At 37.3% G+C, this 144,179-nt stretch overlaps 10 protein-coding genes, 3 long non-coding RNA genes, 4 other non-coding genes and 3 pseudogenes across 18 annotated transcripts in view; 9 read left to right on the plus strand and 11 right to left on the minus strand.

Annotated features, from left to right (window-relative positions):
* Positions 1–646, plus strand: part of LOC147944585 (receptor protein kinase TMK1) — a 3,645-nt gene extending 2,999 nt beyond the window's left edge. Inside the window, exon 2 of the mRNA XM_087450984.1 lies at positions 1–646. This exon is cut by the window's left edge and continues 102 nt beyond it. Coding sequence (XP_087307110.1) covers positions 1–431 — 431 coding nt within the window. The 3' untranslated portion in view covers positions 432–646.
* Positions 647–4,986: 4,340 nt separating this feature from the next.
* LOC147944586 (U-box domain-containing protein 20 pseudogene) lies at positions 4,987–6,481 on the plus strand (annotated as a pseudogene).
* LOC147944587 (PHD finger protein MALE MEIOCYTE DEATH 1-like) lies at positions 6,435–10,025 on the minus strand. The gene is made up of 3 exons (XM_087450985.1): positions 9,601–10,025; positions 8,210–8,453; positions 6,435–8,117 (listed from the first exon to the last, which is right to left on the minus strand). The coding sequence occupies exons 1-3, from the start codon at positions 9,893–9,895 to the stop codon at positions 7,094–7,096; spliced, it is 1,563 nt and encodes a 520-aa protein (XP_087307111.1). The 5' UTR covers positions 9,896–10,025; the 3' UTR covers positions 6,435–7,093.
* Positions 10,026–12,937: 2,912 nt separating this feature from the next.
* LOC147944588 (small nucleolar RNA R71) lies at positions 12,938–13,039 on the minus strand. Its single transcript, XR_015558788.1, has one exon. It is a non-coding gene; the product is annotated as a small nucleolar RNA R71 (small nucleolar RNA).
* A 714-nt stretch (positions 13,040–13,753) lies between these two features.
* On the plus strand, positions 13,754–15,287 carry LOC147944589 (uncharacterized). The gene has a single exon (XM_087512835.1). The coding sequence runs from the start codon at positions 14,634–14,636 to the stop codon at positions 15,249–15,251; it is 618 nt and encodes a 205-aa protein (XP_087368961.1). The 5' UTR covers positions 13,754–14,633; the 3' UTR covers positions 15,252–15,287.
* Positions 15,288–25,043: 9,756 nt separating this feature from the next.
* On the minus strand, positions 25,044–25,150 carry LOC147944590 (small nucleolar RNA R71). The gene has a single exon (XR_015558739.1). It is a non-coding gene; the product is annotated as a small nucleolar RNA R71 (small nucleolar RNA).
* Positions 25,151–35,244: 10,094 nt separating this feature from the next.
* On the minus strand, positions 35,245–35,820 carry LOC147944591 (uncharacterized). The gene is made up of 2 exons (XR_015557622.1): positions 35,609–35,820; positions 35,245–35,486 (listed from the first exon to the last, which is right to left on the minus strand). It is a non-coding gene; the product is annotated as an uncharacterized LOC147944591 (long non-coding RNA).
* Positions 35,821–39,488: 3,668 nt separating this feature from the next.
* LOC147944592 (uncharacterized) lies at positions 39,489–45,246 on the plus strand (annotated as a pseudogene).
* Positions 45,247–48,133: 2,887 nt separating this feature from the next.
* Positions 48,134–50,030, plus strand: LOC147944593 (aspartic proteinase PCS1-like). Its single transcript, XM_087450986.1, has one exon. It carries the CDS (start codon positions 48,366–48,368, stop codon positions 49,647–49,649), a length of 1,284 nt encoding a protein of 427 aa, XP_087307112.1. The 5' UTR covers positions 48,134–48,365; the 3' UTR covers positions 49,650–50,030.
* A 21,480-nt stretch (positions 50,031–71,510) lies between these two features.
* On the minus strand, positions 71,511–72,670 carry LOC104787643 (uncharacterized). The gene has a single exon (XM_010513244.2). It carries the CDS (start codon positions 72,548–72,550, stop codon positions 71,732–71,734), a length of 819 nt encoding a protein of 272 aa, XP_010511546.2. The 5' UTR covers positions 72,551–72,670; the 3' UTR covers positions 71,511–71,731.
* Positions 72,671–74,161: 1,491 nt separating this feature from the next.
* TRNAC-GCA (transfer RNA cysteine (anticodon GCA)) lies at positions 74,162–74,233 on the minus strand. The gene has a single exon. It is a non-coding gene; the product is annotated as a tRNA-Cys (tRNA).
* Positions 74,234–74,657: 424 nt separating this feature from the next.
* LOC104787644 (glutamine synthetase cytosolic isozyme 1-2) lies at positions 74,658–77,306 on the minus strand. Its single transcript, XM_010513246.3, has 11 exons — positions 76,976–77,306; positions 76,771–76,810; positions 76,539–76,642; positions 76,399–76,447; positions 76,208–76,314; positions 76,041–76,128; positions 75,832–75,960; positions 75,662–75,736; positions 75,477–75,568; positions 75,225–75,384; positions 74,658–75,130 (listed from the first exon to the last, which is right to left on the minus strand). The coding sequence occupies exons 1-11, from the start codon at positions 77,047–77,049 to the stop codon at positions 74,978–74,980; spliced, it is 1,071 nt and encodes a 356-aa protein (XP_010511548.1). The 5' UTR covers positions 77,050–77,306; the 3' UTR covers positions 74,658–74,977.
* A 6,866-nt stretch (positions 77,307–84,172) lies between these two features.
* On the minus strand, positions 84,173–87,510 carry LOC147944595 (subtilisin-like protease SBT3.16). The gene is made up of 8 exons (XM_087450987.1): positions 87,201–87,510; positions 87,002–87,093; positions 86,796–86,893; positions 85,876–86,693; positions 85,495–85,790; positions 85,290–85,404; positions 85,014–85,191; positions 84,173–84,910 (listed from the first exon to the last, which is right to left on the minus strand). Exons 1-8 carry the CDS (start codon positions 87,315–87,317, stop codon positions 84,342–84,344), a joined length of 2,283 nt encoding a protein of 760 aa, XP_087307113.1. The 5' UTR covers positions 87,318–87,510; the 3' UTR covers positions 84,173–84,341.
* Positions 87,511–87,919: 409 nt separating this feature from the next.
* Positions 87,920–88,781, minus strand: LOC147944596 (uncharacterized). Its single transcript, XR_015558516.1, has 2 exons — positions 88,632–88,781; positions 87,920–88,245 (listed from the first exon to the last, which is right to left on the minus strand). It is a non-coding gene; the product is annotated as an uncharacterized LOC147944596 (long non-coding RNA).
* Positions 88,782–91,319: 2,538 nt separating this feature from the next.
* On the plus strand, positions 91,320–95,203 carry LOC147944597 (subtilisin-like protease SBT3.17). 2 transcript variants are annotated; one of them, XM_087452796.1, is made up of 9 exons: positions 91,320–91,537; positions 91,954–92,042; positions 92,134–92,225; positions 92,311–92,408; positions 92,493–93,307; positions 93,448–93,740; positions 93,839–93,953; positions 94,071–94,242; positions 94,505–95,203. In XM_087452796.1, the coding sequence occupies exons 2-9, from the start codon at positions 92,001–92,003 to the stop codon at positions 95,065–95,067; spliced, it is 2,190 nt and encodes a 729-aa protein (XP_087308922.1). In that variant the 5' UTR covers positions 91,320–91,537; positions 91,954–92,000; the 3' UTR covers positions 95,068–95,203. The 2 variants fall into 2 exon arrangements, with proteins under 2 accessions (XP_087308922.1, XP_087308921.1); XM_087452795.1 differs by lacking the exon at positions 91,320–91,537 and having other exon boundaries at positions 91,846–92,042.
* A 3,852-nt stretch (positions 95,204–99,055) lies between these two features.
* Positions 99,056–100,487, plus strand: LOC147944598 (transcription factor MYB20-like). Its single transcript, XM_087450988.1, has 2 exons — positions 99,056–99,537; positions 99,621–100,487. The coding sequence occupies exons 1-2, from the start codon at positions 99,275–99,277 to the stop codon at positions 100,219–100,221; spliced, it is 864 nt and encodes a 287-aa protein (XP_087307114.1). The 5' UTR covers positions 99,056–99,274; the 3' UTR covers positions 100,222–100,487.
* Positions 100,488–102,836: 2,349 nt separating this feature from the next.
* On the plus strand, positions 102,837–104,403 carry LOC147944599 (uncharacterized). Its single transcript, XR_015558547.1, has 3 exons — positions 102,837–103,335; positions 103,683–103,798; positions 104,072–104,403. It is a non-coding gene; the product is annotated as an uncharacterized LOC147944599 (long non-coding RNA).
* A 4,922-nt stretch (positions 104,404–109,325) lies between these two features.
* LOC147944600 (copper transport protein ATX1) lies at positions 109,326–110,673 on the minus strand. Its single transcript, XM_087450989.1, has 3 exons — positions 110,396–110,673; positions 109,839–109,914; positions 109,326–109,652 (listed from the first exon to the last, which is right to left on the minus strand). The coding sequence occupies exons 1-3, from the start codon at positions 110,402–110,404 to the stop codon at positions 109,507–109,509; spliced, it is 231 nt and encodes a 76-aa protein (XP_087307115.1). The 5' UTR covers positions 110,405–110,673; the 3' UTR covers positions 109,326–109,506.
* Positions 110,674–132,174: 21,501 nt separating this feature from the next.
* On the plus strand, positions 132,175–132,281 carry LOC147944601 (small nucleolar RNA R71). Its single transcript, XR_015558642.1, has one exon. It is a non-coding gene; the product is annotated as a small nucleolar RNA R71 (small nucleolar RNA).
* A 7,425-nt stretch (positions 132,282–139,706) lies between these two features.
* On the minus strand, positions 139,707–140,388 carry LOC147944602 (uncharacterized; annotated as a pseudogene).
* Between the last annotated feature and the right edge of the window lie 3,791 nt (positions 140,389–144,179).

Below are 144,179 nucleotides of genomic sequence, written 5' to 3' on the forward strand. Positions count from 1 at the left end.
AGAGCATTCACTTGGTGTCCTGGTTCAAACGGATGTACATCAACAAAGAATCATCATTCAAGAAAGCGATTGACCCAACAATAGACCTTGACGAAGAAACCCTAGCTAGCGTTCACACTGTTGCTGAACTAGCAGGCCATTGCTGCGCCCGTGAGCCTTACCAGAGACCAGACATGGGACACGCAGTCAATATTCTGTCTTCACTAGTCGAGCTATGGAAACCCTCAGATCAGAATCCAGAAGACATATACGGTATCGATCTCGACATGTCTTTGCCTCAGGCACTTAAGAAATGGCAAGCTTATGAAGGAAGAAGCGATCTCGAATCTTCGACTTCATCGCTTTTACCTAGCTTGGACAACACGCAGATGAGTATTCCCACTAGACCTTACGGATTCGCAGAGTCGTTCACTTCAGTAGATGGACGATGAATGAGAGATTTCCTCCAACCCAATATTTGTTTTTTTTCTTCTGTATATTTGTGTTTCCTCCTCTCACAATTCTTTCATGTTTCTTGTTATGCAAGCAACATTTAGGGCTTAATTTGAGTTTCTTAATATTATTTGTTGTTGGTGTTTTTGTTTTCTTGATTTAGAAAAGGTGACGTGTGTACTTTTAAAGTCTTAATTATTAAGTTTGAGGAAAATGGTAATGACAGTAAGGTAGAGAGGTTGGCATTGGATCCATCTTCACATGGCTGTCTCTTTTGTTTGGATCTTCATTTTTTTAGTATCTCTATAAATTGACGTCTACTTGATCTTAACCAAAAATGTTTTTGGTGAATTTAGTTTTTTTTTTACATACACTTAAATTTCAGTAAACAATATTTTTCAACAGCTTAAATCAGTATATGTTGACACAAATTCAACACTTTTTCCATTCATATCATATATGTAGAGTGTTGATCCAGATTGCCGTTCGGTTTTTTTGATTCTTCGGATTTTTGGTTTATGAACATTGTAATAGTATACCAAATAATATAATCAAATTTTAACTAATTAAATATGTCTATAGTTTATAAATAAATATAGGTTTCAGATTCTATCAAATATTCAAATATTCAAATATTCAAATATTCAAACATTCAAACGTTTCATCTGGTTTTAAGATGAAATATAATATGGTTGAAAAATGAGAAAAAGACAAAAATGTGTTTGGTTAAATAAAAATCTGTAAGACAAAGGTTTGGTAAACAGTTCAACCACATCGAACAAATAAACAAAGTTTTGGTCAGGACTACAATAATTGTAATCATATTTTAAGGATTACATTTTTGTTTTGTTAGCAATTACTGATTATAGAACAACAGAGCTGGGGATCTAACATAATCATGTATATATCGTTACTCTTATCATCAAATAAAGGTTGTACATAATTACAATTGAATACAGCACATAGAACAGAGAGATAGTGATATTTTTTCCCCACGTTTGTACTTTTGTGTCTCATAAGCAGAGCCGGCGCTAGGAATACTAAGGCTACAGGCAGTAACATTTTAAAAGGCTGGTTAGTTAAGAAGAAAAAACAAAACTTAATGACAATTGCAACATGTAGGAATCGAACACTGCATCTATTAGTGACTCTTAGGCACTTTAACCACTGGGCTACTAAGATACTTTGACATTTTTACAGCCGGTTATTTATTTAATATCTTTAAGGTCGCAAGTATGTGCTTGCCTTGCTTGGCCTCATGGCCGGCACTGCTCATAAGCAAAAGAAAAACACATAACATATATTTTTCTCTATACAATTAAATTAAGATTTTGAGCAAACTTATATATTAAGCTCTGAAAATTGGAAAAGACTAAGATTTTTATTTCTTTCCTTTTTCATATAACGCGTTTAGTACTATGACCCAAAAGATAATAAAAAGATGGATATTATGTTCACACTTTACAGTACTACTAAACAGAACATTTAGAAGTGTTAATCACAAGTACTGTATGTTACAAGAAAGTACAATTCTTTTAACTAAACAAACAAACATTTATGTTCACTTTGCAATTAAATTTTAATTTTTTAATAAACATAAAAGAAATCTTAGGAGCTAATATTTTTTCAGGTACATGCAGTAATTAATCTTGAAAAAGTAAATTTTCCAACATTAGAATACGAATATATGATTGAATTAGATGATTTTAAAACTTAGACATCCGATCAGATTGATTTCTTCTACTTTTTCCATCATAGATTTTTTTTGTATTGTAAATTTTATTTATATAAAATTGTGCGAACACTTGTTCTTTTTTCAACTGTTATTTTTTTTCTTTCTCTTTTTTCGAGCTGTTGAGTGTTGACCATTCACTTCGTAGTGGGTGATTTTTAGTTACGTGAATCTTGCAAATAGCCTCAATTATGGGTTAAGATTAGACCACAAGACAAGAGACTCCAAAAGAGAAGACTCGAGAACGTAAAGAATTGAAAACACTAAAAGACTACAAAATTGAAGCCCAACTCACCTAGTAATTAAGCCCACTCCTCACAAAGTCACAGTCAAAACGTGATCTCTCACTAATATTGAAGAAGAACAATGAAATGAACATAGCTACATCTCAAATCCTTTTGAATAACAAATATGGCTATCTAGCCTTCTGCTGAAGGACAACAAGCTCTTGCTTAGGAGACATCATAGAACGTTGTAAAACAAATAATATGAAACTCTCTTGAACCTTATTTTTACTTGTTTTTTTTTTTCTGAAAGCATGAATCAATATTGTGTCACACTCCAACATTTCCTTGCAAGTCAAACGCTCATCGGTTATTTCAATAAGCAGAGAAAAACGCTTCTAAAACAATTTCCATATGAAATATAGAAACTCTCTCATTGACTAATTTCCTTAGAAATTAAAAAGATAGACATTCAAATCCTTAAATTGAGTTTACACAACCATAAATGTAAGAAATTTCAAATACAAAAATAGTAAAGGACTCAATTTATGATTTGAACAAACAATTAAAGATCCCTTAACAAAAAAAAAAATTGTTTGAACAAATAATATCTAGTATCAATAAAACAAAGACTTAAAAAAGAATTGTCTTTATTTCGCATCTAATAACAAAGTTTGACGAGGAACTTATTTTTGCTCCAAACCCAAGTTATCCATCAGGTAAAAAAATCTCTTTTTTTTCCTTACTAAAACTGTAAAATATTTCATTAAAAATAAAAATTTTAGGTTGATAATCGAAAGATTTTGGTATTATGTCGTCTCGTAAGAAAATTTCATATCGCTAGCCAGTAGCCACCAAGCACAATCAAAATGAAAATATTTAATTACACACTGATGTAAGTAACTGTTAAATATGAAACATTTTGGCTGTTTGGGTTATATGGTTTGGTTGAGATGATTTTGGTCGTTGTGGTCGAACACATAGTTTAGCTGGAAAGTACAAGATCGGGTTTATGAGTTGGAGATAGGTGTTGCCGTGTTCCTTACTATTATTATATTTCTCTTTTTTAAAAAGAAGATTATATGTAGTGGGAAGGATATGGACAGACTGATATAATCTCAAGCTATAGAGAGAATAATCAAAAACAGGTAAGAACGTAAACGTAATGAACAAATGCGCATGGTAGTATTTTCATGCACCGACTCTTGACCACTGACTTGGTCAATCTCTAGACCTAGCCGATTTCACATTATTTCTTCATTTTTTAAATATTATAAGACTTGAGGACAGAAAATATTCTATTCTAATTCATCCAAAAATAAATACTCTATTATACAGATTCTCGCAAATCACATCTCTATAAAAAAACCAAATATGTTACTCTCAAATAGGCTTTGGGCATATGAATAATATGTTCGAGCTCGGATATTATCCGACTGATGTGGATAAACAGATTTAAGAAAATAGAATCTATTGAATAATTTTAAACTTTTAGTTCAGGTTGAGATTCTCAACTTGTTAAAAAAAATATATTAAACTTACAAAATCGAATTTAACTTGCAAAAAAAGTTCTATGTATATATCAAACTTATTGGTAAAAATCCGCAATGTTTTTTAATATATTATTTAAATTAGAATTTTAAAATTTTGAAAATTGTCACTAAAAATTATATTATGGGTTAAGTTAGATTTTGTAGGATTAATTTGCATTTTTATAAATTAAAAATAAATTAGAAAACTATATTTAAAAGTTTTTATTTGTTTTTAAGCAAATTTAGTGTCAAATTGATGGATCCTGGAAAGGATCCGAACCCAGTTCAGGTTTGGGGTGGTGGTGTGATAATGGGGATGGCAAGACCTTGTTATTGGGTGCTTGCTGTCTGCGGCAAAGTCCTTCCCTGCTTCATGCAGAGTGTGAGGCTCTGCTTTGGGCCATGGAGTGTCTCCTAGCAAACAGAGTGACTTGTTCGCAACGGACTATGCAGAATTAGTGGCGATGATACAAGTCCCTGAAGATTGGCCTGTCTTCTCAAATTTTTTAGACAATTTCTACATTTTAATAACGGTCTTCCCACTATTTTTTTTGTTGAAGATTTTTCGCTCCTCAAATTTGAAGGCGGGTTATCTTGCACGGTCATCTAGCTCTCTTGTTTTAGTATCTTCTTTTGTAAACACTTTTTTACCGGTTTGGGCTACCAACCATGAAATTTTTTTCTAGTTAATATTTGGTAAAAAAGAAAAAAAGAAAAAAAACCCAACCTAAGAACCTAAGAATAGGTTTAAGCAATTTTTTTCTTCATATTTCCTACATTAGTTGTCGCTTGTCATGTCATTAAATTTTTTTCAAACATTCAACGGTCAATTTTTCCGATTCTTTAACAGCTAGCGAATAATATGACATAAACCATCTCCATTATTCAAATTTCGTTTTTCCCGTGATGTTTTTTTTCTCTTTTTTCATTTACCTAAAACTTAACTTTGACCCAACTCGCGTTCCAGAAGCGTATGATAGTGACTGATTTAAATATATAACATTTATTATCCCTAAGTTTATATGCATTCATACATACGTACATATATAAATGTCTATCTCTCAACTTGTTTTATTCATTACCAAAGAGAACAGTCAAAGAATGGGACTTTCATTGAGAGTGAGACGTCGTGGAGGCAACAAGAAGGAGATCATTCCGGTGACTAGTTGCTCTGAGGAAGATGAAGTAACGATTCCGTCGCAGTTTCTTTGTCCGATTTCTTACGAGCTAATGAAAGATCCGGTGATTATCGCTTCAGGGATCACTTACGACCGCGAAAACATCGAGAAGTGGTTCGAGTCCGGGTACCAAACTTGTCCCGTTACTAACACGGTTTTGTCAAGTTTGGAGCAGATTCCGAATCATACTATTCGGAGGATGATTCAAGGTTGGTGCGGGTCGTCACTAGGCGGCGGGATTGAACGGATCCCGACGCCACGTGTACCCGTGACAAGTCATCAAGTCTCCGAGATTTGTGGGAAGTTACTCGCTGCGACGCGGCGTGGAGACCACGTTGTGTGCAGCGAGATGGTTGGGAAGTTGAAGAGATTGGGAAAAGAGAGCGAGAGGAACCGTAAATGCGTTAAGGAACACGGCGCCGGGTTAGTTCTTTGCGTTTGTTTCGACGCGTTTTCGGGAAACGCAAACGCTACACTATTATTGGAGGAGACTGTGTCTGTACTGACGTGGATGCTTCCCATTGGTTCAGAAGGTCAATTTAAACTCACCTCTACGTCGTCGTTTACTAGGTTGGTGGAGCTTTTGAGAAATGGCGATCAAAACGCCGCGTTTTTAGTAAAGGAGCTTCTTGAGCTCAACGTAGCTCACGTTCACGCGTTAACAAAGATCAATGGCGTCGAAGAAGCGTTCTTGAACTCAATTAATCGCGATACTATATGCATTAACTCGTTAGTTTCTATCCACCACATGATCTTGGCAAATCAAGAAACCGTTTCAAGATTTCTTGCACTGGATCTTGTTAATATAACGGTGGAGATGCTAGTTGATTCTGAAAACAGCGTTTGTGAAAAAGCGTTACTGGTTTTAAACGCGATTTGCGAAACTAATGAAGGAAGAGAGAAAGTGAGAAGAAATGAGCTGGTGATACCGGTTTTGGTGAAGAAGATTTTGAAGATCACTGAGAAGAAGAGTTTGGTTTCTGTGATGTGGAAGATTTGTAAAAGTGGAGATGGGTCTGAGGTTGAACAAGCATTGAGATTAGGTGCGTTTAAGAAGCTTGTTGTGATGCTACAAGTTGGATGTGGTGAAGGAACGAAGGAGAAGGTGACTGAGTTGTTGAAGATGATGAATAAAGTTATGAAGATGAATGGTTTCGTTGATCGTTCTGATTCATCTTCAATTGAGTTTAAGCATGTTAAGAAACCATTTTGAGACTGTAATAATACATTTGTATATAGAGAGGAAACACAATTTTTGTTTTCTGTAACTTTTATTTCCTCTGTTTTTTACACCCTCTCTTTGTAGCAGAGTCTTTAACCAACTTGTAAACCACAAAGCCACAAAACTCATTTACAATCAAACAACACAAGTGTCATATACAATTTTGTTTCTCGTTTACCAAAAAAATTGAGTAATCTACAAAGTTTAGTCCAAAAATGGCTTTACAAGAGATAGTTTTCTTCAGGGAAAATCAAACCAAGACAACTTTGATCCCCATAGAAATCATCTGCAGATTCAATCAGAAACATATTCTCTGAACTCGGAAACTCATATTTGGGCTGCAACACTTTCCTCTGTTGCTCTGCAAACTCTTCACAGCAGTTCGAACACACAAAGAGTGGAGGCAAAGTATCTGAATCATCAATCCCACAGCATCTTGTATGTTGCCATACCTCACAAACATCACAAGATATCATCCTCTCACCATCATCATCTCTGGCCCTGCAAATACATCTCACCATCCATGTATCACATCCACCTTGACACTTGAGTTTCGATTCCAAATCAATCCCATAACCCCTCACGGTTAAAGCAGAACAAGACTCGGTCAAACTCATGTCTTCTTTAACTTCTTCAATCTCACTCACCACAAAGTTTGCTAAGATGCAGTAAGTATCTCTGAAAGTGTCTTCAATGGCTCGCTTTAGATCGAAGACTGTAGCTTGTAATGGAACTGTGACCAATTCACCTGGAGGTAGCTCTGTGATCTCTTCTTATCTCAAACCAATCAAACTTGGATTGATACGGCAAACAAATTGTAAGACTGTTTCACTGTTGTCCCTTATAGGCCACTCCTTTACGAAGTGCTTGCTGTCTAGGATTGCTTGAGTTGCAGATCTCACTAGCTCAGATTCTGGATAGTTCAACAACACATTTGTGTATAGTAACAACAGATCTCCATAAACATCAGCTCCAGGTTTTAATCGAGTATAAATCCTCAAAGGAGTAATCTCCTCTAGCAGTACAGCTTCTTCTTTCTTCGGTTCTATGACGTTCATCGCATCATCAAGCTCCTGTATTGTATAGTGCAGAATACGTGTAACGGGATCAACATAACGCCGAACCAAAACATTCCCAACGACCACATTGTGCATCGACTTCAGCACATAATCCAGCAGACCGGTGTCTCCAATATGCAATCTAGCTGAATCCCTAACATCTTGCCGAGTCATACCGTTTGGCTTCATTGCTTTCATCTCTTTCAGTGACTCTACTATCACTTCAGCTGCAAATATTAGTCTCCTCACAGGCCATCTACTACCCAAATTTGCAGCAACAGTGCTATAACGCCTATATTTCGGAGACTTGTCGTTATCTGCAATATCACTTTTCTTCAAAAGCAACCTACTTGATCTTTTCGGATGAGGAGAATCTGTCAGGATAGGAGGAGTCGCAGGAAGAAGCTTTTGGGGAGAAGCATGAGACTTGATGATGAGCATAAACCGCAAAAGATCTCTGAACGTCCTCAAATTCCCTTCACTCATCTCTCTGTAATACCGAATAACCTGCTTGATCTCTTTAGATTGTTGATACTCACCAAAATGAAACTCAATCTGATTAAGATCAAGTGAACCAAGAAGCTCTATCGCATTCTCGTAATCATTCTTTGTCACACCATAACTTCCACGAGAGAATTTGTATCCCCATCTTCCAAACCAGGAGTGGCCATAAGCAACACCATACAACAACCTCAGTTCCATAGATCTCTTCTTGGAAAAATCTTCAACTGTTATCATCCTGCAACAAGAACACATTCTATCAATTTCCAAATCATAAAAATGCAAAATCCAACAAAACGCAAAAGGATACTATTGTTATATATCCATTACCGTGCTCCAAGGATATTACAAATCCGGTCCCAAAGATCAACAATCTCTCTTCCGCACAAGTATTTAGAATCCCCTTCCATACCATTGATGCATATCAAATGACCAAAGCCATTACTATGAATCAATCCATGTAAAAGATGACTTTGTAGATCAAATACATCATCTTCTAAAGGCATATTCCACTCAGAATCAACTGGTATTATAAAGTGATACTTCCTCTTTGACACAAAATGATTGCTCCACCCTGAAACAAAACACAAAATCAAAGTCAGAAACATTCACAACATCTTAAATCAAAGTCAAACAGAATCTCATTAAGCAAAGTCAGAATAAAAAGTCAAAGTCAGAAACGTCTTCTCTCTAGTCCGATCATTAATCCTCACCAGTTATTCCACATATCTCAAACCAAACAGAATCTCATTCAACAACATCTTAAAGATACATACTAATATTTAACAACATCATAAAGCTACTAATCTGAAAACAATACTGAGAATCTCGAGTTAGCATCATCTTCAAGTACTTACTTACCTAAAACCCAATACTCAGAATCACGATTCAGAAACATCTTAAGACACACACTAATCTGATACCAATACTCACAATCTACAAAATTAGCAATAACAGCTTAAGACTAAGATATACACTAATCTGATACCAATACTCACAATCTAAAATTAGCAATAACATCTTAAGATACACACTAATCTGATACCAATAATCACAATCTAATATTATTAGCAATAACACACACTCATATGAAACTGATACTCAGATTTACAATTCAGAAACATCCTAGGATCCATACTCATCAAAACCCATTACTCAAAAGTCTCAATTAAACAAAATCTTAAGATACATCCATAATCTGAAACAAATATACAGAACAACACGTTTAAGATACGCATATCATCTAAACCATTACTCAAAAATCTCAATCCAACAACAAATCGTAAACACCTAACAGAAACAAATCCATATACAAAAACCCAATTCACAAAATCTCATCAAACACCAAATTGATCTAACCAGATCGATCAAACCCAAACATCTTAAGATCCATACTCATCAAACCCATTACTCAAAGGTATCATCTTAAGATACATACTCATACTCATCATAACCAATTACTCAAAAGTCTCAGTTCAACAACATCTACAGATTCATACTCATCAAAACCCATTACTCAAAAGTCTCAATTCCACAGAACAACACCTTAAGATACACAGAACCATCTAATCCCAATACTCAAATATCTCAATCCAACAACAAATCATAAACCCTAACCGAAACAAATCCATATACAAAACCCAATTCACATAATCTCATCAAACACCAAATTGATTTAACGAAATCGAATCAACCCAAAACGAAATCAAATCCATACAAACCTGTGCAACGACATTGATCGCAGTAAGGCTCCGAAGAACGAGCCACATCCTCCTCAACAGTGTAAAGTGGAACCACCGAGTTCGTAGTCTCATGGCTAAGTAGCGTACACCAAACAGGCATACCAAGAACGCTATACTCCTCAACCTCGGCGCAATCGCGTAAAAAAACCCTAATCTGATCGCGAAAAGCTTCGCTCCGGTAAATCGGAACCCCATCTTCGCCGAACCGTTGCGAGCTGTAAACTTTGGGCTTCCTCTTCCTCTTACGGCACGTTTCTATGATTGGAACTGGCATCGTTCGATTTTGATTCTGTAATTTTTAGGGTTTTTTGGGATTTTAGGATTCGATCGATGGAGACGAAGGAAGAAGAAGATGAGCTCTCTGTTAGGAGTTTACCCGCTCAAATTGAAACAAAGCGTGATCTGAGTGGTTTGTTTTAGAAATGCCCTTGAGGATGGTTGTGATTTACGTAATAGCCATTAAGATCTGACGGTTTTGGATTGAGGTTGGGGATTCGGTTGATCTTAGCCGTTCATCTGTGTAACTGCAAGTGTTTGTTAGTCAAACCGCTCACTCTGTTAAGTCAAACAGCTCACTCGAAAACCAGAAAATAAACACTTAAATTCTTTTTTATGAATATGATTTTATATAAAATAAAATATTTCCAAATTATTCATCTTCTAGTTTTGTTTTCCCTAAAAAAATATGATTTTCAAAAAATAATTAAATAAATTACCACAAAAAAGTAGGAACACCTTTTAAATATTTAAACACTTCATTTTTATATAAAAAGGTTATTTTCCAAAATATTATCTTATATAAAATACACATATCTCCAAATACTATTTGTTTTTATTAAACTTGTGTCTAGTAAAACTAGTTGAGAGTCTTTCATTTAACTATCTGTTTAAAAATTATTATTTGTAAAAATGTATGTATGAAATGTACTAGTATAATCAGTATCAATTTGCCCCAAAAAATAAAAAGTTTACTGGTATAGTTTGTATAGTGTAATAAATCTATTTAGGTACATAGTCACATAGACCACTGTAATCACCAAACTCATGTGTGATGGACAAGTACTAAGAATATAATTAACTACCTATTTGCGAAAGTGGTATTAGATTTTCAGGATTAATTGAAGTAAAGGGTGGAATGAATAAATTTTACTAAATGATTTCTGATCCTTATTTAAAAAAATTAATATAAATTTCCTAAAAAATTCAAAAAAATAAACCATATTTAACAGAGAAAATGGTAATTTCATCTTTAGAGAAATAATAATTGAATATATATATATATATATATAATTATTTCATATATATCAAATTTGCTAATTAAGCATATAAAATTATATCAACAAAAACCATCAATCTACACATATTAATATAATACTAAATCATTAACTCTAATAATTATGTGCCACTACAATTATAATGAGAAATCAAATTTTTGGTCCAACGTAAATGGTGAAATGGTTTTATAAGAAAAAGAAAAAAATCTAAACAGATTTTAAAATAATTTCTAAAAGTCTCTAATGTCAAATTATTTGTTTGAATTTTACACGTAGAAATAGTGAACACGGCATTTGATTCTTTGAGATCAACTCTCTTTTTTCAATCAATAAAGAAGTCCGTGAGAACTTTTTGTTGTTCGTGGACATTGAGTCACTCTTTCCATTAGGATTAGATAAATACACCACTACCTCTCTTTACTTTTACTTTTCTTCATCCTCTCTTACAATCTTTATCGATCAATACATATGGATCATCCAAAGGCTTCTGATCAAGTTACATCCAATTGGTCAAAAATTCCTCTTCTTGGTTGCATCATGGACACTCTCGTTCATCTTTTTACGATCTTTCCTGACGAACAAGGCAAAGAGGTCGTCGACACGGCGGTAGCAGAAAATCGTGCAGCTCAAAAACACTTTAGGCAACTCAACTGTGTTAAACTCAATTAGCCTTGATGATAAGTCTTTCTTAATATCTTTGGTTTTCTTGTCTTGCTTTATATCTCGAAAGCACCATGCCAGTTTATAAATACAATCTCTAGATCGATATATTATATATAAGATTAGTTGCGGAAGACAAGAATTCTATATGATATATGCTCTTGCATCAATGAAAAGTATTTTCTCCTTGAAGCAAAGAAGAAGAGTATGCATGCCTTCATTTATTAAAAAATCCGACACCTAGTATTGAAGTCTCCTTAATCTTATGGGACAACAAACTTATTTTATTTTCGTTAAATATATATACTGAAGTCTCCTTAATCTTTTGCATTCAAGTATGTTATACCAATTTTTATAAATATATAGATTTGATTAAAAATATGTGTTTTCATGTTTGAGGCTTTCAAATTATCTAAAAGAAATATTGTTTTCGAATCTTAGTATAGCTGATAGACAAGACATTGTTTCAATCTTGTAAATTTTTTTTTTTCTTTTTTTTGGTCAAAAGTTTCAATCTTGTACATAATACTAGAAAGCCATGGTAAAAGAAGTTTTTTGTTTTGGTCTATAATAACTTGAGATAAAAACTAGAGTAGGTTAATTTAGTCACATTCATATCGTCAAAATAACAATACCAGAATTTATCAAATTACCGAAAACATATTTTGTGGTTAAACTTTAAAAATTTTCTGTACTTAGCCACATATGGTCAGGAAAATACTTTTTGACTAATAGCTCATGACTAGCAGTAGATCAGTGGTTGTATTTGCTACATAGACACATGGTGTCATAAAAGACTCTGGATAATTTGTTAATCTTTTAACCTGGGTCCGACATGGCTGTCTTAGGTAGGCTGGAGAAGCGATCGATTTGGCTCGGTTTAATCTCGAATTTTGGAAAATCAATTTGTTTGGTTAATTGAACCAAATTAAAATATTGGTCACTTTGATTTGGAAGCCACAAATATGGTTTGGTTTTAAGTGGGAAAATTATTACCAAATTTATACCGAAATTCAACAATTTGATCAGCTAAATGAACCTAAGAAGCAACAATCGAGAGAATTTAATGGAACAAGTGCAAGAGATTTCGCCGGTTAAAGAAGGACAACGCACAAGAGCACCAAAAAAAAATGTTGAGCATTTAGAACAGTTGGATACGATAAATCAAGACCCGATAGTTGATGTTAGAAACAACGACCATACATGAAATACGGATGGACATGTGCCTTAACAAGCACGAAGGCAACCATGGGCTATTTTTCATTCTCCCGTAGTGATAAGTCTCATGTATAGAAATATAATTTTCTTACAATGCTATAACCTCATGGCTACATTGCAAGAGTGTCTTCTTGAAAAAGTTCTTCTCCCCCTCACATACGGATCAGCTTAGGAAAGAGATCTCAAATTTCACACAACGAGAAAACAAAGGTTTTGTGTGAAGCTTGAGAACGTTTGAAAGTATACTCGTCACAATGGCATGACCAAAAAAATTATTGTTTAGTACTCTGTGGTACCTTACTAAAATATACGTGATTTTGTGTATCACTAGCAACGAAAAAATTTTAGAATAAAATCAGACAAAGAGTTGTTGCATAGAGAACTTAACAAAAAGGTATACCAGAAAACATCAAGATACACAAAGAAAGAAAAAACTCTCCCAGACACGTTTTTCTAGGAGGACAAAAGGAAGTATGGAAGTTTTTATTATCCAGATCTCACCAAATTCTGGTTTCTAATAACGGCTTTATCCAGCGGTTCCTCTATCAAACTTTTAAAACCCGCTGGATACTTCTTCCCCCCTCCCCCCCCTCCACCAAACTCTCTTCTCCGACGTCGGAATCCCTAGCTGTGAACTGCCTTTGAGCCACTGCATCTTGTTGGACCTCAATTTATTTAAGCTTAGTGGGTTTAATAAAATTGAATTGTGTGAATGAGAAATTAGACCTTAATGGTTTGGTGAGGAGTGGGTCAGATTGAATAGAGTCAAAATTCTGTTTCACGTCTCCGTGAGACTCGGTCTCTTTGGTTTCGTGATCAAGTGGAGAGTTGGATTTCTTTGAGAGATCATCGCTTCTTCACGTCGCCCACCTCCTAGATTTGCGATGGACTGGATAGAGTTGTGGAGAATCAATTTCAAACCCAAGTCATCCAAGTCCTCTATATATACTCATCGAGTTCTTCTCTTGCAAAACAGTGAATTGACGAAATCAATCGCTTGTTCTCACACACAGCAAAAGCACAAAACATCCAACAATCTCTCTCACAAAGTAAGTGTCATTTCGAGAGTATCGTAGAGTGTACTTCGTATAGAGCCGGTGTGTTTGAGTGATTAGCAAACCCGGTTGTGATTGGTTGTATCCTGGGATTCTTGTAACCACTAATCCCGTCGCACTACGGGGGTTTCAAAGAGTTAAGGAAAGAGATTTCGGTTTCGCCTCCATTCTTCCCTTAACGTTTGTGTGTTTTCTCATAATCAATACCTCTTACGTAGTGTGGCAAATTTCTAGCTCCTACATTCTTAACTCTTTGAATCTGTTGTTGTTTTATAAACATCTAACAGATTGATTTGAGATTTCATAAACGTTTAAGGAGAAGTTGTGTGTGTAATCACAATTTTGTTTACCACAGTTGAGATTTCATTTATTTTTTTGGAAAATAGAGAACATTAATCAAGGGTGAAACCGAGTTGTGCAACAATAATAAAATATCCAAAGTGGTTTGACTACTGTTGTGGTGTTTTAGCTCATAAGCGTCTGAGACTTAGTGGGATACTTGTGTTATTTATTTATTTTGCAACTTAAAACAATTTAACTTGACAAGTTTAGTTTTGCGAAACCCATATGGTCTTGTTGGTTTTTGTGTTTGTTTGCATATAATATTTATTTAGTGTTGTTAAAGTCACTACATGATTTTAAATAATTTTCTGAACAAAGCTTTGTGGTTTGTGTTTCAGACATGGCTGGTGAAAATTTGAATGTGTCCAACGTTAATGAGGTCACCGAGACCACCACCAATGAGACTGGGACTGAAATCTAGTTTTGTACTCTTACTCCGCTGAAAGTAGCGGTACTTGAGCTGATGACTACTTGTGCTATAAGCATAGGATGGATGCCAGAAAAGTTTGGTGGGAACGGGTTCAAGGCGTGGCAACAGAAAATGTGTATCCTTCTGACCATGTTGAACCTAAATAAGTATGTGAAAGAGGATGCACCAGTTCTCTCACCGGAGAATAAGGATCCGCTCTACCTTGCCAGCGTGAATACGTGGAGCCATGCAGATTTTCTTTGCAAGAGTTGGATTCTGGGTTGCTTGACAGACCCGTTGTACATTGTATACAATAAGGTCAAAACTTCTAAAGACCTTTGGGATGCTTTAGAGAAAAGGTACAAGGTCGAGGATGCAGGCTTGCTAAAATATGCTACGGCAAACTTTTTTGACTTTAAAATGGTTGATTCAAAACCGATCATGGAACAAGTGGAAGCTCTGCAATTTCTTAAGAACGAGATAGATTCTGCGGGGATGTTGATTAGTGAAATTTTAATGGTCAATCATCTCATTGAAAAACTCCCTCCAAGTTGGTTGGATTTCAAGAATTATCTTTTTCATAAGAAAAATGTTATTTCCCTCGAAGACTTGATTGTCAAACTGCAAGTTGAATCACTAATCCGCATCGAGAAAAATGTGGACGTGGTGTAGCATGCATAATAATGGATTTGTTTGTGATGGATTATCTAAGGTGTCTACAATAATGATGTAACTGAGGCTTTCCACCTCGAAGAAGAATAAGTTGTATTCTCGAAAGAGAAGAATAAGTTGTAGTTGGTTTCTCTTTTCTTAATAATGGAAATTTCCATTTAGTTTTCATTTGGTGAAGTCTTCAAAAATGCAAAGTGAGTTAACGTGAGATTTGCATGAGACTTACGTCGTAGCATGACTCTCAGAAAACGCCATCACCAACATGAGAAAATGGAAAAACATATATATATATATATATATATATAATTCACATGAATTGATGTGATTTAATTTTGTAAATCTCTTTAATGATTGTACAAAATATTTTTTATTTATGTGGAAAAGAATATGAAATGTTGAAGGGTTAATCTATAAAATGTGGGGGGAAGCGTTGCTTACCACAAATAATAATCTCAACATGATACCACATAAAGTTATTAGAGAATTTATTATTTTGGATAAAGCTCAAGAAGCTATGTGAATTTTTTTTTGAACTTTGTGGATGATTTCCTGAAGTAGGAAAAATCAGTGTCAATATTATGTGTACACTATTATAGCAATCAGCTATTTTTTTTGGACAGTGAATAAATGATTAAATCATTGGATTATCAAGAGGAATGGGTAGCCTAGAAATATAAATTCAGCTTGGTGGAAACCCAATCTATGTGATTGGAGATCCCAAGATCTAGGTTAAAAAGGGACAGAGTTAGAGTTGAACACTGTAAGACTATGTCTATACCCAGTTCCTAAAGATAAAATTAAACAGTGTTACCTGTAAGAGTTGAGGTTAAGCGTTAGCTTTTAATGACATACCATAGTTTTGAGATATTCCTGGAGTATTATAGGATGCTTCTAAAAACATAACTGATGGGAGGTCACCTAGTGAGTGTGAAATAGGACCGTTTCTAGGAGAATGAAAGAGAGGCTATATTCTCCAAGTTCACTCATGAACCCAGGAATGTCCAAGGCCAAAATGGACACAATAGAGAACTAAATCTCTACGAGAAAGTGTTTTTATGCGATACCTGTTGTCTAGGTTTACATTAAAATCTGGTTGGTTCAAGACATCATGTTCACCTCCCGGCCAAGTAAGTCCGACAGATATTAAAAATGATTGGTTCAAAGCTGAAAAATGCTACCTTTCAGATACAATAACATTTTCGTATACTCTCGAACGTCTGTCTAGTCTAGTCTAAGTTGTGTCTAGTCTAGTCTAGTCTAGTTAGTAAAAGGTTTTTTGAGTCTTCCTATGTATAGTTTGTAATTCCTATTCATGTGGGGGATTGTTGGACCTCAATTTATTTAAGCTTAGTGGACTTAATAAAATTGGATTGTGTGAATGAGAAATTAGACCTTAATGGTTTGGTGAGGAGTGGGTCAGATTGAATAGAGTCAAAACTCTGTTTCACATCTCCGTGAGACTCGGTCTCTTTGGTTTCGTGATCAAGTGGAGAGTCGGATTTCTTTGAGAGATTGTGGCTTCTTCACGTTGCCCACCTCCTAGATTTGCGATGGACTGGATAGAGTTGTGGAGAATCAATTTCAAACCCAAGTCATCCAAGTCCTCTATATATACTCATCGAGTTCTCTTGCAAATACAATGAATTGACGAAATCAATCGCTTGTTCTCACACACAGCAAAAGCACAAAACATCCAGCAATCTCTCTCACAAAGTAAGTGTCATTTCGAGAGTATCGTAGAGTGTAGTTTGTATAGAGCCGGTGTCTTTGAGTGATTAGCAAACCCGGTTGTGATTGGTTGTATCATGGGACTCTTGTAACCACTAATCCCGTCGCACTGCGGGGGTTTCAAAGAGTTAAGGAAAGAGATTTCGGTCTCGCCTCCATTCTTCCCTTAACGTTTGTGTGTTTTCTCATAATCAATACCTCTTACGTAGTGTGGCAAATTTCTAGCTCCTACATTCTTAACTCTTTGAATCTGTTGTTGTTCTATAAACATCTAACAGATTGATTTGAGATTTCATAAACGTTTAAGGAGAAGTTGTGTGTGTAATCACAAGTTTACCATAGTTGCGATTGGGTAAAAACCATAACGAGAGCTTGAGAGTCTCGAACCTGTTTTGTTCTTGTGGGAAAGGAAAAACAGAGTGTGTGTTGATTATAACTCAGTGTAAGATTGTTATTTTAAGGCTGAGTTAAAGCTGCAATTGGTTTAGATTTCTGGTTTTGTAAAACCTGCTGCTTGCATATTGTTTATTTGCTATTGAGAATTGCGATTCTAAAAGCTTTTGTGAAACCAATTGTTGTGTTATTCAAAACCTGCAGTTTGCCTTTGTGTTGCATTCATAAACTGCAGAATTTCTGGTTTGGATTTATTTGCAAATTAAAAACTCATAAATAGACACAGTGTCTTGGTTTTTAAGTTTCTTCAAATTGAAAGTTAAAGAGATTTATTATCTCTTGCTTTTGAGAGTTTAACAAGAACTGCAACTTGGTTGTGCGATAATTAAAATATCCAAAGTGGTTTGACTACGTCTTTAGCACACAAGCTTGTTATTTATTTTGAAACTTTATATAGTTAAACGTGAACCAGTTTGGTTTTGCGAAACCTATGTTCTTGTTTTTCTTGTGTTTAATTGCAATTTTCTAAGGAATCGAGTGTTGTTGATTTATTCACTTGATTATCAGAGTCATCTCACGACTTGATATATTGTTCTGAAAAAAGCTTTGTGTTTGTGTTTCAGACATGGCCAGTGAAGACTTGAACGTCTCCACCGGAGCTGACTTGTGTGCGGTAGTCACAGAGGCTAACTTTGCCGAGAGCCATCCAAAGACGTGGTGGTTTGATACCGGTGCAACTAGGCACATTTGCTTGGATAGGTCGATGTTTTAAACCTACAAGAAAAATGAGAGTGACGAGAGACTTTTCATGGGAAACTCCGCCACCTCAAAGGTTGAAGGTTACGGGAAGATTGTCTTAAAGCTTACTTCTGGACATGAGCTCACTTTGACGAATGTAGTTCACGTACCAGAGATGCGTAAGAACTTAATCTCCGGATCTCTCCTTAGCAAGCATGGATTTACCGTTAATTTAGATACGTATAAGCTTGTACTTTCCAAATATGGGTTGTATTTGGGTAAGGAATTTGTTCGTGCTGGGTTGTTTAAGATATCTGTTGGAGCGGTTGCTCGTAACAAAAATGCAGCTCCTACACATCTGCCTTCAGATCACCCCTCCAAAGGTAGTTTTTTGTTTTCCTTAGCTTCAAAAGTTTAACCCTGTTTACCTGTGTTACTGCCTTGTTTAAAAATCTCACTTGCTAAGTGAGTAACCTGTGTTCTCAAAACCATCCCTCCATCACCCTGACCTTCCTGCTACTGAAGTGCTCGAACCATGGATAAGAGGATGCCATATCACCTGAAAGGGAAAAACATTGAGGGCGGTTTCTCTCCCCCTACCTGTAAAAGAATCAGAGCACCGGACCTTGATACTTCAAAGCTGATTGAGGAAAACTCTCTTACCTTAATGGGTCGCCTTACAAACCCACCGGTTCAAAGACTATGGTCTCTTTTTCCATTCCTCTCAAATCATTGGAACCTTCGAGGTAAAGCTTCAGGTTCAGTCCCAAGCTAATGAAGAAGATATGCAGAAAGTGCTAGACAATAGACCATACCACTTCGACTAGTGGATGGTTATCATTCAAAAATGGGAACCTGTTATATCGGAGACTTTCCCATCAAAGATTCCTTACTGGACTGATATCCAAGGACTCCCAAAACACCTCTGGCTTCCTGAAATGGTGAAAACAATTGGTGAAGAGCTCGGAGAACTTTTGGACTAAGAGATTACAACTTCGACAGTAAAAATTAAGGTCCTCATTGATGGCTTACAACCTCTGGTAAAGGAGACAATAGTCGAGTTTAAAGATGGCAGTGAAGCCCTGATCTCCTTCCGCTAAAAAAACCTCAAAAACTACTGCTCCTTTTGTAATAGACTATCCCATGAAAAGAAAGTTTGCCCAGGGTTTTTAGCGGCATCTGAGAGACAAGAGGAGCTGATCCCCCAAACAAATGCTCCAGGAAAGAGTGAACCCTAGCGGAACTACTACACCCCTTGGGACAATTTTAGGGCACCACAAGTTAGTCAGAACGGACAGAGGACTCTAGAGACAACTCAGGTGAACCATCATTCCAAATAAAGCCCCACGAATACATTTCGTCACCAATAAAACTCTCGAGGGTCCTTCCATGCTTTGTCACCTTATAAACGAAGCCTGCTGGGCACCAACCTTGACAGTCACCACCATAGAGCCCTTGACTCGCGTGAAAGAAGTAGCCCTGCTCTCCCACCAAGGCCAACTGGCCGCTCCCTATCATCCTCTAGAAACGACTACTCAAGGTCACATCATAGCTATGGTGGAGGATACAAAAAGACAAATCTATGCTGGAGAGAAAATACTTAATCCGAGCTGGAAATTCTGAAACGTCCATCACCAGACGCCCCCTGGCGGAGCACACCTTGTCTTCAGCAGAAGTAACCCCTCCTCCACCTATGCCTCTTCCTTCTACTGAGGAGGTTATGGGAACCCTCCGAGAGGTAACAGTTCAATATATGAGCTGTGCTGACCCTACTGAGAGTGTTGCAAGGAAATGTAGAGTAATTCAAGGTGAAGCTAAAGGTCTAACAGCAGAAACTGCTAACAGAATTATAGAGGCGGCAATAGCATCAAATCAAAATGATAATTTGGAGCAACTGACTCCTCCTGGAACATCCCCTCTGGAAGCTGTTACGACTGTACCACTTCGGGAGACTAATCAGCTATCCAATGCCCTTGGAAAGAAAAGACGCGGGAGACCACCTCTGCAAAAACCACAAAACAAAAGCCCTCTTAGACTAGCAGGAGCGAAATCAAGCAAACAAAACAAGTGCCTCATTCAATCCTCACCAAAGCGGAGAAGTACCTCTGAAGCTGGACCCTCCCACCGTGGAGAAAACAGTAAGAATGGTAACGGTGCACCACAAGGAAAGCTAATCCCAGCTAATGGTGAAGAAGAAGGTGGATTTTCACAATCCACCTTATCCTCTTCCTTAAAGTTACTAAGCTGGAACTGTTGTGAGCTGGGGAACCCTACAACAGTTCAATGCCTCCGGGAGTTTCATTCCAAAATCTCACCGGAAGTCTTGTTCCTCATGGAGACGAAGAACCCAGATGAAAAAAGTCTTAAGCTCCTTACAATGGTTGAACTACCCTTCCCACCTCTTGATCCCACCCCATAGCCCAGGGGGAGGAGGATTGGCCCTATTTTGGAAGCAAGAAGTGGAGTTATCAGTATTGGCAAGCTGCAAAAATTTTATTGACACAAAGATTGTATTTGAAGGGAAAAGTTTTTTTGCTACCTTTGTCTACGAAGAGCCAGATCGCTCAAAACGAAAAGAAATCTGGAAGGAACTAACTAACCTGGGTTTAGAGAAAGAGGAGCCCTGGTTCTTGACACGTGATTTCAACGATATCATTGATGCCTCTGAAAAACAAAGAAGACCTCCCCGTCACGTAGGGACATTCGTAGACATACGCTCGTTCATGTCAGAATGGGACCTGTTTGACTTACGCCATTCAAGTAACTTTCTCTCATGGATAGGAAAGCGGCATGATCAGCTTGTGTTCTGTCGTCTAGACAGGGCTATGTTAAATGGAGCTTGGGCGGAATTATTCCCCTTTAGCCGCAGTGAATATTTGAGATTTCAAGGCTCTGACCACCGACCTTTGCTCACCCAACTGGACCTCACAAAGAAGAAAAAGAGAGGGATCTTCAGATACGATAGGCGCTTAAAAGAGAATGAGGAGGTTAAAGCCCTGATAAAGAAAATCTGGTCTTATAATGTACACAATGAGGTTGAGGAAAAGCTTAAACAGTGCAGATATGCAATATCTAAATGGTCAAAGGAAAAGACAAAAAACAGTTGGGCTCTTACTGAAAGCCTCAAGGACCAGCTGGATGCAGCTATGTCGAACCCATCTCCCACCCAGGAAGATATCTCCAGACTGAATAAAGAACTGCTTTTGGCCTACAAAGCTGAGGAAGAGTTTTGGAAGCAAAGAAGCAGACAACTCTGGTTATCATTAGGAGATAAGAATACTGGGTATTTTCACTCAGTAACTAGAGGAAGATCGACTGTTAATAAATTCTCAGTACTGGAGGACAAAGCTGGGAATGCGGTGTATGAGGAAGATAAGATACTAGGTGTGATTACCTCGTATTTTGAGGACCTCTTCACCTCCTAAGGGAGCACTAGACTGGAGACAGTACAAGAAGTTATTAAACCCTGTATCTCTGAGGAAATGAACCTATCTCTCACTGCTTTACCAACTGATGCCAAAATAAAGACCGCTTGCTTCTCCATACACGCAGAAAAAGCTCCTGGACCAGATGGGTTCTCGGCTAGCTTCTTTCACACGAACTGGGATACAGTGGGGCCAAATATCATTCTAGAAGTTCAAAACTTCTTCCATTCTGAATGCCTGCAAAAGTCGATCAATGAAACAAACATCAGACTCATACCCAAAGTTCAATGCCCCCAAAAGATGTCTGAATATCGACCTATTTCCCTCTGCACAGTTTTCTACAAAATTATTTCGAAGGTGCTATCTAGAAGACTCCAACCAATCCTACATATATAATTTCTGAAAATCAGTCAGCCTTTGTCTCTAAGAGAGCATGATAACTCTCTAATTTATATATTTTTAGCATCCTTTTTTGTCCATATTTTGCATTGTTCATATCTCTAACTTAGCATTTGTAGGAATTCACTTTTAGACCATTTAGGGTGTTGCATTTCTGCATTTGCATGTTTTGGATGAAAACAGGTGTTAAAGAGCCAAAAAAAAGTACCAAAGGTTAGAATAAATTAGCTCTAAGTCTCTAAATAAAAAATAAAAATAAAAAAAAAAGAGAGAAAAGATTTTACTATAGTCTCCTAGAAAGAAAGAAAAAACATATATATTCATATTAGGAGTTTAGCAAAGAAAGAATAAAAAAAAAAAGCTAGAAGTTTAAAGTCTAAATCTTAGGGAGTAAAAAAAAAGAGTTAAAATCAAGGATGTGGGTAGTTTGATTCTAGGAGGTTTAAATAGAAAAAAAAAGAGAATGAGAAAAGGGTAGATCATCAAGAGTTAAGCTTTGTATGCCCAAATTGTTCTCAGTCTTAGATAGTTTTCACAACTGTCTAGCATTCCTTCTTTGAGAGATAACCACCCAAATAATTTGTTTGAAACCACCTCACCAAAAAGCCTTACCCTTGAAACCGATTGAGCTTGATTCACCTTCCATTTGCAAGAATTCGCCAAACACTTATTGAATGTGAAAGAGATGTTCTTTATCTTTAGTTGGAGGTTGAACTAGATCGATGCATGGTAATAAGCATAGAAAAATATTTGTAAGTATGTTGATTGATCTTAGCACCATTAAACTATCTTTAAGGACTATAGCTTGAATCCTTCGCTTAGCATATTAAGGTTATGAGTCCCCACTTTCAAACCACACCCTCTTACTTCCTTGCTAGAGACTAGCAAGATTTAAGTTTGGGGGTCTGATAACTCTCTAATTTATATGTTTTTAGCATCCTTTTTTGTCCATATTTTGCATTGTTCATACCTCTAACTTAGCATTTTTAGGTCATTAACTGTAGGAATTCACTTTTAGACCATTTAGGGTGTTGCATTTCTGCATTTGCATGTTTTGGATGAAAACAGATGTTAAAGAGCCAAAAATGGGGAAAACAGGGACAACCCGAGCATGCACCCGAAGGAGCCATCGAGCTGGAAGAACAAGTCCGAACCCCAACACGATCGAGGAGGATCCAAAAGCATGAAGAACAACCCGAAGATCCACCCGAGGAGTAATCTGACTTCACCCTCGTGTACCCCATCGAGTAGACCATCGGGCAAGTCTGGGAAGCTAGGTCAAAAGGGTTTCCATATATAAACCCCCTCCTCTCCTAGCTCGCAAACAAGCACGCCGCAGACCCTCAAACTAGAGAGCGAGAGCTTCTGTAAGAGAACTGAGCGACTCAAACATTTTTCCTTTTGTTTTTACATTTTCTTTCATAGTTTTCATAGTTTTTCTTAGATTTCTATCTTGTACTCTTTCTACTCTATCTTTACTGTTTAATACAATGCAATTTTCATTCTTTTTCGTTGCTTTGTTATTCGTTGCTATGTCCGAGTAGTGTAGTAAAGTTTCTAGGGATGGGATAGATGATTTTGTGTTCTTGATCAGTTAGGATGCCTTAGTTTGATTGTATATTTTCGATAGATTTCCTTCTAGGTTGGTGTTCTTAATGCTGTCAACAGACCGAGAGGTTGAGATTAGATCTAGGGCGTTTACAAATGCTACAGACCGAGAGGAGTAGATGAGATGCTTGATTTAACCAATGCTAGAGGTTTACTTGACTCTGAGTAAGAATTAGATGAGTTTGATTTTACTAACAATAATGAATCGATCTTAATGCCTGCTTGATTATGTTGCTAGTGCGAGAGTGTGAGAACTGATCAAGGTTGATTGTTGCTAGTGCGAGAGTGTGGTGACAAAGTTTTAGAGATTCATTGTCTAGGAAATAATTGCTTAAGGCATGTAAGGCATCTGTACTGGTCAAGAATACTCAGGATTCGATTACCCCATCCTTAGGAGCTTTCGTATTTTAATTGTTTGCTTTTTCTTACTTACTCGACTACTTACCCGATCAGGTACACGATAACCTGTATCGAGTGATACCTCGAGCTGTTCATATCTCATTTGCTTATTCGATCACCCCACTCGATCCTGGACTCGATTACTTGCATCGAGTGCTTAGGTCATGTGGTTTTTTGTTTATATTCTTGTCTTTCATTTATTTTTGGCCTGTTATAACAAAAACACTATCTGCTTGGCTTGACTTGTATTGTTCTGATCATATCCTTTCTACTAGCAATAGACAACCATTTGGATTGATAACCCTTTGTACTACCACTGCATAGGGAATTGATACCCTGGGTGAAAACCTGTCTATCAATTTGGCGCCGTTGCCATTTGGTTGATTTTATTTTTGCTACGTTTAGGATTTCAGCACTTGCTAGATCAAGTTCTTTTGTTTATATTTGGTTCGGAATCTGACTTGTTTGCTTTCGCTCTTGTTTATTTTGAATCTCAGGTACAACCCGAGCACCCACCCGACCCGTCACTCGATCACCTAGATCGAGTTGACCCTCGTGTACACACTCAGATACCTACTTGTGCATGCAAAAACGATCCAGAGGTAGCCAGAACCTGAGTCCTTTCATCGACAACATCGACAGACCTAGGCTACTCAGACAACAACAAGTTCAACCGGAACCAGCAATCATTGAGGAGACGATGAATAATCAGAACGGTCCACCAGCTCCTCAAGCAAGGACCAATATAGGAACAGGAGATGCTCCCTCTACTCACACTCAAAGAAAAGGCATTGTGCCACCTGCTGTGCAGAACAACAATTTTGAGATCAAGAGTAGTCTCATCCAGATGATACAAAGTAATAAGTTTCATGGATTGCCAATGGAGGACCCATTGGATCATCTGGATGAATTTGATAGGCTTTGTAGCCTCACTAAGATCAATGGAGTCAGTGAAGATGGATTCAAGCTCAGGCTTTTCCCATTTTCTTTGGGGGACAAGGAACACATCTGGGAGAAATCACTCCCTAAGGAGTCCATCACCACTTGGGAAGCGTGCAAGAAGGCATTCCTGGCCAAATTCTTCTCCAACTCCAGAACCGCAAGGCTGAGAAAAGACATTTTCGGCTTTGTTCAGAAGAACAATGAAATGTTCAGTGAATATTGGGAACGTTTCAAGGGATACACTACCAGATGTCCACACCATTGCTTCAGCAATGCTTCTTTGCTGAGCACACTTTACAGAGGAGTGATCCCAAAATACGGATGTTGCTGGACAACGCAAGTAATGGCAACTTCCTCAACAAGGAAGTTGATGAAGGTTGGGACCTAGTTGAGAACTTGGCTCAATCTGATGGGAACTACAATGAGGAGTACGATCGCACTGTGCGATTTACAGGAGAGAAAGATGCCAAGTACAAGAGGGACATGAAAGCCCTCAATGACAAGCTTGATAAATTACTCAACTAGCAGCATCAACATGTTCATGCTATATCAGAGGAAGAGTAGTTTCTACAACAAGATGGGGAGACTATACAGATAGAGGATGTTAACATATCAACAACCAAGGAGGTTACAACAAGGGGTACAACAACTACAAGCCGAATCCGAATGTGTCTTATCGGAACCCGAATGTTGCCAATCCTCAGGACCAAACTTACCCATCTGCAGTTCAAGGGAACTAGGTCCAATAGAAGCCTTTTGTCCAGTACAATCAAGGTTATGCACCTAAGCAGCAGTACTCTGGAAACTACAACCAACCACATGGATTCCAACAACATCAAGGCCAGCAGAACCAATCACAGGAAGCTGAGTTACGCGGTCTAATTCAGCAAATGATTCAGAATCAGGCTTCAGCATCTATGGACATCGCGAAACGGTTTGCAGAAATGAGCAATAAGATCGACTCAGGATACAATGATCTCAATGCAGAGTACGAATAGCTCAACACTAAGGTTCGATACCTGGAAGGCCACCACAACAACCAACCTGCTCCAAAGATTAACCAACTCCCAGGTAAGGCTGTTAAAAACCCCAAGGATTATGCAACTGCTCAAGCCATCTTCCTTGATGATGACTATGAGGATTACATCACTGGGGACAGTGATGATCAAGATGGGGACGATGTGGAACACCCAATGAAAATTGAGGCCAAGTATTATATATCTGAGTATGAACCCGAGCCTTCACCCGAGGAGACTGATCGAGTTGATGATCGAACACTGGTTCGAGAATCACAAACTGAAGAACAACCCGAAGTGGAACCCGATCACCTACCCGATGATGGCGATCGGATGATGCATCGAGTAGATGTTGAAACAAGAGATCAGCCTCAACCACCTGCACCAAAAGAAGGGGAATTAGAGGAAAGATTCAATGCTGCACTTGACATCCAGTTGGAGGTGCTTGCAGAGCGAATGGCTAGGCGTAAAGCTCCACCACCTAAGCTTTTGCCACCACACGAGCTTCAGAAGGAAGCTGCCAAGGAGGCAGCTCGACTGGAAAACGAGGTTAAGGAAGCTGTCAAGGAAATTGGGTTTGAGATTCTCAGGAGTGAAGTGTGCTTGGATCCTGATCTTCGGATTGAGGAAAAACTAGGAGATCCTGGCTCTTTCACATTGCCATGCTCGATAGGTCTTCGGATCTTCAAGAATTGTGTGTGCGACCTTGGAGCTTCAGTTAGCATTATGCTGCTGTCAGTGGCCAACAAGATGGGATTCACTGATTTTAAACCAAGTAATCTGTATTTGGTTTTGGCTGATAGAACAGTGAGGCATCCGATTGGGATCCTGGAAAATCTACCTCTCAGAATTGGAAGAGTGGAAGTTCCTACTGACTTCATGATCCTTGATATGGACAAGGAACCAGACGAACCACTGATTCTAGGAAGACCATTCTTGGCAACAGTTGGTGCTGTGATCGAGGTGAAACAAGGCAAGATCAGAATAGAGCATGGTGAGCATTTCAAGATGGAATTTGATGTGAAGAAAGGGATTAAGAGGTCAACCATTGATGGTCAAGCTTTTTCTACTAAGACCAAACAGAGGAAGGTGCAACATCTTGAAGAGGTCAACACCACATTTGCTTTAGAACCTGGACAAAACCTGGAAAATCTGTTGAACCAGCCTGCTACAGTGGAGAGGATTCCAGAACCTCTTCCACATAGATCCCATGCTTAAGGAGCATGGAGAGTCAAGCTTAGTGACTTTAAACAAGCTCACTTGGGAGGAAGTCCCAAAGGTATCTTTTGTTTTGTTTTGATTTATTTGTTTTATCTTATTTTTTTATTTTTGAATTTTCATTAAAAAAAAAATGGAAAATTGAAGAACACGAGGGTCAACCCGACACCATACTCGACGCGCCTGATCGTGTCTTTGCTCGGGTGGCGAGTGGAGTCCAAATTCCACATGGAAGCCCACTCTCGGCGAAGCCCACCAACCAAACCATACTCTATTTAAGGGTGTCGAACCACTTCTCCCTCATTATCACCGATAAGTTGTCTCTAAACCCTAAAGTTCTTTTAGCTTCCATACTTTCTATTCTCTCTCGATCTCAAGCTTTATTCGATTTCTTTGGGACTAATCCTATTAACCTCGAGACTTAGCCTTCTTCTTCTCAAGGATTCAAACATGGAGCCAACCGCTAAAACCTACCAAAGGAAGGGAAGAAGATCAACCTCCACCGCTGCTACAACCGGAGGCGATGCCGTCGAAGCTCGAGAGTCTCAAGGGAGAGGAAACGTTCCATAATCCCAACCGCTGGCTGGACGTTTTGCCTCCCCAACCCGATGCTCAACCCGATCCACCACCCGACCTGATGCTCGAGTAACCGATCGAGTAGGCCACCGAGTTCGCTCATCGAGTCTAATGGCGAGTGTTGTTCGCCGATCTCCTCGACGTTGGGACCTGTCTACGTCCAAAAGAACCCTTACCGACCCCATAGAGGTTGATTCTGATGCTGGAGGAGAAGAGCAAGGGGAGATCCAAACCTCTCGATCAAGGAGCAGAGCTGCGGTTGCAAGAGGGAAGAGACCGGCTTCAGAGAAGGCTGAGAGGTCAGTTGAGAGAGCAGTTGAGGAAGAGGATCAACAGGCAGAGGAGGAGGACCGAGCGAGAGAAGAGGAGCAGAGAGAGAGGACACGCCAAGCCTCGCGGAGGCTGAAGCAGAAGGAGGTGGACACTCCGGCAAGACTATTCAAAGTTTTCCGGAAGATGAGCTTTATTGGTACCCGATACCCTCACCATGAGACCATGAAGCAGTTGGACATCGCTAGAGAGGTTGAGTTTCTGTTTGATATGTGCCACCTGGGCCATATGATGCGAGCCCACCTTGAAGCATATGAGGAGGAGACGGTCCATTTCCTTTCAACCTTGAAGCTGCATTATTTCGAGGACCACCCGACCCTACTACCCGATGGGGGGATCAGGTTCATCACCTTCTTCGTGAGGAACAAGGATTACCGGCTCACTTTCAAGGAGATGGAGAAGCTATATAGCTTCAAAGCTGGTAGTGAAGAAGGAATGGAGGTTAGCAAGGAGGAAATGAGGTCCCTATGACTGACAATAGGAGACAAGCTCTCCTACAAGTCCACAAGCTCCAAATCCACTCAAATAAGGAGCCCTGTCTTGAGGTATTTTCACAAGTCCCTTGCATGCACTCTTTTTGCTAGAAAAGAGACTGGGAATGTGAACGATCATGAGCTCCAGCTGCTGGACAATTCTTTGTGTGGAGTTTTGGACAATGCTAGGGATGGTACACCACTAGTTGGAGATGTTGCGGATACTAGTATGGTGTTTGTGCTACTCGATCAATTCCTCTATCTGAAATCGTGGGCAATGAAGAAAAGAGAAGGAGGCGGAGAGATCTCCATTGGAGGACTGATTACACCGATTTTGGTGGCATGCGATGTTCCCTTGAAGGGAATAGTGCACGAACCGAGATGGCTGGATGTGGACTACCTCGTGCTGGCGAGATTTTTGGCCCAGGAGAGGCCTAATGACATGATGCTGTTCAAGTTCGTCCATCCAACCGCCAGAGCTGCCCAAATGGTCCTATCTAATGTCATATGCACCAATGTTCGGCTGAGAAACAACATTGACTTCGCACCACCTTTGGAGGAGCTGTAAAATTCGGAGGAGGAGTCTGAAGCTGAGAAGAGAGAGGAAACCGGGCAGAGACAGGGAGATAGCTCGGAGGATTTCAATTTTGAAGATTATGTGTGCTCTCAAAAGCAACCGGTTGGAGTGAGGGAAGCCCACAAGAGGATCGGATGGATGAAGAAGATGAACAAGTATTTGGTGAGGAAGGTGAAAGATCTTACCGGCTCGGTGAAGGCAATGGGAGGTCAGATCAAAGAGCTGCAAGACAAGGCAAGCTGTGCCTCAGCCCCTACCTCGGCATACGCACTAACTTGGATGGGGAGAAGCGGACCGCTAGGAGGAATTCGAGGACTGCCACCTCAAGAACCCCATAGAGCATCATCATATGAGCCCCAAGCTGAGGAGGACATCACCCGACCTGAGGCATCGCGGAGAAGCCATTCTAACGCTTACCCGACGCCCAACCCGATGGGATACACGATGAACTATCCGATGCACCCATCGAGCATCCAATCGGGTGATTACGCAGGTATTTTCCCTCCGCCTTATCAGATGCCATTCACGATGCCGTACACGATGCACCCTACGAGTGGATACACGGGTGATCATTCTGGACCTCTTCCGCCATTTCCGTCATACTACCCGATGCCCTACCCGATGAGCTACGCAATCCCACCCTCGATCAACCCCTCGGATTCTGGTCAGAGTAAGTCGTCTGTGCAAATTTCTGAGCTCTCTGACGAGCAACCACCGGCACCTGCTGAAGCCGGAGACGATCCTGGCTACACGTTGGCGAGTATGGAGGCTACTGCAACCTCCTTCTTCTTCAACCCATGAGGTACCCATTTTATCCAACCCTTGTATATACCATTGCATTTAGTTTAATTCATTTTGTGTGATTCTTGGATTCTTTTTCTAACGTTTATTTACACAGGGACTGTGTAATTTAAGTTTGGGGGAGGGTCCTAGAATGTATTTAACTTTGTGTTTTATTTTCTTCTTTTTATTATTTCAAATTTTTACATGCTAGTTTTATTCATTTGAGTTTGCATCTATGTGCATTAAAAAAATCCAAAATAATTTGAAAAAAAAAAATTAAAAAAAAAAAAGTGTTCGTGTAGTTGCATTTACATATTAGGATTGAGTCTAGTTTGTTTCATATAGGATTGTTGCATATGCATCTTAGGGGACAATGATTAAAACTACCTTGTTCAAAATCAAACCTTAGGATTGAAGCTATAGCCATTAGTCATAGTTCATTATTGCTAGATCAATCTTTGGAAAAAAATGAAAATCTTTGCTTAAACCCTTGTGTCGTTTGAATGCTTCCTCCACTTGCTTGAACATTAGAACATCTCTATATTATTGGATTTAATTTGAACTTTAATTGTCTTGCTTATGGAACTTGAATACTTACTCATGGTAACTCTAAACTCAGGTTAGCACTCCAATTTTACCAATCTTTTCGTTTAACCCGATTCATTTGTCCTATCCATGAACCCAAACCTTTCTTTCAAACCTTGTTGTGAATTGTTGAGTGAGGCCTCTTTCATTGTGCAATAGGTTGTGAAACCTTGAGAGTATTGAGAACGACAAAGAACTGCCTCTTGATTTAGCTAAGTTAGAATTTGAACTGGTTAATAGATTCGGTTTTGAAAAATAGGTGGTTAGAATGTTTATTTGGAGTTGGGTTGTGGAATTAAAAAAAAAAAAGTACCTAAGGTTAGAATAAATTAGCTCTAAGTCTCTAAATAAAAAATAAAAATAAAAAAAAAGAGAGAAAAGATTTTGCTATAATCTCCTAGAAAGAAAGAAAAGACATATATTCATATTAGGAGTTTAGCAAAGAAAGAATAAAAAAAAAAAAGCTAGAAGTTTAAAGTCTAAATCTTAGGGAGTAAAAAAAAAGAGTTAAAATCAAGGATGTGGGTAGTTTGATTCTAGGGGGTTTAAATAAAAAAAAAAAGTGAATGAGAAAAGGGTAGATCATCAAGAGTTAAGCTTTGTATGCCCAAATTGTTCTCAGTCTTAGATAGTTTTCACAACTGTCTAGCATTCCTTCTTTGAGAGATAACCACCCAAAGAATTTGTTTGAAACCACCTCACCAAAAAGTCTTACCCTTGAAACCGATAGAGCTTGATTCACCTTCCATTTGCAAGAATTCGCCAAACACTTATTGAATGTGAAAGAGATGTTCTTTATCTTTAGTTGGAGGTTGAACTAGATCGATGCATGGTAATAAGCATAGAAAAATATTTGTAAGTATGTTGATTGATCTTAGCACCATTAAACTATCTTTAAGGACTATAGCTTGAATCCTTCGCTTAGCATATTAAGGTTATGAGTCCCCACTTTCAAACCACACCCTCTTACTTCCTTGCTAGAGACTAGCAAGATTTAAGTTTGGGGGTTTGATAACTCTCTAATTTATATGTTTTTAGCATCCTTTTTTGTCCATATTTTGCATTGTTCATACCTCTAACTTAGCATTTTTAGGTCATTAACTGTAGGAATTCACTTTTAGACCATTTAGGGTGTTGCATTTCTGCATTTGCATGTTTTGGATAAAAACAGATGTTAAAGAGCCAAAAATGGGGAAAACAAGGACAACCCGAGCATGCACCCGAAGGAGCCATCGAGCTGGAAGAACAAGTCCGAACCCCAACACGATCGAGGAAGATCCAAAAGCATGAAGAACAACCCGAAGATCCACCCGAGGAGTAATCTGACTTCACCCTCGTGTACCCCATCGAGTAGACCATCGGGCAAGTCTGGGAAGCTAGGTCAAAAGGGTTTCCATATATAAACCCCCTCCTCTCCTAGCTCGCAAACGAGCACGCCGCAGACCCTCAAACTAGATAGCGAGAGCTTCTGTGAGAGAACTGAGCGACTCAAACAGTTTTCCTTTTGTTTTTACATTTTCTTTCATAGTTTTTATAGTTTTTCTTAGATTTCTATCTTGTACTCTTTCTACTCTATCTTTACCTTTTAATACAATGCAATTTTCATTCTTTTTCGTTGCTTTGTTATTCGTTGCTATGTCCGAGTAGTGTAGTAAAGTTTCTAGGGATGGGATAGATGATTTTATGTTCTTGATCGGTTAGGATGCCTTAGTTTGATTGTATATTTTCGATAGATTTCCTTCTAGGTTGGTGTTCTTAATGCTGTCAACAGACCGAGAGGTTGAGATTAGATCTAGGGCGTTTACAAATGCTACAGACCGAGAGGAGTAGATGAGATGCTTGATTTAACCAATGCTAGAGGTTTACTTGACTCTGAGTAAGAGATTAGATGAGTTTGAGTTTACTGATACTAATGAATCGATCTTAATGCCTGCTTGATTATGTTGCTAGTGCGAGAGTGTGGGAACTGATAAAGGTTGATTGTTGCTAGTGCGAGAGTGTGGTGACAAAGTTTTAGAGATTCATTGTCTAGGAAATAATTGCTTGAGGCATGTAAGGCATCTGTACTGGTCAAGAATACTTAGGATTCGATTACCCCATCCTTAGGAGCTTTCGTATTTTAATTGTTTGCATTTTCTTTACTTGCTCGACTACTTACCCGATCAGGTACACAATAACCTGTATCGAGTGATACCTCGAGCTGTTCATATCTCATTTGCTTACTCGATCACCCCACTCGATCATGTACTCGATTGCTTGCAACGAGTGCTTAGGCCGTGTGGTTTCTTGTTTATATTCTTGTCTTTCATTTATTTTAGGACTGTTAGAACAAAAACACTATCTGCTTGGCTTGACTTGTATTGTTCTGATCATATCATTCCTGCTAGCAATAGACAACCATTTGGATTGATAACCCTTTGTACTACAACTGCATAGGGAATTGATACCCTGGGTGAAAACCTGTCTATCAGAGCCATCACTGATAATGTCCTTATAACTCATGAGATCTTGCACTATCTAAAAACCTCAGATGCAAAGAAACGTTGCTACATGGCAGTAAAATCAGATATGGCTAAGGCTTATGATCGTATTGAGTGGGATTTTATCAGAGTGGTCATGGAAAGGATGGGCTTCCATAGGAAGTGGATATAATGGATTATGCAATGTGTGACCACAGTTTCCTATTCCTATCTGTTAAATGGCTCAGCCCAAGGCTCAGTTGTTCCCCAAAGAAGAATCAGACAAGGGGATCTGCTATCTCCGTATCTGTTCATCCTGTGTGGTGAGGTCCTATTGGGCCTCTGTCTAAATGCACAGAAGGAGAATAAACTACTTGGGATCTGTGTTGCTATTGATTGCCCCCGAATAAACCATCTCCTCTTCGCTGACGATACTATGTTTTTCTGCAGATCAGATGTCAAAAGCTGTAAACTTCTAATGAGCATATTGAGAAAGTATGAGTTGCCTCGGTTCAGATGATTAATAAAGACAATTCAGCAGTTACCTTTTCGTCAAAGACCCCTGAAGATGTGAAGACGCTGGCCCAACAAACTTTAGGAATTCAGAGAGCTGGAGGTCTTGGGAAATATCTAGGCCTACCTGAGATGTTTGGCAGGAAAAAGTAGGATCTATTCAATTTCATAGTAGATAGAATACGTCAAAAGGCAGTAAGTTGGTCATCAAAACACTTATCAATTGCGGGAAAGACTACTATGTTGAAGTCTGTCCTCTCGGCCATGCCAACCTACACCATGTCATGCTTCAAGCTTTTGATGTCTTTATGCAAGAGAATCCAATCAGCCCTCACTCGGTTCTGGTGGGATTCTTCTGCAGAGAAAAGGAAAATGTCATGGATTGCCTGGGATAAAATGTCAAAGACAAAGAGATATGGGGGCTTAGGCTTCAAGGATATCACCTGCTTCAACGATGCTCTCTTAGCAAAAGAGAGTTGGCGTATTCTTACTAGACCAGACTGCCTTTTGGCTAAAACCCTTCTTGGCAAGTATTGCAAAGCAAGCTCTTTCCTGGATTGTACCGTCTCCTCTAATGCTTCGCATGGTTGACGTGGTATTTATATTGGGAGAGACCTCCTAAAAACTACTCTAGGTAAAGCAATTGGGTCGGGATCGACAACTTCAGTTTGGAATGATCCATGGTTATCGCTTTCATCACCAGTTATCCCTTATGGACCTCCTACAGAACAAAGCCAACATATGAAGGTGGATGAGCTTATATGCTCGACATCTAAAGAGTGGGATATTGAGAAGATACGAACAATCATACCTCAATACAAGAATGAGATCTGTATCCTTCGTCCAAGCAAGCTAGGAGCCCCTGATCAGTACTCTTGGCTACCTACCAAATCGGGTGTATACTCGGCCAAAACGAGATACCATGCGGCTTCAGAGAGAGGAAGACCAAACCTCCTGGTTCCCAATCCAACTTTCAACTGGAATAAAAACATCTGGAACCTTCACTGCCCACCAAAAGTCTGGTTTCTAACCTGGAAAGCTATGAGGAACGCCCTTCCTACTGGCCAAAAACTGTGAATCAGAGGAATCAATCCGGATGCTACCTGTCCACACTGCAATGCTGACGAATCCGTCATTCATTTACTGTTCCACTGCCCCTTTGCAGCAGAAGTCTGGAGATCAGCACCTTTTAAAACCCCACCACGCACAGAACTGTTCACGACCACTCAACATGGAATTGAGGTAATCAACAAGTTAATCTGTTTACCTCCCTGTGGAGTAGGAACTGGGAATCTAGCCCCTTGATCTTGTGGTTTAATTGGTACTCGAGAAATAAGAAGATCTTTGAAATCTGCCTCTTCACCTGCTCAGAAATTATAACACTCGCCATCGTTTTAGCTCGAGACTGGTCTGCAGCCCAAGACCAAACACCATCTCCGAAACCATCAAACCAGATCCGAGCAACTCTAGATCTCCGTTTGGATACCATCCAATGTTTCTCTGACGGTTCATGGCGAGAGGAGACGAGGGAAGCTGGATTTGGCTGGATCTTTCTTGACAGGTCTCAATCATCGAAAATCAAAGCCGGATCTGTGGCCTCAAACATCGCTTCTCCTTTAATAGCCAAAGCATCGGCTCTACTCCTCGCCATCCACCAAGCTCTTGAGCTAGATTTGAAACGAGTTTCTTTCGCTTCATATTCACTACAGTTGATCAAAGCGCTTAATTTGGAGGCTTCTTTCAAGGACTTTCATGGGATTCACCACGACATCCTCAATCTATCTCTTCGTTTCGATTATGTTTCCTTCGTGTTTGTACCAAGAGACATGAATAAGAAAGCTGATGCGTTAGCTAAATCAGCTTTACTTTTCTTACCTACTGTACCAAACTTGAATTAATGAAAACCAATTCCGGTTTAAAAAAAAAAAATGAGAGAACTTAACACCAAATGAACGGAATTACAATAAAGTTTAGACAACTTTCTCAACTACGTAGGCAATAAAAACCTCCATCAAATCTGTGACGGCTCTACACTCACCCTCACCGCCATTGCTCTCTTCCTAGCCACCAGATCTATCAACATAACAAATCCCAAAACATCAAAAGACTCCGATTAACGAGAAGCAGACATCAATACTGCTTACAAGCATCGAAATTTCAAGATAATCAGTTATTAATAAAGAGGAAGAACTTACTAGTTACAAATCTGAAAATTGCAATTAGGGAATGAAGGAGGAATAACTTAGGGAACCATCTCAACGAGAGAGAGGATAAGGAGAAGGTAAGAAGAAGATAAGCAAAGAGGTGGGGAAGAAGAAGATGAATAATAATCTATGTAAAGGAGAAGAAGGGTGAAGGAGAAAGAGAAGAGAGAGCTTCTTCTCTCGTGAGAAGAAAAAAATAAGAGGAGTATAATTTTAGGGTTTTTGTATTTTTATATGTGTCTCCTTAAACCGAAGAAACCGATCGGTTTTGGTGTGCCGAACCGAATAAACCGAAGACCGAAATCAATTTATAATTTTGCCGATCGGTTAAGAACAGTAAATCGGTTAGCAACCGAAAACCAAAATTGTCGGTTTGTTCGGTTCGGTTTTCTCGGTTTCTACCGATTGCCCAGGACTACGGCAAAGGCTATGGCCACCATGAAAACAATTGAGAATTAGTATCATTTGTTCGTAAGACAATGCATGTGTACAAAATATCAATCTCTGTTATATATGGAGTTAAACATATCATATAATGAATTAATTGCCAAAAAAAAAGAAAAACATATCATATAATGAAAGTTGTATTCATCTTTATGTTGAACGTTCGAGGGAGATTAAAAGTAATGTGTGAAATCATTGCAATAGACCTACATTAATTCAATCCCAGATCGTTGATATATTTTGTACTGTATAAACAAGATGCAAAGTAAAAAATATACAACTTATCATTATCGGTTAGAGTTAAAAAATTAGAATTGTGATCAAGAATATTATCGAAAAACTACAATCAAAAAACAATACAAAAAAGGTGTTTTGTGTCACTCATTTTATATATGCATAAGTTAGAATTGATGCAAATTAGTTTTACATCACTTATATAAATGACTCTGGTTGCACCGGTTGAAATATTTTTTAATATGCATCAGTTGATTCAATCAATACAAATGATGTTAGTATTTGGCTATTTGCATCAATGCATTAAAATAACGTTAAATTTGCAGCTGTTATTATAAGTAATTTTAAGTGTCTATATTAATTATATATAATTGAAGTTAGTATAAATAGAAAGAATATTAAATTAAATTCTAAGAAATATATATTATTAAATTCTAGAAATTAATATAAAAGCAAATTATTAATTTTGTGATAATAGTTGCCTATTAAATGTTTTTTTAATCATGGAAAAACACTAATATAACTATATATAAGAAAATTATGAAGTCTTTTATCAATGGAAGCAATATAAGACAAATTAAGTAAATAGTTGCATTACTTTTAAAAGCTAAGGCTTTGTTTTTAATTAGCATCAGTCACTTTTTTTTTAAATTGTATCATTCTCTGAATGATGAAAATTCAATTCATATATGCGTATCACTATTGTAAAACTATGCTAAAAGATTTATTTTTGCAACAGAAATAAATAATGACATTGGTTATTACTACTGATGTTAAATTATAATTTGTGTATTGATAATTATAGCAAGTAATTCATATTTTTATCATTTAAACTTTTGAGTCAAATTGGTTTATGCAATTGATTCATGATCTTTTGAAAATACTACCAACATTAATTAGGTATAGAGTTGTTCATTTACTTGATTCATGATTTTTGAACAATTTTGGAACATCAATTATCCTTACATATAAAATAAAATGATTAAGTTGAATTTACCATCAAGCAAGCTTATAGATGATAGAACCATGAATAATTTACCTTTAAACATCATCTAAATATCATTAAATTAGTATCATTCAAACTTTTGAGTCAGAATAATTTATGTAATTGATCCTTGTTGTAGTGACATATACCTTTTACCATCACCTTTAATTGGATATAGAGTTACTACTTGATTGATGATTTTTATTAGAAATTTTAGAAAAAAAATTACCCTTACATATAGAACAAAATGATAGTTAATTTTGCCATAGACAAACTTATAGATGAAAGAACGATGAAACAATTTACCCTTAAAAACTATTTAAGAACCATCCTTATAATAAAATCATCATGACTCGCCTACCACGAAAAAACTTGTCAAAATATTATTATAAGTACAAAACAAAAAAGTTATAAATTTCATAAACCAATGATATAACAAATGAATCCATCAGTACATACAAATGTTGAATATTCTACGTATACATGTAATGTGATTCCTCATACATATGAGATCCAAGAGTGTTAAACCCCATAGCTAAAAAGATTAAACTTTAATTCAACAATCATACAAACATCATTTTTAAATTCAGTAATAGTCTTTTCTTCTGAGCTTGAACATAATTTGCAGATACTCTACTACACATAAATATAAAAAGCTTATAGAAGATAAAAACACATTTGATTGACCGTTACAATAGGTGCAATCATGACTCACTTCACTTACAACACATGAAATTTATTACAACAGAGACACACTCACCACTAGATAGATATTCTACATCTAATAAAACACTAACAATATATATATATATATAATATATGGTCTCTTATATGACTAAATACATGATAAATCTAAAACATGTTGGGATGAAACGATTCATGTTTAGTATAGAAGGTTCATGTAATTATTATTGACAGTTCATGACTCACATATAAACATACAACCAAAAGAACAAGGTATATCCAAATTCATTCCCTAAGGCCATAGAGACTAAAAAATCACATAAACAAGTTGAAAGATGAAGACACTTGAAGAAAAAAAAATAATGAAATACATCAGTAGAACTACCCAATTTAGATTTGTTTCGACATCAAGTGTATATTTTCGATATATCTCAAAAACCCTAAAAACTTTGTCCGTTCATCGATTTGTGTATATATATTCTTAGTGACTCTCAAAAACCTCAAAAAATTAGTGGTTCGATTTTGTTTAGTAATTCTCTAAACCCCAAAATTAATCAAACACCTCATTCAGTCACATTTCACAATATCAAGTGAGGGTCGGGGGTGAAAATGGAGTGAGCAACTAATGATTTCAGTGAAAACTTGAAAAAAGACAAGAAGTTAAACTACCAAGTTCTTTTTACATCACATAGATCGACATGCCGTATTGTATTGTTGAGAAGTCTATACAATAACGGTAAAATATAGTTTTATGCACATGCAATTTTAGTCAGGTATTTTTAATAACAATCTCAAGAAATATTTTTTACAATTACGTCTTTTCAGTTTTCATCATAAAATGGTTTTCTGAAAAATATTTTAGATAGTTTGGAAAAAAAACTTGTTTTTGTTAGCTATAATTTTAAAATACTATTTAAAGATTTTGGAAATATTATTTCCTCTAGCTCTCAGCTCTTAGAAATATATTCATATTGAATTATAATTCATATATTTTTTTATGTTATAAAAAGATATATATCATTTGAGCTTATCTTCGTGAGCATAACTAATAGAGTTCGTAATAATAATTGGAAGAGGTTTAAATTTCTCTCCCAGGCGCTTTTCCCAAGAAAGCCATGAGGATTGCTATTAACCGGATCTCACCTAACGCGGCCTAAGCTCACCACTTTTACCTTCCGGTCTTTACCCGCTTAATGGTAAAAACCACAGGCCAATCTGGCTTGCTCGACGCTCCATCCTCACCTAGATCTTCATCTCTACCCTTCCGAGCCTCATGTTTCCAAAGAATTCGCAGTAAATGCATCCCCCTTGACGGTTAGTAAGTAAATCCATTCTCACTGAACCGCTCTCTGTCATCGTTTTAAGCCTTTTTAACTATTTGTAAGCCTTTACTACTGTCTCGAAACCTTTTAAACCCTTTAAACAGCAAAACCATCCGATCCCCTTTACTGCCAACCGTTTTTACCCACCTGCAAGCCAACATCCAAGTTATCCCAACTGTAAACCGACTTTATCCCATCAATCATGGATAGACGCATACCAAACTACCAAAAAGAGAAGGTTTTGGAGAGAGGATACTCCCCCCCCCTAGAAAACGAGTTAAAGCTCCAGATCTTGATACCTCTGACCTAGTAGAGGAAAACTCTTTGACCCTCATCGGTCGTCTTACAAACCCTGCTGCCCAAAGACTTTGGGCCATGTTTTCATTCCTGGAAACACGCTGGAACCTGCGCGGGAAAGCTATCGGGTCAGAGCTAGGAAAGGGCTGTTTCCAGTTCAGATTTGACTATGAGGAAGATTTACAGAAAGTACTAAATGACCGGCCCTACCACTTTGACCAATGGATGCTCATATTACAAAAATGGGAACCAGTCATTTCACCTTCTTTCCCCTCCCTGATTCCCTTTTGGATCGAGCTCCAAGGCCTGCCAAAACACTACTGGAAACCTGAAATGCTACAAGTTATTGGTGAGGAATTGGGAGAAGTTTTAAACAAGGAAATTACGCCTTCAGCAGTCAAAGTCCGAGTCCTCCTAGATGGCTTAAAACCCCTGATTAAAGAAACAATAGTGGAGTTTGCAACGGGTGGCGAAGCTATAGTTACCTTAGAGTATAAAAACCTGAAAAATCACTGCAACCACTGTCAACGTTTAACTCATGAGGCTAGATTCTGCCCAGGTCTTCCCCCAAAGGAGACTGAACCCTTACCAGTGCACCGAGCGCCTTCAAGGTCGAACTCCTCAGCTACAGGAATGATCAGGAATTACTATACACCAACGGATAACTTCTTGCCACCAAAAGATCATCCTCAGCAATCTGAACGAAGCGTTTCCCTGAAAAGGAATAATGAGGTGGTACTAAGAAGAGACGGGGTTGGTGACAATAGAGTACGTTACAGAGGAAACCATACCTCTTCAAGGTATGAGAACCTAAGGCGGTCGAATCCTGGATACAGATTGGAGCATAATCGCAACACTACAGATATCCAGTCAAACCAGAACAGCCATCACCACTCCCAAAACCACCCGCATAAGCAGTACAATCTCCAATGGAGGGAAAAGTCAAAAAGTTCATACCAACCACCTAGTGAACCCTCTGATCAGTCTAGAACTCGCCGACCACCACTGGAAAGAGAATGGAGCAACTCAAACCCCACCACTCCGCCTCCCCCACCTCCTGTCATCCCCATAAAGGAACAAGTGCTAAATGAGCTGCGTGAAGTTATTGTGCAGTATATTTCCTGTCCAGACCCCACGGAAAGTGCAGCTAGGCGTATTAGGGTTAACCAAGGAGAAACCTTGAACCTCATGGAGAACACAGCCACCAGTATCATTGAAGCTGCTGTATCTAATTCCCGAGAAAATGCACACCAAACCATTACCATAGCAGAGAAGGGTGAACCTAGCAAAAGGGGTAGGGGACGACCTCCAACCCACAAACAAACCCTGAAACAGACACCAAAGCTATTGGGAGCGAAGTCCCAGAAGAGAAACCTGATCTTGGGATCCCCAAAGAAAGCTAACACAAGCCGTGGAATGAGTAAATCAGGGAATGACCCAAAAAAGAACACCTCAAAGAAGAGAACACCCTCGACCCAAGGTGGGAATGATTCCAACCAGTCTAGTGGGTCCAAGAAAGGTACTGAATCGTCTTTGGGGTCTAAATCAAAGACTGCAAACTCTCAAGGTATCTCAAAAATGACAATCATACCTGGTATGGTGAAGCAAAAGGTGGATTTTCAGAATCCACCAACCCCTCTTCCTTAAGAGCGGTTAGCTGGAACTGCTGTGGGCTGGGGAACCCCATGACAGTCCAGCGTCTTAAGGAGATCCGAAGGAAGATCTCCCCTGATATCTTGTTCCTCATGGAGACGAAAAACAGTTCTGATAATGTGCTTAAGATGCTCCAATGGCTTGATTACCCTTCCCACCTTCTTATTCCCCCCTTATCTCCAAGCTCTGGGGGTTTGGCGCTGTTCTGGAGAGATAACCTCGAAATTGAAGTTATCAAAAGTTGCTCGAACTACATTGATACAAGAATAAAAGCAAAAGGCAAGTTTTTCTACTGCACCTTCCTCTATGGTGAACCAGACAGAACTAAACGAATAGAAATTTGGTCCAGTCTTGAGGATCATGCAAGTACCAGAACTGATCCTTGGTTATTGATGGGAGACTTCAATGACATCATACATAGCGATGAGAAAGTGGGTGGTCCACTACGCTCAGAGGGATCTTTTTCAGACCTTCGCTCTTTCATGTCTATTTGCGACTTATATGACCTTAAGCATACCGGGAATTTCCTTTCTTGGCGGGGAAAACGTCACTCTCACCTAGTGAGATGCCGTCTGGACAGATCCATGGCCAACAGTGACTGGATAATGGCTTACCCCTCAGGTTGCAGTGAATATCTCCGGTTTGAAGGGTCAGACCACCGACCCCTAGTCACCTCCTTTGATCCTATTAAGAAGAAAAGAAAAGGACTCTTCAGGTATGATAGAAGGTTAAAAGATAACGAGGAGGTTACAAATCTTGTAAAGAGTACATGGGAGTCTTTCCCAGAGGCGAGTGTTGATGAGAGAATTCAAAACTGCAGACACGCTATTATCTCCTGGAGCAGAGTCCAACAGAACAACAGTCAACAAGAAATCAACACCCTTAGACAACAGCTAGAGGAAGCTATGTGTGACAATTGTGAAGCACAGGAGACAATTGAACTGTTAAACCAGAAACTTTTGATTGCTTACCAGATGGAGGAGGCGTTCTGGAAACAAAGAAGCAGGAACTTGTGGCTAGCCCTTGGAGACAAAAATACGGGTTTTTTCCATGCGACTACAAAAGGAAGGCAAGCGATAAATAATATCTCGATCATTGAAAAAGCTGATGGAACACCGGTCTTTGAAGAAAAAGAGATTACCTCAGCAATATCAAAGTACTTCCAGCTTATTTTCTCAGCCCAGGAGGGAGAAAGACAATATGTCGTCCTAGAAGCTTTAACCCCTTGTATCTCCCTGGAAGTAAATGAGACCCTGACTGCCTTGCCTTCCCCTGCTGAGATTAAACAAGGATGTTTTGAGATCCACCCGGATAAGGCACCAGGCCCAGACGGATTCTCTGCAAGTTTTTTCCAATCAAACTGGAATACTGTAGGTAACAAGGTTGTATCTGAAGTGCAGAATTTCTTTACCTCTGGAGCTCTCCCACAAAGCATTAACCACACCCATGTGCGACTCATACCGAAAATCACCTGCCCTAAGAAGGTCTCTGACTATAGACCAATAGCACTCTGTTCAGTTTATTATAAGATCATTGCAAAAGTGTTAACTAAAAGACTACAACCGATCCTTCATACCTGCATCTCTGAGAATCAATCAGCGTTTATCCCGAACCGTGCCATCTCTGACAATGTGTTGATCACGCACGAGGCTCTTCACTACCTCAAAACCTCAAAGGCAAAAACGAGATGCTACATGGCCGTGAAAACTGATATGAGCAAAGCCTATGATAGGCTGGAATGGGACTTCATCCGTGCAGTGCTCACCCGTATGGGCTTCCACGAGACCCTGGTCACCTGGCTAATGCAGTGTATTACTACTGTATCCTATTCTTACCTTCTAAATGGACAGGCAAAAGGTTTAGTGGTACCTGAGAGGGGCATCCGCCAGGGAGACCCACTATCCCCTTATATTTTCATTCTGTGCAGCGAAGTGCTCTCTGGACTATGCAACAAGGCACAAATGGATGGATCTCTCCAAGGTCTACGAGTCGCAAAAGGCAGTCCACGCGTCAACCATCTTTTATTCGCAGATGACACCATGTTCTTTTGTCGTTCTGATAAATCAAGTTGTAAGAAGCTCAGTCTTATCTTGGAAAAGTACGAAAGAGCCTCTGGACAAAAAATAAACCAAGAGAAGTCTTCAATCACGTTTTCAAGCAAAACAAGCGGTACTATAAGGGAGAGAGTGAAGAGGGAACTGCATATAACGAAGGAAGGAGGACAGGGTAAATACCTTGGTCTTCCTGAACTCTTTGGTCGAAAGAAGAAGGACCTATTCAGCAGCATTGTTGATCGTATCAAGCAACGAACACTCAAATGGTCATCTCGCTTCTTATCTTCCGCGGGGAAGCTTGTCATGCTCAAAGCAGTCCTTGCAGCTATGCCAACGTACACGATGACTTGCTTCCTCCTGCCCAACAACCTCTGTAACAGAATTCAAGCAGCGTTAACAAGATTTTGGTGGGACTCCTCCCCGGGGAAAAGTAAAATGTGCTGGATTTCGTGGAAAAGGATGACAAAGTCTTACAAAGATGGAGGATTGGGCTTTCGTGACATTAAAACCTTCAACAAAGCCCTCCTAGCAAAAACAAGCTGGCGGATCATTGAAAATCCTGATTGCTTACTAGCCAGAGTTTTGCTTGGGAAATATTGCAAGAACTCCTCCTTCTTGGATTGTTCAGTACCAGGGAGTGCGTCCCACGGCTGGAGGAGTATTTGTGCAGGCAGAGACCTGATAAAACCCCAACTGGGGAAACTTATAGGGTCTGGTAATGAAACTCCAATCTGGAGAACACCCTGGGTATCCCTTGACAGACCTCAAAGCCCGATGGGTCCACCCACTAAGGAATCAAAAGACTGGACAGTGGCTGATCTCCGAACGCCGGATTCCTTGGAATGGGATAAAGAAAAAATAGCCAATGTTTTTCCTGAGCTAGGAAGCGATATCTGCAACCTGATTCCAAGCAAAACAACCACAGACGACCGCTGGGCTTGGCTCCCAAACGTTGATGGTCTGTACACGACGAAATCAGGTTATTTTGAGGCTCTAAACCAAGAGGAATCAGTAATAAACTCTTTGAATCAATCACCAGATTACCTTTTCAAGTGGAAGGCAAATATTTGGGCTCTGGCGACCTCACCAAAAACAAAAATGCTACTGTGGAAGGCGGCACAAAATGCATTACCAGTAGGCTCTAATCTGGTAAACCGGCATATTGCAGATTCAAGCCCTTGCCCTCACTGCGGCGAACCAGAAACGGAGCTCCACCTTTTCTTCCTCTGCCAATTTGCATCAAAAGTCTGGAGTTTAGCCCCTTTCGACAAAAATGTCATTGCGGAAAACCCTCAATCTATTCAAGACGGAATCAATAAAGGCTTAAAATCTACCTGCTTACCCCCATCTGGAGTTGGATCGGGTCCCCTCCTACCATGGATTTTCTGGTCATTATGGACCTCCAGAAACAAACTTGTTTTTGAGAAACGACAAGTTTCAGCGGAAGAGACCCTTTGTCTAGCCATTACCCGGGCTAAGGAGTGGCAACAGAACCAAATCCTGAAGAAAGCAAGTCCACAGATGAAACCCTCCAAGCTCAAACTCCCAACCCCGACTCGACCTGCCCAAGGATCCATCATTTGCTATACGGACGCATCTTGGATACCCAACGGCCAATCGGGTCTTGGCTGGGTATTCCATGACGATGAGAGTAATTTAATCTCCCAAGGTTCGATCTCCATCTCTACGGCAAGGAACGCCTTAGTGGCCGAAGCAATGGCAACTCTTACTGCGGTCAGAGTTGCAATTGAATCGGGTTTCACTTGCCTTCTCTTCGCTTCAGACTTGCTTCAGCTGGTCAAAGCCCTAAATTCGAAGATCCACCCAAAGGAGCTTCACGGGATTCTCCACGATATCCTGAATCTATCTTCTAGCTTTAATCTTTGCACTTTCAATTTTATTCCCAGGGAGAACAATCGCCTAGCAGACGCTATGGCAAGAAACTCTCGTGTTTAATTTCTTTCTCTGAATTAATGAAAAGTCGTGTTTCAAAAAAAAAAAAAAAAAAAAAAAAAAACTAATAGAGTTCGTATATCATAATTAAGTTGATGGCTAATGGATACATAGTCTGGTCCCGTTACCACAACTTAAAAGACAAGTGGACTAGACCTGTAGAATCATGGGGCTACCTAGCTCCGTTTTTTTATGTTCTTGTTTGACATATGATTTGTCGTATTTATTTATTTTATTATATAGTTTTATTTTTATTTGAAGATTTTTCTGAAGTAATAATTAGTTGATGTGATATTGTTCAAAATTATTTGCATATTGAAACTGTCGTCGCTTTCTCTACAACTCTGAATTCGGTGGAATATGATGTTGTCGTGTTTTATTCATAACTCATTATTTATTTAAAGCTTCTAGTAAAACAAAACAAAAAATGGGAATTGTGAGAATCAATTTTTAAGACTTTGTGGTAAACAAATTACGAGACTATTTTAATATTCCAAAGCAATGTTCCATAGACTGTTCTATATATATACTCAAGTATCACTTCCAGAAAAGTTTTATACATGAATGGTCTATACAATAAATTTCGATTATTAGAACTTGATGATAATTCATATAAAAATAATTATATTACGGTTTAAATAAAACTATGATGTTTGAGTATTATATATGTATGAATGATTTATATAAATAATTTTTGACTATTAAATTTTAATGATAATTCCTATCGGAAAAATTATATTACCATTTAAATCAAACTATGATTTTGAATATATATTATATGTCGTGGGCATCAATGTTATAAATTAAAACAGTTGATGAGATTCATGAACGTAGACATGGTCCTACGGAAATTAAATTCCTATAGTTATAAATACTATTTTTGAGTTTCATTTAATTTGACAAAGAATAAATATGTTCACAAGATTCAATAGACATATAATTGGAACAAATAGTATCGTTTTGTGTAAATACAAAACAAAAGTTCTCACACGTCAACGTGTTATCGGTTTCAGTTCTTCAAAGCAAAGCTAGTGACACCTTTAAGCTCGGTTCTCAATTTAAAGTGGGAAATTCTTTCCGGTAAACAAATCAATTAGAATAAGACATCACATACAAAAAAGTTTGTAACCACCCAAAATTAGAAATAATAATAAGTGTTGGAAGAAAAAAAAAACATTTATATAAATCTAAAAGAGAATTCCGTAAGAAAACAAATAGTATGGAATAAATCATTGTCTCAAAATTAAGAGAAACCGCGTTTCGAACTTCATATTGCTTTCGGCCTCAATATCTTTTGTCATCTTTCCCATTAACACATAAATTGTCTCCCACTTCTTACGACATTTACATGTTTAGAAGTTTTTTCTTAAAATTATTAAAGAAACATACTAATTTTGTAGAGAATGGTGTAAAACTGAAACTGAACACTTGTTTTAAGGGTAACCATTAGCTATATATTTGCCACTCAAGAGGACAAAATTGTGGAGTATTGTTCATTATTGCAAAAATAATCATATTAAAACCTAATTGACTATTCTAAAAACAATATTTGTTTTCTTGATAAAGTACTTACCTAACGTAATCCAACTACTTAAAATAATATAACTAAATGAAGAAGTGCTTATTATTCAATATTAACTACAAAAAATGTTCAACACAATCAGATAATTCACTTATTTGCCACAGTAAATACTGTCAAACCAATACTATGTGTTTATATATAACGAAATGAAACCTCCACTAGCTGTGTATTAGATTAAGCCGCAAGCTGTGTACAGTGCCGGCGCTTTTAAGGGCTCCTGGGCAAATTTTTTTTTTGAATAAAAGGCCAAATTTTTTTTTAACTTCTATTATATGTTAAAAATATGGATTTCATTTTGATAATATATAAACACTTAACAAAATTATAAAATGTTATTTTCGTTCTATTGTTGGAGTCAGTTGAAATAATTATGAAAGATAAAATATATTTTTAGTTATTGATTCATCAAAATAAATCCTTAAAACATATTTTAATATATTATTTTATTTTACAAATTTTGTTTTTGCCTCTTTTATCTTATATATTTTTTGTACCCCATTTATCTTGTATTATTTTTTTTTTTGTGCCTCTTTATCTTACATTAATATTTTTTTTGTCTTTTTTATCTTATAAATTCTTTTTGTGTAGAAAAAAAATTATTTGCCTCTTAAATCTTTGAACTCGGGACGATTGCACTGTTTGTTCCCCAGTTAAGCCAGCACTGGCTGTGTATGAAGTATAATAAGAAAAAAATCGTCCTAATTTTATTTATTGAAACTCTTGGTAATCGGTTTATAGCCATTAAATAAAAGAATTATATATATATATATATATATATATTAACACAAGAATACATGGTGGACCACAATTTTAGATCCGATGTAGAAAATTAGAAATAATTCTTTCTTCTCTTTTCATCTTTTATTTCCTAAAAGTTGTCTACAAAATCATTTGGTTATATACTTATACGTATTAGATTTGAGCATTTATTAATTATTTCAACAAATATTAATCCATATAACATTATGTAATAATGCAGGCAGATACAATAAAAATTTACATAGTACTAGTTATTATTTTTTTTACTAAACATTCCCCTAAAAATCATCTATAACTTATATATCTCCACTTTTTTAAAAAGCATAGTTAAAATATGTTACATATACTTCATATTTATATATCTAAAATGTTTCGAACCAAGATTCATTATTTTTTAGATCTGGATCAATTATATATTGCTTGATAATTAATTTCTTGGTTGCAATAATTTCTTTAAAAAAATTATCCTATTTTTGTAAGGAAATGATAAGTAATTCAAAATTTGTAATTTACATGAAATATTTTTATTTTCTCCCTTCAAAAAATCTAACCATTTTTCTTATTTTCATTTTTGTCAAACTCGTACAAACTTACTATAAATTACATACAACCTTAAAACTCCAAAATAATATATCCCCAAAACAAAAACAAAAACAAAAACCTTTTAATAAACCTGAAAATTAAGTAAGAAAACGTGTATGTTAAGTGTCTATATATTACAGTCACACCTTCCATTACTCTCCATCATCTCTCTCACTTCACAAAAAAAACCCAAAAAAAAATGTCTCCCATTCCAAAACCACTCTTCTTCTTCTTCTTCCTCAACTATGTCGTAACTCTCTCAACCTCACTCTCCATCCACCTCCCACTCACCTCTCTCCCTATCTCACCCAAAACCACAACCTTCACAAACTCCCTCATCTCCCGCAAAAACCCATCTCCATCATCTCCACCATACCACTTCCGATCAAGATTCAAATACTCAATGGCTCTAATCATCTCACTCCCTATAGGAACACCACCACAAACACAGCAAATGGTTCTTGACACAGGAAGCCAACTCTCATGGATCCAATGCCACCGCAAAAAGCTCCCACCAGTTACATCGTTCGACCCATCTCTCTCCTCTTCTTTCTCAACCTTACCTTGCTCTCACCCTCTTTGTAAACCAAGAATCCCAGATTTTACACTTCCCACTTCTTGCGACTCGAACCGTTTATGTCACTACTCTTACTTCTACGCTGATGGAACCTTCGCTGAAGGTAACCTCGTCAAAGAAAAAATCACTTTCTCAAATACCGAATTTACCCCTCCTTTGATACTTGGTTGCGCTACTGAGTCCTCTGATGATAGAGGTATTTTGGGAATGAACCGTGGTCGTCTCTCGTTCGTCTCTCAAGCTAAGATTTCGAAATTCTCTTATTGTATCCCACCCAAATCGAACCGGCCCGGTTTTACACCAACCGGTTCTTTTTACCTCGGAGACAACCCGAATTCGCACGGTTTCAAATACGTTTCTCTGTTGACTTTTCCTGAAAGTCAACGAATGCCGAATCTTGATCCGTTGGCTTACACTGTACCGATGATTGGGATTAAATTCGGTTTAAAGAAGCTTAACATTTCCGGTTCGGTTTTTAGACCCGATGCAGGCGGGTCGGGTCAAACGATGGTTGATTCAGGATCCGAGTTTACTCATTTAGTGGACGCAGCTTACGATGCAGTGAGAGGAGAGATAGTGAGACGTGTTGGGCGGCGATTAAAGAAAGGTTACGTGTACGGTGGAACAGCTGACATGTGTTTCGATGGAAACGTGGTGATGATCCAACGGTTGGTCGGTGATCTTGTGTTTGAGTTAACTAGAGGAGTTGAGATACTTGTTCCGAGAGAGAGGGTTCTGGTTAACGTTGGAGGTGGGGTTCACTGCGTTGGAATCGGACGGTCGAGTATGCTTGGAGCAGCTAGTAATATAATCGGGAACGTTCATCAACAAAATCTTTGGGTTGAGTTTGACGTGACCAATAGAAGAGTTGGTTTCGCTAAAGCTGACTGTAGCAGATTACTGTGAGGAGATTCAGCTACGGTTGGGAATAGGGTCTTATGGTGGACTCGATTCGTTCGATGATGTCTAATCGGACGGTACATATAGTTAATATTAGTTTTGAACGAGGATGTCCTACAAAAAATAATTACAAGTGTTCACGTAGATTTATATGGTTGTACTGTTTTGTATATTATATGGTTCATATTAACTTGGGGATGTTACATAAAAAAAATATCTTTATATTTGTCACTGTGGCTTGTTGACTCGTGCTGAAAGACTTGTGGATGAAGAAATATACGAGATTTAGATTTGAGAATTTTTCAGAAGTGCTTTTTGTTTGGTGTTATTTTTATTATGGTACTACTTTTTTAGTACAATAATCCAAAAATATAGATCTACTTTAAGCCGAATGTCTACATATGTGGCCACTAATAAATCAAAGTAAACTCAAAACATGGAGTCTACTATACGTACTAACTATAATAGTTAATTTCATTGGATTACGGAATTCTTTATATTCTTAAATAGTTATATATAATTTTATAAAAATTAACATGTCATGATCTCGTATATTTTTCATTATATTATAAGTTAATGAAAAGACAAGTTCGAACAAAAACTAATAGATTATGGTTCAAATTTATTTTCTGTGATTTTGACTCTTTGTATTGATCAATAATACACACATATTTCAAACTTTCTACAAAGATTTAAAACCCATTAATTTAAAAATTATTACTCAAAACATTTTAAAAGTAATATATGTAGGTGATCGGTAAAATAACATTTTAGATCTTTGTTTACTTTATTAAAACTCTCGTGGATGTTGTTTTGTCTAACCAGTCTCCCACCACAATCCACATTAACATGCATTTCGTCACCAACTAGTCAATGCTAGTGGTTACAATTATTATCATTATTATCATTATCATTAACACAGGTTTGATTAGAGTGTGGAGGAAACACGAATTGCTTTGTGTGTGTATATACTATATACTATAACTTTGCTTGTAACATAATTCTTGATTACAGAAATCGAAAATACGTTAAGAAAAGACAAACAAGCATGGCTTTATATTTTATTGTCTCTGTGATATTTACTAATTATTAGTAAGACAAACCGAAATCAGGATCACAACACGACATTTTAGAATTAATATAAACCAAAAACATAATATTATTCTACGAAATTATATAGAAGGAGAAAGATGCAATGGATAAACCACAAAAATACATGCAACAAATAAAGAATACTAATATCAATTAACAGTCAGACAAAGGTCACAAGGAGATGTATCATATATATTTTATTGAACCAACTATTTTTGGGATTAAGAAAAAATGGGTCCAATTATTTATTAAAAAAATATAATTGATACGTTAATTTTAGAGAATCAAGTATATTAGGCGCCGTCAAAACCAAAACAAATCTAGAATATGAGTTATAAGACAAGAGTATCAAACCATAATACAGTTAAGATTTTCTATGTAACCCCAAGACAAAACACTTTGAGCATTGCAAGTTTGCAACACTTTTTTTTTTCTCATCTGTTGTTGTTATTATTGATAATAAATATAAAACCATACATGAAGTACAAACTTAAGCCGGCGGAAAACAAAGATATCCCCGGAGTCTAAAGCCCAAAAGAGGGAGTCTAAAACCGACGGACAATAGATAAGTCCTCGGAAACAACTTAAAATACTAAATAGAGAAATTGAAGGCCAAAATCGAAATAGACCGAACCCAACAACTAAGAACAGAGGTATAATACCAATAATAACGAAGACAAACACTAAGTCTAAACAAACAAATCGATCACATTTTCTGAAGTTTCTGCGAATGAGTTGTACCAATGTAGCCCACGGCCAAAGCATCGATCAACAACTGCTTCCTCCTATCACAATGAGAGATGATCTCTCCAAACTAGAAAACAAACTTCATAACCTGACAAGCAAAAGTCCAATTCAGAACTTCAATACACTTTCAGATGCGGCGATTGAAACGTCAATGAACGCCTAGATAGAAGCCATAGCATGCAAACCGACATCCTCCAGATTCGGAAACGCAAAGACAAGGAGCAAAACAAAACCACTTCGATGAGCTTCAAATTCAGGAACCGAAGCGACACTCATCTACAGAGGTTACCATCACCATCAACTTCCACCTAAGAGTAGAAGGATTTGAAGCAGAGAGCCAAGTATAAACTTCACACAAAAGAACCTCTACTTAGAACAGAGTCGAACTAAAAGGGACCTAATAAGTAAAACCAGGCAAAAAGGATGAGCGAGGAAAACAATGGCAAGGTGAAGACTTCCTACAAAGCACCCACAAACCAACATAAAGCGGCAACCAAACAAACTGAAGCACAAGAGCGAGAGACAAATCTGGGTTGTGAGCAGGCGAACAACGGCTTGTCTCCGTCGATCTCAGATCCGGCACCATCCTCCTCGCAAAAGCTACAAACCAAGCAGAACTGAGCCGCTCGACCGCTTCCTCAAAACACCCTAGAACACAAAACGATTTAACTTATAGAATCCCTAAACGAAGGCCGTAAACTTCCCAAAACTTAAAAGGAAACTAAAGCAAAACACGAAGGAAAGAAAAACGGGGAGACCGGAGCCGGTGCTAGAGAAGCCACCGTACTCCAGTCTCAGATCTAAAAAATTTGTGGCGGCCACTGGTTTTTAGGTTTAGAAAACGAGAGAGAAAATTTTTTGCAAGTTTGCAACACATGAAAGTTTTATATCGAAACAAAAACAAAAACAAAGATATTAGATATGATCAAATAACACGCTTTAACTTTGAAAATGTTAGGGAAGTGTGAAGTAGGGCCAGAGATGAGCTGGTCAGCCTTAACTTTGAGATAGGACTTGGGGTCAAGTAGCCGACAGCTTAGTTCCAACTCTTCTCCCTTAACTCTACCTTTTCTTTCCTTTTATTATTCTCTTTATTCCCGACAATGACGTGGCTTTCATTTCTTCATTTTTCGTCTTTCCCATCTTTGTTACCATCATTGTAGTTTAGTTTTGAAATTCCATAATCAACTTACTTATGCATCTTTAAATTATAATGGGTTGGTACGACAATTGGTTGAACCTCATCTATTTAAACTTTATGTTAATCAATTTGTGCATTTCTTTTTAATCTTTAGTTTTTATGTGTCATCCAATAAGAGTTCAAGTGTCAATAAGAGTTTGTAGTTATTCAAAAAAAAAAAAAGAGTTTGTAGTTTTTTGTTCTCTTAACTTTTTTTTTTTAATAAATTATAAATCTATTCTCATACTATTTTATCATAAAAATGCATTATGCCAGATTCACATCTTAAATGGGTGACACAATATTATTGTAAACTATTTATAAATGGGTGAATTTGCTGAATAATCAAAAAAAAAAAACTAACAAATAATATAGCCACTGAAAAAATAGAAAATTAGGATCAAAGGTAAAGTAAATTACCATTTTGGGTTTTATGGTTTAAGGGTAGTGGTGGCTGGGAATGGACGGCGACGGTGGTAGTCAGTGGCCCGGTGGTGGTCTGGTGATGCTCCGGCAGTGAACCGGCAGTGATTCAGCGGTGCTCTAGCAGTGGTCCGGCGGTACTCTGGTGGTACTCCGATGGTGATACGGTGGCCGGAGATGATGTGATAGTGATAGGAGGTGATTGTTAGGAAGCAAAAGGGGTGTGGTTTGTGGTGGTAGAGATGAATATAGTAGAGGCAAATTGGTATATATTATATATTATACATAGAATATATTAAATATATGGTTAGATTGTTAGAGTAGTTACTTAGTTAATTTTGATTTTTTTCTTGGTTAGTCTTGCCAATTCCCCTTTATGAATTTCGGAGAATTTAGTTTGAATTAGGTTTTTCGGATAAACATTTTAATTCACATTTTATTTTGTTTGTGGTAAATTTCTATTACAGAAATCACCACTAACCTCCTTTATTGTAACTAATATTAGGTTAACAAGTTGTAGGGAAATAAATTTAATTCTAAAATAATCTGACCTATTTTTATTTTTAAATACTATAATATATAGTGATCTCATACTCACTAACAACAACAGATAACATTCAACAACATAAACCATTATCATTAAACGAATAAATTTAATAAATGAATAATCAATATCATTCCAACAATTCCAATAATTTTGTAACATCGGCTAACCAAATTTTAGGGTTTTGGGATGGATGTCGATCGACACCAATGAGGGTGTCGGTCGACACCATCACTTTCTGGTTGGTATCGATCGACATCATCACTTTCTGGTTCAACCGGTTTATTTTAAATCGTCAAATTGGAGCAGTTTGGTTTAGAAGAAACTCTCAACCATGATATTTAAGGCTGGAAGTCGACCTAGGGGTTTGGTTAGCCTCTTTTGTTGTTTCCAAAGAGAAAAATAAGAAGGAAAAATTTTCCAATGAATTCTTGTGAGTTTTTGCAGAGTTATGTGCCTTTTGTTTAGTGATTGTGGAGTGGTGATCTGAGGCTAGGAACATGAGAGGGACTTGCTGTCGAGTTGGATCCTTCGTTGTTGGTCAGATTTTTCCTTTGAAAGAGCTGAGAGAATGACCATGGCTTATCTAGTCTTGAGATTCTCTGATTTTTGTGTTTATGAGTTGTATGGTTGATTACTTTGCTTGTTTGCGTGATTTCGTGGTTTCTGTGGCCTTGTGAGACTCATGTGTGATTCTGGGCTGAGCATCGTGCAATCGGAGATGGAGATCTAGCTTGGAGCTTCGAGGAAAACGATCTAGCTTGCTAGTGTAGGTCGATACTCGCTAGTGTCGGTCGACACCAGGTGGCAAGTGTCGGTCGACGCCAGGTGACGAGTGTCGGTCGACACCAGGTGGCAAGTGTTGGTCAACAACAGGTGGCGAGTGTCGGTCGACACCAGGTGGCAAGTGTTGGTAAACACCCGCTAGCGTCGATCGACACCACTCGTCAGTAGGCGGCCGACACTTTGTTCTTTGTTCCTGGTTTGATTGTGTTTGTTATTTGTTGGTTGGATATTTCCAATTGCTTGTGTGTATAGCCCAATAGATGGGAAGATTGACTCACTAAGTATTTGTAATAATATTCATGCATCTCAATTATTGTTTATGGTGCAGGTACAGACAAAATGTAATCATGGAATCAAGGCGATGAAGAGAAGGATGTTCTAGTTGCTCGTTTATGTGTTATTTGGCTTCTGTTAGGTTGCTAGAGTTGAGTTATTAGATTATTACCTAGGTTGGTGGTTCCTTAGTTGATGTTGCTACATTGGAATTGTTGGTTTTGCTATTGATTATTGATATTGGTTATTTAATTATTGGAGTGTCATTGGTTTAATGTTCTGTTATTTCCATTGTTTGTGTTGATTGATGTTAGGATGTTAGTGAGTATGGGATCACTGGTTAATTATTATATTAAAAATGGATCGGGTCGTTTCAAGCATAAACCAACGTCATAGAACCAGCAACCTAAACATTTGTTTCAGACAACAACGTTCCATTTTAGCAACCTAATAGAAGCAAAGAACCAACAACTGAGCCTCTAGAACATCCTCTTCTTCATCGTCTTGATTCTACGATCACACTTTTCCTTTACCTACACCGCAACACAAAATAGATGGATAAGTATTTACAAAAATATTTAGTAAGGCAATCCTCCCATCTAATAGGCTATATACACAAGCAATAAGATCTCCACATGCCACAATCAACAAACAACAACAAACCAAACAATACACAAAAGGAAACACAACATCAGCCGCCTGCTAAGGATGGATGTCGATCGACGCTGGTCACCTGGTGTCAACTGACACCTGCTCGACATTCCCTGAAAACCATAGCAGTGTTGATTGACACCTCCACATGGTGTCGACCGGTACCCACCAAAGCCTTCGCATTGGTGTCGACCAACACCGATGCCGAGCATCAATCTCCTTTGATCTCCAGCTCCAATTTCTGCCTTCAAACATCTCACACACATCCAAGGTATATCTAGGAGTGAAATCAAGCCACAAGGATCACAAAATCACACAAACACACAGAGAAATCAATCAATCAAGTGATCAACCAACAAAACCACATAAACAGAGATCTTAGCTTAGATAAGCCATAGTCATGTACTCACCTTTGCAAAACTGAGAGAAATAGACCACACACGACCAGAGACAGCACCACAACACGCTCCTAACATGTTAATAGCCTCATATCTCCAACCACAGGAACATATCTCTCAAGAACAGGCTCAGAGCTTCTTCAGGATCTCTCTGGAAGCTTTCTCTCTGTTGCAGAATGAAAAAAATGTTTAAATTGATAATAAATCTTTTATATCGACCTCTAGGGCTTCCAAACCCCAAACACAACAAAAACGAGCGTTTTGACTTAAGTTGATCCGTAGAGAAGTTATTAATATCGACTGACACCAACCCAAAACCAAAAATCTGGTTCGCGGGTGTTACAAATTCCATTAAACTTTTTATATACATCATCTTTGTGTCATAATTAAATATTTTGTCACCACATAATGAACGAAGTGGTAGAATGCTTAGATCTTAGCTGGTCGAAAATTGCTAAGATAACTAGAAATAACTGCACAGGTTATTTGGGTTGATAGACTTAGTTATCATATTTGCCTTCTGCTCCAAAAACCAAGTTTACTTTTATATTGTTACGTTCATCCTCTTAATATCAAAAGAATTATAAAAAGGTTGATAAGATAATAAAATAAGTATACTTGGATTTTGGGAAAAAGAGCAAATACGACGAACCAAATTAATCAACTTCTATAAATGGTGAAAGTTTTTCACTACCTTAACAGTCTTCCAGCGACTAAGACCTTAACGATCTATCCTTTGCTTCATCGAGGAAACAAGAAATTTAGTAATGAGAATGAAAATGCATATGAAGGAGTTCAACGGAGTTAACAAAACATATCGATGCTCTTTTCAAGTAAAATTTTAATATATGCAATAAAGAATAGTCATATTTTTAAAATAATTAATAAAATGAAAAATATCCAATGAAAATTATGAGAGCTTTATTATTGATGAAAAGATAAAATTTATAATATTATTGCAATTATACCCTCTATTCGATATATTTCAAGCGAAAGAGTTTGGAAGTATATATATGTAGGGAGAGAGAGAGAGATTTACAAGGTTCGAAAATTATCGAGGAGCACAATTCTCACAAACTCCTTTAGATGCATGTAGTATGCTTCCCTACACAAGCAAAATGTTTGTGTTAATAATTCATCAACAACAAAACCTTCAAACCGCATACAAATCTAAGGAAAAAGAAGAATAAGTAAAGAGGAGAATGTTGTTATCTAGCTAGAAATAAAAAAGATCCAATGGATAATTTAGGAGTCCCAATCCTATTAGAATTTAACGAGTAAATACACATATTTATAATATTTTTTTTTTCTTCATAAAAAATATTCAAAAGTTTACCAAGGCGTTTAAATCTTACCAACTTTGTTGGTAATATTATTAACCTAATATGCATTTTATTGACTATATGTGTTTCTGGTAAAAAATTTGACTAATTTTTCTTTTTAAATGAACTTATTAATTCTTTTATCTTGACTAATATTTGAAAGAATGAAATATATTGACTGAGAGATAAGGGGTATGAATTTTAACTGAACCAAACCAATTGGACCTAAACCGATTAAAATCAAAGTACAAACTGCTTGATTAAGTTTTTTTATGACACTCTCGTTTCAAGAAATATGCTGGTGCATGCAGAGAAGTTTAAAAGAATTAATTTGTCCATCTTTTTTTTTTGTCAAACCACTTGCATTCATTACTTAAAAGAGAATGTTCATACAAGCAAAGTTTATAAAACAAGAAACAAGGGCATTCCCCCAATGAAACAACACCAATAGAACAAAGCAGAGATAAAGATAGTCGGCAATAGGTACTTGGAAGGATCTTGGTACATGTGAGATCAAAATTTTCGACAAACTCTTCCATAACCAAGTCAATGGATGAGAGGTAGCGACTGTCATAAGACGTGTTGGTGTTAAAGAAGGGGTCAAGACTGAGCTTCTAACTGGTTTGAGAAGGTCTACACGAGTAGGAGCTTGACATAATTTTGGGCAAGGTTTGGAATGTGATATATCATGATTTTTGTGGTTTTTAACCATGATATAAGGAGTCTTTTAGAGTATTTTGATTAGTTTTGTAGGATGTTTTGAGTCTTTTCAGGTTTTATAGGATTTAGGCATGAAAGGAGCAAAATGGAGCAATTAGAGGGTTTTGGAGCAATTCAGCTAAGGAAGAGAACTTGAAGCCGATCAGAAGTGATGGTGTCGGTCGACACCCCTGTTTGCCAAATAAAGACCCAAGTTTTGAAAGTTTTACAAATCTGCCCCAAAGTTTTCCATATTTGCATCATTAGTCCCTGGACGTGTTTTAAGAATATAAATAGGTTTTCTATGTCATTGTTTAGACCTAAGCTTTATTTTCTGCCACATTTTGAGAGAGAGACCCTGAGAGATTTTTAGAGAGATTTTGGAGAGAAGAATCAATATTCCTTCAGAGAAGATTTATAACTCCTTTTCTTCTTCTTTTAATCTCTTAATGCAATTTATTCTGTTATTGATCTGTGTTCTTACAGTGATGTATGAGTAGTTTGCTTGGTAGGTTCATGATTTTTCACAGGGATTTTATGATTTGTTAGATCTGTTTATTTAGGATTCATTATTTTTCTAGATCTTCATCATAGGTTGTTCTTCATTATTAATCCTTGATTGGCCATCTAGAATTAATAACCTAGGAAAATAAATTGATATGAGAATATAATTGATTTTCCTGATAAAACCTTTTGATGAGCAAAATTACTTTCTGCAAAGAGATTTGATTTAGTAATTTTGTGAACAATCTAAACTTGTTTTTAAAGCTGATTTTTAACCTTGAATTTTACAAAGAGATTTGGATTTTCTTGTTTTAAATTTAGAAAATATTTGTAGTGAGAACTGATTTATTTTACAGAAGAGTTTAGAGTTCTAGATCTGATCTTTAATTGCTTGAATCCTAATTTATTGATTGATTAATATTTCATAATTCCTGAGAAATTCCCTAGGCCTAGCTTTTTGATCCTTGAATTTTCACAGCTTTTATTTAATATTTTGCATTGTTTTTCTTTATTTAAATTAACATGTGTAGCTTAATTATAAAACTCTATAATTTATTGTGTAGACTTGAGTCCTTGTGGAATTCGACCCCTAAGTACTGCAGTGATCTCTTAATTTGAGAGAGTAGCTCTACGGATTAATTTGAGCACATCAAATTTTGAATAAAAGAAGAAACAAGTGCTCTACGGTAATCTCGTGGCTTGGTTAACTGCAAAACAGTTTTTGTATCTTTGAAGGTCTTATTGATGATAAGAGGAGGTTTAGGTGCAGAAGAGGTGTACCTTTGCCTTACCTGAGGACTCTGGAGTGTGGAGTGGGGGGCTTTATGACCTGAGGCCTGTCATAAAGCTGTTCCCAAACAGAAAGCCCCCCACTCCACACTCCAGAGTCCTCAGGTAAGGCAAAGGTACACCTCTTCTGCACCTAAACCTCCTCTTATCATCAATAAGACCTTCAAAGATACAAAAACTGTTTTGCAGTTAACCAAGCTACGAGATTAACGTAGAGCGCTTGTTTCTTCTGTTGATGATTTTGCAGGACATAAGAGAAGCAAACCCATCCCTAAATTCCGCCCTGGTCTTGTTCCTCACATCCTTGGCAGGCCTCATGCACCTAGAGCTTATACACCACCTTGGATGAAGAAGACATTCTCTCGGAAGCATTCAACGCCATGTTCTGATCCACCTGATGCATGAGTTCCAGCACAGTCAAACTAATGACTGAAAACAAGTGCTTAGTGGGAGGCAACCCACTGGTAGGTTTTTCTTTTTCTTTTGATTTTAAATTATACTTATTTTAATTTTCTTTTGCCAATCTTAGGCTTGATAATACTGGGGACAATGTTGTTTAAGTCTGGGGAAGGTTATCTACTAACTACGTTTTTGTTTTTGAGTTTCAGTTGTGTCAGTCAAAACCATAAAGTTTGAGTCAAAATTTTCAAAATTTTTCTTTTTGTCTTTGGGAATTATGATCTTGACTAATGATTTCTCTTATTTAGCTAACACTCTAATGATTATTTGTTTATGCTTGATCTCAGAACTGAAGCTTAGAAAGACTATGAGCTTTATTTACAATCCTGAAAGCCCTTATTCAATGGATATCTGATTGATCTAACGTTGTCTCAACTTTTATCAGGATTTTAATTGGACTTAATTCTCTTGCCTAGGGAGTTGGAAATCAGTGGACTAGACTTCTTCTTCGGACCATACAAGACAGTGCAAATTTTTCGAAGTATGTCTCCCCTCTCTCTTCCCTTCAGTGCTTTAAAACAAAAAAGAGAAAGATCAGAAAAAAAGAGAATAAAAGATGAGATGATTTTGATCAGTTTAGAGGGGTAGGTAAATTACTTGTGACCTCATTATTCTACTCTTGATTCAGATGATCACACAAAGCTTGGAAGCGAGGGGTAGGTAAATTACCGATGACCCCAGTATTCGCTTACACCTTTGATTTAAAAATAAAAAAGAAAATCAGGGAGAAATCAACCCCTTGGAAGTGAGAAAAGGGAGATGAAAGGAGATGTATGAAGAATTTCTTGGCCTGAAAATAGTCCATATGCCATTGATCGATGTTCCCTTGGTAAGAATTCACCTTATTGTGCTTTAATATTGACTAATGAGATGACAATGGAGATTTCAGAGATTCCAAAGGATTGTGGGATTTGAGTAAGGAAAGTTGATGCTTATCATGGTTAAGTTTAAGAAGTAAGTTCTTGAGTCAGGTAAATGAAGAGTGCGAATAAGAATCATCATGTGGTTGAGTGAGTTTCCTGTTTTCAAACCTCTTTCACAAGTCTAAGCTTATGTTTTGCTAGAGAGCAAGCAAAGGCTAAGTCTGGGGGAGTTGATATATCATTGTTTTTGTGGTTTTTAACCATGATATAAGGAGTCTTTTAGAGTATTTGATTTGTTTTGTAGGATGTTTTGAGTCTTTTCAGGTTTTATAGAATTTTGGCATGAAAGGAACAAAATGGAGCAATTATAGGGATTTTGGAGTAATTCAGCTGAGGAAGAGAACTTGGAGCCGATCAGAAGTGATGGGGTCGATCGACACCACCCTTGGTGTCGGTGACACCCCTGTTTGCCAAATAAAGACCCAAGTTTTGGAAGTTTTACAAATCTGCCCCAAAGTTTTCCATATTTGCATCATTAGTCACTGGACGTGTTTTAGGATTATAAATAGGTTTTCTAGGTCATTGTTTAGACCTAAGCTTTATTTTCTGCCACCATTTGAGAGAGAGCCCCTGAGAGATTTTTAGAGAGCTTTTGGAGAGAAGAATCAAGATTCCTTCATAGAAGATTTATAACTCCTTTTCTTCTTCTTTTAATCTCTTAATGCAATTTATTCAGTTATTGATTTGTGTTCTTATAATGATGTATGAGTAGTTTTCTTGTTAGGTTCAGGTTTTTTCACAGAGATTTTATGATTTGTTAGATCTGTTTATTTAGGATTTATTATTTTTCTAGATTTTCATCATAGGTTGTTCTTTATTATTAATCCTTGATTGGCCATCTAGAATTAATAACCTAGGAAAATAAATTGATATGAGAATATAATTGATTTTCCTGATAAAACCTTTTGATGAACAAAATTACTTTCTGCAAAGATATTTGATTTAGTAATTTTGTGAACAAACTAAACTTGTTTTTAAAGCTGATTTTTAACCTTGAAATTTACAAAGAGATTTGGATTTTCTGGTTTTAAATTTAGAAAATATTTGCAGTGAGAACTGATTTATTTTACAGAAGATTTTAGAGTTCTAGATCTGATCTTTAATTGCTTGAATCCTAATTTATTGATTGATTTAATATTTCATAATTTCCTGAGAAATTTCCTATGCCTTGCTTTTTGATCCTTGAATTTTCACAGCTTTTATTTAATATTTTGCATTGCTTTTCTTTATTTAAATTAACCTGTTTAGCTTAATTATAAAACTCTATAATTTATTGTGTAGACTTGAGTTCTTGTGGAATTCGACCCCTAAGTACTGCAGTGATCTCTTAAGTTGAGAGAGTAGCTCTAGGGATTAATTTGAGCATATCAAAATGCTTTGTCGCTTGAGGATGTCTAGTGGAGTTGCCATAGGGTGTAGAATGTTCTTGGAAAAATTAAAACCGAAAACAACGCTGAGACAACTTGAGTTATGGATCCAAGCACCATAGACACTCAAGCGATAGGGTTCAAATGGCAGGACCAAAAGGATTACTATTACTAGGGCTCTCAGAAGGAGCGAGTGACGCCAAAGCAACATTGATGAATTACTTCTCAAATGGAAACTATAGAGAGCGTAATCTAGATCACACCATTGGCTAAGTATTGACATCAACACAACTACACAAGCTGTAAAGTAGCGTACCTGGATTGAAATATCTTTAGGGTTGGAGCCACCATTGTATGGACATTTTCCAGGAGAAAGATATATTGAACTTGATTAAATACAGTGATCACAGGATATGGAGGCAGAGGAGTGAGGAAGATTTGGTAACCAGTGCTCTGTGGAGGCATGTTCATAATGTCGTTCTTCCTCACTCCGCAGAAGTAATTAGAGACCAGAAGCAAAGTTCTCAAGAGCCTAGAGCTTAGATGGAGAGTGATCGTCAATGGATTGCTTTGGACCAAGGATTGTAGATGGCATTCACGGACCTCGATCAGATCTAAGGAGATGAGATTTAGAAGGTGTCTACTCGATCTCATCTATGTCAGCAAAATACACTTATATTTTTGGTTATACTTTTTAGTGAACTCTACAATTATGATGGAGTGAGATTAGGATGTATGACATTTCGAAAAATAATTGTCGGAATCATGGGAATGAGGATAAAACAATAGGAAAAATCATGTGGTGATCTATAGGATTTGTAAACAATTCTTTTAAGCCTCCCGACGTAATGCACTAACCATCGGATAAAGATAGACTCACGGGCCTAAAAAGAATGTGAAGTCTATTAAAAAACATAGTGGTCTGGCATTACATTTGGTATCAAAACTAAATCTATATAAGTGTGGAGTCCAAAAAGTGTATATTATTACTGTCAAGGATAATGATCTTGATACGCAACAAAAATTTTGTGATCTTCATACAAAAGTTTTATATTTTCCGCTAGTTTTGTAGCGGAAAGTAATGTTATTTATGAGATTCACGCCCTTGATTGTGCAATGAATCATTGTTATTTCAATGAAGTAAGAAATGTACAGTGTAGAAAGACAAATATGCCCATTCATTATTTCATTCTTTTTCGACTAATTTTGTGTGTTAATAACATTATTTCAACTCTGGACCGACCAAGATGGGTTCAAGTTTCATTTTTATGTGCTTACGATCATCGAATAATTCTATGGCAGACATAAAGTGTAGTTGGTACTCAGTCAAAAGATGGAAAAGGGCTGAAAAGGAACAGCAATCTTCATACACTAGCGAGTAGCGAGGCCACAACAAACCTTGATTTTTCTAATATATATATATATATATATATATATATATGACATTTTCCTTATACACAAAAGTGGTGAGCTAGAATTTTGTTACCGGAGTGAAAATGTAGTTTACAAGTATACTCTAGAAATCACTGGTACTTATACTAAAAATGTTTTTAAAGATTCAATGGCACTAACTATTTTCTTTGGTCCAACCGATATATCATATATGAAATGGTTCTTATTGTTTAATTAACATTTACTAGTCCTCCTAATGGATCACCAAAAATTAAATTTAACGGTAACATTTTGATAGCACGAGAGAGCAGTGGGAATTGGCGGCAGAAATACAAAAAACAAAAATTACAGATTTTTTTGGTGTTATGTGTTGTCCATAATTCTATTAAAATCATGATTGAATAATAGTTTAATATGAAGATTCTAATAAAAGCAAATAATCTGGTTTGACTCACTGATGCAATGAACCATCATACTGATTAAAAGAAAAATAAAAACATCATACTGATTGCTTCACTGTAATTTCTTTTTTTTTACGATCAAACCCCATATATTAAGTTATCGGAAATGACTCTCTTCGAGAGAGATCCAATTAGGTACCGACGAGCTTACATGGGAAAAACAGAAACCTCGTGCTCTTGCACATTTCGCAAGTTTATCGGCACGGATATTATCCTCTCGGGAAATATATCTAATACTAAAATTAGCAAATCTATCTCTAAAATGAATAAAATCCTTCAATTCTGATGAAAAGGTCGGTCAATCCTCAATATTAAACTTCATCCTTAAGAGATCTGAACAATCCGTAGCAAAAATTGCTTCACTGTAAATTGAAGTGAAAAATATATAACGCTAAAACTTTGAACCGACTGGGCTCTATTTTCATTTTAATGTGCTTACGGACATTAAGAATCATGTGGTAGAAAACAAAAAGTGCAGTTGCATTTTTCCGCTTCGTTTGAGTGGGTTTTTGTACACCAAACGAGATTCCCACTGACTATATATTCAAAATCTATAAATCCATTCTTAGTTATCATATATCTAAATTTTTTATGTTATAATAAGTTTTATTGGGCCGATTGATTTCCCAAACCTTCACTTTTCAATTTCATCATCGTTTCTTAATTAGACTTTTCTGATCCAACTTGAGCGATGAGTCCTAGTCGCAACCATGTTTCATAGCTTCTTCATTCTTGTCTCTATACTAATATCCAAATTGTTTATTTTAGAGTGTATTCATCAATTAACTATATATGTAACAAAAGTGAAGACCAAAGCTTTACACAACACGAAGAGAGTCTGATATGCTCAAATTAAACCCTAGAGCTACTCTCTCAAATTAAGAGATCAATGCAGTACTTAGGGGTCGAATTCCACAAGGACTCAAGACTACACAATAAATTATAGAGTTTTTCAATTATGCTAAACAGATTAAATTGAATTAAAAATAGCAATGCAAAATATTAAATAAAGCTTGTTGTAAATTCAGAAGATCAAAAAGCTAGGCCTAGGGAATTTCTCAGGAAATTATGAAATATTAAATAAATCAATAAATTAGGATTCAAACAATTAAGAACAGATCTAGAACTCTAAACACTTTTGTAAATTAAATCAGTTCTCACTGCAAATAATATCTAAATTTAAAACCAGAAAATCCAAATCTCTTTGTAAAATTCTAGGTTAAAAATCAGCAATAAAATCAGGTTTAGATTGTTCACAAAATTATTAAATCAAATCTCTTTGCAGAAAATAATTTTGCTCATCAAAAGGTTTTATCAGGAAAACAATTATATTCTCATATCAATTTATTTTCCTAAGGTATTAATTCTAGATGGCCAATCAAGGATTAATATGAAGAACAACCTAAGATGAAGATCTAGAAAGATAATGAATCCTAAATAAACAGATCTAATAATTCATAAAATCCCTGTGAAAAACCCTAAACCTAACAAGCAAACTACTCAGACATATTCAATGAAGAACAAGACATGATTCTGAATAATAAGCAATAGAGATTAAAAGAGTAAGAAGGAGTTTAGAAATTCTTCTCTACAAAGCAGATCTCTCTCCAATAGCTCTCAAAAATCTCTCAGGGTTGCAGGAAAAATAGAACTTGATAGAATAAAACTTAAGGGTTTTAAAAACCTAAAAACACTATTTATATGTCCTAAAACACGTCAGGGACTTATGTTGCAATTATGGAAAACTTTGGGGCAGATTTGTAAATTTTCCAAAACTTGGGTCTTGAGTCGGCAGAGATGAGTGTCGATCGATGCCTCCTATCTTGGTGTCGGTCGATGCTCCTGCTTTCATCCGAGACCAAATTGATTCTTCAAGATTTATGCTCCAAAACATCCAAATTGCTCCATTTTGCTCCTTCCATGCTAAAAACCTGTAAAGACTCAAAAACAATCTAGAAACAAATGAAAAGACACTAAAAGACTCTTTATATCATGGTTAAAAACCACAAAAACCATGATATATCAACTCCCCCAGACTTAGCCTTTGCTTGCCCTCAAGCAAAACATAAGCTTAGACATGTGAAAGAGGTTTGAAAACAGGGAACTCACTCAACTGCATGATGATTCTTATTCACACTCTTCATTTACCTGACTCAAGAACTTACTTCTTATACTTAACCATGATAAGCATCAACATTCGTTACTCAAATCCCACAATCCTTTGGAATCTCTGAAATCTCCATTGTCATCTCATTAGTCAATATTAAAGGCAAAAATAAGGTGAATTCTTACCTTGGGTGTATTGATTAGTGGCATTTGGACTCTTTTCAGGCCAAGACATTCTTCTTACATCTCCTTTCCTCTCCCTTTTCTCACTTCCATAATTTTTTTTTTTTTTTTTCTAAATCAAAGGTGTAAGCGAATACCGGGGTCATCGGTAATTTACCTACCCCTCACTTCCAAGCTTTGTGTGATCATTTGACTCAAGAGTAGAATAATGAGGTCACTGGTAATTTACCTACCTCTCTAAACTGATCAAAATCATCTCATCTTTTATTCCTTTTTTTAAAAAAAAAAACACTGAAGGGAAGAGAGAGGGGAGACATACTTTGAAAAATTGCACTGTCCTGTATGGCCTGAAGAAGAAGTCTAGTCCACTGATTTCCAACCCCAAAGTAAGAGATTAAGTCCGGTTAAAATCCTGATAAAAGTTGAGACAACGTTAGATCAATCAGATATCCATTGAATAAGGGCTTTCAGGATTGTTGATAAGGCTCATAGTCTTTCTAAGCTTCAGTTCTGAGATCAAGCATAAACAAATAATCATTAGAGTGTTAGCCAAATAAGAGAAATCATTAGTCAAGATCATAATTCCCAAAGATAAAAAGAAAAATTTTGAAAAATTTGACTCAAACTTTATGGTTTTGACTGACACAACTAAAACTCAAAAACAGAAAACATAGTTAGTAACTAACCACCCCCAGACTTAAACAACACTGTCTCCAGTGTTATCAAGTAAGAGGAAAGCAAAAATAAAAATAAAATAAATAAAAATCAAAATCAAAAGAAAAAGAAAAACCTACCAGTGGGTTGCCTCCCACTAAGCGCTTGTTTTCAATCATTAGCTTGACTGTGTTGGAGCTCAGGCATCCGTAGGAGCAAAACATGGCATTGAAATCCGCTTCATCCAAGGTGGTGTATAAGCTTTAGGTGCATGAAGTCTGCCAAGGATTTGAGGAACGGGACCAGGGCGGGATTTAGGTATGGTTTTGCTTCTCTTATGTCCTGCAAAATCATCAACAGAAGAAACAAGCACTCTACGATAATCTCGTGGCTTGGTTAACTGCAAAACAGTTTTTGTCTCTTTGAAATTCTTATTGATGATAGGAGGAATTTTAGGAGAAAAAGATGCATACCTTGGCCTTACCTGAGGGCTCTGGAGTGTGGATTGATGACTCTTCTGTTTGGGAATAGGTTTCTGACTTGGAGCATCAGTTTTGGAAAAGCTTTGTCGCGGACGTGGAGGGGTGTCGATCGATACCCTCTTGGTGGCATCGATCGACACTGAGCCTGATGCTCGTGTTGCAGAAACTTTTTCAAGAGAAAAAGTCTGTCCATCAATAGTAGGAGCCCTCCTCAGCTTATCCATCTCGAAATTCAAACTCAAACCATCCACATTTAGTGCTATGTGTCCCTTCTTCACATCAATGATGGCACCAGCTGTAGCCAAGAAAGATCTTCCTAAGATGAGAGGATCTTTAGGCTCTTGATCATACTTCAGCACCACAAAGTCAGTGGGAATCATGAAGTTGCCAACCTTAACTGGAATATCCTCTAAAACACCTTCAGGAGTTCTTCTGGAGCGATCAGCTAGGATTAGAGAAATCTGAGTTGGCTTGAATTCTGTCATCCCAAGTCTCACAGCAACAGAATGTGGCATCAAGTTGATGCTAGAACCAAGGTCACAAAGTGAGTGTGCAAACCTTCCTGTAGAGATAGAGCAATCAAGAACAAAGCTTCCAGGATCTGGTAACTTCTCTGCAGTCTTACATTGAATGATTGCACTCACTTCCTTAGAGACAACCACCTCCTGCTTTCTCTCCTTCTTCCTCTGAACAGACTGGTTCAACAGAATTTCACTGACATCTTTAGTAAGCAGTGCTCCTTCTTCAGGACTCAAACCATTTGATACCATTCTCTTAACATAGCACTTGAGTGGTGGTGAAAGCTTTACTGCATCAATCAATGGCATCTCAATCATCACCTTGTCCATCATTGCCTTGCATCTAGCTTCCTCCATCTCTTGCTTAGACTTTCTTGGCTTGGGAAAAGGAACCTTTGGCTTGTAGATCCTCTCAACTGTTGGAACCTGAGATTTTGCAGCTTCTGGTTCTGTCTGAGAAGAGTGTCGATCGACACCCAGGTGGTGTCGATCGATGCCATCATCTGGATCCGACAGATTGGCCGATTTTTCTCCTTGTTCTGCAGAAAAAATTTCACCATCATCTTCATCTCTCACTGATATGGCATTGCAAGCATGTCTGGGGTTTGACTCAGTTCTTGCTGGAAGATAATTCTCTTGCCTTTTTACAGACCCAGCAGTCTGTGCAACTTGAACTTCCAGCTTCTTAACATGAACATTTAATGCTTCTATCTTCCCATTCAGCTCAGTGTAGACATTGTCAATCTTTCCATTGAATGTCACTGTCAGATTCTCTTGTCCTTGTAGAAGCTGCTCAAGCATGGCCTCCATTCTACTCTCAGAAGAAGTCTTAGGAGGTGGAGACTGATAAGATGAGTTCCCATATGTCCTTGTATAGCCATTGTTCTGTTGTTGCTGCTGATACTCTGGCTTGGAAGTGTAGCCTGAAGAGTTCCCACTGTAAGTCCTATTGCCTTGCTGATTTCCAAACCGCTGTCCCTGATTCCCATACACATAGTTCACATCTTCCTCTTGGTGTCCTTGATCAGGTTCTGGCTCATATGTCTCAACCTCAGCAGCAAAATGAACAGATTTCTTACCCATAAGGAGATTATGCACTGAATCCAGCTTAGCATTAACAGAAGCTAACTGGTTTGAATCAAATCCTCCATGCAATCTCTTTCTTTCAGTATCTGCTCCCTTAGTGCTATTGCTAGAAGCCAAATTCTCAATCAAAACTTCAGCATCTTCTGGCATTCTTGTCTTAAAATTCCCATGACTTGCAGCATCCAAAGCTAACTGATACTTCCAGTCACACCCTCTGAAGAAGATACTCAACAGTTGTACCCTTGAAAAACCATGGTGTGGACAGTCCCTCTGATAAGCTTTGAATCTCACCCAAGCTGCCTTGAAAGCTTCCTCTGGTCTTTGCTTGAAAGTGGATAGCTTGACTCTCAACTCATCTGACATTGCATCATCATAGAAATGGCTGAGGAAAGCCACTTTGACTTGTTGCCAAGATGTCAAAGATCCAGCTGGCAACTGCTTCAACCACTGAGATGCCTCTCCTGCAAGTGAGTATGGGAAGAGCTTGCAGAATATGAAGTCCTCAGTTACTTCATTAGCCTTGATACTGGTCACTACATCCTCAAAATGCTCAATATGGTCCAAGGGCTTCTCATTGGGCAAAACAGAGAAAGGTCTCTGCCCAACTAGTTGAAAGTACGCAGGTTTCAACTCAAAATCATTCCTCTGAAAAGGGGGAGGAACAATAGCAGACCGGTTCTCATACACAAGATCAGCCCGGTTGTAGTCAGCAATGGTCCTGATCAGATCCCGGTTGTTCTCCTGTCTTCGAACGGGGTTCTGTACATGGTTGGCAGCTCCACGCACGTCTGCAGGTGGGTGTCGATCGATGCCACCTGGTTGGTGTCGATCGACACCAAGATCCGGATCATCAACGACACCAGCTTGCTGGTTCACGACAGCCTGTTCGATGACAACAGGTTCAGGAATCACATTTCCTTGTGCATCAAGCTTTTGGCCCTGCTCATTGCGCAAGTGGCCCTCTTGATCCCTCAAAGCACCATCCTCATCTCGCATCAGAATGATCGTATTAACCATCTTCAGAGATTTAGCTGCTTTTCTGTTCTCACGCTCAAGTTTTCCCAACTCTTGGTTTGACAAATTCACAGTAGGACCAGACTTATTGCTCCTTGTGTGAGGTCTAGGAGGCATGCACCTGAAACACCAAAGAGAAGAAAAACAAAAAACGTGTAAGTAGAAAATAAAAAAAAGAAAAGTTTAGACAAAATCTAAAACTCAAATCTAATGGTAGATCAGAGAGTCCCCGGCAACGGCGCCAAAATTTGATATGCTCAAATTAAACCCTAGAGCTACTCTCTCAAATTAAGAGATCAATGCAGTACTTAGGGGTCGAATTCCACAAGGACTCAAGACTACACAATAAATTATAGAGTTTTTCAATTATGCTAAACAGATTAAATTGAATTAAAAATAGCAATGCAAAATATTAAATAAAGCTTGTTGTAAATTCAGAAGATCAAAAAGCTAGGCCTAGGGAATTTCTCAGGAAATTATGAAATATTAAATAAATCAATAAATTAGGATTCAAACAATTAAGAACAGATCTAGAACTCTAAACACTTTTGTAAATTAAATCAGTTCTCACTGTAAATAATATCTAAATTTAAAACCAGAAAATCCAAATCTCTTTGTAAAATTCTAGGTTAAAAATCAGCAATAAAATCAGGTTTAGATTGTTCACAAAATTATTAAATCAAATCTCTTTGCAGAAAATAATTTTGCTCATCAAAAGGTTTTATCAGGAAAACAATTATATTCTCATATCAATTTATTTTCCTAAGGTATTAATTCTAGATGGTCAATCAATGATTAATATGAAGAACAACCTAAGATGAAGATCTAGAAAGATAATAAATCCTAAATAAACAGATCTAATAATTCATAAAATCCCTGTGAAAAACCCTAAACCTAACAAGCAAACTACTCAGACATATTCAATGAAGAACAAGACATGATTCTGAATAATAAGCAATAGAGATTAAAAAGAGTAAGAAGGAGTTTAGAAATTCTTCTCTACAAAGCAGATCTCTCTCCAATAGCTCTCAAAAATCTCTCAGGGTTGCAGGAAAAATAGAACTTGATAGAATAAAACTTAAGGGTTTTAAAAACCTAAAAACACTATTTATATGTCCTAAAACACGTCATGGACTTATGTTGCAATTATGGAAAACTTTGGGACAGATTTGTAAATTTTCCAAAACTTGGGTCTTGAGTCGACAGAGATGAGTGTCGGTCGATGCCTCCTATCTTGGTGTCGGTCGATGCTCCTGCTTTCATCCGAGACCAAATTGATTCTTCAAGATTTATGCTCCAAAACATCCAAATTGCTCCATTTTGCTCCTTCCATGCTAAAAACCTGTAAAGACTCAAAAACAATCTAGAAACAAATGAAAAGACACTAAAAGACTCTTTATATCATGGTTAAAAACCACAAAAACCATGATATATCAGAGTCCTTCTATTTTACCGGGCTGGATCTCTATATACCTACAAGGCTACAATGAGTTGATTCAACTTGACCTTTAGTAATGTGTTGGGCTCTTTATTTTTACTAGTTGTAAAGCCAAAACTTAAATGGGTTACAAACCATTGTATTTTTTCATTCTCATGCACCTTTAGGAGAAAAAATTTCATTCTCATGCACCTTTTTTGTGTACCAAAAAAAAAAAAAACTGAAGTATATATATATTATGTTTTATAAATTAGACTTCAGTAATAAGTTTTAATATATTGTACTGAGACTGGAAATATAGTATTTTGTTAAGAAAGTTAAAATCTAGAAGTTGTTCTTATAATGTATAGGAAAAAATTTAAGTTCAAATCACAACTGAGATAGAACGATCTTTTATTTCTACCATTTTTTTCCTGAAGATGTACATATTGTACTCAAAACTGGTCGAAATTACAGAGCTAGTGAAAATCAGAAAGTGGAATTAAAATGTACAATTAATCAATATATATATATATATATATATATATGTTTAAAAGAAAAAGTCCCTTCCAGCCTCTAGAAAGTCTTTAAAGTTCAACAACCCAAGAACCACTAAAGTTAGCGACGACCACTTTGAGTCTTGCCACTTGCCGCCGACCTGACCAGAGCCTCCGCTGCCGCCGCAACCTTAACCGTTCTCCTGCCGGCCTGCGAAGCCACGTCATCACTTCTCCCACAAACCGTCGAGCCTGGACCCATCACAATCATTCCCTTCCACAAACTTCTTTTGCTCACTTTTTTCATGAAGCCACCATTATAGCTCTTGTCATTTTTCGTTCTAGTAGTAGTGTTATTATCATAACCATTTCTCTTCTGCAGCAAACCATGATCATCACAACCATAATCATCATTACGATTATGATTGTGATGATGATCATTGCCGTTGTGCCACAAAGCATCGCTTGAACTCCCGGAGAAACTAGAATCATCAATGTTAAGCCTCTTGGAGATGTTCTTGGCCTCGTAAGTGTCAAGAAGACGAGAGTATTGCGTTTCTTGGTCCCCACGAAATAAGTAATTAGTATACCAAAGCGGAGACTTAGTAGAAAACCTATTCTCAGCCAAAACCTTATTCTCAGAGAGGATCATATTCTTCGTGGCTTCGATCTTGTACCGTGAAGGTCGCGGTGTTCTTGTTGCTCTAGTTAGATCAAACTCTCTCATGATTGGTTTGCCTTCTTTCCGTAAGTACCAAGCCCACGCCGCCGCCTTCACCACCGCCAAATCATCTCCTTCTCCTTCTCCTCCTCCTCCTACTCCATCATAAACCGTCATCGCCGGCCGTTTCTTCTTCCTCCTCTTGTTTCCATTGCTGTTGCTAATGTTCATTTCGGACATAGATGGTGAAGAAATGTAGTAGTTGCTAAATGGGAGCATTGTGGAGGTAGAGAGTAAATGAAATTTGTGGGATAGACGTTAATAGTGGCGAAGGGAAAGGCTAAGGGACGTAATTGATGAATCTATTAAATTTTGTGTAAAGGAAATAGTAGAGATACAAATGAGAAAAAGTAGGTGCGTTGGTCTTTGCTTTTATGGTCCACCAATTGATACGGCAATCTAAATAATTCCATAGAGTAAATGTTAATTTATATTTGTGTTAGTTGGTTTTGTAATTGGATAGTGCATATCATATGTATCGCCAGCGGTCCTTTATACGTTATACTTATTTCGTGCATTAATATCCCAATAAATATGGGACTATACAAGCCGTTATTATATAGACTACGAAATTATATATATAGGTTTTTTCGAATGAATGGAAAAATTTGAAGTTTGGTTGTGACAGATTTTTAAAAAAAATACAATTACAATGCAAAGACAAGATTTAGTTTTTTTTTCCATTCATTTTGAAAAGACTATGTCATACTGTAGTTATGATACTAAGTGGAAGAAATAAAGATTTGGTCTCGGTAATGATTCGATTATTTCCTTTTAAGTCAACTTGGCTTTATTGTGGGGATGATTTGAATGGTATTGTGTGAATTCTTTCTGTCCAACAGTTTTTTTAAGCAATTAAAATTTCAATAACATATGTGTATACATGATGGTCCCGTACCGGAATAGGTTTTGTTAGTTTGTGGAACTAATGGGTTTTCTTCTCTCAACTTCGAACATTTTTGTAAGTGCTCAAGTTTTGAAAATCGTTTAGTTATTGTTAATGAAGTCTGATGTTTACTACTACATCAGTATCAATTTTAAGTGATATTTTACTTGGAAAATTTTGTTTCATTTGAAGTGGTATATATTTTCAAATTTTTATGCAAAAATAAGTGTACGTTTTTTTGGCCAACTTAATTTTAGAACATGTTTTCTAATTGGTTGAAATTTAGACCTTAAATCACAAAGTTAAAGTTATATATATATTTTAATTTATGTGTGGAAACCTTAAACATCAATTAAAATTATATAGAATGACTGAGTGAGTGACTGGTAAGCTCATAAGTGGTTTTAAGTGATTAGTCAAGACGGATTTGGATTCTGGAGGAAGGTTGAGACCCGCAAATTATCGGATGAGAAACTGAGTATGGAATTTTATTTTAGGAAAGTGGATTGACGTGCATAATAATTACTTAAATGAATGTTCGGTAAATGAATCTATTTTATTAAGGTTTTGTTTACTGCGGATGAAGATGTTTGTTCATTCATCCACATTCACATCACATCCCTAAGTTGGTGAGGAAAGTAGTTGCGCTTTCTATAACACCACACAGTGGTGGTGATGCCTTTAATTTCCCAGTCATCTCTGAGTTGTTTGAGATACAGAATAATTTAGGTAACCAAAAGCAAGAACATAAGAACAATTACAAGTTTTAACGTTCCCTGTTACGCTGATCCATGTGACAAGAAGTTAGAATTTCTCATCGAGGAAGTGAAAATAATAGAGGCCTTAGACGTATTAATTACGGCCCATGATGGATCATAATCACTTGAACCCACGTGACAAAAAGTTGGAGATATTATTTGTTTTTTTTGCAAAAGAAAAATAATAGGGCCCAACCGGGTTCGAACCGGTGACCTATTGATCTGCAGTCAATTGCTCTACCACTGAGCTATGGACCCAAGCTTATTCGTTGGAATGTTGCTTCAAAGACAAAGACCTTTACTGCTAAGGATTAGTACGATTTGAACCTAAACGACAAAGATCCAAGGCTTGACTAACGATATAAAACCTTGATCGTATTCCTATCATTAAAATCCACTTTATCATCAAGGTGGAAAAGATATAAAACTGCAGGAGTGGTAATCGTAGGTTTGTTCAGTCAGTCTAATGATAATAAGTATCCAACATTGTTGTTTGATTTGCAAGCCCAGAGTATCAAAAAGTCGATGATGAGTACGCAACAATCTTGCGGGTCATAGACCAAAACGGACCAGACTGGACCAGCATTGGTATTGCAAAACGAAAAATAAAAGATCATTAGCCAAATTGACCAGCCGAAGCCAGGCTGATTTGGCTTACAGTTTTCGGGTCGCTATAAGAACCTTACGGAAATTGTATCATATATATATTGGACTGTTAACTGAGATCTTTAGTCTCTCTAGCATTGAAACATGAAGAGGCCTTTTCAGATTGTATTATTATTACAAATACTTAAAGGTTCAATAAAATGGTCAAACAAACAGAGCAAAGGGACTTGCTCTTAAGTCTTAACCACAGAACCCAAAACCCAAAAGATTAAAAAGAAAAAAAAAGGCCCCAAATCACAAACCCCGGCAGTGTCAACCGGTACAATGGCGCTGTAGAAAAGACAAACTTGGAACTTCCAAGAAACCCAATTCAAGACTTTTGGATCTTGGCCAGCTTCAAGGGTTCCAGAGGAGTGTGGTCTCTGCAATCATGGAAGTAACAATGTAAGGATCCATGTTTGAAGATGGCCTTCTATCCTCAAAGTATCCTTTCCCTTCTTTCTCGGTATCACGTCCTACTCGGATCGATGCTCCACGGTTCGCAACACCCTTTTAAACAATATTCAAAACACAAAAAGATCAGTACAAAAATATGTTATCAACACTTTAAACAACTAGAGAGCAATGTTCTAATATCTCTTACCCAAAGGAAAGTGTTAATGTCAGCAGTTTCATGGTGTCCAGTAAGACGGCGCTCGTTGCCTTCACCGTAAGCAGCAATGTGCTCCTTGTGTCTCAGTCCAAGCTTCTCTATCGCCTTCTTGATCACCTCGTATCCTCCTTCTTCCCTCATCGTTTTAGTACTGAAAAAAAACACACCATTCACCATTTTTATATATTTCTTCCGAATCATTGTAAAGGTTAACAAGCTAGAAGATTCATGACCCTTTTTTACCTGTAATTGGTGTGAGCACCAGCTCCGTTCCAGTCACCAGGAATAGGTTTCGGGTCAAAAGATACAACCACACCAGCAATCTCTGTGATTCTCTGTTTTTAAAAACCACCAAAACTTGTGTTTTAAGTTTGCACTCCTCAAAAAATATCAACAAGAACTGAAAGTGAATGGTTTAAGATTATTACCTCCAAAATGTAACGAGCGATCCACACTTCATCAGCAGCTGAGATACCAACCGATGGGCCGACTTGGAACTCCCACTGTCTCAACCAAAAAATTATTTGGTTAAGCAAAAAAGATTGAAACTTTTGGTTCATAAGTGATTTTTTAAAACGATACTGGTTGTTATGATTACCTGACCCGGCATGACTTCTCCATTGATCCCACTGATGTTGATTCCAGCATACAAACAAGCCTTGTAGTGAGCATCAACAATGTCTCTTCCAAAAGACTTGTCAGCTCCAATACTGCAGTAGTATGGTCCCTGCAAGAGATGGATGATTCAGACACCGAGAAGAGAGAAATCTAAGAAGAGCGGTGAACAAACGTGAAAAAGAAATGTACCTGAGGGCCAGGGTAGCCACCAATGGGCCATCCAAGAGGCCAGTTCACATCCTTCTGCAACAAAGTGTATTCTTGTTCGATTCCATACCTAATTAACCCGAAAAAATCAGCAATCTAAAACCGGAAACCGAAAAAGATATAACAAAAACAGAGGAGTTTGGACTAACCATGGCACTTCAGCTACAACATCAGGGTTACAAAAGATCTCAGCTGCAGCATGTCTCTTGTTCGTAGGGATTGGTTCGCCCGCAGGAGTGTAAGCATCACACATAACCTGATCAAACCGGTTTTTTTAAATGATTAATCTAACTGCTAAAAACAGAACATATACAAGAAAAAACCAAAGTTTTAAACTCACAAGAATGTTGTTGCCTCTACGGAACGGATCTTTGAAAATTGCTTGAGGGCTAAGAAACACAAACAAAACCGATCAATTAAGAAAAATCGAGAAGATAAAACGAGAAAAGGTATTTCAAGAAAATCTTGAAAAGGGCTTACTATAAGATGACTTCACTGTCTTGACCAGGAGCTTGACCAGTGCTTGAACCATCATAATTCCATTTCGGAAGCTTCGATGGATCGGTCACAGGTCCAGAGAGAGTCTGCAGGACACAAACCAATAATTTAGTAATTCAATCTAATCATACTGAAAAAACATCACATAAGTCTTATCCTTTTGGCTCAAATATCCCAAAAAGTTAACGATTAATTAAAAGAAAGATTAAATCACCCTGGCTTTGCTTCTCATGTCCATACCAGAACCACCAACCCTGTTTGGAAAAATAAAACATCAAGAAACCAAATTAGTCCAATGGGAATAACAAACATTGACTTTAAGATTCTAATCCTTTGACTTCATGCTCTTGTTCACCAGTAATAACACAAAGATCCAGAGAAACTCAAATGGCACAAAAAGCAGAGGGAAGAAGACGAACCATATGTATTCAGCGATGATCTTCTCAGTGTTGTCTGAGAGGTCAAGGTTAACAAGATCTGCAAGAAGACTCATGGCTGTGAAAAGGGAAGGAGAAGATTGAATCTTTTATGTAATTAGCAAATCTTGAGATTGTGTGTCTTCTTGGGTTTATGAGATGATGCTTTTGGAGTTCGTGGTTGTGGTACTACTTATAGTGCAACGAAGGTAAACAGAGATAGAGGGTGACGTGAGGATACTCTGTTTTCGCAAACATTATTTTATAATATAAACTAAAATATTAGAAAGATTTTTTTTTTTTATACTTTTTTACCAATGGAAAACTCGATCTCGATGTATTAAACTTTAAACACTTTGGTTTATAATTTGATTAAGTTATAATTTAGTCTTTAGTCATTAAATTGATTGTTGACTTGTTATTATTGGGTTATATTTTAAAAAGTTCTGGTAGGTAGATAATTTATGTAGGTGTTGAATTTTTCGTTCGTATGGGTTGGTGTGTTCTTCTAGTGTTATTACCATTGACATTTTTACACATTTATCATTTTCCGAAAGTGACGGATGGTGCAGCTAAATAGATCAAACATAACATGTATAATGCATACCAGATCAAGAAAAACATTTAAAGAAAAATTCATATACTTGTGTTGTTCATACACTAAACTCTTTAAAACATAAAGATAATAGTAATTATGTTATTGGAAAATAAGTAAGAAAGTAGTAAATTAGATAGATGACCAAAAACTAATAGCTCAACTTTTAAAGATTTTTGGAAAAAATCTAAATATCGTTGGTTTGAGTGTGTTTATTGGAATGAGAATATATAACATATTTTGCTCTGGGGATGTACAAACTTTGGTTTAGTTATATAGAAAAACAAAAAATTAGATAAATGACTCATATTTAGAGTTGAAAATTAAGAAAACAGTAATAATGTAATTTTATTGTTTATTTAACATGTTCTCAATTACTCGAAAAGAAATGGATAGACATGAAGAAAAGAACGTCGTTGTGATGCTTCATTATTTATCCATGGATGAGATAACGAAAGAATAAAATTATAAAAGGCAAAAACATCATATGCATAGGTTGTCCCAATCGAACTGGTTAAACCGGTTAAAAGACAAGTTGGAAGACGATTGTACGGCCTTAGGACCATTCGTCCCCACAACCCATCCACTAAACAACCGCTTCCTCAAAGTTGTTTGCTAACAAGCGCCTTAAGCTGCGACCCTTACCCAATCATGAATCATCTATACACACACACTTTATTATTTTTATTTTTTTTGGGTCTCGAATCTACCCAAATTATTATATAAACAAACAATACAAAATTCGAAAAGGGACAAAAGAGATTCGATATTTTTTTTTAGCAGAGCTCGCTGTTGTTTGTTGAAGATATACATATATAATATTAGTTGTGTTTTACATGGTGAATATGTGATAATTTGAATTTGTGTAAAAAGTTTAGCTCACCTAACAAAACCTTCCAAAATTTTGTGTAGAGCTGGGAAAATTTCTTGGATTTAGGGTTATCCCAGATTTATGAATTATAAAAGCTTTTAGTACTTATATCCAACATAAAAAATTAAAAACCAAATATTTGGATAAGCATGTATGTACGTTTCATAGCAATGATGAGAATGAGTTATCCGACCCAACTTGTTATCAATATCTAAATTCAAATAATGACATTTACGTCAATATTTAAATTTCTAAAATATGTATATCAGTACATAAGCATATTTTAAAGATATTTAACAAATGAATAAAATATTCAAAACTAAAAATCATGTTTTCAAAAATAGATGGTTTTTTTTAATTATGTTGATTTTAAATTTCCTAAATGTTATATTATATGTATGTTTTCTCAGAGGTAAGATTTATGCAGAATTATACATAACGTAACTATGTATTGCTAATAATAAAATTTATACTTATTAATTTTTTTTTTTTGATTTGACACATCATATTTGTATTGAAAAAGATGAATCCAGGAGGTTGTCTAAAAAAAGATAAATCCAGGAGAAGTCGACAAAAAAAAACAAAACGACATCAATCAAATTGATTTGTAACCACAACGACCATTTTAATTACGCAAAATGTTAATCCATGATAGCCATAATTGCATATTTGCACCCACGAACACGTTAAAAGAGAATCCATAATACACTTAATTAATATATCTACGTTTAGTTTAGCATGTTTTGACAATTAAAATAATCATGTTTTGGTGCGCATGTTTAATGTATGTCTTCCATTTTCGAAAAATATATATATGTAAAGTGTTCTCTAAACTTTTTCCATTGACACTTTTTGAACATTGATATTCGTAATTTATACAAAATGCATGTGACTTAAATTTATTGATTTCTTTCGAGGAAGAGAATAGACAAAAATCAAAATTAAAAAAAAAAAGAAAAAAAAAAAAGGAAAAGCAGATGCTTTGATTTCTGATCCTACGTATAATTTAGACCATCACATTACCAACCAAATAGCTTGTTCTCTTTTCCATTTCTTTTTTTGGTTAAAAGTTGAAACGCTGTAGCCTTTTATGGACTAGAGTTTGTTAAATCGAGATGTCTTTTTTACGAATATAGACCGAACTTGTTGTGGATTATTGTACATTTTGAACTAGTTCCAACGCTGATAGAACATAAACAAAACAAGTATTGGTAGTAAGATGTCATCATCAATGATAATTTAGTGCTGATGTTCTCTTTACTGAAATTTGATATGCGTATAGTATGATGAAATTATCTCACTATTTATACGTAGACAACGATCTTGTTATTTTACATCTATTGTCTGCTAAATTTTCATATACTTATTTTGAACTACAAAAAATTCAGCTTATAAAATATGGAGTAAAATTTCCTACCATTTTGATTTATTATTTTTTTCCTATTTTACAGTCGAAGCCAATTAAAAAGTTTTTTTTTTGTTTTCTTTTTAACATGATTTAATTTGAATGCACAAATTTAAATATCCAATCACAACCAAACATCAACAGTTTAATTGGTAAAGATTTCTGACAAAATTTAAAAGTCGTTAGTTTGAGAGACGTCGCTTGGAAAATGACTATATAAATTGCTTTGATCTTTGGCTTGAGAAAATGTATGGAACATAGGTCCGGAACCTATTAGTAAAAAAATAATCTAGTCACTCCAAAAATATTTGATGTATAACTTTGTGGAAATGGTAAAAAGAAATGAAAAAAATGAATTCAAAAAATCATTGATGGCCTGGACCAATGAAAAGAGATTTAACTTACTTGTACAATTCAAACAGTTCAGTTTATTATTGCATCTGCAACTTGCAATATTGATGTTGACACTTTATGCAATGTAGATGTCGACGCAAAATGATGCATGTGGTCATTTTCAACTGCGAATAAGATTTTTATAAATGCTATATAGCTATGAAATATATAATGACACAAAACGGTTATATTAATTTAGCAGCGCAATTGAAAGATTATGTTTTTATAATTCGAAGCGGTAAAAACCATTTTTTATAGGTATAATAAAAATTTCGTAGTACGGTCAATAAATAAAACTAAAAACATAATAACAAAAACAACAATATATACTTTTAAGTTTTACCGTCTCAAAAATTCATGGGGTAAAACTAATGTGTCAAAATACTACTATCGTTGCGAACGTATAGTTTGTTATATGTAGCAAAGACCAAATCACCAACCAGAGCCTATAAGTTACTCATACCCAACTCAACCCAATTCTACTCGATATGTGGTTTAATATTTTGTAGTTTTAGGGTTTGATTTATATACATTATAAAATAATACAATGGTAAATTAAAGTACGTACCGAATATTTTCATCCAACGTCTTTACGAACATATCATCAATCACTTAAATAAAAAGTATAAATAAAAGTTGCTGATTTTTTTTGTTCAGTGACGTGGTTAAGTCCCTAAGCTGACTAATAACATTGTTGAATTGGTACATTTTTTGCGGCACATTATATAAAGTATAAATTGCTTCGATAATTGAATTAGAATCTGAATCTCAACTAACTTCGAATATTTTTTAAAGTCAAATCTATAAATCTAGTGGTTCCAAGGACCTCACAGTTTATGTCCTCTCGCGATCGAGCCCCCTCATCTATGACGCCTGCAAATTTGCAATTTTATAAATACAATCTACAACTATTAATTTATTTTCGTTGTTTTTAAGTGTATAAATTCAAAGCCGACAATGTATGCACGAGTCATTTGTTATGGTTTACATATATTTTTTTTTAAATAACACAATATTTATAATACTATACTAGTATTTCATAGATCTATATATTTATGTTGTGTAGTTAAATATCCATGATTGGTCTCCTCTTACATACGCAAGCAGGAGATTAAGGGACAAATATTAGTCAACTTTGCCTTTTGGAGAAGACTTAAGCCATTGTTACTCTAATTAATCATAGAGGTTAAGTCTTAAACTTGGCCTTAAGTTCACTGGTACAGCTACATATTTAATCACTTACTCAAACTTATTCTTTATTCTTATAAACTCAGAAATTCATTAATATAGCAAGAATATGAGAGCTGAAAATAATAAGGTTAGCGGTTTAGTGTCACACGCAACCTACATATCATTTATATATGTTTAAGGCAATCTAATAGCATATACTTTCTCTTTGGCCAAATTTTAATAACTTTTATTTATAAGCTATGAAAACTAGACGTCGTACAAAAACTTAAATGCAAAAGTGAGAAATGCGGAGAAGAGAAACCGGAGACATGACCGTAAATGTCATATTCTGTTTGGAAGCTAATAGATAAATGGTACCAATTTATGAATAAATAGCCCCACCATTTAAGAGTATATTGAAATCATATAGTATATATATATAAATAGCCCTACAAAAACGTATAGCCTCACTTGGTTTGCTAGAACATTTCTAAAATGGCCAATCTTATCATTTATTGTGTGATGGATGAATTTGCTTGCTGGTTGTTCGATTGGTTTAAGTGTAGTCATGTTACTCAACCTTTTTCTTGTATGTAGAATTCATGTTTATCTTTATTCATCTACATGTTTAATACTGTATTTTGAATTATCCCATAAGTTTACTATCACTTGAAAAACTAAATTTTTGCTCAAACATCTACATCAAAGAAAATGAGTGATTAATTTATAACAACTATATGTTTCCTCGGTATCTTAAATATCATCCCATAACTTTATTTACGATAATTTAATAAAAAATCAATTAAATTCAATTAAAATATATATATATATATATCTAAGATGATCAATAATTTTACTTTAGTTTGAATATATATTTTTTTTTTTAATTTTACATTGAATTTACAGATTGTCTATAAAAAATAATTTTAATTCTAGTAGAACAGGCCAAATAATAGCATTTTCTACAAGAGTTCAAATCGTTGTTGGTATATTGGATATTTATCTAAATTTTTTAAAAGAACACAGTATAAAAGCCGTAAAGAGAAATTTATTCAGTTTGGATTTTAAATATATCCGTGAAGTTGACAAAAAATGATAAAGACAAATATACATATATCTATTTTCTTCCACAATGTAATTGTTCATAAGATTCTTACATAATGTATCAGTGTCATTATTTGAAAAAGTCGTTGTTAGCTTAAGAAAAAAAAATATGTAACAATAGTAATAATACAAATTTATTGTAATAAGTTTGACAACGACTCACGAACATGCATCCAAGTCCAACCAGATATATAAGTTGATAAAATAGGTTATTATTCCATTTTAAGAAAGATTAATTTAAAGTATAACTAAATTCGGTTTACTTCCTCCGTTTTAGTTTATATATTGATCCTCGTCAATAATATATAGCATATGATTACGCAACTCGTTGCGTACAAAGTTATATGAATAGCGTGCAGTTTTAAATTGAAAAACACGTATCAAACGAAATCGAGCTTAAGTTTAAAACTCAGTTCTGAATAGATCAATCCAAAAAAAATTAATTTAAACTTTAGTCTAGATATGAAGTAGTCAAATCATGTTGGATCTCCGCATACAACACAACAACCGATGGTTGTACTAACATTTTCAAAACCATAAATAGAGTAATTTGGAGAGCTACCGTATTACTTTAAATGAAAACATTTACCATAATCCAACAATGCGTACGAAGTGGTACGAAATAAGGTGTATACAAACAAACGGTTTTTGTTTTATGCATATGATCTTGGATAAAACCAAAATAATTATCTTAAAATAAAAATGTAACATGTATAAGTATTATACGATTGCTTTGGTATAATAGAAACAAAACCAGTCGTTTTGCTTTGGTAGAATCCGATGCGAATCACTTTTACAAGTACTCTTTCTTCCTTTTTTAGTTTCTTTATATGTAAGAGTGACGCGGTCTTTAAAGTTGTATAAGATCGGAAAATATCTATATAAAAAACCTTTTATTTTTAGATAGTTTGTTTATATATAGTAGAAACTTTTAGAAAGTGTTCAATATGGTTCGTATAAAAATAAGAAGAAAATCATTATATATTGTTCTATATATAATATTTCTCAGTGACTATATTTGTAGTTCTTGTATAACTATTTAACATGTATCGATAATAGCTAGATAGATAGTTTTCCATGTATTTTACTAGCTTTTTATCAACTTGTTGACTAATATATATCATTGGTTTATATTGTTTCTGCGACTCAATGATCAAGAAAACAATTCAGAATCTACTTTTACGTCCCGTTTTTATCTCATAAAGATTAAAAGTCCAATTTAAATCCGAATATATGTATGTGTGCACCAACTTAGCATTGAGTCATTTTATGTGATTCTGGTGGACAGAGAGAAAAGATAAAACAATGAAATCTTACCTATTATTAGTATATAGGCTCATTGGACGGTTGATGTTATTTCACTTTTTTCCCCCTCACATGTTACATCTTATTTTCAAGTATTCTTTATTCTTTCTTCATTTCTCATTCTACAACTGTAATTTCTATCCTAGATTTAGCATCAAATATCCGGATTTCGCCAAAGCATTTTACTAATTTAGAGGTGAGCCACTGATAAAAAGTTCCCAACAATCCACAATGGTAAAACACCAAAACTAAAACCTGAGTCATCGAGTGGTCCATGTGCAAACAAAAAATTCCTCAAGATAGAAGAACTAAACATAAAAGCTGGAGCAAGTTTACGTACTTTGAGTCTAGGCCCAATAATAAAACTTTATATCATCATTTATTTCTGTAGATGTAGATGTATCATGAAATGGAAGAGCCAATTTGACACACAGTGTAAAAAAGGGCTTCTTATCACATTTACATTGCCTTTGATAAAAATCTAATTATAATACACATTGGTACTATAACAACATTAATAATTTTGTTAGATCTTGTAGTGCAAAAGTCTTGTTCTCACAGAAAGTGGTATTCTTACATTGTGGCCTCCATTGTCGATCCAAGTCAAGCTCCCAAAGTGATAATCAGTATTCGCTTTATGAGTAGTAGAGACTTTGACCGTGAACGTAATCTTGTTGGTGGTGTTGGAGCTGAATTCAAGAGTCTCGGGACTCACCTGGAGGTTAATACCTTGAGGCTGTTGGATCACAGCTTTGTAAACTGAACCAACTGGTCCAACATTAGTCACGGTTCTAGTGATGGTGATCTCTTTACTGAGATATGGGATTGTGATGGATGGCAAGTTGACATCAAGCATTGATGGAAATGGGAAAGGGCAAGTGTATATTTTTCCAAGTAGTTTTGAGATGGACGTATTGTTGTAGCCTGCTGAGCACAAGTAATGAACATATTCATTTTCTCCCATGTCGTAGACAAGTCCCGGATCGGCTACTTTCATCGGGTTGACGAGACCGCCTCCGTAGTCAAATGGGTCAGCGAGTTTGCGTGGGGAACCCTCGGCTGAAATAGGCTCTCCCGATGGGTCGGTTTGCCTTGCTGGAATGGTTATTGAGTTATTTCGTGGGTGTTTCTTGTGGAGAAAGAAACAAATAGTTTTGCGTGTGAATAAATATTTATATGTATATCAGTATATGTTTACCAGTTGTAACGAGAGCGGATCGGATTGCAGCAGGAGACCAGTCAGGGTGGTTTTGTTTAAGAAGTGCGACGATTCCGGCCACGATAGGTGTAGCCATAGATGTTCCTGACAGGAATTCGTATCCTGACCATGATGGCATGGCTGCGAGTATACCTGAACCTGGTGCTGCTATATCCGGCTGTACTTTAAAAAAAACCAAAATGTATATTCATCAGTAACGTGAGAGACTAGTTGAGTGTAAGAGAGCAAGAAGTAAATAAGGAGTTTATACTTCACCTTAAGAATAGCAGGAGATATTGAATTGGGACCCCTAGACGAAAATCCTGCAACCTTAGTAGCTGACGGTTTGCCAACGAACGTCTTGGTTGGACTGATCTTAGCTATAGGCTTTCTGTGGGATTCATTCAAGAAAAAAAAAAGAAAAATTCTTACTACGTCAAATGGATTTTAGAGAGAAATGTGAAGGAGGAGAAGCGTATACTTGGTTGTTTGCATGTACAATAATATATCCATCCCAAGTTCGTAGTCTACATAGGCAACAGGGATATCGGCCTTTTCGGTTACAACACTATCGGTTGGTTTTATCGCAATAATAAGGCCAACAGCGCCTACTTTTTGCATAGCAACCCCAAAATTTTCTGCAAGTGTTCCTCTTATGAAGGAAAACAAGATTTTTCCTTTAGCTATACCAGCTGTAAGATCCTCCTTTGTCAGGTCCTCGAAGTTGATGATCTCAGAGAATCCAACTTCTTTTCCAGTGTATACACCTTCTTGTCCCTAACAATGAAATCCCACAAAAGAAAAGAGTTAAATGAACGATCACATTTTCTTGTAGATTGTGATGCAAGCAACCAATTAGTACCAGTAAGGTTATATTATTTCCAAGAGTGATGGGCGTGAAGAATTCTCTGTCCATGGTTGTAGCCGCGACAGTTATGATCCACGGAGCAATGTTAGAGATTGTTTGAGTATCGGGACCGTCGTTACCTCCGGCAGCTACTACCGGAACTCCTTTCATAACAGCATGGAAAGCAGCGATAGCAAAGTCATCCCGATCAACTTCAAAACCAAGCGGTATTTCATCTCCGACCGAGAGAGATAGTACATCGACACCATCACGTATGGCGTGATCCATGGCCTTTATAATATCTGGTGTGAAACACTTTATGTTGTTCCAACACACTTTGTAAGAGGCTATACGGGCCTTTGGGGCAGTGCCTCTCGCAGTTCCCTTAGCTAGGCCGAGGTAGTTGGCGTCTTGGACAAAAGAACCTGCGGCTGTCGTTGCACAATGGGTTCCATGGCCGATTTTGTCTAGAGGGGACATGACCTCGTCTTTCTCCGTAAGGTTGAGCATTCCATTGTACATTTCCTTGAGACCCTTTGAGTAGTAAGTAGCTCCAATCAACTTTCTGTTGCAGCTCGATGCTTTGAACCCTTCTCCTGAAACACATCGTCCCTTCCAACGCCTCGGGATCTGTCCAAGACCGTTGTCATTAAATGAAGGTGAGTCTGGCCATACTCCTGAGTCCACGATTCCTATAATTACTCCACTTCCCATATCAGTCTCATGTAAAAGACCAGTTGGAGCGGTTGGAGTGAGTCCCAAGTAATCATTGACCCTTGTTGTTGTCAGTTTCATATTCTTACTTCTCGTTACGTGAACAACATCCGGATGCTCTAACAAAAAACCAAAACATAAATTCTAGTTTCGATTAGTTTCACTTCGAAGTTTGACCTAATTCTTCGTCAACAAGAAAGATAAACGTTTCAAATTTTGACCTGAAAGTTCTCTTGCTTGAGATGATGTGAGTTTCGCTGCAAAGCCTGAGAAACCATGTCTGTAACTATAAATCATAGACTCACGAGAAGCTTCTTTGCTGCATTATCAGTCAAGAACATATAAATTCATAAACCAATTTATTTTCACGCAACAAAACATCGATCGATCCAAAAGCATATATATATCAGTGCTCATTCATCATTACCTTCCAAGAAGCGGTCCGAGAATATCATGATGTGATTCAGTTACAAGATCAGGATCATCATGTTGCCTCTTACCCAAATGCACAGTGTAAATCTAAATATAAACATCATCGAAAAAAGTAATATTGCGATAAGAATCTAAAATACCGAAAATTATTCGCAATTCTGTCGAATAAAAAGAGCAAAAATTTGATAACATACCTGGCTATCCTCATTAGCAGCTGTAATTAAAGCTATCTTGAAGATTAATACTAAACCTGTGAACAAAACTACAAAATGCTTCTTATTATTAGATACAATCAGAGACGACAACCCCATGTTATCCTAAGATTTAAGGGGTTGTTGTTGTTGAGGCAGATTCTTTTCCTAGAAGAATCTTCCAAGATTATAATTATTTATTTATTCTTGAACCACCTCAACAATGTCCTCTCTGATTTCATCCCAGAAGCATTATGATTGTGTTGATCAAGTCATCTCGTATTTAAATTGAAGCATTCGTCTAAGAATGTTGGGAGTTTTTTTTAGACTACAACGAAGGTTGGGCATACCACCAAAGCTAATTTTGTGGTTTAGAAAGAAAACGTATTATCGGTGTGAAATTAAAACGAGTTAAAACTTAAAACTGTTTACATTTTGGTTTGTAAATAGGAGGTTTAAGAAAAAATTAATTTGATAAAACGTACGTTAGCGAACTATATGTTTTTCATAACTTATAAATGTTCAGGAACGTTAATAATTTAGACTTCTTGTTTACAATTATGTTATTATGTTACGTACCATCCAAATTTAAAATTTGCATGAAAAGGACTAAGACCATCATTAATGGAGTAACCCACCAAAGTTACTCTCACATTTATTTATTATATAAATAATCATAAATTAAGTTAAGTAACTCTAAGAGAACCTAAGCAAAATCACTCTATTACTAGAGAACCCCAAAGAGGTTACTCAAACATTTAAATATTATGTTTTGGCTTAATTTGAAATGGGTTTGAATATTTGAGAATATGAAATGATAATAAGAAGATTTGATGATAAGAAGAATAGAAAGATAAGAGAATACAAATGAGAAGAACATATAGCAAATGAGGTTGAACAAAACATTGTCATATATAGGACTTCCGAAAGACACAACCAAACCTAAACCCATTCACGGGTTACAAAAGACAACAAGTCACAACTCGTGATGATGGGTTACAAAGGACAACAAGTCACAACGAGTTACAAGAACAACAAGTCGCAAAACCTGAAACAAAAGAAGAAAAAGTTAAACAAGTGTTAAACAAAGAACAGAACACAAGACGTGGTTAACCTACACTTACTAAAACAGAACAAGAACACAACCAACTCATTTACTACACTTACTTTATGTTTGCGGTTGGTTGTGTTCTTCGCCATTGATGTTAAACAGAACAAGAGCACAACCAAGCCGTGATGTTAAACAGAACAAGAACACAACCAAACAGAACAAGAACACAACCAAGAACAAAACAGAACAAGAACACAACCGCAAACAAAACAATATCTATCAAAATAGAACAAGAACAACAAAACCAACTCATTCATCCCAATCAAAACAGAACAAATTCTAACAATACCTAACAACAACATTTGCAATCTAGAGTAACATACCTTTTCAAGTGAGAAAACACAACCGTTGTGTCCACTTCATGTTTCCCTTCACGTCACCATTGAACCGCTACATCCAGTTGATGAAAACCTCGCACAAAACAATAACATATGCTATTAAGAACAAAACTTATAACCAAACCCTAGACTCGCACAAAACAACTCGATTACTAAGAACAAAACATTTAAGCAATCCAACAAACTAATCTCATATGCTACACCTACCAATACAAATCGACACAAACATTTAACCACACTAATCTCATAATCTACACCTATAAAGTCAAATCGACACAAACATCAAACAAACCCTAAAATTCTACACCTAATAAGTCAAATCGACACAAATATTTAACCAATCTACCAATTATCAACCACCCGAGCCTAATTACAACCACATGCAATCAATCGCATCTAACGATTTCGCCAAATTACAAACACATGAGAAACGAACCTTCTCCCTTCGATTAGTTGTGATTTGGACCTTGCCGTTAGCTTCAGGGCACCACCAGAAACAGCCGCCGTCATTGTCCCACCATATAGCAACCTCCACCGTCGTTTGTCGTGACAAACGAACCGTCGCATCTAACAATTTCGCCGATCTAGATGCCATCGCCTCCGGGTAAACAACCAACCATAAGATCTAAGTGAGAAAAATCATAGGATTCGACGAGAATCCGATTTCTCCGATTTCATCAACAATCGCCGTTTTTGTCTCCTTCAGAAACGAGAGAGAAGGGAGAGAGAGAGTCGGGAGGAAGGAGAAAAAAAAATGAGAAGAAAAAAAAATCGATTTTATATTTACCTACCAGCCAATCATGTAACGCCACGCCTCGTTCTTAAGGCGTTTCTGGAAATCCTTCCGACGGTAACGATACTCTTAAAATGGACCCATTTATGGGGTTTTTAATATTTTTTGGGGGCCCAAATATATAAGAAACCCACTGAGTCACGCCCAGTAATCATGCTCTAACATACATACTCCGATACTCGTAATATGTGTAATCGAAGTCTAAAGGTTCGAAGAAGCGTAAAATATATATTCTATATATGTCATATGAAATATCTAACGTTTGAAATATGTCTTGAAAGTTCTGTGGTCAAGGAAATATCCAAAAGTTACAAAAAAAAAAAAAGAGTAGGCTAAGGCCCTAATTGGTAACCGCTGTTACTTGTGGCTGTAGATGCTTTGACTGTAAAGATTTTGCTGTAGAGACTTTTGCTGTATAAACTTTAACTGTTAAAATTTTAATGGCTGTTGTTTTTATTGTATGTTTTTTATAAATATAAATTATGCTAAGAATAAATTTATGTGGCAACATAATGAATTTTATTTAAAAAATAAAAATTTTAAAATTAAAATACAAAAACTCATAAAAAATGAATAGAGAAATATTTTCAACATATTAAATAAATATAAAGATATGACATATTGATTATGTGTTATAATAGTTTTTGATGCAAAAATAATTATGAAAAATGGATCTCAAAATAACAGAAATAAAAAATCTATTTTTAGTGAATTATAATATATCTGTGATAAATTATACATAGATTGAAAATGAATGTTTTAATCATCATGGATAATAAGAAAGAAAAAAATAACTACAATTTTATTATTATTTATTTTTTTACAGCCAAAAAGTCTAACATTTGTGACTTTAAAAAATTTGTATGTACAAACTAAAAAAGTGGATAGTTAGACTTTTAAAACTTTTAAAAATAATAAAGCAATAAAAGCACGATTGGTAAAATTTTGGTTTTTAAGACTTTAAATTAATTTTAAAGTCTTAAAATTTAAAGTCTTAAAAGTCTCTCCCAATCAGAGCCTAAGTGTTAGTTCAATTCACATTTGGTCGAATCATAACTCTGTCTAAAAGAAATACGAAAACTTGGATCGTAAGTTGAACTGAAATTTGTGTTGTTCGACCAAGTGTTGTTAATTCGACTGGAAAAATATCAAGGGAAAATCCCAGAGATCACATTTTCAAGTTACATTTGGAAAGAAACTACAATAGCTAAGATAGGTAATGCGTAGTGACCAAAGTATTGCATGTGTATCATTTGGTTTTAGAGTTTTGGATATGTTGAACTTTTTTAGGTAAATTTCTAAGAGACATGAAACACTAGGGTTTCAAGAAATATAGTGGTGCATGTGAAAAAGTTTAAAAAGATTGATTTGGTTACTTATATTAGTAAAAACTTTTTTTGGCAATCATCAGAAAAGAAATCCAAAATTTAGCTTGTTCAAGCTAGAGTAATTATAGGATAGGTGACATAGGGGTAATTGTCATTACTGAATAAAAACAAAACACAAAATTTATCAGTCGTGATTTGGAGTATCGGTAAACGAATCTTTCTAGCTTTTTGGACTTGCGCTTAAGGTACTACGCCTTAGATAAAGATAGGTTAACATGCCGAGTGAAGACATAGAACTCAGTAAAAAGTGATGGTCGAGGAGTTACAAGACAAGCATCTGAAATTGGGCCATTTCTTTAGTGAAGCTGATTACAATGAAGAAATATAAATCCGTTAGGTACTCTTAAATATTATCCATGTTTAAATAATGTTTATTTGTCTTCTTTGAGCACTATAAACGGTTACTTCTTATAAAAAGTATGAAGTTTCCTTTCCCCTTTATAATTGCACTATGAAGATTGAAGGTTGCTTTTTTTTTTTCTATATCTATTTATAGATAACATTATATATGAGTAAAATATAATCCGGAGAACACCGCATCTAAGGCAGTCGCATTGCTCAAACCAGATCATTCATTCCATTGAAGATGATGAGGAAAGGAAGCAAGAAACATCCTCCGATGACTAATTAAAGAAACACATAACAAGTCGGAATTAAGGAGAAATGAGTTATATGGATGATGATGATGGTGAGGAAGAGTGTTTTGTGAGGTAATGTTCTTAAATAGTTGTTTTTGTTATAGTCATTCTTCAACATTGTCTCTTAACTGTTAATCCCCTGGCTAACTAATTAGGTAATTTAGGTGGATCGGAATACCAAAAAAAAAGAAGAAAAATATCCCAAATTAAGCAATAAATCAGAGTAACTATATGATATTTCAATATATTTTTAAATGGTAACAATTTGTTTGTTTCTTAACTGTATTTGGTACATGGCTATGTATATTTTTAGAATCCAGTTGATTATTTCTGTAGTTTAACGTTTCTTATATATGAGACAAATTAAAACAAAGACATGCATGTTCAAGCAACTTGTGATGCAATAAGAGAATAATTGTTGAGGGGAAAGATTGTTATTATACCTACCCCCTCTAAACCCAGAATGGGCAAATCTTTTCTGATTGCAGATCATACAAGTTCTCTAGTCATCAGCCTCGTGTTAATCTTGAACGGAATGTTTATCTCCGCGGCACAACTCAATGGCTTGATGAGCAAGGTAATTTTTTTCTTCTATTTTCATATTTTGAGTAATGATACTACAAGGGGCATATGAAGAATCTTTTTCTTTGTTTTTTCGATAATCCTAGATTCATATCGTACACTTGGGAGCAAAGCAACATGATACCCCTGAGCTGGTTACTAAATCACATTACAAAATTCTTGAACCACTTCTTGGAAGGTATGAATATTACAATGTAGTGAAATATTGAGAATATTTATGAGGGTATACTCATTTTTGGTTTAATGTTTTGTGACGCATATAGCAAAGAAGCTGCCAAGAATTCTATAGTCTACAATTACAAGCATGGTTTTTCCGGCTTTGCAGCAAAACTTACCGCCTCTCAAGCAAAAAACCTTTCAGGTACTTCAATTTTTTTTTTATTCTGTCCATATAAACTCAAAAGAAGAAGCTATGAAAACCACAGTCTGATTTGTTTTGTATCAGTGCATCCCGAGGTTCTTTCTGTTGTACCAAGTCGAGTAATGTGGCCGAAAACAACGAGGACATATGATTACCTAGGACTTTCTCCTACTTCTCCAAAAGGTCTTCTACATGATACCAAGATGGGAAGTGAAGTTATCATTGGAGTCATAGACACAGGGATATGGCCAGAGTCACAGTCTTTCAATGACACAGGTTTAGGACCGATCCCAAAGCGTTGGAAAGGGAAATGTATGTCTGGAGAAGGATTTGACCCCAAAAAACATTGCAACAAAAAACTTATAGGGGCCGAGTTCTTCACTGAAGGTCTTTTGTCTGAGGAGGAATATGATTTCGTTTCAGAAAAAGAGTTTAGGTCCCCAAGAGATGCTAAAGGCCATGGGACACATGTTGCTGCAACTGCTGCTGGTTCTTTTGTGTCTAATGTAAGCTACAAAGGACTAGCTGTAGGAACCGCTAGAGGCGCGGCTCCTCATGCACGTATAGCTGTGTACAAGACGTGTTGGAGACGTGCTGGATGTATTACAGCTGATTTACTCAAAGCAATCGATCACAGCATACGCGACGGGGTTGATGTTATATCCGTTTCAATCGGTAATGAGCCCCCAGCGAGTTTCGATGTCGATAAGGATGACATTGCATTCGGTTCATTCCAAGCCGTGATGAAAGGCATTCCTGTTGTTGCTTCTGCTGGAAACGAAGGACCTGGCGCTCAAACCATTGATAATCTTGCTCCATGGATCATAACCGTCGCTGCAACATCCTTCGACCGTTCTTTCCCTATACCAATCACTCTGGGAAACAATCTAACTGTTCTGGTATGATGCAACTTTTTAATTCTTTCTTTTTTTTTTCATAATTATTATTGGTTATTCAAGACGGTTTAAAACCTAATTAGTCTATCATCTTTTCTGGCCAGAATGTGATTCTTTTTCTTTTTTTCCTCTGACTATTCCAGGCTGAAGGTTTAAACACATTTCCTGAAGTTGGATTTAGTGAGCTTCAGAACGCAATTGAATTGTTGGACACCAATATCGAAGCAGGGGTAACTAAAGGGTCCATCATGCTTGCGTTTACCCCAACCGCTGAGGCGGCAAAAAAAGCACATGACATACTCGAAGCTGGATGTGCTGGTATAATCTATGTACAATCTGCGATTAATCCTATGGTTTGCAGTGGCCTGGGTGTTCCTTGCGCCGTTGTAGATTACGAGTATGGAACTGACATCTTATACTATATCCAGACCTCAGTGTAATAATCTTAAACCAAGTTTCTCTAGTTACATAGCTTTCTTCTCATTATTATTATTATTTTTGTCTCTAACACATGAGAACATTATGATTTTGTAGTTCGCCTAAAGCAAAAATAAGCCCTTCCAAGACACTCATTGGCCAGCCTGTTGCATCTAGGGTGGCTTATTTCTCTTCTAGAGGACCTAACTCAGTTACACCAGCAATTCTCAAGGTTTGCTTAGTAACTGAATATAATTATTTTTCGTTTGTTGTTGTTGCTGATTTTTTTTCCAAACACATTGATCCAAGTGTTCATGAAATTTTGGGACTCTATTGTATGATAATGCAGCCAGATATAGCAGCACCGGGTGTTAATATTCTTTCTGCTGTAACTGGTGTGTATACATTTAAATCGGGAACATCAATGGCAACTCCTGTTGTGTCCGGAATTGTTGGATTACTCAGACAAATACACCCTGACTGGTCTCCAGCTGCCATCCGATCCGCTCTTGTCACAACAGGTTCGTAGTTCTTACTCTAAAAACTATATACCAAAATAAGATATGTTCATCCGGGTTTTGTTCGACTTATCTGATTTCGTTTTTAGAACATAATTAAATTATCTAATGGTTTAGTTTTAGAAAAGTGTTACCAAATAAAAACGGAATTTATTATGGATCAATTTGGTACGGCTTTGATTCGGGTGGGGTTTTAATCAAATATATCTTTTAATTCTGATTTAACAAGACTCAAAACATATTTACTTTCGTTGTTGAAATGAAGCATGGAGGACCGATCCATCTGGAGAGCAAATATTTTCAGAGGGATCAACGCGTAAACTTGCTGACCCGTTCGACTATGGAGGTGGCTTGATCAACCCGGAGAAAGTAGCAAACCCGGGCCTCATCTACGACATGGGCATCAATGACTATGTTCATTACCTTTGTTCTGCGGAATACGATGACGGAGCCATCTCCAAACTAGTTGGTAAACCTATCAAATGCCCTTCTCCACTGCCATCTATGCTCGATTTCAACATGCCTTCCATCATAATCCCAAGTCTCACTAGAGAGGTCACATTGACTAGAACCGTGACAAATGTTGGACCGGCTGATTCGGTTTACAAACCCCTGGTTGAGTCTCCACTTGGTATAGAGCTTGATGTGAATCCCAAGACTCTTGTGTTCGCTTCTAACATTACTAAGAGTACGTTTAATGTGAGAGTGAAAACGAGTCATAGAGTGAACAGTGATTATTATTTTGGGAGCTTGTGTTGGACTGATGGTGTACATAACGTCACTATTCCTGTTGCCGTGCGAACAAAGATCTTGAAGAGCTATGTTTAATCATTTTTTCACTTGTAACTAATATAGGGATTTTATGTTATTTTTTTGGTAATGATTCATATATATTCTACTATTATTTTCGTTAATTCATATATTCTATTCTTCGTTGGATGAATCAGATAATGTGGTTTTCCTATCTCACATATATCTAAACATTTAAAGCCTCGGATCTTTTAGTTCCATATAGTTTCATACTTAATATAGGTTTAGACATGCGATTAATCATATTAAAATCTTAAAATTGTCGGACACCATCATGTATGAATGAATATGTGTATTAAGTATTAACTAATTGTAGAATATACATACTCTATAGAGAATATACTCAATAGAGTATATTCTTCATCAATAGCATTAATTGGACTGTTCAGCCTCCAAACCATTTTTTTTTTATTGGTATGATCAAAACCTTACGATATGATCAAAAGTTGGAACTTATAAGTTGTTTTCCATTGCGTTGGTATATTAACTTGAGCGTTGAGTCTTCGTCATATTGGTGTCACTAGGGACCGTTTCCAATAATAACTTTAACTTCAATCCAAAAAAAAATATTTTATTTTTGTCAGCATTTTATATTTATTATTCAAAAGCTGATGATATTAGGTTTAGGGATATGTAAAACTACATTATAAACAATAATCTTTTACCAAAAAAAAACTAAACCTTGAATATAATTATTACGTTAAAATAAAGAAATAAATGTCTTTTAAAAAACTTAAAAATTATGGTGATCCTAATATTTTGTTTACCCCACTTGTCTTATGAACTAAACTTCCAACTCCCAAGTGACTACGATCGTATTCGTATCTGTTTTTTTTTTTCTTTTTCGATTCACATCGAATTTCCAAAATTAAAATATAATATTTCAATTAGTAAAATATTAAATTCAAAATAAGGACACTTTTCATTAACATCAAACTTTTATAATTATCATTTGATTATAAAACCATATTCCGCGTGATAGATGAATTAATTAAAATAGTTCCCACTTCCCATTATCCATCTTTGGCTTTTAATTTTGTTGTTTTTTGGACTTTTTAAGGACGCACGAGAGAAAGAAGAATCTCAAACTTTAAACGGAAGCAAAGACATACAAAAAAGCGGATGAGATGGCCCTTTCCGACCAAAACGTTTCGCGTCCACTCGTCTCTTCTACTCATTCTCCACGTGTCTGTCTTGTTCGTGTGTACCAGCCATGAGCTTTGCTTTATGGGAAAATGATACCCACACCCACTTTCTCTTAAAGTATTGATACTTACACCCACTTTCTACTTTCCCTATACTTTTTTTATGTCAAATTACAACTTACACCCTCTAACTAAACTAACCTTCTGTTTCTACTTTTTTTTCTTTCTCATCTCTCTCTCTAACTTTTCTCTTTCTTTTCTAATATTTTTTTTCTTTAACATTTATTTTTTATTTTCATTACTAAATTTTAAGTTTAGTGACTTTAGTTGGTGATATACATACTAAATTTTAAGTTTAGTAACTTTAGTTGTTGACAAACAAAAAAAGTTAACCTTATACCCTAAATCTTAAATCCTAACACCACATAGACACTAAATCCATATAAGCCCAAAAACGTAAACCTTATACCCTAAATCTTAAATCCTAAACCCTAAACCATACACATTGAACCCTAAATCCTAAACCATGAATTAAAAATATAGACACATCATCCACATACCTAAACCTAAACTTTTAACCTTAACCCCTAAATCCTATACCTTGAACCTTAGACAATACAACATGAACTCAAAACATAGACATTGAATCTATATACCATCTAAAGTCTAAACCCTAAACTATGGTGATGTTTGAACATGCAACAAACTTGTCAATAAATTTCATCTGGATTGCTTGTCCACGTGGTCAGAGTTTGGTGGATAGGCTTAGAGATTAATAATGACCATGTTTGTTGTGTAGTATGCTTCTAGTGATACTTCTAAGTTCTAATATCTCTAATTCTAGCTTAAAAATAGTACAAAAACATTTGGCTAAAAGACATCTAAGTGGCTAAACTATAGTGATGTTGAACATGCAACAAACTTGTCAATAAATTTCATCTGGATTGCTTGTCCACGTGGTCAGAATTTGGTGGATAGGCTTTGAGATTAATAATGACCATGTTTATTGTGTAGTATGCTTCTAGTGACAGACACTTCTAAGTTCTAATATACCTACTTCTAGCTGAAAAATAGTACAAAAACATTTAGCTAAAAAAAATCTATGTGGCTAATTTATCTTGGACAAATTTCTGCTCATGTAAAGAATGAGCAAGATATTATAAGATAAGTATCCATAACTACTAATCCACATGATTGATATTCAATGTTCTAAATAAATCAATGTTGTTAATTTTTATTTTGTTTATTAACCACTTATGAGTGTATATGTTTCTGGACCAACACAAAATATGAAGCAAGGAGCTCATGGTGTCTATGGATTTAATTGTGTAGATGTTGTATGATGATTCTTTGGTCTGTCTACATTGGTATCCACAAAAAAATATCCACATGATCACATCCATAGCCACCATTCAACTGCTATTCTTCAGCTTAATGTCTAGATATGCTTTGTAAATCCATGGAGACCTATCCATAGTTTTTCTATCCACTAAATTTTGTTTATTTTTTTTTAAAGTGAATAGTTTTGGTTTTAGGTTCAAGGGTTTATGTTCTAGGATTTAAAATTTAGAATTAAAGGGTTTTGTACTTATTTAGTCTATGTTGTGTTATGGATAATATGCTATGGATAAAGATCTAACCAAATTTATGTATGTATATTTTGTATGAATAAACACAAGTAACTATCTATTAACAATACTGCAATTGATTATCCACTTATAATTGAACAAATGTTCAACGACTGATGGATACTGTATAATCTAAAAATTCATAAAAAATATAGCAATATGTATCTTAAAATGTAGAAAATATATAATCATAATATATTTTATATAAATAAATAGAAAATTTGTTTTATGATAACAAATAAATATATTTTACGTTGTTAAAGTGTTAACAACAAAAAAGAAGAGAAAAAGAGAGAAAAGAAGGAAAGAAAGAGGAGAGGGGCAAAATCGTCCAAAATGTGTGGACACATAAGTAAAAAACTTGGAAAAGTATACCATGAGTGGAAAGTGGGTTTTTGTGACACAACTCACACCCAAAGTAGGTTTTCATGACATTTTCCCTTACTTTATTATAACTACATAATGCACCACTTTGACATAAATATATCAATAATTATGAATACAATAAATAACAGTGAAAACTATGGGACATAAAAATTTGTAATCCACATCAACTTAAATTGATGTTTTAGTTTTTTATACAAATTAAAGAAAAGTAAATTAAATCATTTTTATTAATTTTTGTTAGTTTAATAATATTAATTTGACTTTTCTCCTCTCTCTATTGATTATAAATGAAAGTAATACATAATACTGTTATAGAAAATATTAATCTTTCTGGAACATAAAAAACACCTAAAAGATCATTCAATTAGGAACAGAGAAAATATATTTTAGTGTATACACTACATTTTATTATACTCCTAATAATACAATAATAATGTTTGTTTTTATTTATGTCAGATTTTTTTTTTAACTTTCTAGACAAAATTTATGTTTATTTGATACTTTATAACCAGTATTTGTTTTCATCGGTTGAATTAACTTTTGTTATGTATTAAATCATATTTTTCTTAATCTTTTTGGTTTTAACTAGAAAAGCCTTATACAAGGGAACTGATGAAGTAATATTTTAAGGTATTGAATCACATAATACATACACACACACACAATACAATTTTTAAATTTAAGATAACAAGACAATAATAAAGAAATAAAGCTTTATTATCATATCCATGAATGTAAATTATAAAAACAAATTGGCCAAACAAAAAAGGGAAAATGGACCACCTGTGTGTGAACCAGATTTGAAAAGGTTGAATTATAAAATCTTAGTGCTAAAACTTTATCCTTACATTCTATTTGCTCTCCTTATACATATATATGTATGCATATATATAGGTGGTTGCCAAGCTTACCCAACTCTCTCTTCAACTTGCAATAACATTAACTCTCTCAGGACAACGACAAGAGATTGAGAAAGATAGAAAAAATAAACAGAGTATTAATTCCGTTTTATTCATTAACCTAAAGAGTCGTAGAAACAGTATACAGAGTGAGGGAGAGAGGGAAATGGGGAGACAACCATGCTGTGATAAAGTAGGGTTGAAGAAAGGACCATGGACTGCAGAAGAAGACAGGAAGCTCATGAACTTCATCCTCACCAATGGACAATGTTGTTGGAGAGCTGTTCCTAAGCTTGCTGGTCTACTTAGGTGTGGTAAGAGTTGCAGACTTCGTTGGACGAATTATCTCAGACCAGACCTTAAAAGAGGTCTTCTGTCTGATTACGAAGAGAAGATGGTCATTGATCTCCATTCCCAACTCGGAAACAGGTTAAAAAACTTTCTTACTTGAGCTTCAAGTTTCTATATATGCTATGTTTCTGACGTTTCGTTTTTACTTTTGTTGTGTGAAGGTGGTCAAAGATAGCTTCTCATTTGCCGGGAAGAACAGACAACGAAATCAAGAACCATTGGAACACTCACATCAAGAAGAAGTTAAGAAAAATGGGGATCGACCCTCTCACGCATAAACCACTCTCTATCGTCGAACAAGAGGACGAAGAACCCGTCAAGAAGCTGCAGAAAGTTCAAATGCCTTTACAAGAACCAGCCGAGAAGAATTTTGAGGAACCAACTAGTTATTGTCTAACCAAAGAAAGCAACAACACCAAGAACACGTCAAGACTTGAAGAGTCTTTAGATGATGATCAGTTCAATGCGATGAATCTTGAGTATGGTGTCGAAGATGTTCCTCTTATTGATCCAGAGTCTTTAGAGCTTATCTGCAGCAACTCAACAATGTCTTCATCCACGTCCACGCCTTCGAATTCTTCTAATGATTCGAGTTTCTTGAAGGATTTGCAGTTTCCGGATTTCGAGTTGTCCGATTATGGTAATAGTAATAATAATGATGGTGTGGACAACATTATAGAGAACAATATGATGAGCCTGTGGGATGTTGATGACTTTAGCAGTTGGGATTTGCTGCTTTCTTCCACTTTTGGGTTGGTTTGAATTCATTTTAAAGTAAATGGTCTCTTTTGTAAAAAAAATGGAAACTATGGGGGGTGGGGGGTGGGGGGAATGTGAAAGAACGTTTAGAGAAACTTAGAAGAAATAAAAAATTAGATTTATTTTTTAGCGACCAAAAGAGTTGGAGAGAATTGTCTCGTTGGGTCACTTTCTCTTTTTGCTTTGTATTTTGGGTTCCATACTTCCACGTATTCAGGCTCACTATCACTTGAAAAATATTAATAATACACTGTTTTTAGTTTCAGCAATATTAATACTACTCTTTTCAGCTTTGTGGCACTCGTTTGCTCATTTTGAATAGGGCTTCAGTTGATATGAACATGCATATTTTGCGATGTTGGAAAAATTATATTAGGTTTACATGATTAGATTTAGGTGAGAGAAATGAGGTGTAAAAGGTCTTGAAGATTACAGTGCCAACAAAGTTTGGTTTTTTGGGACTTATTATATTTCCACTTTTCATAAGTATAATATGTTTTGGGTTTGCATATAAATTCTATATAATCTTATATGTATTTTGATCATTGTATATTAAAATTTTCCGTTTTCAAAAACTTCCGCACCTATATCCCACATATGATATATGATATGTTTTTTGACCAATGATTCTGTAATAACCTTGAACTTTGGTTTGGGAAAGTCTACTACTGATGCATTAAACTTGGGAAACAAATTAAACAACGAATCTTTTACTTTACCAAGTAAAACACATTATATCTTGGTTTAAATAGTGATATAAAAAAAATCACCTTTTAGACAAATTTCTAGGTGTTGCATAGTAGAACAGTAGTTGAAAAGTCCACCATAGATTACTAAGCTATTTTGTAAAATTCTATTTTCTTTTTGCATGGTTGCCTCTTTCATTATTTAAATAATTAGAATAACAGAACAATGAATATAGATATAAAAATGAATATGACTAAAGAAGGGTTATTGAAGCATTTGTAAAACAAAATTAAATAAATAATAAGGTAGCTCATGGACATCTTTGCCTTTGTCTTCACTTAGAAAAATCTAAATAGGTTGTTTTCGCTTGTAATCTAAAACCGTAGAATACGAGTAAAAGTGACTTCGTTCCAACCACAATTCATATACGTTACATTTGAAGATGTTCCTATCTTCTTTATACGTCTTTTTGTTTCGGTCCTACGTTTTGACTCATAAACGATGCTTTAAAAATTTATACGCATGCACATCTTATTATTCAAATGAAAATGATGGCATTTTTGTATACGGCGTTCTAAGAAAGGTTGAATATAGATTAAGTTTGACAATCAAGCTTATGTACTGCCGTCAGTGAATTTTCAAAGACATTTACCGAGAGATTAAGAATCTAGCAAGACGACTTAATAAGTGTTTCAGAAAACTTATATGAGTTGCACTGAATCAGACTTAGTATTTCTAGTTTTTCACCTTTTTGCCAAAAAAACCAAAGTATAGGTTGTAAAACAAAACTTTTCATTTATATGATATTAATTTGCATTTTAGTAAAAAGATTAAGTTTGACATTTGTGTGACCTTCTATAAATAACAGAACGGTCGAACTAGAAGGATAGACATAGTCATAACTCATAATTTTTGTTAACCCTACACTACATATATGACTGAGCTATTTACGAATAAGCTACCTAGCTAAGTATTCTTAAGTTATTTAGTTTATGAACATAAATATAAGCAGAAAGATTAGCTATGAATTATTAATTAAGCTAAAGTAAAACCTCTATCTTATTTATTACAGTATATGTATTCATATACTGGTGACTATTTGCAAAAAATACGGATGTGATCAATATTATAGATAAGTTGAATAACAACGTTTTTGTAAATTGAAAAAAAAAAACAAGAACTGCCAATGTGTTTTCGAACAATTAGTACATTAAATTCACCGTATTTATTATTGTAAAATGTAGATATGGTGTTTTTTTCACTTTTAAGAATCTCTCAGAATGTACTAGACTTGAAGACACATAACTAATGTTCGTAAGGATTATGAGTGGATGACTCATTATGAATGCGCAATGATAGAAAACTGTAGAAGCCTTTATCGACATCGAATGTATGTGTTGGCAGAAACACACATGCATGTGTACATGTGGATGTGGGTGTATTACTCAGGCTTAGCGTCATGCTGACCTAATAATTTAATTATTTTAGAGTACTAGAGAGTTGAATATGGTGTGTTTGTGTTTGTGTTTGTGTTTTTTTTTTTATATTGAGTCAAAGTTGATGTGATTTATGTATTTCCTTTTCTACCAAGCACTTTGTCCTATAGGAACCGCGTCATCCTAAAACAGTCAAAACTAACTGATAACGTTATAGTTTATAGTGATTTGCATTATTGTGGATATGACTTCTTTTTTAGTTTTGAAGGTGATTTGGTAGATCCTTTTAGTTTTAGTGGACATTTGATACTTGATTACTCTGATAGAAAAGTCACTAAAAATGAGCTTTGAGAATGTTGAAACCTAATTGGTTGAGAGAATTAACAGCAATAAATTTAAGTGATCCAATTGTTCACTTATAATTGGAAAAAAGAAAAAGTTTTTCTTTAAAAAAAATAAAAATAAAAAAGTGATTGGTTGGTAGAAAAAAAGCTACTTAGAGCATGATTACTGGAAATTACTCTCATGGTTTCTCTTGTAATTGGGGCCCAAAAACTTAATAAAAAACTTATTTTTCAGTCGATTAAGAAGAGTATCGATTCTGTGGGAAGGAATTAAGGAACGGCAGTAGCAACGCTACGTGGCTTATTCTGATTCGTTTATGCGTAAATATAAAAGAAATTTTTTTTTTAATCTATTTTCTTCTTTCTTTCTTCCTTGACCCCCTATCTCTCTCTTCTCTGTCGATCCAAACGGCGAATCGAAGCCGATTCATCTAGAGACCGGAAAAATCAATGATTCACCTCGAATCCTTTGATTTTTCTGGCTAAAACTGGAGGCTTGTTGGTCTAAGGAGCTATGGGATGCAATCTTCACTCACAAATTCGGTAAAAAATTTCTCCTTTTCTTCACTCACAGATTCGGTAAAACTGGAGACTTGTTGGTCTAAGGAGCTAAGGAGCTATGGGATGCAATCTGAACTCTCTCAAAGACGGTAAAAGATTTCTCCTTTTCTTCCCCAGAATTTGAAAAATTGATGATTTTGCTTGGTTTTGTAAATCGAGGGTTTTAGTATTCTTCTTACTGATTGTGATCTACCCTTATTCCCATATCAGATTCATGCTTGATTATGATTCGTGATACCAATTTAAAGATTGAAACTTTGGAAATTTGGGTGTACTTGTAGAAGTCTTGTTGTCTTATTAGTTGGGATTGATCTATTTGCACAAAGGTCTCGCCTTTGATTAGTGCTTTTGTATGATTGTTTGTAATGTATGGTGTAAAGCTATGATAACATTAGGTTTGTTCAGTACTTAGACCTCAGCTTTGCTTTTGGTACAGATTTGGAATGGAAACTGATCTATGTAGGCTCCGCAAAAGATTAAACTTATGATCAGCTTCTCGAGAGTGTTCTTGTAGGGCCTGTTAATGTTGGCAACTACCGGTTCGTTTTGCAGGTAACATATGTGTTTGTGTTTACAAGTCGCTGCTTTTGTTGTAATTCACTGTTTCTCAGTACTTTATTTTGTTGGTTGTTTCCTTTGTTGAATTAGGATTCTAGTTTTATGTGATGCAGTAGTGAACTTGTGCGTAGAGAACTTGACCTCTCTGCTAAAGAATTGCAAGTATTTTGCATTCACAACTATTTAAATGTGATCCAGTGTTCTCTCTAAATGATCATATCGCATGTTTGGATATAATAAACAGACTATGATTAATTCTAATTGCAGGGTCTTGATGGTTCATGGATCCGCGGATGAGGTTATACCCCTGGAAGATGCCAAGGAGTTTGCAAAGATCATACCCAACCACAAGCTGGAGATTGTGGAAGGAGCTGATCATTGTTATACCAAACATCTAAGTCAACTAGGTACAACAGTTTTGGAGTTCATAAAGACAGTCATTGTGACCAACTAGTTTTTTTTCCCTTCCCTTTAAAGTAATGTTCATGATGCGTAATACATTTTCCACACTGAGTCCGCAGTTTTTGGGTTTAAGAATAATGGTAACCAAAATACATTTTCCATATTATTATTTAAATGCATGAGTAACATTTTTTGGATTCTTTAGTAATAGGGTGATTTTGCTTAAGTTCTCTTAGAGTTGTTTTGATTAATTTAGTATTAATTATATAATTATTTAATATGAGAGTAACTTAGAGAGTACCTACCACTAATGATGGTCTTAGGAGTCTGTTTTGTGTGGAATGAGAGAGCTCGGCCCGTACGTTAATTATGAAATGAGAAGACTCTTGTGCATTCTCTTAGTTCTTTTGATTTCATATTTTTGTACATAAAGGATATAGTAATTCTTTAGATGTACAGCTTTTGATGTTTAGGATCTTATTAGGGGTATAATACGACTACAAAAAATCAACAAAAAAATTAAGAAATAACCAATAAAAAAAACATCAACAAAATGTGGTGTGTTGTATAAGGACTATTATTATGACTGTCTACGTTTTGGTAAACTGGCTTGTGATAAATACTATTATTATGACTGTCTACGTTTGATTTGTTTTGATGTTCTCACAGTTTTTTTCATAAGACTTCGCAATTAGTATTCTGGATTTTTTTTTCTTTTAAGAAATTAGTATTCTGGATTAGTTAGAATTTTTCTTCCTTTTGTTTGTCTACATTTGCTAGAACTAAAGGTTGTCTCATATAGTATTGGATCACTAACTCTCAAATCACTATAATTGTTACAAATCAAAGTCTTGTTTTATTAAATCGAATAACTCTCACATCTAAAAAAATTCATTCATCATGATTTGCATTGCCATTCGTGACCATTATAACTTTTATAAATTTAATTTAATAAAAGAATTGTTATATATATATATATTCTCATCATGAATATTCTAGCTATCAATCAATTGTTGGCACGCGTTTATTTTAACATTGAAATTTCTCTCTGTATATTATTGTGAGCCGTTGTGTCACTTTATCTCCAAATGTTGATAAATATGACAATTATAGTTATTTAGAAACTATAAATTAATCAATTCAAAAGGTTGAACTAAGGTTCCAAAAAAGGGACACATGTCATGGAATGTGCTATAGCCTATATATCTATATAGAAATACAATATTCCATAAGTACCACTAAAGGCACTTTTTTCTTTCCACCGAACTCTAAACAGCAACGTCAATCTTGTCTGAAAGGTTTTTTTTTTAATATAGTTAGGAAGTTTCAGATTTTCGATAATATTTGTGACGGGTTCACAAACGCAAATAATCTTCATCCCGTCTTTACATGTAACACATCTTTCAACTAATATTGAGCCAATTAACCATGAACAATGGCACACTTGGTTCTTGTCTAGTGTTATCTCCAAATTTGTTAGTTTTAATGTTTTTATTATCATTGGCCAGGAAGAGAAAAAGAAAGGAAAAAAATAAATAAAAGAAATATAGACAAAGCGCCGTATTCTTATATTGTCATGGTCGGTGCATGCTTTACTATTCGAATTCGACGAACTATACTAAACAAGATAAGAGTTCATGTGTTGTTAGTGTTAAGGTCGGTTCCCACGATTTACTATGCAGAGAAATAGTACCAGAACTAAAGTTCGATTTGTACATATATTTCCACTACATATATATGCAATGCCAGTGAATTAACATGATGAACTGAAAGTATATATGTACTTGTACAAGAAAACTTTGAAATAAGAATTAACATACCTTTAACCAAAAAAATAAGAATTAACATACATATATTTATAGTCAACTAACGTAAAGTTACACATATATTAAAGTTACACATATTTAAGAATTAACCAACTTTTCTACTAGTACTTATAACATACATATATTTATAGTCAACTAACGTAAAGTTACACATATATGCTAATATAAATAGTCAATGGCATATATTATTGGTACGTATGATCCGTTTGTTTCACATAGCTCTTAATCCACTATCAAAATATAGGACCCATAGTTTAACGTCGAATTGTTATTGGTTAATCGAATATCGTAATGGTGTGTTTGTGTACGTACGTTGGTAATTAAGTTGTACATGGTGAATAATTAAGGAAGTGTAGATAGGTGGAGAGACATAACTGGATGGGGCAGGCAGATAATGATGATAATGTCTTCCATAATGGCCCATCCAATATCTTTTTATCGTGACACATGATATCCTCTCACCCATATTCATTGAATATGTATTTAAATTATTATCTTAAACAAAAATATTATTGAGTAATACAATAAATCAAAAATATATAACACAATATAAATATGTCACATAAAAATTGTGTATCAAAAATACAATACATTTCACATACTCTTATAAACCTCGCATATACTAAGCGCATATATATCAATAAAGTTTATGAGAAAATGTATCATTATTAACCTCAGAATAGATATATAGTTTTTATTGAGATGGGTGAAATAGTAAAAAGATCACCACCAAATAAATAACAAACAATCACTAAACGAATTTGTCAAAATAAAATACAAAATTTAATCATTTAAACACGGCGGTAGGATATATTTTTTTTCTTTTTTTGGACAACAAGATGCTTTCATTCAATAAATCAAAACAAATACAAAGGGAGAGATTCAAAGATCTTAAAGTTTAGATTGAAACAAAGATTACATAGAAGGGCATTCCCCAATGCCATAAAATAGTAGATAGATAAAACCGAGCTGGAGTCCATGAGAGCTATGAAACAGTCACTAAGAAGCGGCTTGGAACATGTGAGATCACAATAGTTCGATTGATCATCCTCGAGAAAATCGGTGGATGACAAGATAGTCACGGTCGATAGACAAAGTGACGTTAAGAGCAAATCCATAGCCAGTAAACTCACCGGAGCAAGGGGCACTACCAAGAGCACCACATTGGCAAGAATTCGGTAGATCAAGGTTTGGTGGTCAAGGGTAGAGTGCTTTAACATCCAAAGCGGAGGGTCAGGAGCAAACTGGTGACAGCAGGCATAACTTCGATAATAAACAATCCGAGTGGTGAAGATGGTGCTGAAGAAAGTTTGCTTGAAGTCGTCGGATGCAAGAGTGGAATAACAGGGCATAAGACCATAAGAGTTCAAGGTTTTAACATCAGACCATACAAGTGGGACAAGATCCAAGACTAGCCAAGGATAACAGTCAAACCGTAACAATACAAGTGGGTTCTCTCTCACTTGGTGCCCCTTACCAAGGAGATTAAGAACACCACACAAAGCATGTAGACGGTTTAACATTTGTAGATGAGGTTTAGGCTTGGTCTGGTGGGTTGATAATACCACCCAAATGGTGCAGGTGAAGGGATGATGTTGAGAACTAGAAACGCTAGTTAGCATAGGAATAAGCGGGTTGTGGTTCTTCCAGTTAACAATCGAATTCACGACTTGAGCAGAGACCAGGGATCTCCCATATTCTATGTTACTACTAATCATTCTAGTTAAATGGATTCTCAGATGCAGTCTTCGGACATCGAGTTCAACCAAGGAAACTAAGAAATGATTAATAGTTATCATAGGGATAGAAAGAGTAGACCTGGGGTATTGGAAGATGGGTAAGACCGTTTGGGATTGTTGCAATCCGTATGCAAGTCCTGAGCTCATCCGCAGAGATCCAAAGGACTTTGGGAATGGCCAGGGGAGTTGCCATGGGTCTACCAAGCTCGTACTGTGATAGATCTTAGATAGGGGAGTCCACAGGCGGAGGTAAGTCGCATCTCGGGAAGATTCCTTGCCAACCATCAACTCGGAAGCCGTGGAGGGAAAGGGAGCTTCAGGGGCGAAGCACGATCCGGATCGGGAAAGATAGAGACACAGGGACTTTTGGGCCGTCGACGGTAAGGCTGGGCGAGAGTAGGTGAGGATAGGGTTCGCCGAAACCCAGATCCTGCTGTAGCGGCACAAAGACAAGCCTTCGTCTAGATCTAGGGTGGTTGAAAAGGTTTGGTCGGGACACAAAGGAACAGAACAAAAGGGGAAAAAAGAAAGCAGAGAGAAACTAAGGGGATAGAAGAGGTAGAAAACGAGCGGAGGGACAGAGAGATCCCGACGCCGGCGAGCCGGAGCTCTACCGGCGTCGGAAAGAGATGAAAAGGGAGGCGCCTCGGTTATCGTGCCTGAGAGAGAAAATTAGGGCGAACTAAGTTTACCTCACGATCCTTAAATTAAAATAAATCATGAAAATATTAATTATGGCGGCAGGATATATTTGATCCACAATTTCATGACACATAACATAAGTTTAGTTTGCTTTATTAAAAAACATCTTTAATGATTCGGATTTTGTCAAAATGTTATACTAATCCAGACCCCCACATTAGAACTAGGTTGCATGATACTTGCCTCTGTCTCCATAGATATTGAGTTTGTTACCTTTATACTCGTGAATGGAAGATTTGTAATAGAAGACAGTGACTATTCTTAATCGAACAATATAATGTATCATCGTATTGAGACAAAGTGCTCGAAGTTAGTTACTAATACTATTACAAAGTCTCCTGATGAGTGATGAGTAGTCTTCTTTCTCCAACCTTTATGAAAAGTTTGGCTTGCTTTGAGCTTATTTTCATAATCTAAAACAATTCTAAGATAGGCTGGTTAACGCGCTTCTAATTTGAGAATTTTTTACGTTTTCTTTGTAAACTTGTTCGATTTGATAACCAACGGAAGAATTTTCTTAATATATATAGCTGATAAAAAAAAATGTCATATGGCTCAAGGAAAAGGTTTAACATAATGGACCTTGAAAACTGATGCTCCAAACAGAGCGGCCCAAGCTATTCTCTATCCATGGGACAATAGGTGCATAATCCCCATAGTCCAGAAGAAGGATCAAAACACAGTTTTGCATCTTTTTAGTTTTCGGCGAACACTGCCCATGTGTTGCTGCTGCTTGTTTGTGGATAAAACCAAAGATAACATTCACACAGAACAACAACCAAAACAGTCATCTCAAGTATATTCATAGTTTGGTACATAGGCTCAAACTTGTTTTGTTAATAAACCAAACCGTGACCAGTGAAACATTTTGTATTTGATGAAGATTAATTTTGGGAAATGATAGGAGGTCTGATAAAAACAAATGTTTCAAAAGACAACAACTCAATGACTAAAAACAGAAAGGGTAGCTCCAGAGATCAACACTCAACATAGATCTTATTAAAACAACACATGAAACGCTGTGCTTATCTCCTTAGGCCTTGGCAGTTTCACCCTCGGTTTCCCAGAAAGCCGTTTTCTTTCCGGTTTTCGATACTGTCTGCAAAACAGCGTCCGGCTGCACGTTGCCTTTCACCGTCACTTTCTGCTCCTTTATATCCACATCAAACGACTCCACGCCTGAAAAAATGAAACACAAATTGAAGAGATGATGAACATGCTTTTGAAATCCAAGCAAAAGACTGTAAACATTGCAGATTACGCGAGATTGACAATCTCAAAATGCTTTAAAGTGAGATTGGTTTTAAAGCATTTTGAGTCACACCATAACATCAATTAGCCAAAGAGGGAAAAAAAAAAACTAACCTTCCATTTTCCCAAGGACTCTTTTCACAGCTCCAACACATCCCTCACATGTCATAGCCACTCTGAGAACAACGGTCTAAAAAAACAAAACATAACTAACACACAGCTTAACACTTATGTACAACATAGATCAAACGAACAAGATAGAACCTTTCAAACGGCTCTAGCCTACACAAGAATCAGATTCAGCTAATAAAAGTGAACCTACCCTTTGAAACACAGAATTCATATCTCAAAACCAAACACAAGACACCACACCCCTTTTGTTCAGATTCAAGATCTGTGTTCATGATCATATCTGTGTTCCTGACTAGTATTTTACCCAATCAAGGTATCAAGTCTAGTCAATTCAATAGATATGATGCAACCACAGATCATTGTTACAGCAAAATACTCACAAATCATATCTAGATCGATCGAACAGAGAAAGAATCCAAATAAGATCAGACCCTCGATTGTAAAATATGAAACCCTAATCGAATCACGATAAAGGAACAATCTTTATAACAACCCAGATCATGAATCTAGAATTTCAAAGAAAGAGCGACTGAAATTACCTGAGACATAGCTTTCGATTCAACCACAGTGAAGGCTTGTATTGTAAGTGAGAGAGAGAGAGATAAAAATGAGCTTTTTAAAACTAGTATCAATGATTTGTTATATATTAATTAATTATTTAAAATAATAAAAATAATCCTTAAGGACAAGGAGATCATGAAAGAGAGGGTTCGAATCGTAACATCGGATTTAGTTGTGCGGGATGAATGATTTGATAATGCGGTACGGTTCAACTGCGGTACGTGTGAGACAAACAAGGGCGGAGGCAGTAAGGTTGGAGGGGGGTCAGCTGACCCCATTAAAAAAAAATTTGGTATGTTTTTAGGTATAAATAACAAAATGACCCCTCTTAATTTTGTATTTTGACCCCTTTAAATTTAAAATTTTAATCTTGACCCTTACAAATTTTGCATTTTGACCATATTAAAATAAAATTTGTATTTTGATCCTCCAAAGAATAGCATTTTTATTCCATAGAAAGAAAAATTTTCATTTTTAATCCCTTAAATTTTACATTTTTTACCCTATTAAAAAAAAAAATTTCTCCTGACCCCTCTAAACTTTGGTTCTGGCTCCGCCACTGGGGACAAATATATTTACGGGACAAGTACGGTTAATACTGAATAAGCAGTACAAAATAATATTTGATTGGTGAAAAACTAGTTGCGGTGCGGACTTCATATTATTTTGTTAATAATTAGTATAATTAATATGTTTTAATTTGTTTTATAATAATAAATAAACATTTTTATGTATTTACAAACTTTAAAATAGCTACAAATAGCAAAATATATATTATAGATATAAATCTAAACAAATATATTATAATTTTAATTGATTATTATTGATTTAAATGTTAATGAACTAACATTTTGATCTATTATATATGAACTTTAAAAACCAAAATGTAGTTTGAATTAACCAAGTAAAATTTATTTAGTCAAATAGTGAAGAAATACATCTAATTTTTAAAAAACATTGTTGTAATGAAAACTATAGTTTATTTATAAATTTGTATTGAAAGTTTTTTATTTTATGTTATATAAAATAAAATTTAAATCATACATATATATTTATTACTAAATCAATTAACAAGTGTAATCATAAAAATGTACAAGATAATAAGAAAAATCTGTTATAGAACTCTTTGATTTACAAATCCATTCATAAAGTAAATCTTTGATTCCAAATTGCTTATCTATCAAATAATTTTATAATTATGTAATGAGTTTTTAAAAATCAATATTTGAATTATAAATATATTTTTTTTGTATAGAAAACTTACCAAAAAGAAAGAAACTAAAAAATAATAGTGAGAGAGAGAAATTTGTTTTCTTCCTTTACAAATGTGTATATATATATATAGACATTTATATTAATAATAAAAAAGAAGTGTATTATCCAGTGTGCGGTTTTTACAAAAACCGCTGGGTAAATACTAGTTTGGTTTTAAAAAGCGGTCCATGCCTTTATCCACCAGTTAATTCTGCAAATTTTTTTTTTTTTTTTTTGAAAAGCGCCCCAAAATGTAGAAATTGTGTTGAATGGTGACAAAATGTAGAAAAGCGTTATTGATAAAAAATGAAAACCGTACCACTTTTACCTTCTCCATTCAAGACCAGAGTTTAAAAATATCCATCTGAGTAGTTCGGTTCAACGTGAAGTTGAAGCAGAGGAGGTTAATGTAACATCCGTGAACCGGAATCTCGGTTTGGGAGTTGCATTGGTCGATGCAGATGGTGCATCGGTCGATGCATGTTCAATTCTGTGCGTTTTGACTTAAGTCAAATGCTGCGTTTTGGGTTAAGGAAAACCCTTAGATGCGAGTTTTGTCTCATTCGTGGTTGTGTGGCCGTTTTTGAGAAAAGGGAAAGAGAGAAAAGTCGTTCTTGAGTGTTCTTGAGAATTCTGGGAGATTGGAGGCGTTCCTGTAGAGATCTGTAGCTGGGATCGTTGTAGGAGCTTCCTAGAGGTTTGTTCTTGTTTGTTTAAGGTTCAGATTCTTCTGTGGCAAAGGTAAGTGCATGACCATGGCTTATCTAAGCTAGAGGATTCTTTAATCTGCTTGTTGTGTGATGTTAGGCTTGTTAGTTCGATGCTATGGACGTTAGGAAGCTTTCTTGTGGCTTGGGATCTAGTTTTGTGGTTGTAGGAACGAAGATCCAGCGAGAATCTTGGGGAAATCACGGTGCTCGACGTTGCGTCGATCGATGCATATCTTGCGTCGGTCGATGCAAGTGCGAGGACGGCGCGTAACACTCTAGGGTTTTCGTGTTACGTCGAGCATGCGTCGGTCGATGCAGATTGGGTATCGGTCGATGCAAGTTACACTTGCATCGGTCGATGCAGCTTCTGTGTCGATCGATGCTTCCCCATTTGGTATCGGTCGATGCATGTGTGGCGTCGGTCGATGCTGAGTCCTGGTTTGTTATTTGTCGTTTGTTGATTGTTGTGTGTTGGTTATTGATACTCTATTGCTTGTGTGTATAGCCCAGTAGATGGGAGGATTGCCTTACTGAGTGTTTATAAAATACTCATACATTGCAATATGTGTTTGTGGTGCAAGTAAAGGCAAAGTATGATCGTGGAATCAAGGCAATGAAGAGGAGGATGTTCTAGGGAATCGGTTTTATGTTGTCTGGCATTGCTAGGTTGCTAAAGTTGGGTCATTTAGAACATTGCTAGGTTGCTGGTTCTATGATTCCTGTTGTTTTGGATATTGATTATGTTGGAATATGGTTATATTTTATTATTGGATTATTATTGAATATTGGTTGGTTATTTCCGCTATTGAATGTGTTTGTGGTTAGGTGGCTAGTGGGTATGGGACCACTAGCTGTAGTTTATTTTATTATATTATATTTATTATTTATTATTTTAAAAAAAAAAGGTCAGTCGTTTCATTTTGGTATCAGAGCAAAATGAAGAAGAAGAAGGATGCGAGTTTCAGGTTGTGCATTGATTATCGGGGTTTGAACCGGGTCACTGTGAAGAACAAGTATCCTCTTCCTAGGATTGATGAGTTGCTGGATCAGTTGAGGGGTGCTACTTGGTTCTCTAAGGTAGACCTGGCGTCGGGTTATCATCAGATACCGATAGATGAGGCAGATGTGAGGAAGACTGCTTTCAGGACTAGGTATGGGCATTATGAGTTTGTGGTGATGCCTTTCTGGTTGACTAACGCGCAAGCAGCGTTTATGAGATTGATGAACAGTGTGTTTCAGGAGTTTCTGGATGTGTCTGTCATCATTTTCATTGACGATATCCTTGTTTATTCTAAGAGTCCTAAGGAGCATGCAGTGCATTTGAGGGCAGTTATGGAGAAGCTGCGGGAGCAGAAGTTGTTTGCTAAGTTGAGCAAGTGCAGTTTTTGGCAGCGTGAGATGGGCTTTCTGGGTCACATTGTTTCTGTTGAGGGGGTTTCAGTAGATCCAGAGAAGATTCAGGCTATCAGGGATTGGCCTAGACCGCAGAATGCCACAGAGATCAGGAGTTTTCTTGGATTGGCAGGTTACTACAGGAGGTTTGTGCAGGGGTTTGCAAGCAGAGCACGTCCTATGACTAAGTTGACAGGGAAGGATGTTCCTTTTGTCTGGTCAGAAGAGTGTGAGGAAGACTTTGCAAGCCTGAAGGAGATGTTGACTACTGCGCCAGTGTTGGCTTTGCCTGAGCAGGGAGAACCCTATGTGGTTTATACAGATGCATCTAGAGTTGGTTTGGATTGTGTTCTGATGCAGCATGGGAAGGTGATTGCCTATGCTTCGCGGCAGTTACAGGTGCATGAAGGCAACTATCCTACTCATGATTTGGAGATGGGTGCTGTAGTTTTTGCCCTGAAGATTTGGAGATCTTATCTTTATGGTGCAAAGGTACATGTGTTTACAGATCATAAGAGCCTAAAGTATATATTCACTCAGCCTTAGCTGAATTTGAGACAGAGGCGATGGATGGAGCTTGTGGCGGATTATGATTTGGAGATAGCCTATCATCCTGGTAAGGCTAACACGGTTGTAGATGCACTGAGTCGGAAGAGGGTAGCTTCGGCTCAGGAGCATGAGATGGAGTCTCTGGTAGGGGAGATCAGTGCTTTGAGCTTATGTGCTGTTTCACAGGAACCGTTGGGTTTGGAAGCAGTAGATAGAGCAGATCTTCTGAGTAGAGTGCGGTTGGCTCAGGAGAAGGATTTGGGGCTGGTGAATGCCTCTAAGGATGTGGATTCAGAGTATCAGATCTCAGATAATGGTACTATCTTGGTGCACGGTCGGGTTTGTGTGCCCAAGGATGAGGAGTTGAGGTAGGAGATTCTGAGAGAGGCTCATGCGAGAAAGTTATCCATTCATCCAGGAGCGACTAAGATGTACCGTGACCTCAAGAGGTACTATCATTGAGTCGAGATGAAGAAGGATGTGGCTAGTTGGGTTTCGAGGTGTGATGTGTGTCAGCTGGTGAAGGCTGAACATCAGGTTCCTGGCGGGTTACTAAAGAGTTTACCCATTCCTGAGTGGAAGTGGGATATGATCACCATGGATTTTTTGGTAGGATTGCCAGTGTCACGGACCTTTGATGCTATTTGGGTCATTGTGGACCGGTTGACTAAGTTAGCACATTTTCTGGCCATTAAGAAGACTGATGGAGCCGCGATCTTGGCTAAGAAGTATGTGAGAGAGATAGTCAGATTGCATGGGGTGCCAGCGAGCATTGTGTCTGATAGGGATTCTAAATTTACTTCAGTGTTCAGGAAGGCATTTCAGGCAGAGATGGGCACTAAGGTGCATATGAGTACAGCTTATCATCCCCAGACAGATGGGCAGTCTGAGAGGACGATCCAGACGTTGGAGGATTTGCTGAGGATGTGTGTGTTGGATTGGGGTGGCCATTGGGCAGATCACCTGAACCTGGTTGAGTTTGCTTACAACAACAGTTATCAAGCGAGTATTAAGATGGCTCCTTATGAGGCTTTGTATGGGAGGCCATGTCGTACACCATTATGCTGGACTCAGGTGGGGGAGAGGAGCATGTTTGGTGCTAGTTTTGTTCAGGAGACCTCGAAGAAGATTCGGGTTCTCAAGCTGAACATGAAGGAGGCTCAGGATAGACAGAGGAGTTATGCTGATAGGAGGAGGAGAGATCTTGAGTTTCAGGTAGGAGACAGAGTGTACCTCAAGATGGCCATGTTGCGGGGTCCGAACAGGTCATTGTCAGAGACTGAGTTGAGTCCAAGGTATATGGGTCCATTCAGAGTGATTGAGCGGGTTTGACCAGTGGCATATAGATTGGAGTTACCTGAGGTTATGCGTGCATTCCATAAGGTTTTCCATGTGTCTATGTTGCGGAAGTGTCTCTGTGAGGGTGAGAGAGTGTTGGCTAAGATTCCTGAGGATCTTCAGCCTAACATGACTTTGGAGGCGAGACCAGTGAGGGTTCTCGAGAGGAGGATCAAGGAACTTCGGAAGAAGAAGATTCCTTTGATGAGAGTCCTGTGGGACTGTGATGGTGTTGAGGAGCAGACTTGGGAGCCTGAGGCAAAGATGAAGGCAAGGTTTAAGAAGTGGCATGAGAAGCAAGCCGCGACTTGAACTTGTCTAGCTTGGTCCCATCTGTAATCCGTGGCTGGAGTGGGAATGGAGTATTCCAGCCCATCTCTCTTCTTTACTCGGTTGCTTGGGGTGGTTGGTTGTGCGACTCAGTAACAAGATGAGGTGGTGTTCGGGGTACAAAGTTTCCGTGAGGCGGGGTTTTGGAGGAAAGTTTCCTGAAATAGAAGTTTCCAAAAGTGGAAAGTTTCCAAAAATGGAAAGTGCTAAATATGGAAAGTTTTACGGGAGTTAGAATTTGTCCATTTTAGCGGTGGAGAGCCTTGGAGGGGCTTGTGTGCGGCCTTATTGGCGGACTTTTGAGTCAGTGTGCCGTGCGTGGCGGTCTTTTTAGACATAGTGTGGTCTTTGTGACGGGCTTTTTAGCCAGAGTGTCTTTGTGACGGTCCTCTTTAGGACATTTGTTTGGCCTTGGTGGCGATCCTCTTTAGGACATTTGTTTGGCCTTGGTGGCCATCCTCTTTAGGACATTTGTTTGGCCTTTGTGGCGGGCTGTTTAGCCAGAGTGTCTTTGTGACGGTCCTTCGGGACATATGGTCTTTATGACGGTCCTTCGGGACAGATGGTCTTTGTGACGGTCCTTCGGGACAGATGGTCTTTGTGACGGGCTTTTAGCCAGAGTGTCTTTGTGACGGTCCTCTTTAGGACATTTGTTTGGCCTTGATGGCGGTCCTCTTTAGGACATTTGTTTGGCTTTGGTGGCGGTCCTCTTTAGGACATTTGTTTGGCCTTTGTGGAGGCCCTTGTGGCATGTGTATGATCCTTGTGTGGTCATGTTTTATTCCAGTGAGGGGATATGTGGTTGGTAGGACATTGAGATGTTTTACGCGAGCCACACGAAGGAAACCTGGATAGGGATAGGACTCAAACGTGTTCAGAATCATTTGCTCGCGACTCTTGGGGGACTTAGGTTCTCCTAGTACTGCCATATTCAGAGACTTTGTGACTTGGGAATATGGTTGGTATATCGACTTCGGATGACGATCCGGGGGCGCGCTGTAGGGTGGCAACCCGAGAGACGAGTTGGATTTTCCTTATATATTATGGCATGCGGGTCTAGGCCCAATGAGGAGCCAACATTATGGCATGCAGACTTAGGTCTGATGAGGAGCCAATAAAAACTCAAGGGTTAGGCCTATGAGTAAAGGAAAGTCCAAAAGTCGAGAGCAAATGACGCCTGGAGCGTGGTCTATCGCCTAGAGGTGACCTTCTGTAGATCAGTCGGAGGAGTGCGGGCCGTGGAGACGGTTGCACGGGAGTCCAGTTGAAGTCGGAAAGTCCGCTAGAGCCTCCTAAGTAAATACTCCTTATGAAATCGTAATCTTACTGCTACTAAGACTACTCCAAACTTGGTTTTCGACGGCGAATCAGCAACTGTCAGCTTCTAGTCTCTATTCCTATCCGAGTTGGCTGATGGTTGTTCGAGATTCGAGGACGAATCTAGTTTGGTGGGGGGAGAATTGTAACATCCATGAACCGGAATCCCGGTTTGGGAGTTGCATCGGTCGATGCAGATGGTGCATCGGTCGATGCATGTTCAATTCTGTGCGTTTTGACTTAAGTCAAACGCTGCGTTTTGGGTTAAGGAATACCCTTAGATGCGAGTTTTGTCTCATTCGTGGTTGTGTGGCCGTTTTTGAGAAAAGAGAAAGAGAGAAAAGTTATTCTTGAGTGTTCTTGAGAATTCTGGGAGATTGGAGGCGTTCCTGTAGAGATCTGTAGCTGGGATCGTTGTAGGAGCTTCCCAGAGGCTTGTTCTTGTTTGTTTAAGGTTCATATTCTTCTGTGGCAAAGGTAAGTGCATGACCATGGCTTATCTAAGCTAGAGGATTCTTTAATCTGCTTGTTGTGTAATGTTAGGCTTGTTAGTTCGATGCTATAGACGTTAGGAAGATTTCTTGTGGCTTGGGATCGAGTTTTGTGGTTGTAGGAACGAAGATCCGGCGAGAAGCTTCGGGGAAATCACGGTGCTCGACATTGCGTCGATCGATGCATATCTTGCGTCGGTCGATGCAAGTGCAAGGACGGCGCGTAACACTCTAGGGTTTTCGTGTTACGTCGAGCATGCGTCGGACGATGCAGATTGGGTATCGGTCGATGCAAGTTACACTTGCATCGGTCGATGCAGCTTCTGTGTCGATCGATGCTTCCCCATTTGGCATCGGTCGATGCATATGTGGCGTCGGTCGATGCATATGTGGCGTCGGTCGATGCTGAGTCCTGGTTTGTTTTTTGTCGTTTGTTGATTGTTGTGTGTTGGTTATTGATACTCTATTGCTTGTGTGTATAGCCCAGTAGATGGGAGGATTGCCTTACTGAGTGTTTATAAAATACTCATGCAGTGCAATATGTGTTTGTGGTACAGGTAAAGGCAAAGTGTGATCGTGGAATCAAGGCAATGAAGAGGAGGATGTTCTAGGGACTCGGTTTTATGTTGTCTGGCATTGCTAGGTTGCTAGAGTTGGGTAATTTAGAACATTGCTAGGTTGCTGGTTCTATGATTCCTGTTGTTTTGGATATTGATTATGTTGGAATATGGTTATATTTTATTATTGGATTATTATTGAATATTGGTTGGTTATTTCCGCTATTGAATATGTTTGTGGCTAGGTGGCTAGTGGGTATGGGACCACTAGCTGTAGTTTATTTTATTATATTATATTTATTATTTATTATTATTTTTTTTTTAAAAAAGGTCGGTCGTTGGAGTTAATACTATAACATAATCGGAATACAGTGAGGAAGAGGAATGCCCACATGAACTTAGTAAAAACCATTACTATTTAAGCTTAACCCAATTAGCACACTTATGATAAAAGATCAGTGAAGCCCTCTTTTAATCCAACATTTTTTCCTACTCACAAGACCACACTATTAAGTAATAAGCCCCCACACAACATACCGTGAAAGAGGAAAAGGAAAACAAAAAAGGAAAGAACATATTACAGTTTCGATTACTTATCAACAAAGAACATAATTTTTGAAGAAAGAGCAAAATAATTTAGGAAAGGTTTTGGGGAAGAACAAGAAGTAAAGGAAAAAATGTTGTGGTGCAATCAACCCCATAGATTGCTCTTTTTCGCATGTCGATCGTTTAGGGTTTGATATTATATGGAATTATCGCCCTCTATTTGTAGTTTCTGGACTTAACTATAGATTGTTATTTCTTATGTACAATGTCAAGAAGGCTTGCGTGATTTGCTAGGATGATATCTCAGCTCCTGAGATGTTAACGCTTGTCGGTTGCTTGCACATCTTTTACTTAGATTGCATGAGAAACAGAGAAAGCATCTTGTAGAGAGTCTAGGGCGATGGGGAACAACAGTAATGTGTTTATTCTTTGGTTGCAACTCCGTCAAAAGGACTGTCACAAAATTACTGATGGTGATCAAATCTATACTAGTATTTTTGCAGCAGTTTTTACTCAAAATACTTTTTGGAAAGTTTTTACATCTAATGCATTGATTTTAATATTAGTTACCAAAAATTTCAAATTTAATTATAGGTATGATTTTAAAAAATAAAGAAATCTTTCTACCTCATTATATTCAAATATAAATCTATGATTTTCTTTCATTTTTATTTGAATTTATATTTAAATTAATTATTTTGAATTATTCTATAATGCATTTAGTTAATAAAATTTTTTGATTTTTTACTGCATATGATATAAGAAATTTTTTTTAAAACGGACATATATTACTAAATAGATGAATAAAAAAATACGGGTACAATATCTCACATCGCCTAAAAAAAATTGGGCAATAGTTCAGAGTCATACTATAAAAGAGACCAAAATGATTCATGATACAATTGAGTAGAAAGCTTGATTTATCAGACATTCAAACTTAAAAAACTTTTATTTGGTTTATTGAAACGACCTGACCCGTTTTTTTTTAAATAAATACAAAATAGAATTAAGCATCCCATACTACTTAATTAAACCACCCAAACCACAAATCCTCATTAAACCAATAACAACTAATATGCACACCGGAAACATACCATACATACAAAACCAACACAATAACATTCCTAAGCATTCTATCCATCAACCTAGCATAACTCTATCCAAGGTTCCAAGATAAACAATATAACCAAGTCCAACAACACACAACCGAGACCCTAGATCATCATCCTCCTCATTGCCAAGATTCTATATGACATACCTGCACACCACAAACAAATTGAGATGCGTAAGTATTATCACAAATACTTAGTGAGGCAATCCTCCCATCTACTGGGCTGTACACACAAGAAACTGTGATTTCAGTGTTTAACAAACAACAAATAAACACAACAAACCAGGAAAAAATCATCGCAACACACAAGTTGGTGTCGACCGACACCAGAGTGGTGTCGATCGACACTGGCCCAAACATGGTGTCGACCGACACCCACTTGGTGTCGATCGACACCGACCCCGCAGACACGTTCTGCTCGAAGCCGATCGTCGTATCTCCGTTTCCAATCATCTCCAATCTGTCCCAAACTCACCCAAAATCTTTAGGAACCTGTAATAACCATAACACAACCACCACAAGCAAGAACAACACCACAAAACACAACAAATCAAGCAAACAAAGTATTCTCAGGCTTTGATAAGCCATGGTCATGCACTCACCTCTTTTGCAGGAAGATTCTGACTCAACAACGACGAATCCAACCCTTAGAAGCCTTCTCTTTTGTGCCTAGTACAAGATCTCCACTCCACATGAATAGATCTCACCAAAACAGCTTAGAACAAGCCAAAATCTCTCAAGAACACAAACTCTCTCTTTTCTCTCTTTTCTTCTGCAAACGGCGACCAAACACTCACCTCGACGACCCTAGGTCGACTTTCCCCTTATATACAACGGTTAGGAACTTCAATTGAACTAAACCAAACCAAAACGACAATTCAAACAAACCTGGTCGAACCAAAAAATGATGGTGTCGATCGACACTCTCCTTGGTGGCGATCGACACCCCTTCCCAATAACCAGAAATCAATTCACGGGTGTTACAATTCTCCCCCTCTAACAAAAGATTCGTCCTCGAATCTGTAACACACCACCACTAGACCGCAAAACTCATCTGACCACCGCCGCAATGGTTCGCACCATCCAACCATCTGGACTGCCGCAACCATGACACCACTGGTCCACACAATCCTGACCCCACCGGTCAACAAAGTCCTGACCCCACCGGTCAATCCAAACCATACTCTCCCAATCATCACCACTCTGGTCCCCCCGACCAGCATACACCTGACCCTCCCGGTCAACACACAGAAACCCCGAGATTGAACCCCCATCAACCCAGAGATCCGCATCTGATCTCAACCGGAAACCTGAGATTGAACCCCCATCAATCTCCCAAACTGTATCCGGTCACGATAGAAAATCTGAGATTGAACCCCCATCAATCTCCTTAATCCTCATTTGGATACAATGCTTATTCCCACGTCATTGACACTTTTGCCACCAACTCATTTGCTCTTAGGTCGCAACCTTCAAGTCATACCGATCACACTCTCAGATCCCCCGTCTTCGAGCCATACCGTCTCACCCTCTGGTCATCACCCTCGAGATCTTGGTACCAGGAGAACCCCCATCTCCTCTGCCACCCTCAGGACCGCAGTCCCTCGAGCTATCGGTATCTAGGGAACCCCCCGTCCCCTTAGGAGAACCCCCACCTCTTCATGAGTTGTTTAGGACCCCCCGTCCCTATAGCAAACAATCATAACGTCTATAAGCATTTCTCCAACCGGGACCCCCCCGTGATCCACGTAGAACATCTCAATGTCCTACCAACACCATATTCTCTCCCAGAATATCACCACTACCATGGCAACCCCCATGCCTCACTCCTATCATCTCAAACACTTCGGTGTTTTCAAACACCCTCTCCAAAAATAGACAAGTTCTAACTATTCATATAACTTTCTATTTTTAGAAACTTTCTATTTATGGTAACTTTCTATTTATGGGACTCCCGAGCGATTTCCTTTTTCCAACAAAAATACGTAGCTGAAATAAAAAGAAACAGAAGCCAAACTAAACTCCGGGTTGAGCACCTGGTCCTCCCTTCGGTTGTGCCGCAGCCCCATCATCTGCCTCAACTTAGGACAGAAAGGCCTGATGTGCCCCTCCTCTCCACAATGGTAACACGATCGACGATATTCTTGTGGATCACCTTTCTTGGGGCAGTCTGCCAACCTGTGGTTCTTGCTTCCACACCCGAAGCACCCTCGCCCACCTTGCTGCATACCTGACGTGTCTTCCCGCTTCCTCTTATGCCTTTGCTCCGACTTGTTACCCTTGCTTGGATTGTTTTACTCCAAAGTCTTCTCTGTCTGAACCGCTGGACTGACCACCACTACCTGTGACCTCAAGTCATTCTCTATCTCCGCTGCAGTCTCCACCAGCTCCGCCCTCGTAGCATAACTCCTCCCTCTGTAGTGGACCCTCAAGTCCTCACAAAGCGCCCTCATGAACCTCCTGATCTGAGCCACCTCGGGCTCCATCGCCCGACCCCTATAAGCCAGAAGTCGACTGAACTCTAAGTCTAGCTCCCGCACTGACCGAGTCCCTTGAGATAGCTGAAGAAACTGCACCTCTAATCGGTCTAACGCCTCTCTCGGAAGATACTTGCGGTTGAACTCCTCTACAAAGTCAGCCCAAGTCATCTCCCGCTGCACTCTCCTAGCAGCCACTGATCTCCACCACACCTGAGCATCACCAACCAAATTGTGGTCCCCTATGTCCACCCAAAACTCCTGAGGACATCTCAGAGTCTGGAAGTTACGTTCCACACTCGTCCTCCACGCATCTGCAGCGGTAGGATCCGTACCACCCGAAAACCATGCAGTATCAAGTTTATGAATCTCCTTCAGCATAGAAAAATAACAAGCATGAGCTCTCACATCCCGCAGCCACTGGCTGCTGCTCCTCCGCCACCACTGGTGGCACTCCCTGAGCCTGAGCCGGATCCACTCCCGGTATCCGCTCCAACAACTGTGTCAACAAGCCCGCCAGGTCCACACCTCCCACAGGGGCTCCACCTGCTGGGATTCCCACCCCCGGAACCCTAGCACCACCGGCCACTCTGATACTAGGATTTTTGTGTGTCTTATCCTAGCAGGTTCAATTAACCTTATGTGCTGTAGTACTTAAGGTGTCAATCCAAATGGGATGTTGCTAACACTCAAGATACAATCAAGCAATCACAAGTCAAGCCAATTCAAGAAGAGTGTTTTTCTAACAATCCTAAAATGGTCAAAATACAAAACGGAAATGAGTTACAGAAACAGAAACAAAAATGTATGACAAGAAGCAAGCAAGAAGAAGTAAAACCGAAAACGATTCTAAGCATGAACAAATGAAACAGTCTCGGGAATGTAATATCAATCAAAAAGATGAAAGTCCTAAGGATGGGAGTAATTGATGTTGGTGGAGTATCCTAGTCTACAGAGTGTTTAACATACCACAGGCAAACTATCCCTAAACAATAAACACTACAACTTAGCTAATCCAATCTCTTGACAAAAGCTACTCAGACTCAACCACTTCCATACCTAGCTCTCGCTAGAGAAACATGGTCGAGCAGGCATGACAAACAAGTTCATTCACGTCAACAAACATCCTAGACAACTAATCTCTTAGGCTAGGAACGTAAGTCTCTGGCACTAGTTGGTCAGACATTTCATCAAACACCTTTTGGGTGTGGAAATATCTCGAACCTAGTCCCAATTGATCAGAGAGAAACTAGTATTTCTAACTCTAGTCCAGAAGGGAATCATACAACCAAAGCTTAAACACTCTACATCCTAAGATCCTCCACCTAATCTATCCCATCCTTAAGAACTAACACACTACTCAGATTCGGAAATCATCACCAAAGATACAAACTCAGAAAACATTGAAACAAGCACTCTTAGATAGGTAAAAATGAGATAAACAAGTTTGTAGAAGAAATCAAATGCAAATACTCAATGTATTAAGAGATATCTGGATACAAAGTCTGAGAACGGTTTTTGGTGGCTAGGGAAACCTTACAAAATAAAAACGAGATAAAAACTTAGATCCTATCGCAAAGACTTAACAAAACGTATTTATAGTAAAGACATAAAATCCCTAAAACTTAAAACGACAAGATGAAGAGTCGGTTTGGGAATCTCCTGAAGCGTGTAAGATGGAACGTCTTCCTGACATGTGCGAACGAGTAATGGCTCGAGTGAGTGATGGCGTTGGCTCGAGTGGAGTGATGGCGTTGGCTCGAGTGGAGTGATGGCGTTGGCTCGAGTGGCGCGACTCGAACAGCACGACAGCGCGACTCGAACGGCACGACTCGAACGGCACGACAGCGCGACTCGAGCTGGATGTATACGCTTCCACTAAAACGATGATAACTTTTGAACCACAGCTCCGATTGGCTTGAAACGGCATTGGAAAGATGACTCAATTTTCTACAACTTTGATGAAGACGTTGAAAGCTGAATCCCCCGACCGGTGGCTCGAAGGATGACTCGAATGGCGACTCGATCGACGGTCAAGGTGTTGCTCGAGTGGGTGACTCGAACGACGTCGAACAGCGACTCGAACGGCGATGCTGAGCGATGTGTTCCCAACGTCTCCTAGATACCTGAAATATCCAAAATGTACAATGTATGCAAGGATGATGCAAGAACTACCTAGACATGCAAAGTGTATAGAAAAGACTAGAAAATGTTGCAAACCAATCAGTTGTCCTAGCTAAATGCATGATAAACATATGCTAAAAGGAGACAAAATATAGACATATCAACTCCCCCAAACTTATTCTTTGCTTGCCCTCAAGCAAACGATCAAGAACAACGTATGGAGAAGAGGTGTGAAAATGGGGTCTCAGAACCTAAAACATGCTGAATAGAGTTGTTAGAATCAAGGTCCTTGTTTTTAGTTCTATGATGCATGGTGAAGGAATTTCATTCGTTTGATCTACACATGCAATCCTATCAATCACCCCCTTTAACATTTATTAACAAAGAACCATGAATCAAGCTATGCAGTGTCATTGAACCCATTTGGCTAGGGTGAAAGGTTAGAGACAAATGTGGTCTCTTTCTCAAGTGGTTCCATCAATACGTAACAAGGTTCTCTCATGAAAAGAGTTGAGCTTAAGAGAAGGCTAAAGGTTGAAACCAACTGATACATACAAGAGCAGCGCCCTTTCTACCCAAAGAACATTCCAAACCGAAGTTGGTCCTATCTCTACTCTTCATCAGAAACTTCATCTCAAACCCATTCTTTCATTCTTTAGATTTGGTCTTAGGAGGAGTTCACTTCTTATCACTCTAGCGGATTGGGAAATCTTTATTATCAGTAAGGTTCTTTTTCTTTTCTTCTAAGGACTCTAGACATCTTAAACATTTTACCTCCTTTTCTTTGTCTAATCTTTTCATTTTGTGCCCATAACCAGTAACTCATTATTTTGCTCATCCCAAATCCTTTACTAGACTTGTAAACCTTGAAAACACATCTCCCTCCTTAAGACTTTCTACCCTTTACTTTTTTGTACAGATCCATACCCAATACCCCAAATCGAGTTCTCACCTAGTCCTACTAGTCCGGATAACGCGAACTTGAACTACACAGGATCCTACTCTTGTCGGTTAGAACCTAACACTTTCTAACAAGCTCAACTCGGAAAAGGCCTGACGCTCAAGAATACAATTGGCTTGAAAGGACAGTTGGTTGAGGGTGCGAGAAACTGTTCCAAAGATGGGAATCAGCTACTTGGATTGACAAGGGTGGTAAAAATGTGAAAGACAATCCAAGTATGTATATGGTATCCATGAGTTCAGCTTCAATGCATAACAAGATAATTGCAAATCAGGATTAGGTTCAGATAGATAGGGAATGACGTCAATTCAAAACATTCTTTAATCTTCAATTTTCAAATTCAATCAACATGCATCAAAGAACTAATAACAAGGGCCTTGATCCTATCCTATTGAATCCAACATGCTACCAAGGTTACAATCATCATCAACCCCTATGCTAAATGCAACAACCCTATATGAATGACACTAGACTCAATCCTAATATGCAAGTGCAAGCTACATGAACACTCTGTTTTTGTGGAAATTTTCAAATTTTTTTCAATTTTTTTGTTTTTTGGTTTTTCTATGCAAATAGATGAATGCAGATTCAAACATGATATGATGCAAAAATTTCAAATAAGAATCACAAGACACAACATCAGATACATCATCTCAAACGCTCCCCCAAACTTAAATTACACAGTCTCCTGTGTAAGAGAAATTTGCAGAAGGATTTAGGAATCACAACAGATACAATGCAGAAATGAAATGGTATATACAAAGGAAGGTAGGAGTACCTCAGTAGTAGAAGAAGGAGTTGGAGCTCGCCCAAGGAGTTGGTGCGTGATACTGGCTCTGTCCTTCACCGTGTTCGGGATCCGCGGGTGTGGTCTTAGCTGGTTGGTCGACTTGTTGCTCAACCGCTTGCGTGTTCTGATAAGTGATCGGCTGCTCGTTGCACTACATGTCGTCGACTTGTGTTAGATGGTCCGGTCGAGTCGCAACGTCGTGATGATTCGCGAGTGGTTCTTCGTGCAAGTCGTGTGGAGAGCAGGTCGATGTGGGTCGAGTGAGTAGAGTTGACCAGAGCGGGATACTTCAGAACAGAGGATCGAGTTGCGTCGGTCGAGTCGTGTAGCGAGCTGGGATTGCCGGATGGGTCGAGTCGCATGGTGCCGACTCGAGTGGTGGTTTACGGTAGCGACAGAAGTGCTACTTGCGTTGAGGTCGCCGGTCGAGTACGAGATGATAGAATCGAATGACAAGTGAAGATGGTGGTCGAGTGCACAAGTCACGGGTGAGATGAGTTGACGGTCGAGTCGATTTCCGCGCGTGTTAAGCTTCCTGGTCGATTGGGCCTTTTGACTGTTACTTTCACTTTTCCTTTTGTATTGCTCATACTCCCTTCTGTAGATTCCTGAACACAATAAAACTAAAAACCAAAATCAAAAACACAAGGATCCTAAAAAATATTTACAATGATACCTTTGGGACTTCCTCCCAAGTGAGCTTGTTTAAAGTCCCTAGCTTGACTTTTTAGCTTTTTAGGCTTTTGGGGGTTCATAGAGGAGCACAGAAAACCCCTCTGGTCGGACTTAGTCAGTTAAATATTTCTTGACTCTCTGACCATTTACAGTGAATTCACTACCATCTTTGTTCAGAAGAGTGATGGCTCTGAATGGCAGAACTTCCTTAACGTCAAAAGGTCCAGACCACCTAGACTTAAGCTTTCCAGGAAATAACTTAAGTTTGGAGTTGAAAAGCAAAACCTGATCCCCAGCCTTGAGCTCCTTGACAACAATTTTCTTGTCATGAAAATTCTTTGTCCTTTCCTTGTAAATCTTGGAACTCTCATAAACATCAAGTCTTATTTCTTCCAACTCATGGATGTCAAGAGTTCTCTTAGCCTGAGCTGTGTCAATATCCAAGTTCAGCAACTTGATAGCCCAGAGCGCCTTGTACTCAACTTCAACAGGGAGGTGACATGTCTTACCATAGATCAACTGAAATAGTGTTCGTCCTATTGACGTCTTGAACGCTGTTCTGTACGCCCAGAGTGGCTCGTCCAGCTTGACAGACCAATCTTTCTTCGAAACTCCAACGATCCTTGACAAGATTCCCTTGATCTGCTTATTCAAAACTTCAACCTGCCCGCTGGTCTGAGGGTGATACGCAGTAGACACCTTGTGCTTGATCCCATACTTTCTCAGCATACTCTCAAACACCTTGTTGACGAAGTGAGTTCCACCATCACTAATCACTGCTCTCGGTATCCCATATCTTGGAAAAATTATACTTTTGAACAGCTTTAGAACAACCTTGTGATCATTGGTAGGACTGGCAATGGCTTCAACCCACTTAGAAACATAATCAACTGCCACCAGAATATAGACATTGCCATTTGATGGCGGGTTGAAAGGACCCATGAAGTCTACCCCCCAAACATCAAATATCTCTACTTCCAAGATCGGGTTCTGGGGCATCTCGTTCCTCCTTGTGATGTTGCCCATCCTCTGACAAGCGTCACACTTGGTGATGAAACTGTGGCACTTTGAACAAGGTTGGCCACCAGAGACCTGCTTGGAGAACCTTCTGAGCTGTCTTGAATGTGGCGAAATGACCTCCATAAATGGAACCGTGACAATGCTCAAGCACTCCCTGTACTTCCCCTTCTGCTATGCATCTTCTGAACAGACCGTTAGAACCTCTCTTGTACAGATAGGGTTCATCCCAGAAGTAGTGGTTGACTTCTCTGAAAAACTTCTTCTTCTTGTAGGGATCCATGTCATCAGGAACTTCTCCACAGACCTTGTAATTCACTAAATCAGCATACCATGGCGGAGTATCCGAGGTGATCGCCATACAGTTGATTTTTAGGTTCTCAACCCCGGCGTCATGCATCTGCTCACAAACCTGGGCTACCAGAAGTTGTTCCTCAGGCATCGAGTCATCTATTGGAACAGCATCTTCAATCCTCATCCTTGACAAGTGGTCTGCAACTCCATTTTCTGTTCGTTTCTTGTCAACTATTTCCATGTCAAACTCTTGGAGAAGCAGGATCCATCTCAACTGTCTCGGTTTGGTATCCTTCTTCGAGTAGATGTGTCTCAGAGCGGCATGATCAGTATACACAATGACCTTCAAACCCACAAGATAACTCCTGAATTTCTCGAATGCAAACACAACTGCTAGGAGTTCCTTCTCTGTGGTAGCATACCTTCCCTGGGCCTCGTCCAAGGTGCGACTCGCGTAGTAGATGACATGAAGCTTCTTGTCAATACGCTGTCCCAGAACAGCTCCAACTGCAAAGTCTGAAGCGTCACACATAATCTCAAACGGATGGTCCCATTTCGGAGCTTGCACTATGGGTGCTGAAACCAAGGCTTCCTTGATCTTGCTGAAGGCTTCCAAACATGCTACATCAAATTCGAACTCAACCTCCTTGCAGAGCAACCTTGTCAAAGGTCTTGCAATTTTTGAGAAGTACTTGATAAATCTCCTGTAAAACCCAGCATGTCCCAGAGAACTCCTGATGTCCTTAACTGTCTTAGGCGGTTGAAGATGAACCATGACCTCAATCTTAGCTTTGTCAACCTCAATCCCTTTCTTAGAAATTTTGTGTCCCAGAACGATCCCTTCTTCAACCATGAAATGGCACTTCTCCCAGTTCAGCACCAGGTTCGTCTCCTCACATCGCGTCAATACCCTGCACAGATTCAACAAACAGGAGGAGAAAGTGGAACCGCAAACAGAGAAGTCATCCATGAACACTTCCACTGACTCCTCAATTAAATCCGAGAAAATTGAAGTCATGCACCTCTGAAAGGTGGCAGGAGCATTGCACAAACCAAATGGCATGCGTCTGTAGGCAAAAGTGCCATAGGGACAAGTAAAGGTTGTCTTTTCCTGATCATTTGGGTGGATAGGGATTTGGAAGAATCCACTATACCCATCAAGGAAACAATAATAGGGATGACTAGCTAGTCTTTCCAACATTTGATCAATGAAGGGCAGAGGAAAATGATCTTTCCTAGATACATCATTCAACTTCCTATAATCTATACACATCCTATGTCCTGTGATGGTTCTAGTTGGGATTAACTCATTTTTGTCGTTTTTGATCACAGTTATGCCTCCCTTCTTAGGTACACAGTGCACTGGAGATACCCAAGTACTATCAGAGATAGGATAGATAACTCCAGCATCAAGTAGTTTTAGGATTTCTTTCTTAACTACCTCTTTCAGATTAGGATTCAATCTTCTTTGGGATTCAATACTAGCATATGATTCATTTTCAAGATTGATCCTATGGGTGCAAAGACTAGGTGAAATTCCCTTGATATCATCTAAAGAATAACCAATAGTCTTTCTATACTTTTTTACTAGCATCCCCAATTCATCATCACTCAACCTAGCATTCACTATAACAGGATAAGTAGAATTGGTTCCCAGAAAGACGTACCTGAGCCCGGAAGGAAGAGTTTTGAGTTCTACCTTTGGAGCTTTCAGTTCCGACCAGTCGTCAGCATGGGAGTCTGGAATGATCGCGGTCGAGTGAGAGGGGTGCGACTCGATCGAACGGGACATTGGTGTCTCGAGTCGGGTCCTGATGTCGGTCGAGTGGCAGATATCACGCTCTGAACTCTTTGTCTCAACTGCACGTACCTCCTCTACGTCAGATAGCTGCTCGAATTCCTCTAATCCATCCGTTTCTCTGTGGGAATCTAGCAGATGCTTGTAACAAGTGGTCTCCCCATGCATAAACCCTTCTTCTCCATCCTTGGTTAGAGCAGTTTTGAGATGATCTTCTTCAGCTAGTTCCTCCAACAACTCATCAGCCAATTTATCCATCACTTCAATGTAGAAGACTTGTCCTCCTACCGTTGGCTTCTTCAAGGTATCCTTGATGTCAAACTTCATAGTGAAGTCGTCGCCCAGATTGAGGTCAATCTTGCCATTTCTGACATCAATGATGGCTCCAGCAGTCGCTAGGAATGGTCTTCCTAAAATCAGAGGATCTTTAGGTTCTTCATCCATCTCCAGAACCACGAAGTCGGTTGGCAATTCCACGTCTCTGATCCTGACAGGTAAGTCCTCTCAGATACCATGTGGAAGTCTCACTGATCTATCTGCAAGGATAAGGGAGATGTCGCATCCCTTAAACCTTGTGAAACCCAACCTCTTAGCCACAGAGAATGGCATTAGATTCACTGAAGCGCCAAGATCACATAAGCACCTCTCAAAAGACATAGGTCCAATGGAGCAGGGTAGAGTGAATGATCCAGCATCTTTGAGCTTCTTGGGTACAACCTTCTTCTGGATGATTGCACTGTACTCAAGACTTAGTACAACCATGCCTTGAACTTCTTTTGATCTCTCCATCACTAAGTCCTTGAGGAATTTCTGGTAGTGAGGAACAAGTGCGAATGCATCCAGAATTGGCATCCTCAACTCAATCTCCTTGACATGTTTTTCGAACAAGGCTTTGTATTTCTCAGTAAGCTGCTTCTTGAATCTCACTAGAAATGGTAGAGGAGGCTTGTACGGTGGAGGGATGAACCTCGCAGGTCTGTCTTCAGAAACAACATGCTCCTTAACCGCTTCATGTTCGGACTGCGTCACTGGTTCAACCGGGTCTTTGACTGCTTCGTCTGGGTTCTCCATCTGAGCGTCATCTTGACCAAAATCCTCCCCAGCTAATTCCTCACTGTCCTCAGTGACGTCTGGAACTCCTTGTCTGGGATGCAATGTTTTCCCATTTCTCAGCGTAATGGCATTGGCGAACTCCTTGGGGTTCTGAACAGCTTTACCTGGAAATTGGCCAGGCTTTGGGGCAGAAGTAGAAGCCGATTGGCCCTCCATGTACCTTATCTTCGAATTCAGAGTTTCGAATTTGACGTTCAGATCATTGTAAGAACATTCCATCCTCTGACTAAGGTCAGCGAACTTCTTTGCAGTATCCATGGAACCGCTAGCTTGGCCCTGAAGAATTTGTTGCATCATCTGCTTCATTTCTTGATCTGGGTTGGTGTAGGCTGAACTGGTTGAGGGCGAAATCGGTGGTCCTGAGGGAGCTTGGTAACCCTGTTGGAACTGTTGTTTTGGAGCGAATCCCGGATTGTAAGGCACAAAAGGTTTTTGTTGCCCTTGCTGTTGTTGTTGAGGCAGGTACACCTGATCTTGTGGATTAGCAACATTGGTACTTCGGTAAGATAAATTGGGGTTCGTCTTGTAGGGGTTGTAACCTTTGTTGTATCCACCCTGATTTGGAACATAGCTGATCTCTTCACTCTGCTCAGCCTCCCCATCTGGAATTTGGAAAGGGTCGTCCTCAGAGACGAAGTGGACGCTCCTCTGCTGGCTCAGCAAGATACGGTCAAGCTTCTCATTGACATTCTTGAGGTCCTTCTTGTACTTCTCTTCAGACCCAGCGTTGCCGTGAAATGTGCGATCATAATCCTCGTTGTAGTTGCCGTCGGACTGAGCGAGATTCTCCACCAGTTGCCAACCTTCATCTACGTCCTTGTTCAGGAAGTTACCGTTAGAAGCGGTTTCAAGCAGCATACGTATTTTGGGAAGGACACCACGGTAGAGAGTACTCAGTTATGACTCGTTGCTGAAACCATGGTGTGGGCACTGGCTGTGGTAACCCTTGAAACGCTCCCATGCTTCACAGAATGATTCTGAGCTTTTCTGAGTGAAGCTGGAAATATCATTCCTGAGACGTGCTGTTCTAGAGTTGGAGAAAAACTTGGTCAAGAATGCCTTCTTGCAACCATCCTAGGTGGTGATTGATCCCTTGGGAAGGTTTTTCTCCCATTGATGAGCCTTGTCTCCCAGGGAGAAAGGGAAGAGGCGCAACTTGTAACCATCCTCACTCACGCCGTTGATCTTGGTGAGACCACAAAGATGGTCGAACTCGTCCAAGTGGTCGAGTGGATCCTCCATAGGAAACCTGTGAAACTTGTTTCCTTGGATCATGGTGATCAGACCACTTTTGATCTCGAAGTTGTTGTTCGGCACGGCGGGAGGGACGATTCCAGCATGTTGAGTATGAGTGTTTGGTGCATCCCCAGCACCAATGTTTCGCGGTCCCTGATGTGGTTCATTCTGGTGTTCCATAGTGACTTGTGCGGGATGATCAGTGGGTTGACGAGCTTGTCGTGGGCGTTGCAACCGATTGATTTCGTCGATCACAAGAAGGAGATTCTGATGCCCTCTTGATCTGGTGTGCATGCAAGGTTGCAATCAACAGGTACCTGAGATGCAAAATAAACAAGCAGAAAACCAAAGCAAGTCAGTACTCAGAACAGAACTTAATCTTGCAAAACTTGAAATCTTAAATGTAGCAAAAAGAATCCCAAATGGCAACAGCGCCAAATTGATACTAGGATTTTTGTGTGTCTTATCCTAGCAGGTTCAATTAACCTTATGTGCTGTAGTACTTAAGGTTGTCAATCCAAATGGGATGTTGCTAACACTCAAGATGCAATCAAGCAATCACACGTCAAGCCAATTCAAGAAGAGTGTTTTTCTAACAATCCTAAAATGGTCAAAATACAAAACGGAAATGAGTTACAGAAACGAAACGAAAATGTATGACAAGAAGCAAGCAAGAAGAAGTAAAACCGAAAACGATTCTAAGCATGAACAAATGAAACAGTCTCGGGAATGTAATATCAATCAAAAAGATGAAAGTCCTAAGGATGGGAGTAATTGATGTCGGTGGAGTATCCTAGTCTACAGAGTGTTTAACATACCACATGCAAACTATCCCTAAACAATGAACACTACAACTTAGCTAATCCAATCTCTTGACAAAAGCTACTCAGACTCAACCACTTCCATACCTAGCTCTCGCTAGAGAAACATGGTCGAGCAGGCATGACAAACAAGTTAATTCACGTCAACAAACATCCTAGACAACTAATCTCTTAGGCTAGGAACGTAAGTCTCTGGCACTAGTTGGTCAGACATTTCATCAAACACCTTTTGGGTGTGGAAATATCTCGAACTTAGTCCCAATTGATCAGAGAGAAACTCGTATTTCTAACTCTAGTCCAGAAGGGAATCATACAACCAAAGCTTAAACACTCTACATCCTAAGATCCTCCACCTAATCTATCCCATCCTCAAGAACTAACACACTACTCAGATCCAGAAATCATCACCAAAGATACAAACTCAGAAAACATTGAAACAAGCATTCTTAGATTGGTAAAAATGAGATAAACAAGTTTGTAGAAGAAATCAAATGCAAATACTCAATGTATTAAGAGATATCTGGATACAAAGTCTGAGAACGATTTTTGGTGGCTAGGGAAACCTTACAAAATAAAAACGAGATAAAAACTTAGATCCTGTCGCAAAGACTTAACAAAACGTATTTATAGGAAAGACATAAAATCCCTAAAACTTAAAACGACAAGATGAAGAGTCGGTTTGGGAATCTCCTGAAGCGTGTAAGATGGAACGTCTTCCTGACATGTGCGAACGAGTAATGGCTCGAGTGAGTGATGGCGTTGGCTCGAGTGGAGTGATGGCTTTGGCTCGAATGGAGTGATGGCGTTGGCTCGAGTGGAGTGATGGCGTTGGCTCGAGTAGAGTGATGGCATTGGCTCGAGTGACACGACTCAAACAGCACGACAGCGTGACTCGAACGGCACGACAGCGCGACTCGAACGGCACGACTCGAACGGCACGACAGCGCGACTCGAGCTGGATGTATACGCTTCAACTAAAACGATGATAACTTTTGAACCACAGCTCCGATTGGCTTGAAATAAACGGCATTGGAAAGATGACTCAATTTTCTACAACTTTGGTGAAGACGTCGAAAGCGGAATCCCCCGACCGGTGGCTCGAAGGACGACTCGAATGGCGACTCGATCGACGGTCAAGGTGTTGCTCGAGTAGGTGACTCGAACGACGTCGAACAGCGACTCGAACGGCGATGCTGAGCGATGTGTTCCCAACGTCTCCTAGATACCTGAAATACTCCAAAATGCACAATGTATGCAAGGATGATGTAAGAACTACCTAGACATGCAAAGTGTATAGAAAAGACTAGAAAATGTTGCAAACCAATCAGTTGTCCTAGCTAAATGCATGATAAACATATGCTAAAAGGAGACAAAATATAGACATATCACACTCGAGCACCGACACCGCCCGCACCAACCCCCTCAGCGCCTACGGTCCTATCAGTACCACCACCGGCCACACTCATGGACCCCTTCTGGAAGTCCTGCGACTCGCCGACACCCCCAGCTATCACACTCTGCTCAACAGACTCACTCACTGTTGGGACTCTGCCCCTACCACGACCACGACCGCGTCCCCGACCACGTTCGTGTCCACGACCAGCAACAGCTCCACCCTTAACCATCTTTACTACCCAGAACAGAAAGCTAAGTACACAATTCAAAACGACACACATCTTACCGTGAAATCTCATTGAAGGCTCGAAGAGGATGATACTAGGACTCCATACCACAAACAAATTGACTAACTACTCATAATCAATTTCCTCACACAACATCATATATCAAACAACAGGAAAATAATTCACCCAATTAAATTCCTAACCGCTCTAACCATCTACTTAACCATCCTAGAACCGTAAAGGCTCTGATACCAAATTGAAACGACCTGACCCGTTTTCTATTTTTTAAATAAATACAAAACATAATTAAGCATCCCATACTACTTAATTAAACCACCCAAACCACAATTCCTCATTAAACCAATAACAACCAATATGCACAGCGGAAACATACCATACATACAGAACCAACACATAATCAATGCAATAACATTCCTAAGCATTATATCCATCAACCTAGCATAACTCTATCCAAGGTTCCAAGATAAACAATATAACCAAGTCCAACAACACACAACCGAGAGCCTAGATCATCCTCCTCCTCATCGCCATGATTCCACATCACATACCTGCACACCACAAACAAATTGAGATGCGTAAGTATTATCACAAATACTTAGTGAGGCAATCCTCCCATCTACTGGGCTATACACACAAGCAACTGAGATTCCAATGTTTAGCAAACAACAAATAAACACAACAAACCAGGAAAAAATAATCGCAACACACAAGTTGGTGTCGACCGACACCAGAGTGGTGTCGATCGACACTGGCCCAAACATGGTGTCGACCGACACCGACCCCGCAGACACGTTCTGCTTGAAGCCGATCGTCGTATCTCCATTTCCAATCATCTCCAATCCGTCCCAAACTCACCCAAAAGCTTCAGGAACCTATAATAACCATAACACAACCACCACAAGCAAGAACAACACCACAAAACACAACAAATCAAGCAAACAAAGGATTCTCAGGCTTAGATAAGCCATGGTCATGCACTCACCTCTTTTGCAGGAAGATTTTTACTCAACAACCACGAATCCAACCCTTAGAAGCCTTCTCCTTTGTTCCTAGCACAAGATCTCCACTCCACAGGAACAGATCTCACCAAAACAGCTTAGAACAAGCCAAAATCTCTCAAGAACACAAACTCTCTCTTTTCTCTCTTTTCTTCTGCAAACGGCGACCAAACACTCTCCTCCACGACCCTAGGTCGACTTTTCCCTTGTATACGTCGGTTAGGAACTTCAATTGAACCAAACCAAACCAAAACGGCAATTCAAACAAACCTGGTCGAACCAAAAAATGATGGTGTCGATCGACACTCTCCTTGGTGTCGATCGACACCCCTTCCCAATAACCAGAAATCGGTTCGCGGGTGTTACATTTATTCCGGTTCTTTCTTTTAAGATTTTTTAAAAAGTTAAATATTTATAATATTTTCCGGTTATATTTTATTTATATTTTATAAAAAGTATAAATATTTATATTTTTTAGAAAGTTAAAATTTAGAAAATGTTAAAAATATTAATAATATTTAAACGTTTATGAAGTTTCAAATATTATAAATATTTAAATTTTATAAGAAGTTTAAATATTATAAATATTTCAATTTTTTTAAAAAGTTAAAATATCTTTAAAATATTAATAATATATTTAAATTTTTACGAAACTTCAAATATGAGAAATACTCAACCATTTTAAGAACTCCAAGTATTATAAATATTTAAAATTTATAAGAAGTGCCAATCTTATAAAATGTAATTGGTTACAACCTAATAAATAACATATCAACTCAATCTAATATTTATAATACAAAACAATAAATATTAAAAATTAAGATTATATAGTGCGAGTTAAAATATCTCGGAAAAGAGTTATATAGCGGGACGGATTTTGTCGATATTTGTATAAATTTAGAATATCATTAATTTGGTGTTAAACGGGTAAAACATTATTTCATTATTTTGTTAACACTATCGGTATCCGAGAATACACATATCTAATTAAATTGATTAATAAATATTATGTAAAAAATAAATTGTATTGCAGTATTATATGGTTTAAACTTTAAACTATAAAATTAACAATTATTATACAATTATAACATATTTAACCAACAAATACAATTTATAAAAAATATTTTAGTTATAAATAATTTGTCATGTGGTGTACCGTGGATCCTAATCTAGTTACTAGTATGATCATACGCGAGGAGGTAAACAAGATCGATGTTTTGGATAGGGTCTACTGTCCAAACCCAACATGTTCGTCACTGATGTCAAAGCGTATCCTTTTTAACATTTTGTCTATAATCTCAATAAACTAAGTAATTTGAATAATGGTTAGTCTAACTAAAAATAAGGAAAACAAATATATAAAATACTTAACAAGAAAATGATTCAGGTTTTAATAAATTTAATATAATTTGAATGATTGAAAACATTTTTTTATTTAATTATTTTAATAGGTGAACTTTCAATTCACATCAACATTTTTTGGATTTTTATGTAAACGAAAAAGGAATATCCAATACAAATATTAAAATTGATACACCAGAAAAATAGTTGTTTGAGACTGTTCAAATTATGTTCACATTAGTGTCATGTTTTCATTACTACTGATCATTATATTTGTAGTTGTGTGTTTTCTCAAAGAGATAAAGAGTTTATTAATAAATTTATCCAACAGTTAAGATATTTTGATACTTTATATTTTTTTGTAGTCTGTTTGATGGTAAAAAGTAATAAAAATATATGGTATAATTTTTCTTTCTTTTTCTTTTATAAAAATAGAATTGTAAGAAAGACTTTTTAAATAAGTGAAAATAGACTAGATTAACTCAAATTTGGAGAAAAATTACCTAATTGACTCCCTCTCGTAGGTCATTACTAGTATGACACAATATTTTGATTAAATTACCAAAAGCCCCAGATTACTTAACAAACAAAAAATTGAAATAAAAAAATAAAAATAAATAAAAAGGAAAACAAAAGTCAATGCTCATACACGACTAAACCGTTTTTACAGTCCAAAGAAAAAAAAACATTGTTTGTCCCGTAATATATATATATATATAAAAAAACCCACATTTTTTTTTTGAAAAAACGAAAAACCAAAAAGTTATACTAGTGTTTAAATTTTTGATTTTAAAATATGACTAATGAAAAATATAAAATTTTTAAAATTTTTTATTTAATAAATATAATTTATAAAAATCTAATGTACAAAAATAATATTCAATTTTTTATAAAAATATTATGTATATAATGAAATGTACAAAAATAATATTCAAAAAATTGTTAAAAAATATGAATTTTAAAAGTATATAGTTTAATAAGTTTTAGAAAAAAATATAATGTATGAAATTACAACTAAAAATAATATATATATATGTATTTAAAATAAGATTTATTAAAATATAATATAATATATAAAATATGATGTTAATTTTTTTAATATGATTTAGAAAAAATTAAATGTATAAAATAAATCTGTTATCATTATATTTATATTTATACATCTAATAAATCTGTTATCAAACACCAAATTTTTGGAAGCAAACAAAAAAACTATCATAACCTAAACAAATCTGCCATAACATATGGTATTCACATATGTCATTTTAGCAATTTTTGAAAAACATTGATAAATCTGTTATCAAACGACAGATTTTTGGTTAAATTAAAAAATCTGTCTTAACCTAAAACAAATCTGTTATCACTAGAAGTCAACCTAGTAATTATTTTTCTGTAAAAATATCTGTCATGTTACGACAGATGCTTATTCAAAAAATAAATCTGAAATAACTATAAAAATAAATCTGCTAGATATTATATAAAATCTTTCATAAATTATGAAAGTCTGTGGTGACTTTATAAATAAGTCTATCGTAAAAAATAAATCTGTCCTCGATAATAAATCTATCGTAACTGTAGTTAAAAAAATATGTCGTCCAAAATAAGTCTGTCATAAAAAATCTGTCATGCAAAAATAAATCGGTTGTGCAAAAACAAATCTGTCGCACACAAATAAATCTGTCACAACTAGTCTGGCAGACTTTTGAAAATATTTTTATTTTCTAAAAAAATTCTGGGAGGGTAAATTTGACTTTATATTTTTTCCTAACAAAACAAAAAAGGGTATTTTAGGTAAGAAAATAACTCATCTAACCCTCAAATTTTATGAGTTAGTTTAGCAATTAATCTCTTAATTTGGGTCAATCTAGTTTTTTTCCCTTTAAATAAAGCCTTTTATCAAAAAGAAGAGAAAAGTTAATTTAGCGTAAATAATCAAGAACAAACTTATTAAACTTTCCTATTTATCTTAAATATAGTTGTATTATGAGCCACACACAAAACATTTTACAAATAGCCTTAGAGGGGGGTATTGAACTTGGAATTTTAGAAGATTTTAAGGTATTTTTAAAATCACTTGTTATTCAATTGATGATTTTTAAAAATCTTTTAAAATCCTATGTTATTCAACTTAGATTTATGCAAAATCATTTGAAATAATTTACAATCCCTTGTTATTAAATCAAGGATTTGTAAAACTTACTTGAAATCTACTGTTATTCAAAATATCACAATTTTTTAAAAAACTACTACTTTGAATGATTCTAGGAGATTTTGATTTGTTTTTTAGTTGAAAATATTCTCTCTCAAAATCATACCATTTGAGGTAGAATTTTACAGGATTTCATAAGAAGAAGAAAATTGTATTTCCTGGCAAATCAAAATTGAAACGGAAACAATCTCACCTCGTCAACACAAAGCCTCCCACTTCTCTATTCCCTTCTGCCACAACACAAAGCCTCCCACTTCTCCTCCTCCGCTCTTTATACTCCTTGCTGTTCAAGCTTCCTTCTCCTGTGCAAAACTCTGATGTCGTCATCCTTACTTTTCCCATCGCGCACATGCTCTCTACCGCGTTTAACGCCCGATTGCCTCCTACCGCCGCTATGTATTGCTTCACTATGTATTGTGCCATCGACATCTCCTGCATATTTCCAATACAAAAAAATGAATGTGAGTAAAAAAAATACGATCTAGATAGTGCTTTCGTCTAGAAATACATAATAGCAAAAGATAACGCAACTTGATAAAAGTCACTTACGAGAGGTTGATCTTTGATGTCTTTGTGGATGGGGTTCTCGTAATCGTTATGGTGGTCAGGCTGAACGGGGAGAGGGATCAAAGGAGCTCCAACGACTCCAAGAAGGAGCTGGATCTCTGCGTTTCGACCACCAAAGAGTCTTGTCATGTTTGTGGCTGTCGCGGTAGGTTTTGACCAGTAAGACTTCATTTGGTTCCATCCTGGTTTTGTCTTGGACGCAGCAAACAACTCCTCAGGCACTGGAACCTCGAGGACGGTTTCTAACCCGTCTTCGAGGTTGTAATTTGGACATAGTTTCCTCATACTAGCACCAACAAAAACAAAAAGAAAAAAAAAACTGATTGGAGGAATTAAGTATTAGAGTACAAGAGAAGATGTATATAAGTTTAGGGATCTCTTTGTAAATACTTAATCCTAGGTTCCTCTGTTCTAGTATATAAACGATTGTAGCTACTCTCATGAGAAATATAATACAAACATTCCTTATATGGTATCAGAGCTTCGATCAACCCTAAAATTTTTCTAAATCTCGTCGCTCTCTGCTTCAATGGCCGCCTCCACTACAAACTCACCTTCGACTGGTGAAGTTATCTTCACCAACAACACAAACACACTCTTCAACGTCAACACTGCCAACGTCACTAAGCTTAATGATACCAACTATCTCATGTGGAGTCTCCAAATCCATGCCTTGATTGATGGCTACGAGCTCTCTGGTTATCTTGATGGATCTACAAAACCTCCTCCTCCCACTGTCACGGTGAATGACACAACTACACCAAATCCTGATTTCACGATCTGGAAGCGTCAAGATCGTCTCCTCTTTAGTGCTCTCTTGGGTGCTATGGCTACTGCTGTTCAACCGTTGGTGTCTCGTGCTACCACTACTGCTGATGCATGGGCAACTCTTTCTGATACGTTCGCCAAAGCTAGCCGCAGTCATTTTAAACAAATCAAAGATCAGATCAAGGTCTGGACAAAAGGTAACAAATCAATAGATGAATATGTTCATGGTCTAACTGTCCGCTTTGATGAGCTTGCTATACTTGGGAAACCGATGGACCATGAAGATCAAATTGAGAAGATTCTCGCTGGTCTTCCTGAAGATTACAAACCGGTGATTGATCAGATTGAAAGCAAAGATTCTCCCCCCACCATAACCGAAGTTCATGAACGTCTCCGCAATGGCGAAGTCACTCTCCGTGCTGCTTCCACCACTACCCCATTTTTGACCTCTGCTAATGCTGTTCAGTACCACCGTAGAGGTGACTATAACAACAACAATACTCACAACAACAACTCTCGCAACAACACTCGTTCCTCGTCGTCATCTTTCCGCTCCACCAACAACAACCACAACAACAACAACAACAATAACAATCGGCAAGGTAACAACAACAACAACACCACTCGCTCATTCAGGCCCTATCTCGGCCAGTGCCAAATCTGTCACACACAGGGACACAGTGCCCGCCGTTGTCCACAACTCCACTCCATTCAAGCCTCTACTCCACGCAACAACAGCCCATTCACTCCTTGGCAGCCACGCGCAAACATGGTGGCTAACATGTCCTCGCCAGCAATCTTGGATAGTGGTGCCACTCACCACATCACCTCTGATCTCAACAATCTTACCATCCATCAACCATACAATGGTGGTGATGATCTCACCATAGCTGATGGCTCCACACTGCCCATACTCATACGGGTTTACCGCTACTTCCAACTCAAACTCGCACTCTCAAATTAGATAAAATACTTTGTGTTCCTAATATACACAAAAATCTTATCTCCGTATATCGTTTGTGCAATGCTAATCAAGTCTCGGTGCATTTCTTTCCTGCCTTCTTTCAGGTGAAGGATCTCAGTACGGGGGTCCCATTACTCCAAGGTCGGACTGCTAATGAGCTCTATCAGTGGCCGATGATAAGTCCCAATGCTGTTGCGTTTCTGTCTGCTGCTGGTCCACGACCAAGTCTTGTCTCTTGGCACTCACGTCTCGGCCATCCGTCCTCTACCATTTTAAATGCTATTATTTCCTCTTTTTCACTTCCTATTGCTTCTTCCTCTCAAAAACATTTATGTTGCTCTGAATGTCTCATTAATAAAAGTCACAAACTTCCTTTCACTCACTCCACCATTGTCTCCACTCGACCCCTTGAATATATTTTCTCCGATGTTTGGACTTCACCAATTCTTTCTCACCAAAACTATAAATACTATCTGGTTCTTATTGATCATTTCACTCGATATACATGGTTATACCCTCTCAAAAGAAAATCGGATGTCAAAGAAATTTTTATCACATATACGGCCCTTGTTGAGAACCGCTTTCAAACACGCATTGGTCACTTGTTCACGGATAATGGGGGCGAGTTCGTGGCACTAAGGAATTTCTTGTCCACACACAGCATATCACATCTCACCTCACCCCCTCATACTCCTGAACACAACGGCTTATCGGAGCGGAAGCATCGTCACATTGTTGAAACCGGGATGACACTAATGTCGACAGCCTCTATTCCTACAGAATATTGGCCATATGCGCTTGCAACCGCTGTGTTCTTAATCAACAGAATGCCCACTCCTGTTCTCTCCATGCGGTCTCCATTCCAACAGCTCTTCAATGCATCACCAAACTATGATAAACTAAGGATTTTTGGTTGCCTCTGCTTCCCTTGGTTACGACCTTACACACAACACAAACTTGATGATCGCTCACAACGATGTGTATTCCTTGGATACTCCTTGACCCAGAGTGTATATTACTGCCTTCATCCCTCCACAGGTCGAGTATATACCTCTCGCCACGTTCAGTTTATTGAGGATATATTTCCCTTTCGTGATCTCCGACAATCACCGGACACAACAACCACCGTCGCTTCCACTCCGGTTTTGTCGCCGGTTATGATCCCTCTACCTCCGGTGGCATCATCATAGCAACCTCTTCTACCTTCGCTGACCCCTACCACCTCACCTCCGCTCAACACACGTGATTACCGTTTTACGTATCACCGTTGCACTCACCAAGTGGACCAGCCTCTTATTGGGCCTTCCAATTCCTCTCAGGCCCATAATCACTTAAACAACCAACGAGACAACTCAAACCCAACATAGCCCAACAACATTGCTACCCCTGTCTCGGCATCATCTTCTCCGACTACGACCTTGGGATCCCCGGACTCGAACCTTCACCACTCCGTCTCACCGCCGTCTCAGGTATCGTCTCGTAACTCCTCTTCTTCTTCCTCTCTCTCTTGCTCGGAGCCTACTGCTCCCCATGAAAATGAGATGCGTCCCACATCTCAGCCACACCCTTCTTCTACTGAGCCTACTGCTCAACCTGAAAATGAGTTGCGTCCCACAACTCAGCCACAACCACAAATACGACCCCCACCACGCCAAGCTTGTCCTGTACAACCACAGATCCAAAATCAACTTGTTGAGCCACGGCAAAATACCCACAAAATGCAAACTAGAGCCAAAAATAACATCACCAAACCAATCACCAAACTCTCTCTTCAAGTCATTGCTTCTCCTACACAACCGAAGGAACCGACCACCATTACCCAGGCCTTAAAAGATCCAAACTGGAGTCCTGCTTGTTCTCGCGAATACGACGCTTTGAATGTGAATCATACTTGGAACTTGGTTCCTCCTAATGCTGACCAAAATATTGTTGGATGTAAGTGGGAGTTTACTACAAAATTCTTTGCCAATGGTGTACTTGATCGTTACAAAGCACGCTTGGTTGCAAAGGGCTTTCATCAACAATATGGAAAAGACTATGCGGAGACCTTCAGCCCCGTTATCAAATCGACAACGCTTCGTCTCGTTCTTGATGTTGCTGTTAAAAAGTCTTGGCCACTCAAACAGTTAGATGTCAACAATGCCTTCCTACAAGGTGATCTCACTGAGGAAGTCTACATGTCTCAACCACCAGGCTTTGTTGACAAGGATATACCTCATCATGTTTGCCGTCTCTGCAAACCTATCTACGGACTCAAGCAAGCCCCACGCTCATGGTATATGGCTCTCAAACAACACTTACTTGACACAGGCTTCACTAATTCCCTTGCTGATGCGTCTCTATTTATTCATGGTTCTGGCTCAAACATCAC

Source organism: Camelina sativa, chromosome 5 (genome assembly GCF_030686135.1).
Source record: "Camelina sativa cultivar CO46 ecotype springtype chromosome 5, ASM3068613v1".
NCBI classification, from domain to species: domain Eukaryota; kingdom Viridiplantae; phylum Streptophyta; class Magnoliopsida; order Brassicales; family Brassicaceae; genus Camelina; species Camelina sativa.

Coding starts and splice junctions, on each gene's coding strand:
- LOC147944589 (XM_087512835.1), top strand. CDS start 14,634: ATGACTACTTGTGCTATAAGCATAGGATGGATGCCAGAAAAGTTTGGT.
- LOC147944598 (XM_087450988.1), top strand. CDS start 99,275: ATGGGGAGACAACCATGCTGTGATAAAGTAGGGTTGAAGAAAGGACCA. Junction 99,538..99,620: donor CATTCCCAACTCGGAAACAG/GTTAAAAAACTT, acceptor TGTTGTGTGAAG/GTGGTCAAAGATAGCTTCTC.
- LOC147944597 (XM_087452795.1), top strand. CDS start 91,929: ATGGGCAAATCTTTTCTGATTGCAGATCATACAAGTTCTCTAGTCATC. Junction 92,043..92,133: donor TCAATGGCTTGATGAGCAAG/GTAATTTTTTTC, acceptor CGATAATCCTAG/ATTCATATCGTACACTTGGG. Junction 93,954..94,070: donor TTACACCAGCAATTCTCAAG/GTTTGCTTAGTA, acceptor ATGATAATGCAG/CCAGATATAGCAGCACCGGG.
- LOC147944600 (XM_087450989.1), bottom strand. Junction 109,653..109,838: donor AGTCCTTGGGAAAATGGAAG/GTTAGTTTTTTT, acceptor TCATTTTTTCAG/GCGTGGAGTCGTTTGATGTG.
- LOC147944593 (XM_087450986.1), top strand. CDS start 48,366: ATGTCTCCCATTCCAAAACCACTCTTCTTCTTCTTCTTCCTCAACTAT.
- LOC147944595 (XM_087450987.1), bottom strand. CDS start 87,317: ATGGGGTTGTCGTCTCTGATTGTATCTAATAATAAGAAGCATTTTGTA. Junction 85,405..85,494: donor TTGTACATGCAAACAACCAA/GTATACGCTTCT, acceptor TGAATCCCACAG/AAAGCCTATAGCTAAGATCA. Junction 85,192..85,289: donor TATCTCCTGCTATTCTTAAG/GTGAAGTATAAA, acceptor TTTAAAGTACAG/CCGGATATAGCAGCACCAGG.
- LOC147944587 (XM_087450985.1), bottom strand. CDS start 9,895: ATGCCAGTTCCAATCATAGAAACGTGCCGTAAGAGGAAGAGGAAGCCC. Junction 8,454..9,600: donor CGATCAATGTCGTTGCACAG/GTTTGTATGGAT, acceptor GTTTTGTTTCAG/GGTGGAGCAATCATTTTGTG. Junction 8,118..8,209: donor TGTAATATCCTTGGAGCACG/GTAATGGATATA, acceptor TTCTTGTTGCAG/GATGATAACAGTTGAAGATT.
- LOC104787643 (XM_010513244.2), bottom strand. CDS start 72,550: ATGCTCCCATTTAGCAACTACTACATTTCTTCACCATCTATGTCCGAA.
- LOC104787644 (XM_010513246.3), bottom strand. CDS start 77,049: ATGAGTCTTCTTGCAGATCTTGTTAACCTTGACCTCTCAGACAACACT. Junction 76,315..76,398: donor GTAGAGGCAACAACATTCTT/GTGAGTTTAAAA, acceptor CGGTTTGATCAG/GTTATGTGTGATGCTTACAC. Junction 75,569..75,661: donor TCGCTCGTTACATTTTGGAG/GTAATAATCTTA, acceptor TTTTAAAAACAG/AGAATCACAGAGATTGCTGG.